This window comes from Megalops cyprinoides, chromosome 2, assembly GCF_013368585.1.
Source record: "Megalops cyprinoides isolate fMegCyp1 chromosome 2, fMegCyp1.pri, whole genome shotgun sequence".
NCBI lineage: Eukaryota > Metazoa > Chordata > Actinopteri > Elopiformes > Megalopidae > Megalops > Megalops cyprinoides.
In genome coordinates, this window is record NC_050584.1 from 296,873 (window position 1) to 441,051 (window position 144,179).

The window sequence follows — 144,179 nt, forward strand, 5'->3', positions numbered from 1 at the left end:
AATCCATAACTCAAGGGACTGAGTCCTGTGAGATTGAGAGTTGCTTACAACTAGTGGTAACAGATTTACACCTGGGACAGTGGGTGAACTCACCTCCTGCTTGATTAATGACTTAAATTACACAATTAAAACCTGTGGCAGAATAAAACCCAGCTGAAACTCTTGCACAGGAATTGCCTATTTCTCATTTACCATAAACTGGCTTGAGAAAATATGAAAGACTCACTTCAATAATGGGTTTCTTTAAATGTTATCAGGTATATACCATCTCCTTCACTCCTCACCCCACTGGTGCTGACATCTATTTTATAAGAATAGTGTTTTATTACAGTAACTTCTGAACTGCTACCCTGACTGTTCATATCACACCAAAAGGAACAATTAATATACTGAAAAATGCAAGATGCTCAGGTAAGGGAACTAATGAACTCTTCTGATTCTAGAAGCTGATGTCAAGTTCTGTATCACAGTCACAACTGGAAGATGAAACTGACATGTTGATTTTATAATAAATTATTATATATTGGCAGAGCCAACACGTTTGCTAAATGCATATGCAGTAGGTATACTGTAGGGACGTCTTCCATTATTGACTGCTTTTCTTTCCAGTTTGTGGGAGTACTAATCCATGTTTTTGTTTTGTGGTATTTGGTAAATGTTTCAGACAGGCAGTAGAAGAACTAGATAAAAGTCACAAATTAGATTAAGGATTTAAGGTTGTACATAGGAGGGATGTTTATCTTTCTCGCCTTCACAGTGGAATTTTAGTTCCTGTAACTTGTTATCCATTGATGCACATTTTTACATCTAACACAAACACACACCCTGATAAAGAGGGACACATTTGTTCTCTGCTAAGGCAAAGACAAAAGAGGAGTGCTTTTTTAGAAGTGTCACATCGTATACAGTTTACCACCAAACCATAGCAGCACTTATCCTAAAATAAAATAAAAATAGTAATAATCACGTGAACTACTTGGAGAAACATCAGAACTACTGGGTTCATTGTTGTGTAAGTCCCATATTACAATAACTGTGTTTAGGTTGTTATAAATATCTCATTTGTCCTACTACTGACATAAATCTGTAATATGGTTTATTGAATTCCAGAGTGCAGTTCAATCTTGAAACAAGGGTAGTGACTGAAGAGGTAGGTAACGAAAACGAAAATGCTGGCTCTAAAATATAGTTTTATCATTAAGAAATAGTAGTTATTTTTTAGCCACAGGATTTGAAATGCCATCCATTTTATTCATTAACTTGCGAGAAGACTACTCTTACTTTGGATGACTATACATGTTGAAAGGTCTCACACACATTGGTATACAGGAGGTCAAATTTGGATTTAGACTGTATTATACAAACACCATTTTGCCTTATACTTCTGGCCTCAACCAATCTTAATTCCACAGCAATGGTGACCATTCATGGTCTTGTGGTGATACAGAAGATTATCCTAGATATCACTTACTGGGTACAAAATTAGTTCTAATAATTTAACTGAACTTATGGGTCAGATCTTTGAATGAATAACTTTGGCTCATCAGGGCCAGAATTTTTCACTTGTACTGTCTATTGTTGTCAGGGCTCCACCCCCTTAAGCCGCTGCGTTTTGTTTTTCCCTGTCCATGTGCTTTTGTTTTCCTTGTGTTCCAGCCCCGCCCCGCTCCCCGCCTGGTCCCCGCCCACCTGATTTCCTCATTGCCTGCACCTGCCTGCCTGCTCACCTGCATCCCATCTCCTCGTCACCCCAGCCCGATATCTTCCCTGCGTGTCTCTGTCTTGTTGCTAGTTCGTTTCAGTGTTTTGACCTGTTTCGTCCCCACCGTTGTTTGGTTTCCGTGTTTGCTGTTTTCGCCTTTCCTGCCCGTTTCCTGGCTATGATTCTGCCTGCCGCCTGGACTCGATCGCCTGATTTCTCGCCTGCCTGGTTCCTGACCCTGTCTGCTCCGATTCCCCGACTTTGGATTTGCCCCCGGACTGCTTCTCTGTGTTTTGAACCCTGCCTGTCTCTGACCGTCCTTCTGCCTGCCGTTTTATTATTAAAACCCTTAACCTGAAGATCGCGTGGTCCGCGTTTGTGTCCCGGTCACTCCCGTGACAATTGTACTTCACAAAGACTTGAGGAGTAACTACTGTGCTGTAAAATTTCTATCTTGCCTGCAGGGCAAAACCTCCACGTCTCTTAACAAGTCTCCAGCACCTCTTCATCTTCCTCTTTAAGTGGAAATCAAGTGGCCATGTCTTTTACATGAGTGCCATGAAATATTAAAGTTGGCCAACTTTGGTTCAAGTGATCGCCTGTTTCATATTCATGTTTGACAAATGACCTTGGTGCTGCTACTGTCAAGGTGGATGAAGTCAGCCACAGCTGGAGTGTTTGAGAGGAACAAGGCAGAGAGCACATCATTTATAAACCCCTCATTCCACCATTCCCTTCTGTTGCAAAGGCCTCACAAACGCGAGTACATTCATTCTTGTGTCTAATAGTGACAATCTCATTCATGGCATTTGGAAAAGGAGCTCATTCTTTCAGGGCCAAGATGATCTTATATGTACAGCATTATGTGGCAAATACAGACTTCATGACCTTTGATGGCACATTCTCTTCAAAACATCTTCAGCTCTGTTACTTCATTGAAGGCCAGCTGGATGAAGCTGCACCATCTTGACTGGGGGTGCACATCATCACTTATAGAGGGATTGTGGAGCCCAATGTTGTGTTCCTTGCAGGCTTTCTTTCACAGGTACCCTCTAGGAACTTCTCTTTACCAGGATAAGGCATTTTAGTGATGTACAACAGGAAATACATCTGGCTTTACAGCATATCAGTATGCATTGATCTACATTAAAGAGCTTTATCCAAGTTTATGAGAGAGAGAGGCTGGTTAAGAAGACATCAAAGATTTTTGTTTCTCTGTCATTATTTGTTATTTTTTTCATTCATTGAATCTGTGAAGGGGAGCTAAAGAAGATTGATTTGTTTTATCCATAGTGTGTGCTGTCTCGCTCCCCCTTTCAACAAATCTGTTCTGGTAATGAAGCTTACCAGGAGCTGGACGTGGGTGGGTTTGCCCACAGGGGCAAGACTTCCAGCTGGAATGACATGCACCTCTGCCTCATTCCTCAGAATAGCAGGAGTTGGGGAACAGGTGTGTGGTTAGGGAGGCAGCTCATTCCCTTACACTGCACATTTGGGAAAGGAACCCTTTCCCCCTCTTTTGTTTGTAGCTCTCTGTGTGTTTGTTTCTGTTATGCAGCCACTACAAAAAAACACCAACAATGGAGACTGGCAGGGAATTCAGCGTTACTGCACAATTACCTGATGCAGCGGAGAAGCCAGGCCAACTAGGAGACTGGTGCAGTTTCAGCCCCTGACAGATGATCGTTTATTTTAATGACAGCTTGTGTCTGTAATGTAAGGGGCAAGCTAACAGGAGTTTAGCTGTTGACAGGAACCCATGTTTTAGCAGTGAGGATTGAGGTGGCACAATGACCAGAAGGATACGAGAGGCAACAAGTGGCTGCTGATGGACTCTAGTCAACATGTGTTTGTGTGTGTGTGTGTGTATGTGGGGATGATGTGGAAGGTACCTGCCAACAACATCTTGGAGCCAAGAGGGGCTGGACAAGAGGAAGGAGCAGGGTGTCAGCCTTCCTGCTATCTGTTGATTTGAATTTTTAATTAAATATTAATAAAGCGTCCCCACTTACCTTGTCCTTCCAATATTGGTGCTCTGAACATAATACAACCAGCAAATACAACTACATCCATAAATTTAAAGATGTGTAGTGCTTGCTCTAAACTGAAGCCTATGAATAAGCAGCATAATTTGCCTTTTGCTGCTTTCCCTGTCCTGACTCCCATGCAGTACCTGTTACAATACTGAATATTTAATCTGTACATTACATGTACATTATAAATATACCTATAATTATATATAAAATATTTAGACAGTATAAATAACATATTAACACTGTATTAACAGTATTAATGGCTTAATATTAATTAGAAATAATCCTATATTTATCTAGACTTTTTTGTGAAAATTTGAATTTCCAGCCCGTTCAGTAATGTAAGCCGTGTTTGTGACATTACATCTATGGGAAAATGTTCATCCATTACCTCCATCTGTGTGGAAATGATAAAAACAGCTAAAAATACTTTATATAAATATTATATTTATAAATTTATATTTATAAATTATTATAAATAAATAAATATTATATTTATAAATTATTATAAATAAATATAAATATTATAACTAAATATTTTAGTTTCCATGTGTCTGCATTACCAGGAAGTGATGAGCGCAATCATGTTCATTGCTGTTTCTGTTGATATTTACAAAATAAAAGAGTGAAGTATATTACCATTGTGCTGATTTTCTCTTTTTCAATTTACTGTCTAATTGTAGAGTTGCCCACATGTCTCATGTAGTTTAGGGCGGGATGCCTGTATAGCATACTAACTAGTCCGTTATACTGAAATTATATATATTCAATTTTTGCAGCAATGTATGGAAAGAGAATTGATATCAATAAAGCCAAATCTAAGCTGGTCTGAAACCTACTCAAAATGCAAAAGGAAGGTTGATGTGTAAGGCAATTAAATACAAGATGAACAGAATATTATTTAGCTGAACATGCAGTGTAGCTTTCTTTATCATTTTGAGGCATATAAAATGTTGCTGGTGAGGAAGAATTAAATTTCTTTCTTTTTTTAAGCAGACGAATGTCATCACAGAAGCCCAACTCATGAGGAAGCTTTCAAAATTCATTCATGAATTAAAATGTTATTACATTAGTGTGAGATCAAAAAACAGAGACATTTTCTTCAGTGTGCTGCAGAAAAAGATCACAGTTCAGGATTTTTTTCAGACTGCTCTCTTGTAAATTATACATGTAAAACATAACCATAAAGATGAGAACAAAGTAGAAATGCTAAACATTTGGTGGGAATCATTCCAATTATTTACTGTTTTAATTTAGCAGATGCCAACATAGAAGGTAACTATGTTGGACAAATGTTTGTAGAGCTTTGAGAAAATATGTTAAAAGCTAGGAAGATCATAAAGGCAACAACATTCGTTTGCTCTGAGATTTAAATAGAGAATAATTGGTTTTTGGCTCACAAAAGTTAAAAAAGCAGAGAAGAGGAAGTGACTCACTAAATTTTTGTGAAATCAAGCTGCAACTTCTGTGAAATTTTGGTGAATGTTTGACCTTGATTCTAACGAGGCTGGATTTAAAAGAGTGTACTCTTCCACACCTGTGACTGAGAAAGCAGCGCATGTCTGGTCTTTAAGAGGTTTGTCTTTAAAAGCTGTACATGTTTTGATAATTCAGTATCTTCACACAATGACTAGCTGCAATATTTATTAAAAAAAGAATGTACACAGCACTACAAACAAACAGTTTATCCTAGATAAAATATTCCAAATAATGCAGAGTTCCGGCCTGACATTTTTTACGGCTTTATGTCAATCTGGTGTACTCTGCGGTTACAATAAAAAGATTTACTTTCATAAAAAAAATCCACTTAAATGCAGTATCAACTTTTACATTACCCTGCATCTCGTTAATTGTCTGATATGTACCACTGCTATAGCTCTTTAACATAGAAATGATAACAATGCTGATGAAACACATGTTACACACATGGACTTGAGGCAGACTGTGTGAGAGGTAATCTGGGACTGCAATGTGTGGGGCAGACAGGCGGCCAGTAATACAGGATAACAGTCTAGTATAGTGAGCTAAAATATGAGGATATATAGTGAGCTAAAATATGAGGATAAGCACTGTTTTAGAAAAGGGCCTGACAAACAACCATAAATGGATAAAAGTAATATGATAGTACATTTCAATTGATCCAGTGTTGTAAGTCTCTTTAACATTTTTTTTTTTATTTGCAATAAATGAAACCTGAAACTGGGTTTTCTGTTAAAATAAATCAAGCCCATTAGTTTTAAAATGCAAGGGACAACTCATTTGGGCACTGCTTCATTTCTTAATGCATTTTAAATACTAAAATTATGTATAAAAATAATTGCTTCACATTATATAAAGAACTTAGCTGTATGTATGCTCTGTCTTCCTTGTTTACTCATTAGTTTACTCATTAGTCATATGGTGTACGACAAGAAGTAAGTACTTTCTTCGAAATACTGCTCCTCATTACTATTTGATCCAAACCATCCACTTGCTCGTGTTGGGTATGTTACACTTTAAATTGCAAAAAAATCACCTAAACAGTACATGTCTCCTGCTTTACTAGATGCATACAAAAAACAGGTTCTATTTATTGTTGCTGGAGCAACACAACATGGGGCATATGCATAAAACTTAGTAGCAGTATGCAGCTGAGATATTCTTTTCTCCTCTGTAGAACTAAAGGAGTCTGCTTTTTAACTGCTGTTCATTCACAGGAACCCAGGAGGGAGTGACTGCCTCAAGCTTTGTTACAGCTTCTCTCCAATAAATCATAACCCCCCTAAGTATCAATCATCAAAGAAGGTGACAAAGGTGTAACATTCTGAATTGTTTATTTGCCATTGGCTGTGTTTCATCCAGTGAAAGTGCATAGGGAAATAATACAATGGACTTTGAAAGATGTTACTCGATTAACATTCTGCACATTCACAGACTTAACTGTTACAGTGCAAATCGACTGGGCCTGCTTAAAGTAGTGACAGGTACAAATGAACAGTAAATCACGCTGACAAAAGAATGCTTCAGGAAAGATGCAATGCTCAGCTCTTTGTGTTCCACTACAGTGTCAATGCTAACTGTCATCTTAGGAGTGCATAGCAATGTGACGATCGTTGTCTGCTTTAGTTATAATTATGTTCAAGTTGTGTCATTTCAAATTGCTATTCATGTTGAGAATTTACAATCAGTAATGCACAAGTCAGATATCATACATTTTAATTTGCCAGATAATCAACTTATATTCACTCTAGGCCTGCTTGAGACCAGACATGACCAGGATTGCTTTACGGATTGTTTGCAATAGCACGTGTCAGGCGGTGGTTTGGGCAGCCCGGGGAGTTGCATGTTGGTGTGAAATTGAATAATGGAATAACAAGCAAGTTATGCCAGGGCACCCGTGAGCTGGGTGTGTTGGGGAGCCTTTCAGCGTTTTAAAAGGCAGCAGTTGGGGTGGAAAAGTCAGTCAGCTGCCTGGAGAAAAACAGCAGGAGAGCGCGGGGAAGCGCTCTGTCTTGGTGTGTACTAAGGCTCTTTTTGGGCTTTTTTTCTTTGTTGTATTAGTTCATTTGGGGGGTTTTTCCCCTTTTTTACGGGCACGTGCTTTTGTGTTTGTGCAGGACTTTGGCAGGGCGGAACGTCGCCTGAGCAGAGAGCCAGGGAGGAGGAAGGTTGTCGACCTCAGACCTGCCGTGGAGAAGCTGACTGCACGAGTACGTGGAGGCTGGCGTCCGGACAGCCAAGGGACTCTGTTTTATTGGGGACACAAGGGTGTTTTTGGGGATTCTTTTTTTGGTAGTTTGTATTTTGATCTTAAGATTTGTTTTGATTTTTGGTATTGCTGCTTGGGGGAGAGACAATTAGCAGCAACTCCTGTTTTGTAATAAGTGTGTGTGTTACGTGCGGCGCACTGGGCGTGTGGAGTCTGGGTCACCTGCGTCTCGGTTCTCCCCCCCCTTCCACTCTCTCTCTCCTGACGCAGGTATCCCGCGGCGCTGAGCCCTGCCTCCTCGTTCCGGATCGGCCAACCAGAAACGGGGCGCCCCGATTTAAAGATGCTGGATTCTTGGGGTGCTCTCTCGCTGTTTTTTGATCCGTCGTGTTCATCATTTTTGCTAACAAACTTGCCTGTACCATGTTTTTTATATTGCATCGTTTATTGACTTCGATTGTGGATCTTGTCTCGGTTTTGGTTGCATTCGGTTGTTGTGGGAGGAGGACAGGTAAGCTGGGGGATCCCCATGTGAGGGTTCACTGTGTTAGGGTTAGGTTAGAGGCGGGTGCCGCTCCTGTGTATTTTTGGTCAAGTTAGTTAGAGTAGGTAGGTTTTTGTTTGGCTCTGCCACCCCTTTTGTTTTTGTATTTAGTTGGATTTGTATAGGTATGTAGGGTTGGTTTTTGTTTTGTTTTGTTCTTTTCTTTGGCACCGTCTGTTGTCCCCCCCCCCCTTTTCCTGTGAATGTTTGTCATTGTATATCGTCTTGTAAATACTGTAAATATGCACTGTCCAAGGGGGGGCTGGTTTTTTCCTTTTGTATTGTGTCCCATACGTACCCCTGGACGCCATTACCCATCTGGGACGTAACAGTGTGTGTGAGGCACTGTGGCAGCCTGTGATCCCCCACCTGGTCAGCCCCTGATTCAGGACCAGCTCACCCTGGCCAGAGGGAGGCGCCAACCGCAACTTGTGAAGGGAATTTGCAGTGTTTGCTTTCTGCCAGAGTGTGAGGGTGTGAGGGGACCACCGTGTGCTGTGGCTTGGAGTGCGTGCCATTACCTGTGGGGGGCGCTATCCTTCGGGAGGGAGGGGCCAAGTTTCTGCCGGGGCCTACAGTGGGAAGAGCAGGCAAAAGGGGGTGACTCCAGGTTGTGCTATCTTTAATTGAATTCCATTGATGTAAGATTTTAACCTCAACTGTAACAATAAAGTTTGGTTTTTGCTACCTACCTGGTCTCACGTTGTGGTGCACTGACAGTGGGCAGTTGGGTGTCTGGGTCCGCTAACCCGTGACACACACAGAATGGTTTTTTCATGTATGGTGTATATTGGAAAAGCTTCCAATGTATGTTTATATACATTGCAAAGAAAGGTATCTGCATTTCTGTTGGATATACATTATATGGACAAAAGTATTCGGACGCCTGACCATTACACCAACAGGGACTGTAATGACATTGTATTCAAATACATATACTTTAATATGGAGTTGGTCCCCCTTTTGCAGCTATAACAGCTTCCACTCTTCTTGGAAGGCTTTCCACAAGATTTTGGAGTGTTTCTGTGGGAATTTGTGCCCATTCATTCTGTAGAGCATTTATGAGGTCAGGCACTGATGTTGGACGAGAAGGCCTGGCTCGCAATCTCCGTTCCAGTTCATCCCAAAGGTGCTCGATAGGGTTGAGATCAGGGCTCTGTGTGGGCCAATCAAGTTCTTCCACACTGAACCCATCAAACCATGTCTTTATAGTCCTTGCTTTGTGCACTGGGGCACAGTCATGTTGGAATAGAAAAGGGCCTTCCCCAAACTGTTGCCACAAAGTTGGAAGTGTAGCATTGTCCAAAATGTCTTGGTATGCTGAAGCATTAAGATTGCCATTCACTGGAGATAAGGGGCCTAGCCAAAACCCTGAAAAACAGGTGTGGCCAAATACTTTTGTCCAAATAGTGTAGCTAATTCCGTATATTAGTCGTGAGGTTTAAACACTCTTATTGTCTAATCAAGTTAAGAACAGAAATTTTCTAAATGCCTAAATGTGATCATTGACAGCAGTTTAACGTAGTATCTAGCTAGCACGTCACATTATTAGTGAGCTGTCACCCTCCACTGTTACATTAACATGTTTATTGATTGATTGATGTAAAAGGAACATCTCCAGTATGATATATTATATAATATATTAGTTCAATGACAACAAAGAAATACATGAGTTGCTTAGGCTTTGCTTATTATCGGACATAGCTAGCTGCTTTCTTGGTACATTCTTAGGTACGTTCATGGTATGTGGTAGGTGTTATTTTATTAATGATAAATGTTCAGCATTACTCTACAACACATTGGACTATTTTGGACAGTGCATTTAAGATTGTAGTGGCAGGGATTATATAAGCTGTATGTAGATATTACACACACAGGAGTAATTATAACTGTGTTGACTGTAATTATTGCTCAGAACATGCTGGGCTGTCTTCAATTATTATCCTCCTACAAAACTGGCAGCAAGATAAAGAATAAGAAATGTATGTGCAGGCATGAGTTTCAGTGCTCCCACCCCCTAGCTGTGGTGTTTTTGTTATTCCCTGTTCATGTGCTTTTGTTTTCCTTGTGTTCTAGCCCTGCCCTGCTCCCCGCCCGGTTCTCCACCTGCCTGATTGTTCATCGCCTTCACCTGCCTGCCTGCACACCTGCTTCCCATGCCCTTGTCAGCCCTGCCCTATATCTTCCCTGCGTGTCCCTGTCCTGTTGCTAGTTCGTAGCAGTGTATTTCTACCTGTTTCGTCCCCGCTGGTTTTCCCGTCTGTTTGCTGTTTCCCATTTTCGACCTGCCCTTTTTTCGACCTGATTGTTGCCTGCTGCTCTGTATTGTTCGCCCGATCTCTCTGCCTGCCCGTTGTTCGACCCTGCCTGTTCCGGTTTACCCGTACCTGGATTTTCCCTCGGACTGCCTCTCCGGTTTTGACCCTGCTTGTGAACTGTTACGAATATCATTAAACTGCCTGGAAACTGACACACTTGTGGTCTGCGACTGAGTCCTTGCCTGAGCCCTGGCAATGAGACAAACTGTGTTTACACAGATAGCCACTTGGCTTAACATTCACCTCTGGTTCCGAATGGTTTAAGTTGCTATCCCTTCCATTGACATGAGCACACGTTTGTGGTATGGCTGTTGAAGCATTCATGGTCCAGCAAGGAAATTCATTCAACAAAAGTACCCAGGTGTCAGAAACTGTCTACTATACCCAATGTTTCAGATTTGATTCCTGCTGTTGTGCTGTGCTTACAGTCCCGAGAAAACTCCATAGCAAATAAAGGTAACACTTTATAATAACTTTCATTAATACACCATTAAAGAACCATTAATAGCTATGAACAAATCATTACTTCATCAGAATTTGAAAATTTACAAATGTTTACAAATGACAGTTCATGTAGTTGCTAATGTATATATTCATATTCATATTTACAAATGATGTACATTATGTTTTCCTGGACCCTTACAACATATCCCTTCATTAATAAATAATTAGTTGTACAAAATTAGTGCATGTTTGCAAATCATTTCAAGGTTACAAGGAACCAGTGACAGATGTCCTTTGAGACACCATAATATTACTTTATTAAACAGGTGTCCGCTCTCAATTGATAGGTAGTAGTACATGTTAATATATGTAGTTCATGTTTTATAAAGCTACTAATAGTGACTTAAGTTTGATGTTTTATCTAATGTGCATATATGATAATATTTTGTGGTTAAACATTTAGATAACACGTGTGTGAAGTTAAAAATCTTGTTAACAAATGTGTGTAAGATATGTAGTCATTAGTTATAGACCTTTTTGCAGTACCTAAACTAAAGCTGAAACTGTTCATAATTAGTTACTACTTCTAAAGGTTTGCAACCTATGAGTAAATATGCATCACACTTTCCTTCACATGTTAATACATTATAAACCGCACAAACATGGTTACATCTATCTTTGCCATAAGTGTTCTCATTACGTACAGTCATATATGACTGACTGGACATCTCCTGAAAGTAATTCATAATTATGAAACATTAATTCATTATGTACCGACCTTTTTGCAGTACCTAATCTAAAGCTGAAAAGGTTCATCATTTGTTAAAGGTTGTAAATGTTTATAACCCATTGGTAAACATTTATCACACATTTACAAATCATGAATGAATCCACACAAGTGAGATGAATAAATGCCCTTTAATGACAAAAAATTTACAAATTTGCTCAACAACAGCGATCTCAACCCCCCAAAGGAAAATTCCACCCTTCGACACAACGTCTTTTGCAATAGTTTTAAAGTGGTTTGTCTTTCATAGCACTGTAATACTCCAATTTATCTTTCTTCAAACACTTAACCAAGGAATAGCAACAAACTTAAAACAACCTTACAGCAGCATATACTCTTTTAAATACATTTAAGCTATAAAGGTGCACATTAAACATTGCCTAGTGGCGTTTCATGAGAGGGAGCAACCTAAGGTCACTTTTGTATTGCTCTATTTTATCTTGTACATCCAGGTCAATTAAAGTAGTTGAACGCTTCTTTGCAAAATCTAGAAGCTTGTCTTTGCGTGTGAAACTACTGGCCAGCTCCTCAAACTTTGGAGGATCAATAACTGCCAACTCAGCAATTGGAGCCATCGTCACAATGGTATTTCTGTCCACCCCCACAGCCTTGTATGCTGACACAAATGATCTGTTCTTCTTGTAGTGTTTCAGCACAGCTTTATACCTCCAAACGTCCTCATCAGGATCTCGAGCTGGAGCAATAAACAAACAAACAAATAAATCCAAAACAGAGTGCATCAGCCAGTCCACCTTTTGTCTTTTCCTGCAAAAGTACATTCATTTGAATATGGCCTATGCACTATATAGAAAGAACAAGAGATTTCGGACCGTGCCGAAAAAAAACTGACCTCAGAGATACATAAAAAGATAAATAGAAAACTTAAAAATACAATAACTGACAAATGTTTGTGAGTTCTACTGCAAGTTTCACTTCTACTGCAGTTGCACTTTTAGGTCCTCACTTTCAAATGCAAATACTTAAGTAAGTGATGGCTTATTATTAAAATTACCTTCTTTGAATTCTGAAATATAAAAATGTATACATTTTGTTTTCATTTCCAGTCATTGGCTTTCGTAATAACTTACAATTGAGTTGTTCGAGTAGTTCATGTTTTTCTTGTATCAATTCAGCAATCTGTGCGGATTTACTTCCACCTTTGCCTTCTCTTTTTCCAGATCCTTTTTTATTTTTGCAGCAGCCAAACTGCCTGTTGGTGATGCACCTGGACCAACACAACCAGAACAATAAGAGGGAGAACGGTTCATATCCCTTTCTTAAAAGAGCGTTTGCGCAGATGTCACGTTTGAATGGCCGAGACGTCAAGTTTGAATGTCTACGGTTTAACAATAAATTACGAGTAGCTAAAAGTAAAGCATCCGAAACATTTTAACCATTTTAAGGGAGTCAATAACACCTTGATATTTCAATACAAAACTTAAATCTACTATCACGCAAATTTGTGCAGGCGAATTGAGTGAAGTTCGCTGTTTTCACTCAATTTGCGAGCAGAAATTTGTATGTGCAAGCAGATTTAATGTTTGTGGGATATGCACAATGCCCGACAATTAGCCAGAAAAACACCATTACAAAATGTTTTGTTAACCACAGAGCGATAGAGCTTCCAGATGGATTGGAATTACCTAGCTAGTTGATGTAATATGAAGAGAATATTTTCAGAGAGATTGTTGGCTAGCTAGCTGGCTATGATCAATCTAATCTCATTTTATCAGGGCTATTGCACTTGGCAGCTAAACTGGCTAGCTAGCTAGCTCTATAGGTAACGTTATTGGTCTTTAAGTGAGAACTTGCGACTTGACAGTAATTCGCGTTGTCAAATCAAAACGTATGCGATTGACGGCTGTCACAAGGGGTTACGAAACAAACCACTCTCATTAAATTTGGATTTGGATGCTTTTTGATTGATTGACATGGGATTACTGTGAGGGGGGTGTTGATTGACCCCCTGGACAATTGCCATGTACCCCAGTTTGAGAAACACTGGTGTAATGAACTAGGTCATGAGATATAACCGTGAAAATCCTTGGCTACCTTGTCATATCATTTTCAAATTCAGGACTAGCTTTTCAGAATAAATGGTGTACAACGTAACTTAGCATGGGCTAATGTTAACGCTAGTTAATGGGCTATATAGCAAGCAGACACCTTTAATAAACACAATAAAATAGCGTAACTGGCTAACTGGCCATTAGCCAGTTAAACCGCTATCGAAACGATGCCTACCTGAAGTGTTTGGCTGTGGTTCCTCTTCAAACCGTCGCTTCTTGGCCTGCTTTGTTGAGTGGGACATTTTGGGCACTAGCTTTGACCGAGTGAAATATTCATTCATTTTTCTCAAACAAGGACAAGCAAAAAAGCACCTAAACGCCCCAACTGCTAACAGCGATGCACTTTGGCGCTAGAGTTATCTTATTGGTTCATCAGTGTGATGCTTTGTCCAATGATATAGTCCACAAGTTCAGCGCCAATTTCAACCAAAATCATTTAGTGCAGAGGCAACATGCCGGGTTTAGTGCTTGAGTTTAAGAAGTTGATTGAAAGAGGAAGATCAAAGAAACAACATTTAAAGTTGATAAAGTGGCTTCAGAAGAATGGCTTATTACGAAAAAAAGATGAAATGCAACATCTGTGGCCACAAAATGAAGTTGCAAAAGAGGAAGTGTATCGACTGTTATGCATGGTAAGGTAACATTTAGGGCAAATTTAAAAATAAGTAGTTATGAATGATAGCCATAGTTTGTTTTGATGTCCTATTTTAGGTGTCATTATCCTATATGATAGGCTACCTTGAATCTTAATATTAAATGTACTTTTGGATGTAAAATTACTTGACATGAAAAACTATTAATATTATTATAACTACAAATCAGTACAACATTTTGCTGTGGTTAAATGAAATTAAAACAGTCGCTAGCTAGACCTTTGTTTAAAGCTGGTTCATGGGTTAATGGAGTAGCCTTAATAAAGATAACATCGAAATGAAAATGTAAATGAAATAAATAGAATCTGTAACTTTACATATGTACATTATTCATTAATTCCTTTAATCATTCATTCATTCATTCTCACAGGATTTGTCAGCAGGCATCCCATAGGAACCAGAGCAGTACAAAATCAATTAGGCACCATATTCAGCCATTCAAGAATTTCCCTCTTTGAGTGGATGAAATTCATTTACAGGTTAGAACTGCAACAGAATACAGGCCTTCGATTTTTGTGCTTTCAATGAAACTATACTGTAAAGGATCACAATAATGCTCTTGTATTGCAACCAAAGGGAAATGATTTGACCATAGTCTTACCCCCCTTACACTTTTAAAAGTTAAGTCCTGCCAGGTCCCATGATAGAGAGTTCTATATTGCATGATGTGTTGCAAGGTTTTCACAGGGTTTGAGATTGAGGTAAGTGGACATGATGGCAGATGGCATTGCAGGGAGTTCTGCTACTTTGTCAAAGATGGCGAAGAAAACAAGAGAGGTTTGCATTGCAGCAATGGATAGACTGAGACGACGAAAGGGCAAGCATCTTGGAGGACCTAGAGAGTTTGTCGTGATTGATGAGAGCCATTTTAGACACAAGAGAAAGGTATGAGTTGTTTTGTTTTGCTACAACACAAGTAATAATGCAACTGTTTTATTTTTACACTTTATTGTTCTTTTAGTCATTATCTCCTTCCAAGGATCTGTTTTTGGGTACACCTGGATCACTGACTGACCTTTTTCATAAGTATTCACTGTATATAATGGTTAACTTATCATTTCACTCCCCTGAATAATTACTTTATGATAGATGGTGGGAAATAGAATATTCTTAGTCCCTTTGCTGTCAAATAAATATTCTTTGTAAATTTAGTGTGATATTTACACTAAATGTGGATTCACATGTATGCTTTTTACAGTATGGGAGAGGACACATGGCAGGTGGGTGGAAAAGGAGAAAATGGGTGTTTGGCATGCTGGGAGTAGGAAAACAAGGGGGAAAGGCAGGCAAACCAGTCCTTTGAAAGAAGATCAAGAGCTCACCTCGTACCACTCATCGCCCACCATGTGAGGGGCAGAACATCAGTGATAAGTGATGAGTGGAGGGGCTATCAAGGGGCTCTGCCACGTCTAGGATACAATCATTTCACTGTAAACCACAGTGTCTGCTACGTAGACCCCAGAACTTGTGCCCATACTCAGCATATTGAGAGGGCATGGCGCACATATAAGGAAAATGTGTGGAGGCTGAGGGGTAACAGATCTGTGGGGTTACTAGAGGACCACCTTAATGTAATAGAGTGGAATGAATGGCTAGCGAAAAATCACAAAAATGGAGCACTGGGAAGACTATTTCATGATATTTCAAAAAAATACAAATAGTTGACTTGACTTGATCTGCTTAAATTTGAGGAGCTGGCCAGCAGTTTCACATGCAAAGAATAGCTTTGATTTTTCTAAGACGTGCTCAACTACTTTAATTCAAGGGGATGTACAAGATAAAATAGAACAATACAAAGATGAGGTTGCTCCCTCTCATGAAATGCCACTAGGCAACGTTTCATGTGCACCTTTATATCTTAAATTTATTTAAAAGAGTATATGCTGCTGTAAGGTTGTTTTAAGTTTGTTGCTATTCCTTGGTTAAGTGTTTGAAGAAAGATAAATTGGAGCATTACAGTGCTATGAAAGACAAACCACTTTAAAACTATTGCAAAAGACGTTGTGTCGAAGGGTGGAATTTTCCTTTGGGGGGTTGAGATCGCTGTTGTTGAGCAAATTTGTAAATTTTTTGTCATTAAAGGGCATTTATTCATCTCACTTGTGTGGATTCATTCATGATTTGTAAATGTGTGATAAATGTTTACCAATGGGTTATAAACATTTACAACCTTTAACAAATGATGAACCTTTTCAGCTTTAGATTAGGTACTGCAAAAAGGTCTGTACATAATGAATTAATGTTTCATAATTATGAATTACTTTCAGGAGATGTCCAGTCAGTCATATATGACTGTACGTAATGAGAACACTTATGGCAAAGATAGATGTAACCATGTTTACGCGGTTGATAATGTATTAACATGTGAAGGGAAGTGTGATGCATATTTACTCATAGGTTGCAAACCTTTAGAAGTAGTAACTAAATTCAGCTTTAGTTTAGGTACTGCAAAAAGGTCTATAACTAATAACTACATATCTTACACACATTTGTTAACAAGATTTTTAACTTCACACACATGTTATCTAAATATTTAACCACAAAATATCATCATATATGCACATTAGATAAAACATAAAACTTAAGTCACTATTAGTAGCTTTATGAAACATGAACTACATATATTAACATGTACTACTACCCATCAATTGAGAGCGGACACCTGTTTAATAAAGTAGTATTATGATGTCTCAAAGGACATCTGTCACTGGTTCCCTGTAACCTTGAAATGATTTGCAAACATGCACTAATTTTGTACAACTAATTATTTATTAATGAAGGGATATGTTGTAAGGGTCCAGGAAAACATAATGTACATCATTTGTAAATATGAATATACACATTAGCAACTACATGAACTGTCATTTGTAAACATTTGTAAATTTTCAAAATCTGATGAAGTAATGATTTGTTCATAGCTATTAATGGTTTGTTAATGGTGCATTAATGAAAGTTATTATAAAGTGTTACCCAAATAAAATATGGAATATGAATGACTGCTGTTTCCTCAATGAGTATGCGTGCAGGTTTCTGACTTTACTCTATTTTCGTCCAGGGGCAAACTGAACAATTGCCTTTAACAGACAGATGGCTTGTCAGAGGTATCAAGCAGGTCTTTGGCAGCATGTAGGTGTCACAAAGGGATGAACTGGGTGAAGGTACCCTTCACTGCAGGAGCTAAACCTGTTGTCAGATAACTACTGTATGGCACACATGTAAAGGTCTCTCTTCCTTGGATGGGAGTATATTGGAACAATGCCTCTGCCAAGCAGAGCTAATTTTTAATTAAAGGATTTCTATGAACAGCTCTCCCGAGGAGCACCAGTTTCAAATTGCTGCCCCAGTCCTCTCTGGGACAGCTGACTATAAAAGAACCCACCACCTCCCTTTTCTTCTTATCTTGTCTTAATTAGCTCTAAGCTCTGCCCAGTCATAAGTGATCCCTGAGCACCCTAAAAACTTTCAAAAGGATTCAGGTATAGATCAAACGATAAAATCACATTCAGTATACCGATGAAATGGACTGAAAGAAATAGATACACCTCCACTGGGCAGGCAGCAAATCCACTAATGCTAATGAAAATGAAGGATTTCAAGTAATGCCTATTGCAGCAGGGAATGTGGGCTGGAAACGGTGAATGAAGGATCCTGAGATTCAGAGAGAATCTTGGGAAGTGTTTGTCTCCCTGAGAGCATTGTCTATACCTATAGAGGCAGAATAGAGCACTGTAGCCCTGATGTACAAAGGCCCTTAAGAAGAAAAATTGAACAAAGCCCCCTAAAAAAGCAGAGTGACCTTTTATGTACATTACATCCTATTACATTAAATTACAGTACATTAATTTAGCAGACATTCTTATCCAGAACGACTTCCAGCACAGAAAAAAAGTATCTGTTGTTAAAATGTAGCTGGTCTTGTGCTTGTAAAATATTACCTAATACCTCCAGGCACTGTACAGTGATTTAGTGTGCTTCTGTGTAGTGTTTGAAACTGAAGGCACCTGTTGTGTATCTATACTGTTTGTAAAGCTGAATATCTCTGCCTTTCAGCCAGAGAAGTTAATTGATTCCTGCTTCCTGTATACTGTATTTATCACCTTTAATTATGTAACTAGACAAATGAACTGAGTCAGGGTAGGGATGATATCTTTCAAGACAAAATGGATGCACCAGTCTCACACATCAAAGTATCTTTTATGAAGAAAATGTACTTTCTAGTGCTAGTGAGTCATTGGTTCTGTTGAAAATAAAATGAAGCAAATATGTTTGCTTTGCTGTTGTTGATGTCATAACACACACTAGTAGTCATACTGTTGTTTAATTTTGAACCAGCTGTCAGTGAAAACTGGCGAAATTCAACATCAAATATCCCAGCCATTTCATCATATTTTCTTCAGATAATTAACACACCAATGCTGACCATGACAAGCAACAAATTGTGACCAGGATTGCAAAACTCATGTGACATTAATGATCATTAGGTGGGAGGGTGGAGTGGCCAATAGGTAACAGGCTATGAGAAGCCATGTAGGACAAAAAACATTGGAATATTTGTACATACATACTTAATTTCCATACACACCCCACTGAAATGGTCAGTTTTCACCCTGGAAATCCTCTCTCTCCACACTGAAAATCATTTTCCCCACTGAAAATGGACTCTCTCCCCCTTGAAAACAATCTCTCCCCCCACTGAAAATCATTGCTTTCTTCCACTGAAAACAGTTTCTCCCGCACTGAAAATCATCTCTACCTCTTCCACTAAAAATGGTCTCTCTCCCCTACTGAAAATTCTCTCTACCCCAATGAAACTCGTATAGTTACTACAGGACTCGCACAACTCAAGAGATTCGATTTTCAGATTTCCAGTGGGAGAAGCGCGATTTTCAGTGTGGTGAGAGACAATTTTCAGTGCACCTGGAAGCCTGTTCATTGTACAAGGAAGTTCAGTGCACCCGGAAGTCTGTTGTATAAGGAAGGTAAAAAGAGGCCGACTTTTAGCACAAACTTTCAGCGCGATAACAGCTTCAGGTTTCTCAGGATGCGCAAGTTCCTGGTTTCATTTTTTTTTATTACCTGCCACCAAACGTTATTCGTTACTACAAACACTGACAATGTAGTCAATATTTTATTAAGCATCCTACGGTGTCTTCGAGGGATTCAAGCAAACCCGCCCGTTATGTATTTCGAAGAACTTGGGGCCCATGCCAGAACAGTCCTTTCCATCACAAATATTGTCCGTCAGAATGAAGGCTTGGAGGCAAGAGAATGTACATTTTTATTAGAACATTTATGTCAGCACCTATTTGTAATTCTGCAACATTATGAGGACCAGACAAGAGAAAGTGACACAACAGTCATTTGTACCTACTGCTAACACAGGAACACCTGGTCGCCCACGCTATGACTTGACAGCGGAACAGATTAATGTATGTTTGGCTCAAGGATTTAATTGGCAAGGTTTTGCTTCCCTTTTTCGGATTGATCGCCGTACTTTGTTACGCCATCGACAACGTTTGCATGTACAATCACTCCTTTACACTCAACTCTCTAACGAGAACCTTATGTCAATCATAAGACGCGTTTTGGAGAACACTCCCAACGCAGGTGAGACATATGTGTGGGGCAGCCTGCACTCCATGGGGATTCGCGTCCAGCGCTGGAGAGTTCGTGAAGCCCTACATGCTATAGACCCAGTTGGACCATGTGTGCATCACAGGCAGGTAATTCGTTGCAGGATCTACAGCATTAGGGGGTCATATGAGTTATGATTTGCTGATTACTATTATTATTATTATTAATATTATTAATTATTATTATACTAGACCCTTTGTGGCTGCCATTCACAATGATACCAAGCTGATAGGCTATTTAATGATGAACTCAGTACAGGAGTATCACTATGTCTTGCCATCTTTATTCACAGGCACACAGACGGAAATCATAAACTAATCAACTGGAGAATGGTTTTCCACGGATGTGTTGATGGGTACAGCCATACCATTATATACTTAGAATGTCTGACAAACAATAGGGCATCCAGTGTGCTAACTCTGTTTCAGGAGGGAGTGTCTAAACTTCGGGTTGCCATCAAGAGTTCGATGTGATCGCGGAACGGAGAATGTGGAGGTTGCTCGTTTCATGCTGAGTAGGAGAGGATTACGTAGGAGAAGCGTTATCGTTGGCCACAGCGTGCACAACCAACGAGTAGAAAGACTCTGGGCCAAGTTGAATCGCGTTGTTTCCTATTTCTGCGTAGAGCTGTTTACGTTTATGGAAAACCACAACATTCTTGATTCCTTGTCAGAGTTGCACGTGTTTGCACTACACTACATACTACTTACCACGTATCCAAAGAGCGGTAAGGGAATTCTGTAATCAATGGAATAATCATGGGCTGTCTACTGAGAACTACATGACACCACTGCAGTTGTGGCTCAGAGGAGTCATTGGTCATATCGGACAGAATGTCACAGGTGTCAACAGTGTGTTAGACCCTTTCGACCCGCCGGACAGTCTTAGAGATGACGCTGCAACATTGAGCGATCTCCAACTGAACAGCATAGCAGTTCCTGACAATGGTTTTCATGTGGACGACTCTACAAAATTGGAGATATGTCAAACAATTAATCCTTTAAACGAATATGGAAACTCTGGGATTAACCTTTTCGTGGCCTTAGTAAATTTCTTGTTAACTAGACATTCCATTGAATAGAGTACCTTGTTTGAAATGTTTTTTTTTCCATGTTGTCTTATCACACACTATAGTAAAACAATTTTCAAATTCAAACAAACCTTTTGACAAGTTACAACCATTGTGTCAAAGCGTTAATACTAGCGTTTACATAAAATATATAGCCTTAATTTAGTTTCAACTGCATGATGTTAAATATGAGTATTAGACATAGTATTAATATGAGAGAATGATTCCAAGAAAATAAACAGTTTTAATTTCATTTTTTCTACAGTTGAACATACACTTGTAATATTTAAAGTGCAATACTTTTAAGTGCATGTCTATTACTGTCACGATCCAGGCAAGGACTCAGTCGCAAACCACAGGTTTATTGAACACAGGCAGGATCGTAGAACGAAAAACAGGCAGGGTCAAAACCAGAGAGACAGTCCGAGGGCAATCCAGGTTCAGGGAGACAGGAGCAGGCAGGGTCGAAACCGGGCAGGCAGAATCAATCAGGCGATTAGGGCAGAAACGGCAGGCAGGAATCAGGAATAAACAAGAGAACAGGTCAGAAGACAAAAGTGAACAGACAAAGAAACGGCGGGGACGAAACAGGTGTACACACGCTGCTACGAACTAGCAACAAGACAGGGACACACGGGGAAGATATAGAGCAGGGCTAATGAGGGCATGGGAAGCAAGTGTGTAGCAATCAGGCCGTGGGAGATCAGGCGGGGAGCGAGGCAGGGCTAGAACACAAGGAAAACAAAAGCACATGGACAGGAAAAACAAAAACACCACACCTAAGGAGGCGGAGCACTGACAGTTAGACTTAAAACACACCAGAGCAAACACTGAAAGCCCTAAAGTCAGGCATTTGAAGTACTGAAAAGTTCTAGAAGAACTAGAAGGCCTGTGTGTATGAAATACTAACATGTTTTAACATTTTTAGAAAGTGAGAACCTGAATAAAGCATACATAAAAGTGTATTTCTTCCCAGGTGCTTAATAATGCAATAAAGTGTATTTCTATAAAAGCACCCTAATATGCCAACAACAGCTATTTCTTTCAAGTGTTCAACTTAAGAATTTGCCTTCAGCAAAACATGGAAAGATTAAAACAGAAACAGACATTTGCAACCATTAACATTTTCTAAGCCATCCCAAATCCCTGAGTATTCTGAATTGCAAAGTTCATTGACGTTTTAAATTCCTCATACTGTTTGTATATGGGCAAATGTAGGCAGTTGATGCATGTATTGGCCATCGGATATTTGCCTCCGTTGTGGAGAAATTCCACTGATGGCTGAGGAGAGAAACCAATGGGTGGCACAAAATTTGACCCTGTTACAAAAGTCAGCACATCCTGCAGTGTTGTGGCCCCTGATTCCTCTGATTGGAGAAAAAAGAAACACAGACAGACATGTACACTTCAGTATCTACTACTCCAATGACAGACAGTTACACTCCTGATGACTCTTGGAATGCTTCTGATCCAATCAGAAATTATTGTGGCAAGATTACAGAGAAATTAAATTATCAGCAATAAAGCCCACATTCCACTCCTGTCTTGAGAATCCCTGAAAACAAAACAATGTACCCACCTTCTGCATCTTGCAAGAAGTCTCTCCAGAAGGCCACAACCTTGTTCTCATCCGATCTCTTGTTGCTCCCCATCTCTGACCATCTTATTTGAAGTAGCTCATCCATGGTGTCAGCTGTGAGATTACTTGGACTGTAACAGAGAACTGAGCGAAAAGTTTCAGGATGCAACTTGATCTTCTGAAGGACACCAAGCATCTTTAATCCATCCCTGAATCTAAATACCGTTTTCTGAGAAGAAAAAAAAATACTTTCATTGTGGTGCTACTTATGAGACTAGAAGAGAAAAGCTAATTGTAGCAGCAACAGTAACAGTAGTACAACACCAGCAAACACAGAAGAATTGATGTTAGAGCAAAAGTAATGTGTACATTTACACAACGCAACATTTACACAGCACTACCATTATCAATTTGCATGGTTAGCGGCAAAGTAGGAAATAGGAATCCATACTGCTCCATGCAGATGGTGTGAAGCTGGTGTAAGGGATTAAAAACTTTAAATTAAAAAAAAGATTAAAAAAATTAAAAACACAAAGCCTATGGCCATTAAGGTGCCAAGACAGGAAATGATTCAAATGTGACCAGTGGATCTGGTTATACCAGGCTATTCCACTGCATTATATTTATACGCTCAACAAACATACCTTTCAAAGGGTACCTTTTCAATGTATTACTTGAAACATTGAAATATCTTCAAGTAGTTGACCCTTGTCGGCAAGAGAAGTAAGGCTCTTCAGGCAGCCAGCACCTCAATTCTGAGCTGACAAAACTCAGCCATGATATTATGGGATAACCCAGGAAAGAAAAGTACTGCATGGAAAATATTACTTCTGATGGAGGGCAACTACTACACATTATTGTTCCTCTATATACAGTATACACTATTCTACATTCAGCAAAGACAATTACAACAAAGCAATTGTAAAGTTAATGCAATCATAATTAATAATCCTTCAGAAAAACATTTCCAACAAACCAGTTCCAGCTTTTGACGTAAATCAAAATCCGCAATGTCTTCTAGGACTGGCTTGCTTCTTTCAGGGCCTTCTGCGATGCAACTGAACTGTATGTTTGACAAGAAGCAAGGGGGCGGACCTCCGTGGACCAGACAGACGGCTATTGCTGTACCAGCAACATAATATACATCCTCACGCACAACTAGATAAGACCAAAACCAGTTTGTCAGCAATTAAGGCCAGTCAATGTGTAGCCCAAAGTTACACAGCATTAATATCTCATAAAGGTATACACACCTATACAATCCAGAGCCGAGTTGAGATATCCTTCCTGTCCCTCAAACATGTCGGACTGTGACAGTGCCTCCATTAGCAATCTGAGGAATTCCCGTCTCGGCCCTTCAACATCTATCGCCTCTTCACTTGTGCCCTTGTCGTCAGAGAACTTAATGACCATGGTATTGTTGGGACTGTAGAACAGCCTTCTGAACCCACGGATGGCACCATCCAGCACATTTGATCAATTGATATTGAATTTGCTGGTGTTCTTGCAACTAATTTTCGCTGCAAGCTCTTCCAAGATGTGAGCAATTGGTATATCATTTTTTGGGCATCTACAAATGAGTTTTGAGAAAAGTTATTATTAGATGTTTTCATACTACTACTATGACAACATCCCGTGGTACACCACAATACCAAACATACACAAGTCATAAAATAACAATTTATTGAAATTGCCTACAATTTCTGCCAATTGTTAATTAGGATCAGTAACAATAAAAACTCAATATGGATTTTTCCTGCGGCACACCACACACCAGGGTGTTGCGCCACACAGGTTGGGAACACTTTGTTAAGTCATTTTAACAGGAATTTTGTAAAAAGCTATTTCTAAAATGTGTACTACAGATGATATTTACACTGATTGCTATTTTAATTTCATTAGCATTTCTATTTTGTTTTGTTCAACTGAAGTATGCAAGCAAAGACTGGGTTTCAACATAACACAATTACAGGTGCTCTTCCATGCTAGCAACAACTGCAGTATACAAATCCTCCTCTTCTTCATTAGTCATTAATGAGACTTATGTAGGTGCCGTAATTGCTTCTTGCTTGGCCAGATGTAGATGACTTTGTTGAATCTTCTGTGCACAAATGGCAATGGGGCGGGGTCTCTGTGTGGGAGACGGTGAGATGGGGCGGGGTCTCTATGTGGGAGACGGGATGGGGGGGTCTCCATTTCTTCTTCACTGTCACTCTCACTGGTCTCACCATTTATAGACTTGCAGAAGAAAACACCAACTGTTACTGAAAGAGGCTTAGGCATACAATTAAAAACTACTCAGACCAACAACAGAACACAATTATGATACTAAAAATACAAAATCTAAACTGTTGTAAAACCAGGCCTGCCTATGATAGGTGGGTAGTTTTGCAATCAGGGTAAGTGCTTTGTCTCACGTGGCCTAAAAATTAAAGTTTGAAATTAGGGATGAATTTCCACAGACATACCAGTGTATGCAAATGCAACAGGTTTGATGTAGTAATTGTAGTAGATAGATGAACGGATATAGACAGACTGATAGATGGATGGATGGTGGATGGATGTGCATACATGGATACATGGATGAATAGATGGATTGATGTGGAGAGATGGATGAGTGGATGGATGTAGACAGACAGATAGATATGGTTGGATGTACATAGATAGATGTGGGTAGATGGCAGAAGGATAGATGGATGATGTAAATACATGATAAATGGGTGGCTGGATGGATACAGAGAGGTGAAAAGATGGATAGGTGTATGAGTGTATGGATGTGTAGAAAGATAGCAAAATGGTTAGATGTTGACAGAGGGATGGATGATATATGGATACATGGCTCGATGTAGCTGGATGGATATAGTTAAATGGTGGATGTAGATAGATGGATAAATGGTTGCATGTAGATAGATGTAGATGGATGTGGGTAGATAGATGGATGATAGATTGATGCATGGATGGATGAGTGGTTGGATGCAACTAGTTGGATGAATTTAGGTAGATGGGATAGATAAATAGTTGGATATAGATGGATGGAAATGGATTATGTAGACATATTACAGATAGATAAATGATAGATAGATGAATTTATGGATGAATGGATTGATGTAGATAGATGGAGCGATGGATCAATGGACAGATGGGTGGATGAGCCAATGTCAATATAGAGTCAATATAATCACATAGCTTGAGGTACTCTAACATGTCGTCATAGTGCCAAGCGCTTACTCTGATCATGAAACTATTCATGTATGCTTTTCAATGCATCAGGCTCACCTCAAGTAACTCTGATGGCCTTATGTACAAGCTGGCCCTCTGGAAGACTCTCTGAATAAGGGTACCATCCAGCTGCTGCCCTTTGCACACAGATGGGGCAACAAGCTTATTGCCACATGGCATTAGGATTTGCAAACTGAAAAAGGAAAAAGGTTTGTGAACATTATCATTATAAGAAGAACTAATTACGTCAAAGTTCTGCAGTGTTTAATTATCATCGCATCCTCCTCCTCGCTAACGTTATTTTTTAAATTAATGTGTGATTTGAGACATATCTGCAAAGAGAACATAGGCTACACTAATAGGATGTAACGTTAAATAAAATCTTCTAGAAGCTGGATGTGCTTAGTTGTAAAAGAGATAATTCACACCTGTTTCAATACCAAAACATGTTTGTAATGAGACCCTGGGTTTAAGTGATACAGACTGCCTGCATGCCAGCCTGGCTAACGTAAGCTAACGTACACAGCTATGTTACTGGCTAGCTATATAACTGACATGCATCTCCGGATGCCAATGCTATCAGCTCCAAATGGAAAATTCCACAGGTTTAAATACATTTCAGTCCAGTCGGTTGAACCTACCTTACATTATCTGGAAGAATGGTGTGGAAGGCTTCACGAATCTTCATCATGACAGTCGCATAGTTCCATGATTTATCAAATTCGAACACATTTAAAATGAAACCTCTCTCATGCAGTCTTCTTTTGGTGTCTTGGCGAACAACAAACTTTGCTCTGGGGCTTGGAAGAAGGATTACATCCTTATAAAAGGATCGGTGGTGCGGCTGTGGTCTTGCTCTACAAACAAAAAAAAACACTCACCCATGCAAATTTGACTAACTAATAATGTAACAATAAACGCTTATGTTAAGATCTGGTTAAATAATTTAGGTTGAACGAAATCTTCTTACCTTTTTTTCCCTTTCCCCCAAGTACTGAACTGCCTAGCCTGAAACTGTGGAGCAATGCTAGTAGCTCCTGGTCGCACCAGCACTGAGGTGCTGGTTTGCTGAAGAGGCCAGAATAAATCTCCAACCTCAGCATTTATCGAATTCACTGGGGACGACGACGTGGCAATTGCATTTGCCATGCACGTTGTCAGTTCTGGTGAAACCAAGAGGTTCCTTATTATATTGAAAGTCTCTTCCACACGGCCACTAATATTAGCATCTGTAACAGAAATGATGTGGTCTTCCAAAAGGGCGGGATGTGAACAGACTTCCGGGTGCACTGAACTTCCTTGTACAATGAACAGGCTTCCAGGTGCACTGAAAATTGTGTCTCACCACACTGAAAATCGCGCTTCTCCCACTGGAAATCTGAAAATTGAATCTCTTGAGTTGTGCAAGTCCTGTAGTAACTATACGAGTTTCATTGGGGGAGAGAGAATTTTCAGTAGGGGAGAGAGACCATTTTCAGTGGAAGAGGTAGAGATGATTTTCAGTGCGGGAGAAACTGTTTTCAGTGGAAGAAAGCAATGATTTTCAGTGGGGGGAGAGATTGTTTTCAAGGGGGAGAGAGACCATTTTCAGTGGGGAAAATGATTTTCAGTGGGGAGAGAGAGGATTTCCAGGGCGAAAAGTGACCATTTCAGTGAGGTGTGTATGGAAATTAAGTATGTACAAATGTTCCAATGTTTTTTGACCTACACGGCCTCCCATAACAGGCGCGTGCCTTTAGTTCCGCAAATCCCATCCACTCATGTTTGTTTCTCGTCTTGCTGCCGTTTGGAAGGATTCATTTCACACGGTATGCTCGTTTGTCGTATTACCCTTTATTTTGTACGGCAATTGTAGATTACTCTTCAGACAAGCCTCTCCTACGGTGTACACCGCAACCTTTTAGCAGAAGAGCCAAAGGCGTAGGTTTAATGTATCATCTCATGTTTTAGCCACAAAATACTTACTTGGTTAGTATTTTAAATACCACGACATACCGTACCCTGAGAATTTACCAGTGTCTGTCTGTTTTCGAATTCAACAAGTACGTATTGCATGCCTGATTACTTTAGCTGAGAAATTTATTATGCAAGGTAATTTTACATGCATTACAGGTCTATCGCTACCCAGCTCGGGGCGCTCTAATTTAATGTGCTCATTGTTTTACTCTTGAAGCGTTTTGGTTTTTTTTTTGTAGTGAATGTCTACCCGCCTGGTACACCGCAAAAGGCAGACAGGTATTTGCACAATTCGTTAATCGCTTGTTTTAATTGTGCGTTATTTTTGTGGGGGTTTGTTTGTTTTTAGTGTGGGCTGTTAATACGTTTTCTTGGAATGATGGTAGCCATTGGTAGAGTTTGGCTGTACTTCTCCACAAGGTATGGGATGCTGATTGAACAAATTACTCGGCTGCCCAATGAATTGAGTGAGGTATTAGGTAGTCCCTAATTATATCCTGTCATTACAGGGCCTACTACAGCTCTGGGCCATTGTGGGACATGTAGCCACTGTTTTCCCATACACTACTGATAGCGTAGGGACAACTTGAGCTCCATTCTCCTCTTCTAGACTGCTGCTAGCCTCCTCTATCCACATTTTGGACTGATAGCCCCTGACTCCATAGGGTATGTGTTGGTATGACTGGACTATCTTGTTTTTTTTTTTGTTTTTTGAGGTATTATTTTTGGTTTTGTTTTAGAGTGTGTATGTGATTGAGTTGGGCTGGCCATCCCTTCTTTTTACTCTAGGCTTATTTACTGGGAGGCTGTAACCTTATTCTCTGGGGTCCCCCCTCCCCTTTCCTTAAACTTGTATTTGGGTACCTCGTTAGTGCACTGCATGTATGTTGTGAATCATTTTGACACCACATGAGAGTGCTGATCATCCAGCCTTGCTGTGTTCCAGAGTGTGTGACATTCTTATTGTGTTTGCTGTGTGTACTCCTAGGGTGCACCCCAATGTAAGTTTGGCCTATGCCTCCCCCTCCCCTAGCGATTGTATTTAGCGCTGCAACTCATTTATGTATTTTTGGTTTTCTTTGGTTTAGTGGTTTGGTCTTCATTATAAATTCAACAGAGGGGACAGCTACACTCCTCTGGACCTCTTCAAGTTGTTCTTTTCAGAGGATGTTGTGGAAACCCTCTGCCTGAACTCTCAACTATCTCTATTGACTGTTTATGAGCACATCTTAGAATATCCATAGGACAAATCACAAATCTCATAATAAATGAATTTTAAAGATGATAGAATTTCTAGTGGGGGTGGGGTTGTGGGAAGATGGTAAAAGACATGACTCACAAAAGGCCCGTTTTTGTGGTTTCTTCTTCTGAACTGGAGCAGTAGACCTAAAATATCTGTAATTCATTAAAACTCCATACCTGGTCAGTATGCTTCTTGGTGGCAAAGATGTAAATTTCATTGGGTATCTTAAATGGGAGGATGAGGAAATAAAATTGCACACTTCCCCTAATGACACTAAACTACATTTAAGTGATTGTACTGATTGTTCTGGTAATGCAAAAGGAAGAAATGGAGGAGTTGACCAAAAATAAGTGACAGTCATTTTGTGAAGAACTCTCCATTAAAGATCTACCATTTTTGTCACAATCAATCAAAAAACATAATTGCTATAAGACCATCACCCTTTTCAACAACTCTGGAAGCTTGGTGGAAAATCAATAAGATCACCAACCACCCACTTAATCCCTGTAAACTCACACCAGTTTGGAACAACTTGGATTTCTTAAGACCACCTTCATAAAGGAAATGGAAAAGTGGAAAAAATGGAGAGGTACAGGAATCACCCACATACACCACCTATATGAAAATGATAAATTCTTAACCATCTATGAACTAACGCAGGAATATGACATCACCCAAGAAAACTTTTTACAGTATCTCCAAATTAAGAAAACACTTAAAAATAAAATACAACTATCCAACAATAATTGGCAACCACCGCCATTAATAGAAAACATAGTATCCATTTCAACATCTAAGAAACCTTTATCTAAACTATATAAAGTCATATCATCACCAAAAGAAAAAACACTATCCATCACAATTACAGACTGGGAAAAAGATTTAACAATCAAGACTGATCTCAATTTCTGGAAACAAATACGTAGCAACATCTACTCCATGATGAACAACTCCCAACTACAGCTAATCCAGTATCCAAGATTATGCACAGAACACACATCACCAATCGCAGAATGCACCTCATGGGCTTCACTGATACAGATGTCTGCCCACAATGCACCCTCAACACAACACAGATTGTTATTATCTCTATTACTCTTTTTGGCAATGCACACCAACCCAAAATTTCTGGAAAACTGTAACAGTTGAACTCTTCAAATTTCCCCCGTCACATTCCACTGTCCCCATCTCTTTGCCTTCTAGGAGGCACACCCTCCTAGAATACACTCGCACACCCATCAGTCATCTTCCCAAATATCACAAGACCATACTCATCACCTTGACCATAGCAAAAAAAAAATAATAATACTCCTTAACTTAACTGGAACTACGGGCACAAACTCTCAATGTTGCAATGGCTTAATCTGTTAATAGACTATCTCTCAATGGAAAGAATCACAGCTAAAAACAATAAACAATTGAAACAATTCAGTGATACCTGGGAACCCATCCTTGTAAGTCTCAACTTGCAGACAAATTGACTCCCCGGCATTCCTTTCTTTCCTTCCTTATTTATTTATTTATGTTATCCATTACCAATACTCATCTGCTGTCATTATTATTATTATTATTATTATTATTGTTGTTGTTGTTGTGGTTATTAATAATGCTGTTATTACTCTCATCACGTACGATTATTTACCATTGTAACTATTATTATTATTATTATTATTATTATTATTATGATTGAAGATTATTAGACCCAGTGATGTTTTGTGTTGTATGTTGTGTTTGTATGTATGTTTATCTATCAATAAAAAAAAATTAACAATGAGGTTAATTTCATTTTACAATTACAATATGTTTGTGTACAATGAGATGATTGTTTGATAGGAGTCAAACAATATGCAGCAAAGAATGCTTTGATCATGAGGCTGTGTTGTAGAGCACTACCCAGCCCTGCCCAATACCCACTGTCCACACATGAAATGCTTCTCCAGCTTTACAAAAAAAACAACAACACAAAGCACCTATGACTGTCAGCAACTGAAATCAAGCTGTCTTGGGGTTATGGTATGATGCACAGCGAACATCAGTGTTTTAGGGTATCACTTGTCCTCTCAGATTGGGAACACACTTGAATATTGTAGCAATATAATGTACAATATATATTGGATGTAAACATTAATGCACCAGTATACTTCATATACATATTGTATCCATCAATACCCATACAACTATAGACACAAAGCAAAACAACTGTAGAATAAATGTTCTTATTATTTGTTCTACAATAACAGAATTATATGTACTTTTGTTACCATAGTGGCATCTGTCTGTATGCCTCTCCCATGAATTCAATAAATGTATATTTTTTTTACATAACAAGCCAGCACGAATCCACACACCTGCCAAATGGTATAGCCCCTGTCATGCTTTGATTAAAGAGAAAAATACAAAATGCAATATACTAGAGAACAAGAGGATGTCGACACTAAACCACTGAGAGAAGATTTTATCTGCTGATTTTTGAAGAAGAATATGGCAGGCTCCCACGCTTTGATGAACTGCAAAGATGAAGAATCAATGTGGTTAGCAAGGCAAACACCAAGCAATTCTTTGCATCCTTCAAAAGAAGTGCACAACATTAAAATTTCATCTTAGATGGAGGAAAAACAAATGGCAAGTGTCAGATACAAGAGAAGAGTTATAGAATCAAACTCTGCGTTTCAACTTTGTTCATAACATGAGACTGCATAAAGCAGCAATTGGAGCCGTGTAAACAATAATGAAAGATATAGGTCACCATATTCCCTGTGGGCCTGTGACTAACCTCTACAATGGGCACAAGCACACTCACACAGACAGACAGACAGAAAGAGAGAAATAGAGAGAGAGAGAGAGCTTCTTACTTTATCAACAAAATATGACAGTAATAATGATTTTAATATGTTTAGTTCATGCTTTCCCCTAAAATTTTACATCTGTGCAAAATTAAGCTATTTGGCATTAAATCTCTTTTTTTCTGTGAGGTACATTCCCTGACAGCCCTTCACTTGTGTAAGCACTGCCCACACAGTGCCACACCCGCATGTAACTTTCAGTACGAACCAGAGGGCATCCACAGCACCAGTGGCGCTATTGATCCCCCAGTCACAAACACTGCGTCGATTTTCTGTCTGAAGAGCCCTCCAGCATATTCAATTAATGGACAGCACCACCAAAAATAGTGGACCCACAACCAGCTCCATATGGGTATAAAAGCCAGCCAGCTGCTCAGTAAGTCATTGCTTGTTTATGTGGTCATCTTCTTTGTGGGTATCCATTGATGTCACTCACATCAAACATAGCAGTATTCTGCTAGGAACTATCTGGTCATGCCTATAAAAACACATTCATAAACTAACCCCTAGTGACTGGAAATCTGTGGTAAAGGGTCATTAATATAGCCTGGATCTGGTGAGGACAAGATGAGTTCCTTTTTCCGAAGTGAGGAGATGTGCCTGGTTCAGCTGTTCTTCCAAACCGAATCGGCACACTACTGCATCAACGAGCTTGGCCACCTAGGACTAGTACAGTTCAAAGACGTGAGTACATTTTTCACATAGCGGAACAGCCAGTATGGCTGGGGAACATCCACTGGCAGTCAGGTTCTGTACATGTTTTGTACAGAAACATGCACATGCACATGCACATAATTGTTGATTTGGGGTATTTTTACTGTCAAACAACATTTGTTCTGTAGTGTAAGGAATTTCCTTTGGTAACATTGACAAGAATATTTAGGGTTATTCTGAAGTCAGTCGTCACTTCATTGCACTTCTTTTTTTGTGCTGGTTTGCATTAAAGTATCGTTTTGGGGAAATGTTTAATTATGATCATTATTGGTTAATATATCAATGAGATGAAACATTCAAAGAAAAGTAAAAGATTTGGTTGTTACTGTGTAAGTCACCGTAGGCTGATTCGACTCAGCCATTTTATGACCTGTGCTCAAGTGAAAATGGATGTTTTGAGCAATTAATACACACTAATGACATCATGACTTTTACACCATGTGTCGCAAAATCTCATCAAGATCAACACTAGGGTTGTACCTGAAGCCAAATATGTTATTAGGCTGTGAACAGATAATGGGCTTCAAACAGGTAGCTTTTCTCGTAGAATGTAGCATTCGGTATTCACATGCATTTTTTCTGCCACCCCCACTGCAAGAAACAGAATTTTGGAGAGCAATGCACTGAAGCACACATCTGACTATTCAAAGCTTGTTTAGGGAGAAAGGGCAGCTTTTTTTTTTTTTTTTAAAAAGGAGCCTTATTTACACACACACACACACACACACACACATATCTCTGTGCTTCTGTGCAGCAGTTTGTCTTTTCCTCAAGCTCTGTTTTCCAACCAAGACTTTATTTATCTTTCTTAGTCTCCTATTTTTAAAATTTGTATTGTTTTTCTTTGATTGATCTAAACAAAATTGATGCAGGTTATGGTTTTACAGTACTTTACTACACCCAGATGGTTGGATGGAACATCCATGCTAGCTAATAGTGTCTAGCTTCCACCCTACTAGGAAACCAACAAATGGTTAGCAACCAGCACATTGTATTATGTGTGTAAGTTAGCCTACCCCTTGATTTTTTTTCCATCAGCTGGATAAATTAAATTGTTCACTAACATTAATTATATTAGTCTGCAAGGTTAGTTGTTAAAGTAAGTAAAATATTTCCTCCTGGCTCTTCCTCACTGTTACCTAATTTTCATATTTTTTTTATTCACACCCACTTCTGATTTCCTCAACAGTAATAAGAATATAGATATAGTACAAATATTTTGTGGGTCTGACAGCCACAGATAGTGAACTCTCTGTACACTAGTAATTGAGACCTCATCGTGCTCTAGCTCTTGTTCCAATACATCAGAAACATCAGACCAGAGCCCATGCATTAGTGATTCAGATTGTTTCAGTTTTTATTTGTTTGCCAGGGGGGGCATTACCCACTGTGCTCTGAAGTGAGACATTTTCAGAAACATCTCAGGCTGACTTTCTAGCCATGAACACAAGTTGTTGTTAGAGATGAATCGAAGCTTTGTGTAGATGACTGACTGACATTGTTAGTTTGACACATATGTGTAGAACAACATGTTGATTGGTATGTATAAGAAAAAAACAACTGAAAAGAAGGGAATTTCTTTCTTATTTTATAGTCCTTTTCCTATTCCTCCTGCCATATTTATTTTGTTACGTTCACACGGAATAATTGTGTTTAGGTGTTGATTGTTTACACATGTCACTTTTCAGTCAGTGGTTGGTCTCTTTCTATTAAAAGGCAAGTAGAAAGAAAGGTGAGAAAATATTGTCAACAATTCACTGAGTCAAGCTGGTAACCTGTAGAAATGGTAGTGGAGACGGGTTCATAGCTATAGCAGCCAACTGTTGCTATAGGTATAGTTAGAGCTAACAATGACTATACAGATTCACAGCTCCAGCAGCAAATTGTAGCTATACTGTCACTACACAGATTCATAGCTACATCAACTAATAATTATTATTATTATAACATCTATCAATTATACTAAAGCTCTCCTTCTCCACTCCTCTTTTATTTGTTCTCTCCTCTTCGCCCAAATACTTACCCATTCAGTAATATAGACTTAAAAAAAAACTTTGTAGAACACTTGTATTTCTGATTAAATTTGCACTGTTTAAAATAAGACAACGTATGTATGCACTCCATTCTTCCTCTCTTTTTAGTTAAATCCTGGTACAGTGGCCTTTCAGAAGAGGTTTGTGAATGAAGTGAAAAAATGCGAAGAGATGGAAAGAATTCTTCGTGAGTATAACTGTTTATGGTCTTCATTGGCTGATAGCAAAGAGGAACCTATTTTACATCAAGAAGCACAAAAAGTGTCAAAGTCCAGAAATGTGTGACTTGATTTGCTAAGGTTCCATTTCATGCTCCACTGCAAAACTGTTTACACCAATGTTTCTCAATCCTACTCCTGGAGGCCCACTGTCCTGCATGTCGTCGCTGTCAGGCAGAAATCTTGTATCCAGTCCAAAACTGTTACTTTTCAGGAAATGAAAAAAACTCTGTGTTTTTAAAATAATTGAATACGGCACCATCAAAGTTGGTGTTGTGTCTTTATATATGGTCAGATACTTGCATGTGTCATGTTATTAATATTTTACCAAAATCAAGCTCAAATGGAGTTATGAGGTTTTTGACCAGCGAATGTTACACGTTTTGTCCGTCATTGATTAGAACGGCCACATCTGAGGCCGTAAGTGCATCGCATTATGTTATCATCAACTTACAGGTTACAAAGTTTGTAGCTATGCGTGTGCTCGGTTTTTCCTGTCGTTGGTCAAAATCTCTTGTTATAAAAGATTAAGTGCTATAAAAAGGCTATTGAAGACAGTATTGGCTGTGACTAGATGGCAAATGCTAGACTAAACTGCACTCCAACCTACCGTGATTTGCCTGCACTCTTCTCCGCTCCCACATGTCTCAGGCCTCAAATACATAAATCATTAGCCTTTATAGACTTAGTGTTTCTTGAGTAAAGAAAGCACTGTACTTATTCAAATAACCAGTTATTTATTTAGCCTTGCATTGCAGCTCTTGCATTACAAACAACCAGAGACTGTGTCCAAACAACTGCCTACTACTGCTGTGAATTCTTCAACAGTACAGCTAGCTGCTATACTTCATTTATCATCGCTGTTTCAATAATGGACAGAGTTTTAACTGAGTTTTCTAATAAGTATTACTTTCGATGAAGTAGGGATTGATCTAGCTAGCTATGCTAGTCTCCTCAGCAAACACTTCCATCTATAATCACAATGTTAACATCAGAGCTAAATTTGATAAACAGGTACACTGCATAGTTTTAACTGTTTGCAACCTAGGGCTAATTTGAAAACATTTTATTGAGCTATTTGCCTCAGACGAAGTCAGACGAAATCACCTCGTCACTGTTTACCTTCAGCTCTGCTGTGTGCACTTAAATCAAGATGGAGGCAGGGTGGAGCTATGAGGTTTTGCCAACAGTTTGAGGATCCAATGGAGTTACAAGATTTAGTCACAAGCTCTTTTTAATACTTTTCATTGGCTAAATATTTGTAAAACCCACAGACAGACGTAAAGTATGACCAATAGCATTGATTTATGAAAAAAAAAAAAAAATGACGAAATATGGAAATACGAGGTTTCCGCCCGACAGCGACTATATCTTCTATCCTTGCTCCAAACACACCTGATTAAAATTAGTGTACATGACCTTGATTAAATCAGGTGTGCTCAGCTAATCAAAAGTGCCACTGATGAATTCAGTCAGGTAGGTAGAGCAGGGAAAGATGGAAAACGTGCGGAGCAGGTGGGCCCCAGGAGAAAGATTGAGAATCAGTGGTTTACACAACCATTTGACCTTATGCCTGCCTTAGTTTCTAGTAATATACAGTCGTAATATTCAATAATACACACACAACAATAATGATCACATTGACACATGACTATCATTTTAAACATATGGATCAAGATATTAAACAATTTCAACTTGACCATTCAACCATTTTCCATGCATATGTCATCAAGTCTTTGGAATGAAAGAATATATGAACTGTGGATTATTAATAATGAACCTGTCTTAATGTGAGTGTCTCTCAGGAATGTCTCTCAGGGTTGTGCCATCATAATTACTCTGATACATTGTACCACCAGAAAGAAATGGGTCACATCTGATCTGTATGCTCTATAAAACCTCCTGTCAATACAATTGTAGCTTCACATCTGACATAGCAGAAGTACAAAATGGGAGAATAATTGATTTCAGGCATACTGTCTGAAAATATTTTTGTTTTATAGTACTGCACAGAGTTGGTGGTAGAAATGTATCAAAATATTATACAAACCAAACTCTATTTCTATTTATTTTTCTTCTTCTCTGTTTTTTGTATTTTCTTTCACAGTGGTGCCAGTTATCTATCTGCTCTTTATTATTGTTTTGCTTCAGCTATGTTTACCATACAGAAGAACAAGTTCAGAGTAAGAATAAATGTAAATAAATGCATGTCATTCAAATGAAGAAATAATAATGAGATTGCATTGGATTAGTGGATACAATATGATTACTATAGTCTTGTGGCCAAATATGTAGCTTTTAGGATGGAAATGTCCAAACAATTCTGTGTTGAGGTGATAAATTTAAGTATACTGGTTAAAATGGAGACCAGAAAAAAGAAAAAAGATCTAGTCACACAATGGTCTGTGCTGTCGTGAGGATAGTGCTCCTCTGAGGTCACTTGCTTTTCTTTGTCCTCTTGTCATCATTTGGTAGCCACATGCGTTGTACCGCTGGGCTGTTGTTCACTCACAGCAGGCTCTCTGCCTCTTCAGCATCCTCTACCACGGGGTGCTTCTGTGTGTGCACTCAGCTATTCTTCCTGTATCCACACACCAGACAGACAGAGGTGCATTTTGGCTAGTTTGGATTCTGGGAGCAATGTGCAAGACCAGTGGGGTGGAGTTCAGGACACACTGCTATAAAACCACTGCGCTGCTATAACTGCATTGCTACCCCTCTGCAACACACACATGCTTAGACTGACATTTCCCTCCATCCGGCTGACTGCATTGCCCTGTATGACTGGAATCCCAACACTATCGAGCTATCGTTCACTTATGCATCACTTGAGGCAGTAACAGACAGAAACATTTCTCTCTCTGACATGCAACAGGTAATTTGCAGTCTAAAGCATAACAACATGCAGTTAGGAACAGAATATGACCGTTTAATTTGAAACTTTCGTGCCTCAGAGTTTTAAAGATTTTAGAGTATCCTGCCTCACACTATAATAATATTGTAGCAGATGTCAATCTAAAAATATAATAGGATGACACAGGAACATTTGTCCCACACATTTTTGAACAACTAATCCTAGTCAAATCATATTTGTAACAAATTTTAATATAATATTGGAAAAACATATACAGTATATCAACATCACTGTATGTGAATTTGCTTAACTGTGTTAATAGAATGTTTCTGGATTATATTCTTTATGTGGGTCACTATGAATCAGCCACTTAAATCCTATGAGTTGCCATAGTTTACCACTCATCAACACTAAAATTTGGGTTAGCCTGGTTGTTTAATAGAAGGGTCAGTTGGAGAGGTCACTGCCCAAGAGATGTCTGTTGTCTCACGGAGGTCTGAGGTGACATTTGAGAAGCCAAGTTCTATTCACAGAAAACACAGCGTTAATACAGAATAAATACTTTTGAATCTCAAATTCCAAAAGGGGCATGCTTCTTCCTACTCCTGATTCCTTTGAAGCAGCGGCCTTCTGAAAGGACCTGGTGAGCCTTGTTTGAAGAGTGACCCCTTTGCTTCTGCGGGTCAACTATTTGTGTTCCCCCCACAGGGTTCTTGGAAAAGGAGATTATGAAAACCAACATAGTCATTGCCACCAACTGCGAGAGTGAGAGAGTGCCCTGCCCCAGAGACGTTTTGGAGCTGGAGGTGAGTGTATTCATTTCTTCCTGCTGGCCACCGGTGGAGGCCTTCATCCTTGTTCACTCCCTTTGCCTCCATGCCTGGCGCTGCAGCGCCTAACAAGGATAACCAGCAGTGTGTGAGGGTCTGTTGCACGCTCTCTCCTCCATCAGCCTGCCACATCACAGCTAACTGACTGTGGCTAATCAGCTGCTATAATAACTAAGCAGATAAGCTTGGTCAGGCATGATCACACAATGGAGAATGAACCACGAAAAGGTGTTTTTTTGGAAACTGATGGAGAAGAAGGTAAATATTATTTTAGCAGCAGCTGGACTCAGAGGACTGAAATGCTCTGGCAGGGCAGAAAAACATGGTCTTCCACGGATTTTAACATGCAAGTCAGGATGCTGGACAGACTGAAGTGGGCTAGGCCCAGCAGTGTGTCAACTGCTCACGGTACTAGCAGGCAATTCAGCTTGAAGTCATTGGATTGGTGGATTTATTTCTGCAGGAGAAAATGAGAGAAATAATTAGTTCTCTGTCTAAAGGAGCAGTTTTCTGACTAAAGGAGCATCACAGATTTCTCTCCCCATATTTTATGAATGATGTCTATCACTTTATATTAATTTTTTTTTTATGAGGATGGAAAAACAGTTTGCAAGACATATTTTTAAAATATATGTATACACACAGAAGACCTGTAAACGGCTGATTCTACTTTCAACAAGTGTAGTATTCTTTTTCTAAGGCATACACACTAATGCTTTTTAAACTTGGACAGTGTTGAGCTGTTCAGCAAAGGAAAACAACTAACAAGCATTTCTTGCTTTCCCTTTCAGGGAACGAGCCAGAATTAATCCATCATCTTTTGTCCAGAGCATTCGAATGTGGTCATGCTAACAGTGTTTTCTCTAACAGTCAATTATGATTCCACATATTGCTTAAGCCCAGATCAAGTGCAATGGCATTTCTTTAAAGTCTGAGAGATCCAGCACTTCAGGGTGTTCAAACAGCTCTCTGAACATTAAAGTGTAGCTTAAGGAAACCTCTCTGCTCTTTTTCTATCCCACAGCATGCCAGCCAGCAATTTCATGCAAATTTTTCAAAGCCCAGGACAATATCCTAGTGTGTCATCCCCCAGCCACCAATGTATTGTTTAATGTCTTATCTTTACTTCATGACAAGAACCTTAAAGATAATGCAGTTTATGCTATGACAAACAGCCATTGCACATGAGACTTTGCCAGTGTTTTCTAGTTGTCTTAAAGAGAGGAAAGCACAGGGATTTTATCTGCTGGGTGGATATATAAGCTTGTTTTCAGAGCTACCCAGACCATGGCCTTTGCTTTAATTTTGAGGGCTATTGTTGGATAACCACAATGATATGACATCAAGACAAACACCATTGATATTCACAGAGATAATAAACTCATGTTTATAACAACCACATAAAGTTACAATGTGCTTTGAAGCATTCTTGTGTAAATTAAATTAATAATTTTTAAAAAAACATTGTGTAAACATTTAATTATGCAACTGATATATACAATACATGAAATGTGTATGACCTTTGTCATAAAATTAAAGTTTTAGGAAGTCACACAATCAAATAGTTAATTTCACGCTCTTGAATTCTGTGAAAATAACAATTTCACTAGATTATTCCATACATCTTCATATTCTCATCAGCAAAAGGCCTAATTTTTTTAGTTCTGCCATCTGAATATTTAAATCTTCCCTTCTGATTTTTACTGAATATAACTGAACCTGTTATATTACTGTGCCTTGACTTAAATTGATAATTTTCCTGTGCCTCCTTCTTGAAGCTTGCATTATGTTGTCTTTATAGGAGCAGTAAATAATTAACTGTCTTGGACAGTTGGACTGGCTAGGAGGACATATTTAACTACACACATCACAAAAAAAATCTCCACAAATAATTTCAATGTTGTCTTCATAGTTGTCTTCATGGCTTGTAACCCTGACCTAGTGGTTGCTGGTTTGATTCTCAAGTGGGCCACTGCTGTTGTACCCTAGATCAAGGTACATAAGATGAATTGTCTCATATACCCAGCTGCATAAAAAGACAATGTGTAAAAAAAACTGTATGTCATGTAAATTGCTTTGAATAAGACCATCTTCTAGGCAACTGGAATGTAATGTAGATAGCCTACATTAATTTCTTACGTTTACAAGCCAGAAGCAGGAAGATGGTCCAATAAAAGCATGTGTTTACAGCATAGTGAAACACTTGCAAAGTCACCATTGTACTTACCCGAGTATACTGATCCCTGAGCCACAGAACTAATTACACTTGTTGTTTTTCATTCCCTTCAGTGAGAACACATGGCATAAAACAGTCAGTTACACTGCCCTTTGGTTGCACTGGTGTATTATTGTTCTGTGGTTCACTACTCGTACTTAGTGGGCTCCCAGCACCTTAGGTATTCATAACTCTTTCAGTTCTGCAGATCTGAATTAAGAATGTTCTTCAGGTAGAGTGAAACATTAATACTGAAAATAAAGTGTCTATAATGTGAAAAACATTGTCTCTTGGTGAATGGCATGGGTAGAATAAATTATGCTTATCATACAAATAGTATTAAAACTTATGACGTAAGGCTACTTGCCTGATCTTCATATGGGATGCTGGGGAAGCACTTCTTCAAATGATGCAGATAGGATAGTAATTGACAATGATATTAAAACATTACTAGAAAATAAGTGTGTGTTCCTTTGATAGCAGCCATGTCAACTACTTTACATTTACTTAGCTGACATTCTTAACCCGAGCCATTTTTGTACTATTGACAATATTTTGACTTGTTAAGTACCTATCACCGAGGTTCTGACAGTAAGTAAATTTTATAACTGAAAATATGAGAGAAGTGCTAAGCCCCTGCAAGCCACAGGCACTGAACCCAGCACTCCCTGCTGAGAGAGATCAGCTGCAGATTTACATATACATTTATTTATTTAGCAGACGCTTTTATCCAAAGCGACTTACAAAAGTGCATACAGTACAGATTGGCACTGTCACTGGCAATTGGCTGCTCTGCTGGGTCCCAGCAGTGCCTCCTACTCTCTCTGAGGGATGCCCTGTGAAAATGAGAATCTCAACACCCACCTCCTCACCCAAATGCATTTCAACAGCATGACACTGAGGGCAGGACCCGCAAGAGATCCAGCTCTCACTGCTGTGAAGGAACCAGAGCTGAGAGAGCACACTTCTGAAACTGAAATATTTATGACACACATAAGCTGTTCAAATGTGTGTATGCAAGTTCAAAGGGAATTTGAAAAAAAACAGTCTAAAAATTATTTTGGAGAAATCATTCTGCAAAAATAATGGATTTCTATGACATATTGATGGTTTGGAACATCAAGATTAGCATACAGAACAATCCACTGATAAGCTGCCAGTTTTAGTATCTGAACATCATTGTTCAGTTAAAAAAAAAAAAAAAGACATTTCAGGAGGATTAATTTGCCTTGGTGACTCTGCACTTGTGACCTTGTGCTCCTTTTTACCATAGTGTGTTGATCTCAGTCATTTCTGCAGTCCAGACTGAATGATGAAATTAAGCCTGCAATGAGTCTCCATCAGACTTTATAGGAGAAAGAGGAAGGGAAGTGATATCATCAGGGTAAGACTGAGGTACAGTGAAGAAAGAAAAAATTGAATTTCAGGTTCCTTTTTGATCAAATAGATCAAATCAGATAGATGTCTTATGATTTTCACAATCCTTCTAACAAACTGTCCCTGTTGGTATTGATTTTGATGGGACCAGACTGAATCAAACTGACGGTGAAAAAGTAGTAAAAGTAAGTAAAACGTAAACATTAAAAAATAATTAACCACCATATTCTTTGTTGCCTTGCCACAAATAGGAAAACACACTTTTTCACACTATTCATAGTGGCTGTTCATGATACCCCTACACTTACAGCTTCTTTCTAATTTTGAATATTGTGAGGAATGGCATGAAAAACATTCAGCAACAAACTGATGATTTCTATTTCCATATTCAGACATGGTGGGTGGCAATATGTTCTGTTATTTCTCTTCAACAACAGAACATTATGTGTAATAAGAAGGTTGTAGGTGGGATGCAGTTGATGAGCAAAGGTACTTACCCTAAACTTCCCAGCATGTACACCTGTATAAATAGTTAGGTATTAAAATAAATAAGAAAGGATTTTAACTGACAGAAATTCACAAATGGCACAATGCAACTAAAGAATAGTAATTAACACAGTAGTTTTGGGTCTTGTAAATTCTTGTCTGTTTTTCAACTGAAAATCGTGAGTGAAGAATAACTTTGACACTTCATGTAAACACATCCAGTATCCCCAGTGATGTATTTCATGCTGAAGAACATTTTCCTTCTGTTGATTGACAGCTCATTCTGCCACTCAACCTTTTTTTTCATTCCAGGCAACTTTTGAGAAACTGGAGCAGGAGCTGAAGGAGATCAACTCAAACTGTGAGGCCCTCAAACAGAACTTCACGGAGCTGATGGAAATGAACTATCTGTTGCACATGACAGAAGATTTCTTTGAAGAGGTGTGTTAAAAGGTTACACTACACTAGAAATAAAAATCTATCCTTTTGCCACAACACACATAAGATGAGTAAGCATGAATTTGGGTTTATAGTCCTGTATGAAAATAGATATAGCGTAATACATTGAGAAATATATTGTTCAGCCCAAGAATATATTGCAAATACATTCACTAGTTGTGTATACGTTCATTTCACCTGTATACAAACAATTTGTGTCTGTGCTCATTTCAGTACATGTGTGAGTGGAAAATCCATTGACCATTGGTATAAATTCATAATTTATAATTGATTAAATTTGTAACAGCTAAAGTACAGCTACCATAGAACAGTTCCCTCAGATGCTCCTGTGATATTAATGAATGCAAGTCAAAAACAAGTATACTTAAATGTTGATTAATTTTCCAGTGTGTCCCCCTCGTTTGAATGGCTTAGGACTCCCGTGCACAGTCCAAAGCGCAGTAACAAACCAAGCAATTTCTAAAGTTCTCTTAAAAAAGTAAAGTGAAAACGTTGTTGGTAGATGCCAACAACCAAGAAGTAACAGTTGAGCAACATTTTGCAATGATGACAAAGGGATGTGTGAAGACTGAGGTTAGAGGTTGCTGAGTCTTTTAATACCAGCTCTGGAATTAATGTCCTACTATGTTCAAATGTTATATAGTGTTTGGTCTGTTATATAGTTTTGGTCTATAGTGTTTTGTCATTTGCAGATATTTTATGGTATGTTGACACATTATAGAATTGATTACATTGTAACATTGGTTGCAACCAACCAAATGGCTCATGGCTGGTACCTCATTGTTCCAGAACCACGTCTGGCAGTATGTATAGCTAGTCTGTATTCCTAATGGTTAGATGAGGTGAAGTGAAATGTAAGACCCATAGATGCCCATTGCCCATTGTTTACTAGCTACTTAGCTAGGTAACTAATTAACTTCATAACCAAAATAATTTTTATATGTTGAATAGATAGCCAGCTAATATTAGCAAAGTGAGCTAATTGGTTACCTTCATTTTCTGTCGCCGGTGCCCGTAACCAAGCCTTATTTACATAATGAAAGTCATTTACGTTTGCGTTTGTAAATTATACACTGTTGTGAACAATACTTTATCTGCAGTCATGTCTCATAACAAGTTATCATGGTTAGAAAGTAGCTGCAAACTGATGTTAAGTAGATAAGGCTAGGTAGCTAGTTAGAAACAGTGCTTATTGTATTGATACTACCTTTTAACGTTACCCTTTCTTTAAGTATATGCAAACATTAGTTTCACCTTAAATGTCCTGGTATAAACATTATATCCTATTAGTTCCTTGTATTGTTATTGTAGAACTTTAATTGTGCTCTGATGGATTTAGGCTATAACCTATCATATGACTTTTTTGGGTTTGAGAGAGAAATGGCAAAGGCAGTTCGTGCAGTTGTGCAGGTTTTTAAATATTACATTGGTTTGCTGGATATTTTTTTTGAGTACTTAAACGCTATTTTCAGGCCAGCAGCTGTGTAGGGGGCTTCTGTCACTATTCACTTTTGTGTGTTTTTGTGTGTTGTGTGGACATAAGTGTTGTGCAGTTAGTGAATGAACTAACTTTGTTGAACAAATGTTTTTAATGAACTGTATGCACTTGTTCATAATTTCAGTACATAATTTGAGTAATAATTGTTCACTCTTTCAGTACATCCCGTTCAGTGAATGTCAGTTTGTTCACTCTTTCAGTACCTCCCAATCAGTGAATGTCATTCAGTTCGTTCAGTGTGTTTCCCTTTCTGCCCATAAAGTGACTCCATCCAACGTAATACTGTGAAATTTAATACTAGCCTACAAAACTGGTTAATTATGGAAAAATCTTATACTTGAGATTGCAGCATGCAATAAAAAAGTCTCCACTGTCATTTTAAGATGCTAATAGCTACTAAGCTACTAGTGAAGCTAGCTACTAAGTTTAGATTTTTGTAAAATTAATAGCTTTCTTTATTCTTACACATATAGTATAATTATATAAAACTGTCTTATAAGATTGTCTATACACACTGGAAGACTATGCTTGCTAATGTTACTTTCATATCAATGTCATGTCATGTTATGTCAATTGAAAAATCTACCTGTACACCAATTGAATCTTGGTAATACATGCAGTGGCATGAGCATATATAAGAGTTACAGTAGCTGATATTAGCCACAGCCACGCGCACACACAGTGTGTGAAACACAGCAACCACTGACTCCAATTGGTCACTTTTGAGACCTCACTTTTGAAGGTTCCGCACATTTGTATGGTGTGTTGAATCGTATTCTTTCAACAGAATGCCACAAAAGCCCAAACAGACTAACTGTGAACTCCCACAGAAATGAGGTGCAGGCAGATTTCATAGTTCTTGATTTCAGGCAGAGTAAAGCAAGGACAGACATCTTCTTTTGTTTTCAGGAAAGGTAGGGAGTCGGTATACTTGCAGTGCACTTTATCTTGATTCACAATGTTAATCAAGTCTTTCCTTCTCACACAGTATTATGGGTCTGGAAAGTGGTGAAAATAAAGACAAAATGTTATATAAGTAACAAAAAAGTAACACTTTATTTAGTAATTCAAATCGAAAGAGAAACCACCTTGTTGTTATTTTAATGCCTTATAATAAGCAAGCACTAATCCTTCTTGTTGGGTTTGTGGATCAATTTAAAACAAATCAGTGAGGAGTGTTGAGATATATAGCTTGTAGATTTGTACACTTAATGCTGCTAGTGAATCAATTTGCCACTCCTAAAGGATTGGAAAGAGTCCTTTATATAAGAGACATATCAGCAGCTTTTCAAAACCCGATGTAAATGTGTGAGAGGTCTATCCCAGGGAAAAACCTAGCTGTTAAACTGTTGGTTGAATATTGCTCAGCAATGATTATTCTGAAATAAAGAAGATTTGCTATATATATTGGGGGTCAGGGGCGTTTATAGCTATTGAAAAGATCAGGGGCTAAGTCAGGTTTGCCTGGGGCTTGCCTGGAGACCGGCATCGGTAGGTTGGGGAGGTTATATCTAACTTTATAATAAATAAATATTATCACATCTTTGGATGCTGCAAGTCAAGTTCCACTCTGTTACACAGTCTGTCTGTTGTTTTGCTACAAACACCTCCTTTTTCAGGGTGAAAATATTCAGGGCTAGGCTTAAAATATTTGGGGCTATAGCCCCGAATGATCGGACCTAACAACCCCACTGTTGGGGGTTAAACCTGTTAAAAATGAAACATCTGCCTTTTTATTGCAGTACCACCATCATTCAAATGGAAAGCTTTATCTTATATGGGGCAATTTCTTCAAAATCATGAAGCCAGCACTCCAAAGGGAATGGAAAAAATCTTCCTTTGCCCTCCTCATCTGAAGATTAAATTCCAATTAAAGTTTTTAGTGACGGGTTGTGACAATATTGAGTGAGGTCTCTCTGTCTTCTCTCACGCATGGTGTCCATCAGGCTGAATCGCAGTTGTCCTTCTCCGAGCTCGCCTCTGAAGAATCTGTGTCCATGTTTGCTTCGTCACGGGTGACCAGCCGCCGGACCAGCATTGCCAGCGTCAGTGCCAGTGGGCCCTTAAAACTGGGGTAAATCTCAAAGTTCCTCTGTGGCAAATGCACAAGAAACAAGTGAGGACAGGTATATGTATGAATATGCATATGTTTTGGTGCGGGAAGCAAGTGTCAGTGGCTTTGTAATTACTTTATCCTCCAGTATTCCAAGATGGGACGTGTGCCACACCTAGGTGGAGCCCATGGTCTCTTTGCTTCAGAGTTGTGGGTATGGGGTGGAAAGATGACCCTGTAATGTAATGCTGTCCAATCTGAATTTTCCTCTGCGGTCTCCTCCTATCCAGCATAACTATATCTCAAACAAACTCATGGGCCAGAATTTGAGACAGCCACAAACCTGCATTATGTACTGCCAATGGTAGATCAAAGACCCACTAAGTTTAAAAAAAAAAAAAAAAAAAAAATCTGTAATCAAAGTAGCAAGGCTGGATTTTCAGAAGATTGGTGTCGGTGCAATTCATAACCAAAGGTTTTTGCTGTTGTCGTTCTGTGTAACCACTGAATTTTCCTTAGAAAAGATAATATGACTCAGAAGTTTTGGCTGTAGATGTACTTTCACTTTTCTCAGCTTGTTATCCATATTTTTACATTTATTCTGTTTATCATTTTGGAGCAGTGGCCACAAAATTGCAAGTACCTTCCTTGTTCAGTATTTTTCATTTCAGAGTAGTATGTCTGCACAAAATATGCCTTGAATTTACATGGAATTCACATTTATTGTTCCTGTGTTGAGACGTATGAAATGGAATGTTTGTTTTTCTCTGCAAGTAATCATCCTAAAGTAAATTTGCATTTTTTTTACCAGAAACACAGTATCTCAGTACAAGTGAATTTTTCAGTTTGATATCTGTGCAAAGCTCAGGGCATTCTTTTGTAGATTATAAGGAAATGCATATTTCCAGGCTATTTCCAAATCTATTTCAGATATGATGCATACAAATTACTTATTAGATTCATTCTTTTAAGAAGCAGTCTCAAGCAGCCCTCCCTCCTTGCGGTTTGCTCAGGAAAGCAAATGAAGATTTAAACTACATTATGCTTGTTGGGTATTGGCTGCCCTGATTTTTAGATTATAAGTGATGTTTTATGGCCCCACTGAAGTGTCCCTGGTGGTAATTACATCCCTTTGTCACTCAATCAAAATATAAAGTCTCGTGTTCAATCCCCTGAATAATTCATTCTGCAGTGATCCCCCAAGGCTCCTTGTACTTTTTTACAGCTGGCCTGGTGAATATGGAAATATACTTCCACTTAACTCCCAACACTTCCTGCTTGAGGGTTGGGGCAGACCTGTGTCTATTGGGGTGCCGCCCTCTGTAACTGAAACCATGTTACCCCTCCATAAAAAGGCTGTTTTTATATGACCCTTGATGAAGGTTTGTTCACTGACAATCCTCTTCTGACAATCAGTGATGTCCAAAAAGGGTGATGAACGTCATTCCCTGTGGTCTGGCAGAGAGTAGGGTCGTAGTCAGACAACGCACAAGGGATTAATCTCAGGGATCATTAGGCTGCAGCAGTAGCTGAAATGAGAAGTGGGGAGCCCATCAAAGCAGCTACTTTAAGATCAAACCTCAAAGGGGCGGGTGGATTTAATATCAGGAAGTCCGGCCCATACACATAATGAGTTCAAGATTGCATTCTACACTGGAGGCTTTGCTCCTGGTTGAGATGCATTATCTTTTGGTGACCCCACTGGAACAGGCACTGACAGGGATACTGCTGGCTGAGCCTGAAAAGAAAAACACACTTTGGTTTACCACTCACAAACTACCATCAAAACCCTTTTGGTTAAAACTGTTGTGTATATGCAAGAAAACTGTCACCATCACTGCAGATATCTTGGTTATGTTAAGACTGAAAGTCATTGATTTCTACATGATTTCTACTGAAAAGCAAAAAGTTATATGTATATTTGTGAACATGAACTGATTTAAATACGCAGAATAAAAACAGTTTCTGTGTGAAGATACACATTGAATAAATTAGCACTTGCTAAACGGGTCTCATCCACTGTTATAATAAATATGGATGATGGTCATGCTGAAAATGATTCAGTATTGATGAGCTGCAGGGTACAAAAGGGTGATACCACCCTCCCCTGAGTGCATATCTGATCCTGGGAGAAATACACTAGTGTTAATGCAATTCGTCAACAAACAAATCTTACTGAATTAATGTTTTCAGTGCACTGTATGTACTGGTTCATTTTTCTAAGATTTGTTCATTTGACTCACCAGTCAGGCAACTTCCCCAATATGCTTTGACCAATAACTACATCGGCCTATAGGAATAATAATAAAAAAAAACTAACATGACCATGAGTGGAGGAAAAGTTACATTGTGGCATGCTGCTGTCCAAACAGCGTAGAACAACTAGAGTCATTGGAAGTAAATGCCTCCAATCTCTGAACAAATCAGTACGCAGTACAATGAGTCTCATTCATGCCTGCAGGTCATTTGTTCATCCAGTTCTTTCAGTTCACCTGATAACTACTGATTCTTTCAATTCTTCCAGTGCGTTCAGCCTTTCAGTACATCCTATTGAGTTCATTCAGTGTTTTTCCTTCTCTGACCACAGGGTGACTCCCTCTGTCATCATACTGTGCAATTTAATACCTAGCCTACAAAATTGCTCTATTACAGAAAAATCTTACACTTGAGTTTGCTGCATGTAATAAAAACAAGTCTCCTCTCTCATTGTAAGCTAATTACTTATCTTTTTAGGTAATAAGTTTGGGTTATTATGGAATTAATATCCTATTTTATTTTTAGTGGTGTAATGTAATTAATCATGCTATAACTATACCTAGAAATTTTACTAAGCATTGCATAGTTTGTCAATCATTTCATGATGTCATGTTAGCCTATTTAAAATGGGAACAATATAAAATGGGATTACAGCACTACTTTGAAGTAGAGATTTATATAATATAATTTGATTTGGATATTTATCTTGTTTTATCACGTAGACAGTGTGTGGGTTTTCCAACAAACTGCCATTGCAGTCATCAGCTGCTAGCCATAGAGCATTATCTTTACTGAGCAGGCCTTTTTCTCCCTTATCTAACTTTGTTAGTGTGGTAGACTTTCAGGCTGAACAGAACAAAGTCAATACAGTGAATTAAAAGACATGAGAACTTACAGCTGAGGACTGAAATACCATATCCATCAAGTAATTGCTCAAAATAGCTAATGATGACTCAATAAAAGATATTTTTATCCGTTACTGTTTAGCTATAGAATAGTCTACCTATCATAGATTGGACTTTCTAAAACTAAGTCTGTACAGTTTTTCCTATTTTTAGTGAATGCCTAAATCATGATGAGCCTGTCAGTATCTGTTTGTTTTTCAATCATGACACCTGAGTACTTTCTGCAACTTTGAAAAAAAGGGGGGGGGGGGGGGGGGGGGAAGTGTAGTCTGTCAATACATTTATTCATGGAGGGAATGAACGATGAAAATGACCAAAATGAACGAGTCAGCAATCTTTGCAGTCACTTTCTGAAAGAGCTGAAATGCATGTGGCCTGTGAAGTGTCATGTACAGTGGTGGCGTTTATAGCTACCTTGTCCATGTCCATATAAATTGGACAAGCAATTTTGTCCACAAAATTGCTTATGGTTAGTTTTGTTGAGGTTGAACTGGAATATCCTACATCAAAAAAGTCACTTAAACACCTCACAGTGATTTCAGCTCGCTGGGGCTAGTACTACAGATACTGCTAGCCTTTTGTTGAAAGACCACACATTTGATATATAATAAGCATTAGTGACAGAATCATCAGCCAATCAAATTTTGATGTTCAATGACAGGATGCCCTCTGGGCCTAACAATGTGCCCAGTGCTACCCCCAATTTTTGACATGAATTTCCAACGTATGAACCAATCATATTTGGATTTGTAGCCAATGGGCGTATTCTTTCAGATTTTCCCACGGCTCCAGGGTATTCTAGAAGACCCACTCATTTGCTCAGACAAGAGACCTAGCTCAGTGCTAACTAGCGATTGATGGCCGACGTCGAAAATGGCAACAGCTGGAGATGATATTGTCGCAGATTTTTTATCAGTACCCTTTTCAAGACGACTGTTCAATGAAAAGATGGATGTTGTTTAAAAAGTCCGCCCAACCTGCAAAGGCAGGCTATGTTCATCAATTTCAGGCTATCAACTGGGAACGATACACATGGCTTACAGGCTGAGTTTGACACAAGAGGCTCTACTGCTGGGAGTGCTTGTTTGGGACCAGGAAGGGTGCGTGGAATTGGAAAGGCTACGAGAATCTTAGCTGTTTAACTGCTGCACAAAAACACCAAAACACAGCAGGTCACCTTAACCCTTTTGCACGTAACTTATGCTATATAGCACGTGTTAGTCTACGTTACATGGGTCGTTATGTTTTCTTTAGCGTTAAGCTTCTTATAGTTTTCACCGCCCCATTTGCTATATTTTTTAATGTTAAATCGCTGTTTCCTCAAAGCTAAAATTAGCTAGAATTTTTTCCAATCTCATGTTCTAATCGCAAATTATATTTTGCCCAAAGCGCAAAAATGGGCAGGGATGCCCCGTATTTTTTGTTAATGTTTTTTTTTTGGGAGGTACAGAAGGCCCAGTTCTGATAGGCACGGTTCGCCACTGGTCATGTATAATACAGAGAAATGTACACGCTGAATGAATTTTTAATACGTTAAGAAAATAATGTCAAAGATATTAAACACCAAAGAATTATATATTGAATTTTTCCTCCTGGGGTGAAAGGGTATGGACTGAATCAGTGACTCAGTTAAGGAATATTCATACAGAACTGAACGAAATTAGTCAGTAAATCAGTAAACCAGTTCTGCCAATGTCTGGTTGTGTGGATGCATCACACCGCACCTACATGTCTTAGATTCTGTCCATGTTTGTCTGTGATCTTAAGGAGCTGTGACCAAAAGGATCACAGCCAATATTGAATATCTGAACGAAAGGCTGTCATTGATTGCATTTTCTCCCGGGGGCACATGCCCCTGGTAAAAATGGATGTAGACTCACTACTCTTTGTGGACAGTAACTAATTACCTCTCCTCAAAGTTCCAGTAGGGGAGTGTAGCAAACAGCAGTTAAAATGTTATCATATCAACCAGATGTTCATTTTTCCTCTATGTGTATTAACCACTGTCTATTTTATCTTTTAAATTCAAGTTAATGAGTTGTGGTGCACGTAGAAATTGTATTAATGACGTTGGTGTTAAATTAATAAGGTAATTATGAATTTGTGTATATCATTAGGTTGTAGGCATCCATGGAAAATTCAGTTATGGTGCTATCTTTCTCGATTTAAGATATTTCTTATACTGATACACCATGGTCAATTAAGCATCTCTAACTATAAGCATTCATCAACAGACAAAATAAATCATGCAAATGTATATGATTACATCATTGCAAAAATGCAAGTAATTCTGCACACTGCACAGTCCTGTGGTCAAATTATTTGTATTCCAACTGAAGAATCAAACCTCATGCTGTAAACAGCAGATTTTTCAGCTTGAGAGCTGATGACCTATCTCATTCTCTAACAATGAATTGAAGAATGGGTAATGTCTGTGCATGCTTAATCAATATTATAGATTTGTTTTCGTCCTAAGGTTATTGGCATTTTATATACATAAATCAAAGTATGGTCTGAAATATACTTGTGGTGGTAGCCGGCAGAAAGGTCCCGGCATTACTGCCGGCACAAAAATCATCTACTACATGTGAGAAACAACACATACGTGTGACCTTTAACACAATATTTTGATTTATTGTATATTTCTATTAATTTCACATAATATATTTCACAGATCCAACCCTGTGAATTAGTTAGTGGATTAGTGGATTAGTGTACTGCTGCTTCCCGTTGCTGACCTGTTTTGTCCCTGACCACGTTTTTGGATTCCTTAACTGCACCTGGATTCCAGTCTGTTTCATTACAGCACATACCAACCTTTGGTGAATAAATTTACATAGCAAATAAATGTACCAATATACGTATACAAACCTTTGACAAATAAATAACTAAAAATAAATACACACATAAAGGAAAATTACACTTACCTTAATTCTAATTGGTGTCTTGAATCCTTACAAAATACAGTATTCAGTATTTACATTGAACATAACATTACATTACATTTACATTACAGCTACTACTTTTATTTATATATATACAAAATATCTTGATTTACTCTTTAGTATCGGGAGCCAACGAGGGTCCAAGTTGGGGGGAAGAAGGTCCTAAATACGTAAAAGAAAAAGAGTATGAATGCTTTTTTAGCAAACTGTGTGCGGTAAATTTAATTTACAAAATATTAAAGAATGAAAATCTTTATAACTTTAGAAAAATTACAATGCAAGTTATTTCAATACTATTATGAATGAACAAATTTATTGATAAATACATATGTATGTAATGATAAATTTTATTACTTACGAGTTGGTGGATCATCAGGGTTTGAGTCGGAGATTGATAGCAATGTTCAAGGCAATTTCTTAATGAAGCTATTAAGGGAGCTTTGGACAGTGAACTTTTTCTTTTCATCATAAATCACTTTGTAGCTAGGGCATCCCTTACTCTCCTATAAACATTCATAAACCTCTCCAAATTCGCATCTTGCTCCTCAAACAAAGCCATCGCTTCCTCGACAAGATTAAAGGCTTTGGCCAACTTCTTTGTTGCAACTACGGCCTTTCTAGCTTCAGGAATGTCGTCATCTGTGAAGCCTGTGAATCCATGAGCAAATTGGGGGCACAGTTTGCTCCAAGCTCCCTTTATGTTGCTTGGCTTGACCTCATCCCATGCAAGAGCAATGTTCTTAACACAATCGTAAATGTTATAGCCTTGCCAAAATTCATCTTGTCATCCTGAGTGGCCCATACTGCTTGCCCAAAAGTACGCTGTAAATAATAGGCCTTAAAGCTGGCAATCACACCCTGATCCATTGGTTGCAGAAGTGATGTGGTGTTGGAGGGCAAAAACACAACTTTTACATTGGGATGCAGGTCGTCAACAGTGCTTGGATGTCCGGGAGCGTTGTCGAGCACAAGGAGAATCTTGAACGGAATGTTCTTGTCGTTGCAATATTTTTCCACAGCAGGAACAAAATAATTTAGAAACCAATCCTCGAAGAGAGCCAAAGTCACCCAAGCCTTTAGATTTGCCTTCCAAATCACAGGAAGAACTGCCTTTATTATCTTGTGAAGTGCTCTAGGATTCTCATAACAATTGACAAGCATAGGCTTTAGCTTGCAATCACCTGTTGCATTGGCTCCGAGCAATAACGTTATCCTATCCTTTTGGGCCTTGTGTCCAGGTGCACTTTTTTCTTCTCTAGAAATATACGTGCTACTAGCCATCCTCTTCCAAAAGAGTCAGGTTTTGTCTATGTTGACAATCTGCTCGGGCAAATAGCCCCCCTTCTCGATCAGTTGTTTCAGCATATCGGGGTAAATATGTCCAGCACTCATATCATCACTTGCATTGCAATGTTGTGCAAATTGACCCTTGTTTTAAAACACTGAAACCAGTTCTTGCTCGCAGTAAAATCTTCTTCACAAGGTTCACCTTCCTCTGCAGCACGTTCTTTTAAATCATTAAAAAGGCTACGTGCCTTTTCCTGAATCAATGCTAGACTAATTAATATACGCCGCTGATTCTGGTCCTCCCCATCTCAATAACTAGGGAGCTACGCTTCTTAGAAATGATGGTATCTTTCAATGGGGTAGCTTTTTTCATATGCTCTAGAATTCGAGCTTTATCATGGATGATGGTTGATACTGTCGATCGGCTATAGCCTAACACTGTACCGATGTTCGTCTGAGTCTCACCTTTCTCACTTTTTTTTAATCATTTCCAATTTACATTCTAACATGATTGACTTCCTTTTCGTCGTTGCACTATTGCCACTTCCACTAGATGCACACTTTGGAGCCATGATTGATAATGGAATTTAAGAAGAAATGGAGGGAACTCTGAGATCACACGTTATCACTGGGAAGCTTGGATTCCAACTGACTGGCGACGCGTGACTTGGGATGCTGGGACATTTGATGTTCCGCGAGCCTGTCTACCGCCTATGTCTACCTAAAATTATAATGGGGTCTATGGAGAGAGCATCGTAACTTCGAATTTGACGTAAGTTGATTTGGTGTAACTCGGTGACCTCCTGTACAAAGATGGCACTTAAACTTTCTAAGTTTTTCAAAGAAGAGCTCCAATGCCTGTGCATATGGGAATGCCTCTGGTGCTGGTCCATTTATCGATATTCACAGACATGCAGCCAGGTGCTCCCCTTTTAGTCTGTTTCTCAGGTCAGTTTTGACCTGAGAAACAGTCAAAGACAGTATCAGACAAAAGGGCTTTCAGGTGTTTACATCTTGGACTGGTCTCTCTTCTTCTGTCAGTTGGGTGGCCTTCTGCAGTTCCTTCATAATTGCCACTTTTTTGGCCTTTTGAAGAACTTCTTTCAGATGCTGTCCCTGGAAGAAATGTGAAAGAAATCATGAGTGAACCTCCAGTGAAACTTCCACCCACCTTTACCAAAGCAGGAATACAGTAATGTACATTACCTGCATTTTGTGTAACCCTTGCAGGTGTTTATCTAGCCTTACATATGGACACTATATGGACAAAAGTATTCGGACACCTGACCATTACACCAACAGGGACTGTAATGACATTGTATTCAAATACAGCTTCCACTCTTCTTGGAAGGCTTTCCACAAGATTTTGCAGTGTTCCTGTGGGAATTTGTGCCCATTCATTCTGTAGAGCATTTATGAGGTCAGGCACTGATGTTGGACAAGAGGGCCTGGCTCGCAATCTCCATTCCAGTTCATCCCAAAGGTGCTTGATGAGGTTGAGGTCAGGGCTCTGTGCGGGCTAGTCAAGTTCTTCCACACCCAACTCATCAAACCATGTCTTTATAGTCCTTGCTTTGTGCACTGGGACACAGTCATGTTGGAATAGAAAAGGGCCTTCCCCAAACTGTTGCCACAAAGTTGGAAGCATAGCATTGTCCAAAATGTCTTGGTATGCTGAAGCATTAAGATTTCCCTTCACTGAAGATAAGGGGCCTAGCCCAAACTCTGAAAAACAGCCCCATACCATTATCCCTCCTCCATCAAACTTCATAGTTGGCGCAATGCAGTCAGGCAGGTAACGTTCTCCTGGCATCCGCCAAACCCAGACTTGCCCATCTGACTGCCAAAGAGAGAAGATTGATTCGTCACTCCACAGAACACGTTTCCACTGCTCCACAGTCCAGTGTTGGTGTGCTTTACACCACTCCATCCGACGCTTGGCATTGGACTTGGTGATGTGAGGCTTGCATGCAGCTGCTTGGCAATGGAAACCCATTCCATGAAGCTGCCGCTGCACAGTTTTTGTGCTTACATTAATGCCAGTGGAAGTTCGGAACTCTTCAGCTATGGAATCAGCAGAGCGTTGGCGACTTTTACGCACCATGTGCCTTAGCAGTCGTTGACCCCGCTCTGTGATTTTACATGGTCTTCCACTTTGTGGCTGAGTTGCTCTTGTTCCTAAATGCTTCCAATTCTAATAATATCACTTACAGTTGACCGTGGAATATCCAGCAGGGATGAAATTTCACAAACCGTCTTATTGCAAAGGTGGCATCCTATCACAGTACCACGCTTGATGTCACTGAGCTCTTCAGAACGACCCATTTTGTATCACAAATGTTTGCAGATGGAGACTGCATGACTAGGTGCTTGATTTTATAAAATAGAATTCCTGTATTTTCTACTCTTTGTGAACCAATCAGAATTCACTATCAATTAACATTCAAATTTGGTAGAAATTATGGAAGTGGATGCTACAATTATGGAACTAAAACCTCAACTTCGATATTGACATAGGGTATCTGTTGTGGAACTAGTATCTGGAATCAGATTTTCAATTTCATAATTCCATAATTTGAACCTACACTAAACATGCTAATTCCCTTATTTAACTCCACTAATATGCTTGGTCTCTTTTCTATCCCTCCTCTCCTGTCTCTCTGCTGTACATTCTTGCCATTCTTATCATCCACTAATCAATGTTTTTCAAATTTGTTTTCCTCACCCAGCATATTCTGCTGTATAACTTTTAAGATTTTAGATTTACAAGACTCATTATGTTTTACGCACTACATATTGCTGTCTCTTACTACCTACATGTTTCACCATTCTTAAGTACTGTTAAGAACTTCTTAGGAAATTCTTTTCTACTCTACTTGTCCACCCAGTGCCAGCCAGAAGCAGATGGGCTCCCCCTATGACCCCTCCCCCTCCCCTGCTCAAGGTTTCTTCCTATTAGTCAGGGAGTTTTTCCTGGCCACTGTCGCCTTTGGCTTGCTCTGAGGGAGTATCAGGCCTGGAATACCAATGTAAAGCTGCTTTGTGACAACTCATGTTGTAAAAAGCGCTATATAAATAAATTGAATTGAATTGAATTTTTGGACAATTTCCAGATTGTGAATGTTAATTTCCATCAATTCAATTTCAAGTTAAACTTTCATTGAAGGACAAATTCCATAATGTGAACTTTCAGTGTCTAGTGCAATGCATACCTTATCCATAAGAACCAGAAAGTTTATGCAGGTGAGACAGTAACAGTACAGTCATTTGTGCAACCCAAACTTGACATCACCTTTCCTGGGTAAAGTAGAAGTTCCAAACTCGAGACTCCAACTTCCATAATTTGCACCGACAGATGATGTGCCACTGCCTTATTCTGAACTTCAATATACATACATACATACATTTTGAGTGGAAATGATGGAGGTTAATGGTACAATTCCAGAATTCCTTCCCTTCCCCTGAACCTTTACCTCCACTTTGCCCTAGGAGCCCACTCTTAAGCCCCCCTACAATTATTTACCCATAGCCCTTGGCTACAGAGCAGTGGCCAACTGGTCACCCCCACGGAACTCGGGTCAACTGGTCACCCCCATTGAACCAGAGCCAACTGGTCAACTGCTCTGGACATAGACTCAGGAGAACACAGAGCCTGGGGCCAACTGGTCACCTGCTCTGCACTTGGGCTCAGGAGCACACAAAGCCTGGGGCCAACTGCTCACTCTCTGGACCTGGAGAGCAAAGTATCAGTTCTGGAACTTGACTATCCATCTTAAACTTTGGATTACTATGAGTCTGGAGATCATGGAGAACCATCAGGGATCTCCCTCACACTTTTCCCTTAGCTTGACTTCACCTTTTCTGTGTAAAATAGAAGTTCCAAATTTACAACATCAAGTTCCATCATGTGTACCTAGGGTTAACATGACTTTTCCTTATTCTGAACTTCAACATCCATAATTTGTACTTGGACCATTTTGGGTTTATGAGGGTCCCTGGCCCTCAAAGAACCATCAGGGATCTCCCTCACACTGTACCCAAGCTTGATGTCACCTTTCCTGGGTAAAGTAGAAGTATAGGAATGAAAACTTCAAAAACAATGGATTCCATGGTAACTACTGCAAATACTCAATACCACACTGTGGATATTTAGGGTACTGCAAATTAAACTTTTAAAAATACTTTTAAAAATATGAAAATGATCACAAAAATACTAGAGGAACTCTGAATAATAAAACAGCAATCAGATCTGAAAAAAATGGTTTCCCTGATTTTCTATGAATATTTTTAATACTTCGTAGCGATTCCGAAATTGGACGCAAGGTTAGGAACTCCCATTGAAAATGAATGGATGTGATGTAATGTTGTTCCAGACATCGCAATACGTTCACTAACCTGTAGAAACCTTGGAAGATTTCCTCAATTAGTGTGACAAATTCCAGAATAAGTGCGCTAAATGCTGGAAATTCTACAAAAAAATTAGGCCCGGCCCTAACCCTAACCCTATCCCTAACCTTAACCCTATCTCTGTGCCTATCCACATACTAACACTACACACTACACACTAACCATACACACTACACCCACTCACAACACACTACACACTACACCCACACACTACAGACACTACAAACTACACACACTACACAAACTACACACTACACACACAAACACTCTACACACATTGCACACACTAACACACTACACACCACTCTACACACAGTACACACACTAACACTAACTCTATACCCTACACACTAACCTTAACCCTAATCCTACACACAAACACTAACCTTACACACTAACCCTACATACTAACACTATCACTAACCTTACACACTAACCCTAACCCTACACACAACCCTAACCCTACACAGTAACCTACCACACTAACCCAGTACCCTACCAGTGTTTCTCAATCCTACTCCTGGAGCCCCCCGGTCCTGCATATCTGCTATCTATCCTTGCTCCAAACACACCTGATTGAAATTAGTGATTAAATCAGGTGTGCTCAGCTAATCAAAAGTGACACTGCTGTATTCACTCAGGTAGCTAGAGCAGGGAAAGATGGAAAACGTGCAGACCAGGGGGGCCCCAGGAGCAGGATTGAGAATCAGTGCAACACACTAACGCTTACCAACACAATAAACCTAACCAACACACTAAAACAGTAACCTTACCCTGGACCCTCTCTGACAGAGGATCCCACAGACCACAGAAAAACCACAGGCTGGCCAATAACAGAGTTTTCTTTTGTAGAACAGGTAGACCAATAAGTTGGCCAATGTTTTAATGTTTATGTTATATTAGACAACATATGCTATATAATGTAACATTGTTGATTTGGAAGAGCACTATTTTTATTTCAGTTCATCTGAAACAATCCCCTTTCTGTACACAATGTACACTTGAATATATTCACACATACCATTTCATCTACATGAATTTTTCATTTTCAGTCCTAATTATGAAAATATGTCTTCAGTGCATTTAGATAAACAGCCTTCACATGGCAACATTTGTCTCAAGGTTTTTTTTTCAAATTAAAAAAAGTGGCCTAAATGTTGAAAGATAGGCTACAGATTGTGTTTATAATGTCTAAAATTTAAATAAATACACCAGTGAATGTGTTTGGGAATGGGAAGTAGCTAAAAACCACACATCCCAGAAGCTCCAACCCCAAAAAGCATTTGTTATTCTGCCACAGAGCTCTTGCAGGTATTTGTAGGCTTTGAGTCAGTACAGCAACAGTAACTTTGTACAAATAAAAGTTTTAAAATGCTCTTACTTAATTCTCTTTTCTAAATGCATGTCCCCAGTTCTTTCCTCTTCTACATGTGTAATTAATGCCACTTATAATGAGGAACATAATCAGTGTCTGAGATACCACACTGCTGGAGGAAAGAGACTTTAGATATATTCTTGGTAAATATTTCAACATGCACTGTAATACCTTTAATTAAAAACACATGCATATGATGAATTAAACCAGATTGCATATTGCATGATAAATGAACTTTTGTAATTGTATTCATGTATAAAGCATCATATGAGTGTCTCATCCTAATGCAAAAAACAAATTCAACTGAGTGAGAAGCAGAGATGTGCGTTTCATGTTACAATCCCTGAAGTGATAAAAAAACTTCATGGAAAGACCACCCTCGCCCCACAGGGCTAACGGGATTCTGTCCTCCCATGCCTTCCGGCAGGTTCGTGGCGGGAGTCATCAAGCAGGACCGCTTCCCCGCCTTTGAGAAGGTCTTGTGGCGGATGTTTCACGGGAATTTCGTTCTTCGACATGCTGAAATCCAGTGCCCTGTGGATGAGCACATTGCTGTGAGGAAGCTTTACAGTGTTTTTTTTTTCTTTTTGTTTTTTTTTTCTTGTGATTGTTGTGTTTCATAATATAATAATACACAGGATAATGAAGAAGCTAAGAAAACCAAACATGAGATTGTTGGGAGCTGTATGTTTTCATCACATATGCAGTTGATCAGTATGTTGTCTAGCTAATAAGGCTTCCACTATTGGCTCACGGGCAGGATAATTCACTGCAACAGAGGTTCTATTCTCATAAGATAGGGGTAATTAACAAGCATCAACTTTGAGCTACACATCTGTCACCACCACAGAGCATTTCTCTACAGTCTCCGAATGTTTTGTAAATGTCTGCTAGGTACTACATGTTGTTGCCTAACAAACCTGCATGGTTTTACAGAAGTTCATTATTTTTGTTATCACTCTTGATAAACCATTTGCAGGATTTCATCCTCTTTATATTCGTGTCTAAACTGTACATCCGCTGATATGTATGTAGTTGCATATCCAAATTTTCTCAAAAACAGTGAGTACGCAGCAAGAATTTCCACATTTTAAAGGGTCTGAATACAGTTATGTCTCACATATGATTTTTAATAAGTTTGTAAAATAGAATCATTCTGTAAATATGACAATATCTAAAACAAATTGTTTCAAAGTGTAATTTAGGTTCTTCTGTTGTGTAGCCCTAGATTAATGAATTTGTTTTACCTTTTCTGCATTCACAATATGCTATATTAATTCAATTGCTGCAAGCTGATATGCAAATTACATTTGTTTTTTCAATGAACACAATGAACAATAACACAATGTTTTTCACCGATAGTGTGAAAGCATTTTGACAAACATAGCCTTTCAGTTGTGATCCCTATCACTTGTGATGTATATGATGACATGCATGGCCCATGCCCTCATCTCCAAAGCATACAAAATAAAGATATAAAATATGCTGCGGTTCTGGTAGTGTATTAAAATAGGGTCATTTAATCACCTAGTATTGTGCTATCCCAGTTGCCAATTGATCGTGCCACCATGTGTGCCAGAATTAGAGCTATCAGGTTGTGCATGAATGCCTGCCTTTATTGGTCGCTTACAGCAAGCTGTAAGCTCTTGCCTGATCGACTTTGGCACACATATCAGATCATGTGTATGTAAATTTCTCTTTCTCCTCTTGTATGTCCAAGTTAATGTTACAGTCATGACAAAAAAATTCAGGAATAGTTAGTGCCAAATAGATTGTGGCAAGTGGTATGAAAGTACAGTTCATATTATCATAACACATCCAGCTCCAGATATGGCATGGTCATGTGTGTGTGTGTGTGTGTGTGTGTGTGTGTGTGTGTGTGTGTGTGTGTGTGTGTGTGTGTTTGTGTGCATGCGCGCACGTGATACATTATGTAGAAGGCAATAATGGGTGCCTGCATCTGGAGTATATGTGCAGAGCTTGGGGATCTGGCCTTTCTGCAAGAATTCTTACATCTTACATAGTATCTGTTAGGGGAAAAGGATACATTGTGGCGTAGATTTCGACTATTTATGGAAACTATTTATGCTCTTAATGTCACTTAGAAAATGTCAAATTGCAAGCACAGGATAATGAATAGATAGGTCAAGTGAACAGCCTGTGTGGACTTGACATAGTTGTTGGGGAACCTGTTTGTCTTTGTGGATTGAAAAATCAGAATAGGCTGTCATAGATGTAGTCATTGTCTGACTAGTCACTGTCAGTTTACATCAATACTGTTTCATCAAGGAAAAAAGGCAGATGATGGAGTTGTGCAGAGCAAGTCTAATGTGACACGAAGTTACTGTATAAACACAGTCTTCACTCAAATATTCACAGGGCTTCACCAACTTCTATGAAGTATTCCATTTGTTGCAAAAATTGCCTCTAATAGTGTGGCTAAATGTCTGAACGCTCCTTTCAGATCTATACAGAGATACAAAGGGTAAAACATCAATATTTAATCATTTAAAATGATTTTTTTGTTTCACGGAGGAGCAGCCCACTTTGTGGATAGAAATTATAATAATATTGATTATGGTAATGTCGTACATGAGCATCACAGCTAACCAGCTTCTTTGCTTTTCACTTGAAGGAAGATGCAGTCAAGAAGGATGTCTTCATTGTGTTCATGCAGGGAAACCAGGTCAAAGGAAAAATCAAAAAGATATGTGAAGGGTGAGTGAATACATTTTTCAGAAGCAGGTGCCTTGCTGTGGTGTTTTGTTTTCTCACTTTTTGCATTTTGTTTTTTTTAAGCAGCTTTCATGCCAGTTTGTACCCTTGTCCTGACACTGTTAATGCACGAAAGGAGATGAGGACCAGTGTTAACACACGTACTGACGACCTTCGAATGGTAAGAGTATAACTCTGGCCAACTCCTGCCCATATGACAGGAAAGATGCTTAAATATATACACTATATATATTATACAATAAGTACTGCACTCACAAAGGTACGTTAAAACAAGACAAATGCAATCCTCTGATAAACCTGCATGTGGACATACCACACAGTACACCACAGTGCTATGGTGGAGAGGGTACTGCTTTAGTGACGCCAGCTGAGAAACTTGCATGTGTCTGATGAATCGCAAGATCAGTCACTGAGATTGTGAGATAGGAAGCCCTGGCCAACCTATCCACCCTGATCTCTGTCTCGTACTGTTGGATCCCGGTTGACATGGCCGTTTTCAAACCCAAGATGGAAGCAACCACCATGCTGAATGAACCACTCAGGACCCCTCTTTTTGATAACCTGTCTCCCAGAGGCTCTTAGAAATAAAGCCATTCACAGCAACTCTGCCGCCTTGCATGCTAATGCTACTGCGAGTGTGTAGATGCAGTCCCATAGTCCCAGAACCCCCCCCCGTTCTTTAAATGCTACAGAAATGTAGGGATGCTGGGGACCATCTGCTGAGTGCATGGGGCATGTCTTCAGAGACTGTAATTACAGCTGGTGGCCTCCACAGTTGATGACTTTGATGGCTGACATTGTATGAGGTTAAAAGCAGGAACTTTATGTCAGCTTAGAAATGAAATACATTCAAATATACATACTGTATGTATTTGTAACAACTGTTGTAGACAATACTGCTGAGTTTAAATATGAGGACATGTTTTTTTACTTATCAAGCAACACAAATAAACACAATCACACACACACACACTCACCCACACGCATGCATGCATGCACGCACATAATATGCAAGATTTGCAACAGGAGCGTCATGCTCTAATAGCACTGAGTGTGGCTCTAACAGCAGATACTGTCCCTGGTCCTCCCGCAGTCACATCACGTATGAGGAGAGCTGCCACAAGCAGTCAAGCAGAAACTACAGCTGCTCAGCTGATCTCAGCAGCCCAGTGCAGGGGGGCACAGAGGAAGTGTTAAAGGGAAATAGTTTTGTCAGAACATAAACCATATAACTATATCTAAGTCAGTTTAATAAGCCGAATGCTTGACTCCTCACCTAAATTAATGTTTGCTCTGGTGCTAAATGGCTGCTTTGCATCATCCAGCTGGATGGTGAGCTGATTTCAGTGACTTCATTGTAAAGCACTTTGAGGTCCTTCAAAAGCTCTGTACAAATGCATGCCACCATCATGTTGTCATTGTTATCATCATTTCTGCAGCCATGAACTCTCTGAAAATGAACTGATTTCCTGAATAATAACAGCCATTGATGAGCTGGAAGTTCAGGACAATATCAATGCAGTCAGTTAAAATCCAAGGCTGTCCAAGGCTGAATGATTTGAAACCGGACTCCCAAAGGAGAGTATGCTGGGCAAACCCTGGAGCTAGTATTTCATCATAGTTGTGTTTCAGGATGCAAAATAATGCAGCTTCTCTGCTTGTTTACCTGTGCTATTTCTTTTGCTTCACTCCTGGAAATGAATGGATGCGAGTATCAATTATCCCTCAGTACGCTAATCTCAAAGAGTTGGTATGACACTGAGATAACTTAATGGTAGTGATGTTATACTCCAAACAGGCATCACTTAATCTCAAGGCATCATATGATTGCAAAAATTATAAATATCCATAGATTTTAGTTCTGATTCTGCATCGTATGCACATGCAGAGAAGCCAAAGACAGTGAACTAATGGAGTTGGTGTGTCCCGTGTGCTCAGCTAGATACTGTGGTGGTATACATCACTGGTAATGAGAGAAAGCCAGGAGGAAGGAAGAGCATGAGGAAAGCAAGAGGAAAGTAAATAAATTATGTATCAAGGTTAAGGATTCTTGGAGGTTGCATGCACAGAGTGTACCTCCAGCACCCTGACTGTCCTGATGAATTTATGCCTTTGTCTCATCGGTGAGGTCTGCAGATATGAGTACCATCCATGAGACGTGAGATTTTATGGCCTCAGCACATTGTCCTTGGATACACAGTGGTCTAGCAGGAGGGCAGCACTGTGTAAAGTCTGACCAGTTTGTTGGGTTCTGAGAAATCACAGTAATCTGAGGCAGTGGTTCTTAAACTTTTTGACTCTGGGACTCAAACAAAAACCTTAATGCCCTCTCAAAAACAAAACAAAACAAAAAAACTTTCCCTTTCACAACCCATCATAGCCTGCGAAGTAAAAGAAAATATGTGGGAAATGAAACTACATACTTTAATGTAAATATTAAAGATGCACAATATAATACACAAAAAAGTGCATTATATTGTGAAATACAAGTATTTTAAGATTACTTGAATGCCTGAAACAAATAGTTACCAATCAGGGCACAATGAATACGTTCTATGTTGTCAGAGTAAATTATACAATTTTATACGGTTTACCTACGCAAAAAAATGATATTTTTGAGAAATGTGTTGTTCATTGACCATTTTTTTCTCTTTTTGGTTCCATCCCCTACACGAATACGAAGGTCCTGAGGAGAACAGAAGAGTACCGAGAGACCATCCTAACCACCGCGGCAGCTAACTTCCTCCAGTGGAGCACCAAAGTGAAGAGGATGAAGGCCATTTATTACACACTCAACCTGTGCAACATCGACATCACCCAGAAGCTAATAGTAGCAGAGATCTGGTGCCCCGTGTCTGACCTCGGCGCTGTGCATGCTGCTTTACTAAAGGGATCGGTACAATATCTCCTTGTGCTGTCTTTCCAATATAACCTGCAATGTGCTTTGTCCTTCATATTGAGAAACATTTTTAGGGTTTTGTTTTTGGTTTTGTGTTTATTTCCAAACATTTTCACACCATGATTTAAACATTAAAGTAATATGATCATATGGAACAATGTTCCATTAACATTTTGAGAATTGTGCACTTCCTGCTTCTGATTTTCACGAACAACTCAGGCATCCTCCCGAGGTGGGTTTGACATTTCTTAGAGTTGAAAGGAACAAATTGATACAGAGTCGCTTCCAGGGAGCATTGCACTACAATCAAAGTGATTCATTACCATCTGACATGCATCATTTTGCTCTCATGCATGAACCAAGTCACTTTATTCTGGGAAAATGTGGTAGTTCTCTGGTAGCTTCTTAGGTAACATTTCAAAGCCTCGTTCTGGGAAAACTCAAGCCCCAATGGATCTAGGCTCTGTATGTCACATACATGCATGTGAAGTTGATGTAAATCATTAAAGGCATTGCATATCAGAGGACTCAATGGAGAGAAGAGACACTGGGTATATACTGTAAATGCAAGCATGAAAGGGTTATTTCTAAGTGCTTCTGAGTAGTTTCCATGAAACTTTCATAAGATGTCTTTATTTATCTTCTTGCAGCCTTCAAATGAGGCAGGGCCCTAAGTGAGCTCTCATTGATCAGCAGTCACTCTGACACACTTTCCACAAGTGTGAAGTTCCCAGTTTCATCAAAGTATACAATCTCCTAAGAAGACCACATCTAGCTTTTAAACGAGTTAGAGCTGTAACTGGAAGCAGCTTTTTTTCAGCACTGCAAACAGTGGTGGTGTGTGATTTTCTAACAGATTATGATTTGTTGGTGTGTTTCTGTGTGTGTCTCTGTGTTTACACACACTTTGTACATGTGTATTGCACAGGAGCAAAGTGGATCTAGTCTGTGTCCAGTTGTGAACAGAATACACACCCAACAAACCCCCCCCACATTCAACAGGACCAATGCCTTCACTTCAGGATTTCAAAGCATCATCAATGCCTATGGAGTGGGGAATTATCAAGAGGTCAACCCAGGTGAACCATGTGTCATATGCCTTGTTGAAGTTGCACCTGATTATCAGCCATGAGAGATTACAAATTTAGGGAGGTTCAGTTGAAAACACTCTATTTGCTGTGCCCCCTTTTCTCAGACTGCAGACAATGCCATTTCAATACCATGCAATACTTTACTTTAAATAATTTTCTGTGGCAATTATTCAACCACTGGAACAAAAAGGACTCCATGATTTAAAACGTATCTATTCTGTTAGTTTTCATAGCCTATTATAGGGTCATATGTCTGGGTGAGTTTTGACGCCTGTGGCTGCTTGTTTATTGATGTCCCTGTCTGCCCTGCAGCTCCGTACACCATTGTCACATTCCCTTTCCTATTTGCTGTCATGTTCGGAGACTGTGGCCATGGCCTGGTTATGACTCTCCTTGCCGTTTGGATAATCCTGCAAGAGGAGAAGTTCCGAAATCTAAAAAATGAGGTGGGAGCAATGTCCAGTCCCACAAGAAGGGCTGAATCCTTGACATATTACATGAGGCTATGTACGAAACTCATCTGACCTCATGGTGACCTCATGTTTTTAAAATAATGCATGACTGTAGGGTGGCCGTGATCGCTTCTGATTCTACAGCGTATCTGTTAACACAACAACAACAGGAATAATGAGTTGCTGGAGTTTTACACTCATAAGCCCTTCTCCTGACCCTTGCAATTTTATCCTGCAGCCATCATGGAAATAAAAGTAAATATACATAATGCATTTGCTTCATTAACCTAAGATTAACTCTCCTGCAGCTCACTGATGTCCTTGTTGGTGGGCGGTACATTATTGTTCTCATGGGGGTCTTCTCCATCTACACTGGCCTCATCTACAACGACTGCTTCTCCAAGTCCTTCAACTTCTTTGGCTCAGCCTGGAGTGTCAATGCCATGTTTGGGCCTAGCGGACCATGGACGTGAGTTATATATATATGCCATACATTTCCTTCATCCATTTTGACAGTTCAGATTTACTAAGGGAAGATATGACAACCTGAGCTTGGAAGCAACCTTGACTTTGTTAATGGAATAAGCTATGGTCCTTATTAAATTGCCATGTGCAAAGCTTGATTTAACCTAAAACAATTGTCATAAAATTATAATGAAAATAAGATAAAAAAAACTCCATGCATCGTATTGTATTATATTAACATTTTTCCAGTTTTGAAATAAAATTAAGACCATATTTAAGTTTTTTGTTTCATATCTTATTGAAACAGTAATACTCTTTTTCACTAAATGAATGCCAAATAATTTAAACTAAAAATTGCATGGTAATTAGGTGCATTTGTGGATTAAAAAGCATGTCCTTGAGGCTGTGTGTAAATAAAGTAAGAAGACTAATTGCCTTCATTATGTGCAGTTTGAAAGACGTGAGTGTATTTATTTAATTTCTCAATATTTTTAATAATCATTCTCAATCATCCAAAGAGCAGAAATGTGCAAAGATAGCAGCCTGTGTTTTCTTTTCTTTGTTCTGTAAATCAGCAATGAGACACTGCATGGTTCCGAACATCTTCAGCTTGACCCAGCGGTTCCTGGGGTCTATTCAGGCAGTCCATACCCATTCGGCATTGACCCGGTCAGTGAGCACAACTGCAGTATCAGAGCATGTGAGGGGAGGGGGGTGGTAGCAATTTTCCACTCATGGCTCAAAGCTCTTTGTAATTGGTCCATTTCAACTCTTCCCCCGATTTTCTGCACCCCACTCCAGTTGCGCTCCTGGTCACATGTGAGAGAAGTCTTGCTGCACGTCTGCTCCAAAATAAAATTCTCCCTCTCCCTCTGTTCCATGCCAGACGTGGGCTCTCCTCACAATGGGGCATTCATTAGTAATTGGTTTGTTGATTACTATCATAATCTTACATGACTACCTAAAATTCATCACTATGTTAGTTGTTGAGAGGAGTGACAGAAGCCTACATGAATCTTTGCTTGTTTCAACAACCCCCCCCCCCCCCCTCCCCACACACACACACACACACGCACCCTTCATTTGTAACCTTTACCAAATGTCCACATGTGTGATGTGTGTGTGATCACTGTGTTTACTATAATACCTGCCAAATCCATTGTCCCTACAACTAGCATTAGCAGATTGTATAATAATGCCTTACAGTTGCATGATGGGCTGTTGCATGCTCTGTGCTTGTGGACTGGAACAGTATCAGAGTGGGAGAGAGCACTGATGATCCGACTTTATTAAATCACGTCCTTGCTCCAGGCAAAAAACCGGCCCACTCTGCTCTCCATCGTCATCGACTCTGCGCTGCCCCCATGCTCTGCTCAATATCCAGAATAGCATTGTGAAAACTTATAAATATTATTTCCTTAATTTGCACATTTTTCCATTTCCAAGTATAGTTTGGTTGTGATTATGTGGTATGTGGTAATGGTTGTGGTAAAAACACTGTAGATGAGCTCTGCACGGTTTGGTTGTTCAAAAGCGTGTGTTAAACGCGAGATGAATCCTCTGACCTGTGTTCAGTCCTATGGAGGACAAAAAATGACATGAGCATAAATAAATGCAGAAATAAATACATAAATAAATGAAAAATAAATACATTTTGGGAATGAAAAAGGCTATTTCTGTATTTTTACACTTAATTATCTATGCCTTTCTACATTTATTTATGCATTTCTGTATTTCTACATTTATTCATTTCTACATTTATTTATTTATTTCTGTATTTCTACATTTATTTATTTATGCATTTCTGTGTCTGTATGTTAATTGAGTGGGTGGTCCTATACCTCAGTCTAAAGCCGGATTGGTTATAGCGGTGCGACTGGATCTACTGCTACTGCCTTGACTTGGCTGGGGTTATGCACGTGACGTCACAGTACGCTGAGTCACTGCGGCTTCCACCCGCTGAGTGGCAGGAAGACTAAGGCTAATCAGAGCTTGAATGCTATGAAAACACAAAAAATATATCTACAATGAGCTGTTGTGCGATTGACTGTACGAACAGATTCAACAAGAAATCGGAACTATCTTTTTACAGACTGCCGAAAGCTAAAGAAAAGAGAAGCAAATGGATCGCTGCAATTCGCAGAAACAACTGGAATCCAAGCACCGAAACGTGTAGCTTACAGTTTTCCAAATAAAATATCCATTGGTGTTCTCATCACTTTAATTTCGCCAACAAAACCCGCCTAGTAGGCTAGCCTACGACCAAGCGTCAAGGCTTTTGCGGACATTCTAAAACGCTTACGTGAAACGGCTTAACGTGGCTTAATGTTCCAAAACAGCGATCAATGATCACCAAATTTCTCTCGGACGTCTCTTGTCATAGGCCTAAACACTTCCACCTGTCAAAAAAATCAAAACCGGAATCCTATGAGTATGGACGTTATCTTACATTAAGTGTTTTCCTCTCCACTGACGCCCATTATAAGGAAAAGGCTTAACGTGGCATAATGTCAAAACAGCGATCAATGATCACCAAATTTGTCTCACGTCATAAACACCATCTCCTATCAAAAAAGCAAAATTACGAAGCGTTTTCCGTATAATGGGCGTCAATGGAGAGTTTTGCTTTTTTGATAGGAGATAGTGTTTATGACGTGAGATGTCAGACAAATTTGGTGATCATTGATCGCTGTTTTGACATTATGCCACGTTAAGCTTTTTCCTTATAATGGGCGTCAATGGAGAGGAAAACGCTTAACGTGAGATAACGACCATACTCCTAGGATTTCGATTTTTTTTTTTTTTTTTTTTTGAAAGGAGAAAGTATGTCTGGCAAGAGATTTCCGAGAGAAATTTGGTGATCATTGATCGCAGTTTTGGAACATTAAGCCACGTTAAGCGTTTTAGAATGTCCCGGCTTTTGTATGCCTTCAGGCTTTGCTTTGTGTATTTCCCCGGCGTCGAACTCAGGTACATATAAATGTCAGGAAACACCGATTCCTGGCCACATGTCAATGTCCATTGACTACTGGTTCTTTGGTAAGTTGTAAGGATCACTGTCAAGTCCAACTGACTTTAATTTAACCAGATAATCGTTTGTTTTTCTCTCGGCTTTGCAGTTTCCCCTACTACAAGCAGTAGTATTGCAGCATGTTTTGCCACTCAGTCCGACTGAGGGGGCGTATTGCGGTGGGAAAGTGACGTCAGTGCATACCCTCTATATGGGAGGTTTGCCTTTAGCTCGCTACTAGCTGCTTAGCTACACTTAGTTGTCGACAGTTAGTTTTAATGTAGCCCTGTGTTATTGATGGAACGTTTTGTACGAGCCATTGCGTGGAGTTAGTACCAAGGTTAGCTAACCAGTTTGTGTAATATAGATATTATAGGAATCGTTAGATTCTGTCTGGTTCACCCAGCTAACCAATCCGGCTTTAGACTGGGGTATAGGACCACCCACTCAATTCACATACGGACACAGAAATACAGAAATAAATAAATGGGGAAGTGTAGAAATACAGAATTAAATGAATATAGAAACGTAGAAAACAGAAATAAATGAATAAATGTAGGAATACAGAAATACATGTAGAGATGCATAAATAAAAAATGTATAAATAAATAAATGTAGAAATGCATAAACAAATAAATAAACGTAAAAACACAGAAATGCCTTTTTAATTCCCAAAATGTATTTATTTTTCATTTATTTATTTATTTCTGCATTTATTTATTTATGCTTATGTCATTTTTTGTCCTCCATACAATCCCAGTCGTGTCATCACCCAATGATGACCAAGAGCCTGCAGTTTGCAGAATAAGTTGGCTTCATTCTGCCAGGGTCAAGGGTAGGTAGAAAAAACTATTGGACACATACCAACATGATGACTTCAAGTGGTGGCATGTTTATTTTGATTAAATTTGCTTAGAAGATGCTTTTATCCAAGGGTACAGCATCAGTGGCCCATCTGTGAATCAAAATCATAAGCCTGCTGCTGACCACTATGCCATACTGCTGTCCCACGATTTTAACAAAAATGTCAGTTTTTTTTTTTATTTCTGTTAGGAAATTATCAACTTGTTTATTATCAACTTTTTTGCAGATTTGGAATATTGCTACAAATAAGTTGTTGTTCTTGAACTCATACAAGATGAAGATGTCTGTCATTCTGGGAGTGGTCCACATGCTGTTTGGGGTCACCCTGAGCCTCATGAATTATATGTAAGTTTCAGTTCAGTGTTCACAACTAATTAAACACTAATATTTGCCTTTTAACCAGCAGCCGGTTAACACTTGGGACATCGCTTGGATAATTCAGTTACTCTCTGGTCAGTGGCTTCAATGAAGTAATCCTGAGTCCTCCAATTAGTTTGAAAACCATAAAACCCTTGGATGCCTGGTGGAAACCTTTGTACAGTATGTAACACAATATGTAATTTTTATTCATTCAGGAAACATGCTTACCTTAAAACCTTACGCATTAATCATGGCACACAGGCCTGGTTGGAGCATGTTCTCATGGTGTCAAAAAGTGAGTGTCAGCCTTCCATGGAAACTACAGCTTCAAGTATGATCCCAGCCTGATGCTTTCTGGTAGAATACTACACAGTGACAATCATGTGTCATGTTTAGAAATGCTTAGATGTTTTGTTCTAATGTCGAAGGGAACATCTACATAAAAGCCTAATTAAGAGAACAATCCAACCATCATTAACTACTTTGCTGCAAATTATTCTCTGTTCATCTGTTGCACATCATGTCATTTTTCTGTATTGTTGAACACAATGCGTAAATTGCTGTTTGACTTCATTGTGTTTCATGAGAATGAACAGCTTTTTAGCTTATTCCTTGCCTCCATCTTGGGACAGTTATCATTAAGCCCTCAAAGAAGTACTGTAAATACATCCTTTCTCTTTGAGTTGGTGTTAAATCCCCCCGCCTTCCCCCACTAATACTGATCTCCCTTTTCCCATTGCAGATCCTCAGCTCACTGTAGTTAGTAAGATTAATCACATGCCATGCAAAGGAGAGGCCTGTGTTGGGGATATGCAGCTAAATGAAAATCTGGCTTCAAAGTCGTTAAAAGAACTAAGAAGTTTTGGTAGTGATATTATTCTTCATTGCTCATATTTGAGGGAATTACATGCCTGTCTCCAGTAAACTGCTCCCAACACAGCCAACACCCCTACACGCATACACTCCCACGTGTGTGCACAGAGCCTAGCTAAAGTTGATTCTGTTGAGGTAACTTTTCTGTTGTGAATATGTTGCATGTTTAATGCACTGGTGTTAATCGCAGGGCTGTGTGTATACCTATTAGAGGGCAGAGGCTCAAAGGGGTACAAAGCAGAACAAGCCAAGAGGGCCCTGAATACAAAATAAATATTCAGTTCTTTTGTGCTTGAATGTATTATTAAAGACACAATGCTTTTATTAAATAATTGCACAAGGAGAACAGTGAATCCCATTTTCTGGTTAGATGATTTAAATGACTGATGGTGGGTTCAAAGAGGTGTGAAGGTGTTCAGGTTTGCAGAATGCAGGTTGCATTACAAGATTTTAGGTGGTTAGCCAGCTAACTGCACTTATGACATGATTCAAATGTAAACCTCACCCTATCAATAACACCCTGTCAATAACAGCAAACATCAATAACTGTTCACTTTATCCCTGTTGTCTCACCAGAAGCAGGAGAACTATTGCATGTGAACAAATTGTATGTGAAATTAAATGGATGGATGGTAATTTAAAAAAAAAAAACTGATAGGTCTCACCAAAGTAAAGTGAACTGGTATTTCAATTTTGAAATGAAATACCAGTTGACACTGGTATATTCTAGCTGCAAGCCTTGCTACCAACTTTGTAATAATGTGTTCCCATTTTAGTCCAAAGATTAGTGCAGCGGAGATATACATGCCCTAAACAAATATCCATGGTAAAGCTTTTTTCTAGTTGGCTGGATAACCAGTAGTGGCATGTGGGTCCTCACAGGCAAACTGTTCAGATTTGCAGGGGTAAACATGCGGGGGAGATAAAGACTGAAGGCCCACTTTGTTCTTACAAGGTCAGAGGCATGATGCATGTGGATTGTGGAGTGGAGTGTGGATAAAGCAGTAAAAAGTACACATGTATGCTGGAGAAATGATTCCATTGGAACTCCTATTCACATATAGCTCCATAATGAGTCTTCATTGTGGTCCTTGTGGGTCAGAGCTAACACTCGTTGGTTCTATTATAGTGCAGTCAGGCCCAGAATTATTACCCAGGCACCCTAATAAATATGCACAAAAAATATTGTAAACTAAAAAATAATACCGTTATTGACATGAACTTTATTTTCCATAATATGTAAAATAGTGTGCTTGTAAACTAAACAATAATACCGCTATTGACATGAACTTTATTTTCCATCATGTGTAAAATAGAGTGCTTTATTAATGACTCAAAGTCTTACATTTTTCAACAACAAATTTATTTCACAAAAAACAGGTTTCACAATTATTGGCACCCCTGGATTAATACTTTGTGCAACCACCCTTGGTAAAGATGACAGCCCTGAGTCTTTTCCGATAATTTCTGATAAGGTTAGAGAACATATTTGGAGGGATGCAGGACTTTTCAGGATCATTGATATCCTTGGGTTTGCACTTATGGATTGTCCAGTTCAGTTCAGACCACAGGTTTTCAATGGGATTTAAGTCCAGAGACAGATGGCCATTGCAGAACATGGATTTTGTTTTCACTTAACCGTTTCTATATGGATTTTGATGGGGTCACTATCCTGCTGGAAAATCCACTGACAACCAAGTCTCAGCCTCCTAGCAGAGACAACTGGATTTTCTGCCAAAATCTCCAGGTACTTGGTGGAATTCATTATGCCGTTGATCTTAACTAGTGCTTGTGGACCACTGGCAGCAAAACATCAATGATTCACCTCTATATTTGACAGTGGGTATAAGGGGCTTTTCCATGTATCCATTCCTCTTTTGCCAACAAACATGTTGATGGTGTGCATGGCTAAAAAGTTCAATTTTGTTCTCATCATTTTGGTAAAGCTTTATTGCCAAATTTAACTTTCTTTGGTTTTATTTACAATAATTGTTAGGGCTGCCATTAATTTTAACACCTAACGTATAGATTATTATCTGTGTTGTTTATTATATGCAACCTGTTTTCTTCATTTTTATCAAGAGTGCTAATAATTATGGATCTGACTCATCTAACATGGCCCCAAACTAGCTAGGAATGTGGTAATTTATTCCAAGTCTCCCTTTAAAATTTCACATAGTTCAGACCCATTAACTTTAATGGCCCATAATCTTTTCAACGATCTGCAAATGTCAGTGGCATTAACCTTGAGCTGAATAAGTCACTCACTTTGTTCTGTACTCTGAAGAGATCCATTAGAAGGGCTCCTTACTCAGTGCAGTTTAGGTGCCTTCTTCCATTGCTTAATGGTTAAAATCTCAGCTCTTTCAAACAATGAATTTCAAACTAATGGTAATTTGATCTCAGCACTGCAAATCTTGCCAAGATGATTCAATTAACTAGTGTCCCCTTTGAGCATTTTCCAGACTTTCTTCAATTTGGTTGTATTGTGTCTCTAACAGTTATTGTTCCTTTTTTTGAATCATACCTCTATCTGCACTTACAATACCACTTGTAGAATACTGATTAGCTAACTTCAGTGACCCTGCCACATCAAAGCCTGCGATGGTGGACAATATTTATGCTGGTGTTGTTTGCTCACCAGGTAGTTTTAGGGCAAAATTGATAGAGGGCATTAGTTGCTAAAACAGGCAGCCAACAAAATAACCACAAAAATAAAATGGGAGAGCAACTGTTGACTGTAAATTGTATTATTTATTTATCTGAATATGGCTTTGCATGTGTACAGCAGTGTACAAATTGCAGCTGACAACTGTCATTTGAAACAGAGCAAGACTGTCTCTAGCATTAACACGGTCTCTAGAGGATCTGTATGTATCTGTATGTTTCAACTGCTGAGAAAATAGTGTTGGACTGAATGTGCCGAAAACATTTTAAAGTAAAATTTAAATATAGAAATTTCATCAATCCTATCTACAGCAATAAACTAGGGCTTTTGTAAAAGAAATGTACTGTTCAGAATGCCTACTTTGGGAGATTTTGTGATCCTGTGAAGGAATGTTAATTCAACTAGTAAAGTCCTACTATAGGTTATGATCAGGAAAGGTGGCAGTAGGAAAGATAGCAGTCAGGAAAGATGGCAGTTGGTTTGTAACATAACCCTTCTTCACTTTGAGCTCATTAGAAACTGATATAGTGTCCATGTTTTTTTCCACCACAGATATTTCAAGAACACCAGGAACATTCTTCTCCAGTTCATTCCTGAGATGATCTTCATGCTGGCCCTGTTTGGTTACCTGGTGTTCCTCATCATCTTCAAGTGGTGTGTACTGCTTAAGTCTGACAGGGCACCCAGCATCCTGATCCTCTTCATCAACATGATGCTTTTTGCCAATGAGGACTCAGATGATGCCATGCTCTACAATGGACAGGTAGTGTGTGATGTATGAACAGGCTTACAATGGACAGGTAGTGTGTGATGTATGAACAGGTTTACAACCTCTGCTGGACAGAAAGGGTCAGAGGCAAAATAAGGCTGTGGATTACGAAATTAGGCATATGTCTGTCATCTGCAGTGGACAAAAATGAGCTGTACAGTAAGGTGAACAAACACCATCGCCGACAGCTCAAATGGCCCTGTCTTCCCCTTGTTTCTAACGTGCATTCTCACCAGTGATGTATGAACAGGTGTGATTTGCCTGCATACTTTCTGTATGCAGTCAAATCACTAGTGAATCAGAGGCAACTCATTTGGCCTACATCAAAGCTGTAACTAAGGGTGTTTTCACACTTGGTCCCTTTCAGCCCTCAAAACAAACTCGGAGCGATTAGTCATTTTGTCAGCATTTTTTGTGCATATGTGAACATTCCAAAGTACGAACTCAGACCCCTCTGAAACAAACCGAACTCAGACCACCTCAGGAAGTAGTCTCCGTTCGGTTTGCTTCAAGTCCGCATTGCGGTTCGGTTAACCTGTGCATTGTGGACACAAAGCACTCCAGGTTCGCTTCGCCTTTTGCCATTGTACTTTAGCCCTCTAGGCTTGCTGTAGACAGATCACATGCTATTGCACTGCGATGCTCGTAAAAACAAATAGATGGAACTAGGGCTGGTTGATTATGGCAAAAATCATAATCATGAATATTTTGGTAAATATTGAGATCACAATTATTTAACACGATTACTCATTGACTTTGGAAATATCATGCATTTATCGAACTTGTGTTTTTAACAGTGGATTTTCTTTAACTTTAACCCTTTTGCACGTATGGTCACACCGGTGTGATTTGCCGTTTAGCGCGTGTGCTAAAACTGGTGTGATTAGAACACTAGATTGGAAAAATTCTAGATAATTTTAGCTTTGAGGAACCAGCGATTTAAAGTTAAAAAATATAGCAGATGCTAACTGAAAACTATGAGAAGCTTAATAACGCTAATGAAAACATAATGAACCATGTGTAACGCGCGCTACATAGCATAAAATTAAGTTACATACGAAAGGGTTAAATATAATGCAACTGAAAAACAAACTTAAAAATAAATGTAAAAGATATATACACACATACATTTCAATGAATAAAAAAAATATCTCGATTATCTTGTTTTCATAATCATTGGAAGCCAAAATCGTAACTGAAAATAAAATTCGATTAATAGCCCAGCCCTAGGCAGAACCATGGCCGCTGGCAGCGATAGCAAGATGATAATTTAACCAAAATACCACAAGAATGTGGATAAGACAAGTATAGCAACAGCCAGTGTTCTTTTTCTACACGAACTAGTTCAGTTCATAGTTCATAAGCTTTAAAATGAACTAGTTCAGTTCATAGTTCAAAATCTTTAAAATGAACTCGTTCGTTCATGATTTCAAATATGAACTAAATAGTTCATTTTTAGTTCTTTTTACATTTTTTACCTCCAATACATTGCTGCGAGCTATTTGTCAAAATTACTGTCACTGCCCACTATAGCACCACAGACAGCAATTCTACACCTTTTGAATGAGAATTTAAGTTAGCATCGAGTGGACAGCCCTCAGGATACTGGTATTTGCCTAATGTGTTGTTGCCACCCATTCAGTCTACACCAGTAGCAGCTGCAATAAAAATATGAGGACAAACGTGCTGCTTGAATGGTCTTTATTATAAAGACAATCAGAACTGTAGTCCTTAAGGTGCAAATGTTTTTTTATGCTCTCTATTTCAGTATTTTTACAAACTTCAGTTCAATGTGCCGTTTTAAGTTTGCTGTTGACGTCGTCGATGTGCGGACTTTCTTTTTCAAACCGGGCGGGCAAAGTTTACAGACAAAAGTCACATTTCTACCGTCTGCGGCAGTACTGTCTTTGCCGAAAAACTCTTTTAAATGTTCATAATCTGTGGAGTCTGAGAGCTCCGGACTGTTGCTTTCCTCCTCCATAGCCCATGCTTTGTTGTGATGACGTTTTGTTTGTGCGACAGGGCGACGAGCGGTGTCGCGGTGCAAATCCGTTGCCACATCGGATGGCTTTCCGCAGCGCCGTTAAGCACAGTTCACGGTGTGTTTTATTTGGGGGGGTTCACTAGAAATCTGGCATCGTTTTGAACGAAAATAGAACGTGTATGAACGCCGTTCACAGACGTCAGAATGAACGCGTTCGCAATAAAGTTCCTCAATCGGAAATACGAACGGTTCAGTTCTTAGTTCACCAAAATATGAACGAGTTCATGAACTTTCGTTCATTGAACGCGTTCAGGCACAACACTGGCAACAGCCATCTTGTTCCAAATGAAAGCTACCCATAATCCAAAGCAGTAAAGGTCTGAGAGCTCCAGAGGAACTATAGTGTGAACAGCAAGAGGACTGAGGCCCCATCAGAGCTGAAGTGGACCAGAAACAGAACTGAGTCCTCTTTCAAATGAACCCACAATATGAACACAAAAAGAACTGAGTCCCTTTTCTGTTGGTCCACTTTAAGAGGACTGAGTTTGGTTTGTTTAAAAAGGACTATATGTGAAAACACCCAACCATGAACCACAACGCGGACTTGACGTGAACTAAACTGTTTGGTTCGTTTCAGAGGGGTCTGTGTTCACATATGCACAAAAATTCTGACTAATCGCTCTGAGTTCATTTTGAGGTCTGAAAGGGACCAAGTATGAAAACACCCTAAGTAAATTACCCAAATCTTTATTTACACAAAGTTGCCCAAAGTTTTATTCCAATATTAATCACAGCCATGGCTGGCCAAACCGTTCTGGATCTTCTGCTGAATTAGTTAAATTTGGATTTTTGGATAGCTGTCTATGGTTGTAACTTGTTCACCATAAAGAATGTCAATTGTTTAAAAAAATGCAAAATAATGCAAATAATGAATTATTTTTATATCATTTATTTTTACCTTAAGAAATTCATTTTGATTAATTATAAAATAAATGAATGTTTCCATTTGTTGTTTGTGGACTTTGCTAGCAAGCTATGCAGTCAAACAGACTATTTACCTGCAGTGGTTTTTCATCTCAAGTAATGTGGAAATTGCTTTTCATTAGTTACAGTACTTTAGTCATGTCAAAAAAATGTAATGCACTTGAAGTAAGCAGTGTCACTTTAGTGTGTTCTTTTCATTTTAATTAAATCATATTTCTAGAATATCAGCACAGTTTCAGTGTGCTTTGATGCAGGATCAGCTAGATTTTGATTAATTCACTAGATTAACATGAAAAAGTGCTTTTGATTATATTTTGTTTATAATTTATCTGTCAGATAAATTATAGTCAGACTTACTGTGTACACACGTACAATACACACAAACAGTTTAAAATCATTAAAAAGCTTTTCGCATTTTTGTGGGTTTTTCACATCCCTTCCTGTGACTGTGATGTCAGCAGGATTTAGCGGAAAAGTTGCTTACTTATGCAGTATAAACAAAGACCCCATTCGGCTTTTGGGAGTTTGGCAGGCACTTGAGGAAGAGGAGACCACAGTGACAGCACAGGGTTTTAAGAGTATCAGCTGAAACTATTTTGAGCTATTCCCTGAGTTTAACGTTTACATTTTTCCACAACCAGAAAGCGGTGCAGATCTTCTTGGTGACACTTGCCCTCCTCATGGTGCCCTGGCTGCTGCTGGTCAAGCCCCTCCTCCTGTACAGAGAACACAAGAATGCCAAACAAGAGGTTGGTCCAGTTGACTGCAGGAAGAGTCAAGACACACAACGCTCTGACAACTACATGACATAGACCATTAGTTCCAGATGAGATTTTTCAGTCCTGACTAACGTTGGTCATTACTAGCATAACAAATACAAAGGCGACAGATTCCTCATCCCACTAAAATTTGAAACTTTGCTTTCTCATCTCCACTTGCTGTTGCAAAACAAAGAAAAAGAAATACTTCGCTCTAATTGTGTGTTTAGTTAGTGAGTATTTTTAGGAATATATGTGTTTCTTTGTATTGTTAGCACCATACAGTGATGTTGGTGCCTGAGGTACAGACTGTTCTGCCTGAGGTACAGACTGCAGGATGGTCTCTTCAGTATCCTAAAATTTCATTTGTTTACTGTCAGTTAGGGCTAAAATTCTGTGACACCCTGACCTCACCAAATATAAAAAAAATGATTTGTGGCTTTCCTCACACCCCAAATCCTGTTTTCCAGCAGAAGGCTTTGAAGAACAATGTTCCTATGAAGACATGCAGGAAGTCTGCGTGCACCAACACTCAGAATGACCAGGGGACAGCCGAAGCAAACACTGTGTATGCACCCAACAACAACCACACAGAGACGGTATGTCACTCAGCAGCTAGCTGTATTCACAGCTAATATTGCTCCGCTGTCTGTCTGTCTGTCTGTCCAAATGGGTTGCTGTTTGACTACATCAAGACTAGGTCAAGAGTCTGTCTTTTCAAATTTTACTTTTTACAGATCAATTTATAGTACATTTAATTTACTGTGTACAGTTTCTAATGCTTACTGATTTGAAGATGTATCAGAAAACTCCCCTTGTTAGAAAGAGCTTTTTGCTTTTCTGTAAAATAGAAATGGTACAGTAAATGATGATTGTGTTTTCTGGCATAATTGCTTGTGTGGGCATTAACTTTATGTGACTGCAGGACCTTGACCTTAAAGTGACAATATCAATTCCACGTCAGTGACTGCTAAATTAATGACTTGTCAATCATTTATGTGGAAGCCTCTGATGTAATTCCCTTTCTGTATGATAAAAGGCCGCATTTTTACCTATCCACGTTTTACGCATGAATATGCATAAACTATACCTCATTGGTATAACTGAAATTTTCAGTTCTAAAACTGAACTGAAGCAGATACTGTCATGTGTGTTTTACTCAAACATAATATTAAAAATCTATAAGCATTGACGCACAGTAAGGGTAGCACAGTTGATTTTAATTTTGGTTTAGATTTGATTGCTGGTAGTTATGGGAAGTTAACAGATGCATCATTGAGGAATTTGGTCTTCACAGGTCAACATGGGAGATGTGTTTGTGTACCAGGCCATACACACCATTGAGTACTGCTTGGGTTGTATCTCCAACACTGCCTCCTACCTGCGTCTGTGGGCCCTAAGTTTGGCTCATGCTGGTAAGTTCTGTCTATTGTGGAGCTTTACAGTTCACATGTAAGACTATTTAATCATGAATTAAAACGTTGACATGAACACAATTATATTTTCTCAAAAATAATACTGTGTGGCTAAAGGTAGGGATTAGAAGCAGGTCTTGTATCCCAAAGTTTCTGCTTTGATACCCAGGTGGGGCACTGCTGAATCCTTGGGCATAGTACTTAACTGGGAGTCCCTCAATAAAAATTCAGCTGTATAAATGGATGATAGTTGCTTCTCTGGTTAAGGGTGTTTGCGGAGAAATTGAATTGAATTGAATTGAATTGAATTGGATTAATTGAATTGAACTGAATTGAATGAATTATGATGTCTGAATTCTGAAGTGCCATGAAATTAGTTTTAAAAACCCAAGTTCCATGTCAGCCTGATACAGGAATTTGCTCTTCTACATCACAGATTTTACCACAGGTCAATAGTATGCTATACTGTAACACCTAGAGGGAGAATTACTCATTGTGGTGTGGTATTACTGGACTAAAACTAAAACTATTACAAACTCTTATAAAATATTAAACACAAAGATCTTAACAGAATCAATGCTTCTCTAAATGAATGCTAATCTCATAGCATGCCCAAAACTAGTAGCATTAATGCATTTGACTATTAAGTTGACTATCAAAGTTTGACTACGTCAACACATCATCACATTTCTGCATCTCAGCAAAAGTAATAATTGATGTAAATGAACATAATGTTATTATCCCATTCCACATATACAGCTATGACTATTCCTCCTTAACAAACTATTAGGTTGACACATGGCATGTTAGCATAAATCTCAGTAGTACATTGCCATGATGACTTTGAGGTATGTGCATGTAACTGTGTACATCCATTATTGTAACTTAGTGAGAATATGACATGGCAGCTGGCAGAACTTCCCTAAAAGGGGTCAGCCCTCTCATTCCCTTTCTGATTTAGAGAGTTCTTCTTCCCCGCCACTGTACTTCAGATTGGGAGGCAAGATCAGAGCCGGGCCTGCTGTGGCTGGAGTGACTTTTGATAGGCGGGGATGTCACATGTGCAAGCTCCATCTGCCATGACCAGGTCCTGTCCTTGCTGTTAATGACAGAATTATTACAGATTCTCCTCAGCCTTTGTTCCCTTGCCAAAGAGCCACCAGAAAGCCCAGCTGCCACTGCCAACAGCCTGTTCCTCTGGGGCTCCCACAATAGTGTTTGGTTCCAACAGTTCCACAGCCATGCTTTTAACACCAGGGTACAGTAAAGCGCCTGCATCTGAAATAGCAAACATGTATTGTTACATCCATCCTGTAACAATACAGTATGTAATGCCACAGTGTTCATGGATCCTGTGGAGACAAGAGATGCTCTAGATAGCATGAAAATTCTGAAGACAAACAACATTTGAACATTTGAGGTGGAAAAAATGAGAGGAATTGCTTGTTTAATGCATCCCAAGAAGCATAGATTCCCTCAATCTCAATCTCATTTATCCAGTCAAATTATTTTTGGAACATTTACGCTAATTTCTCACTAGGGCCAAGGGAAAGGTGAAAAGGACAGTGCTCATACTGCCCACTGCACCTCATACTGCCCACAGTGGTTGTGCTACTGAGTAGACTATTTTATATTATATTACTATATAAGATATTTTTGGTTCCAGCAGAGGGTATCTTGTGACTTTAACTAAAGGTAAATCTCATAGCATGCCCAAATGTACTAGGATTAATGCATGTGATTCGAAACCAAGGCAAACAATCATACAGCAAGTCAGAACTTTATCACATTTCTGAATTGCAGAATATACATTGGCAATATGTACTTAAAGGGGCACAGCTCTCAGCCAGACAGCGTGAAACACACGGGCTGAGTCTTTCATCATGCACTCTGTTTGTGAGAGATCGATGTTCATTTTTAATAATAATGTCTCCTGCTCCCCATGAGGTAAAGGCAGACTTTTGTCTGCTTGCTTGTTATTCTGTCCATTGCATAGAGGAATTTTCAGTTAAAGAGCCACATCCTCAAAGAAGAGGTCCTTCATACCTGCAAGGAGCACTTGCTGCCATAGAGAGAAACACCAGCGGGACCCTGTGTAGGACCGAGTGATGGATCGGCACTCACTAGAGAGCTGTCATAAAGACATTTTACACCCACCCCTCCCTCAACTCGTTATTACTTTCTGCATAAATCAATACAATACAATGCAATGTATCCAGTGTAATAGCTTGGATGTAGTCTTCCCTTTATAGATTTAATAAGTGGATTCAGGTTTTATGGTCTTATGTTTAATTAATCTATTCTTTATAAAAGTAGTTGTACAAAAGTTTTTTTTTTTGGAAGTGTACTTGCTCAGTTAACTAAAATGTTTCATCCCATTTTTATGATGAGTAATATATTATAATTATTAGGGTGACTGTTGCTGGATTTATGCAGTACTGTTCCATGTGTGGCTACATCACATACACAGGCTTCTTGTTTCCTTACAAGAAAAGCTGTTATCCCATTATACTATAGTATCATATGATAACCATGTCAATTCCAATGATTTTTTAAAATTTATACTTTTGTATATTCAAAATAAGGTTGTTGCTGAAGCAATTTTACTTGCATGGTCAGGTAGAAACAATATCTAGAAATTGAACTCCCATAGTTCAGCCCTTGCACAAGATCTCATATAAAAAAGCTAGAGTCAGCCCTGGTTTGTAGACATTTTAGTTAACAGTGATCCTGTGGAGCCTTCATACCAACATTGCAGGTGCCCTCCCTGTTTATTCATCTTCTGATTAACTAGAAATAACTTAGAAATAACTTACTACAGAAAAATGTGTTATTTAGATTGATTTTCTTCTTAAAAATGTAAAATATCACATTTTAATCTTTATAGCATTGTAGACAGCAAGTTCATATTGTTTAAAAAATGATAATAATAATATTAATGTAGAAAGCATGACATTTCCTGTCATACCATGTTTTTGTTCCTCTTTAATCAAGGCTAATAATAAACATCAAGGGCATGCCCACTGCCCATTGCTTGAAGAAATGCCCTAGTGCTAACTGATGACCTGAGGCCTTCTCTTTGTCCTGCTCAGAGCTATCAGAAGTGCTGTGGAAAATGGTCCTTCACGTGGCTCTGACAGTCACCTCTGGTCTGGGGTCTGTCCTGGTGGCTGTTATCTTTGCCGCTTTCAGCATCCTCACTGTCACCATCCTCCTGGTGATGGAGGGACTCTCATCCTTCCTCCATGCCCTGCGCTTGCACTGGTATGCATCCAAAAAAGAGCCCATATCACACACTGCTAGCACAATGATCTGGGGAGTATAAAAGGGGAAACATCTGAATAAGTTGAAAGTATGAAAGTATAGGCCTACTTCAATTTTGAACTATGTTGTGGGAAGTTAACAAAATGTGTTTGATGGATGGAAAACCAACTTTATGTAAAGATGACACTGCGTGAGGTTTACTTGTCAAATTTTAATTATTTTTAGCAAAATATGTGCTTTTTTCTCCACCTTTTCTCCACAATCTTGATGACCTAACTAACACTATAGGAAATTAAGCAAACTGTCATAGAAAAAATTGACAGCATAGGCTACAGCAAACAGCAACTACAGCTAATATTAAGCTGACTTGTATTCAATTCAGCTTAATATTAGTCTATTCTTAAACAGTTGCATGGTCTTTTTGGCATTTTCTACTCTACATTCTTATTTTCTTATTATAAATGCTCAGCGTTTGAGAGAAAATGTCTGCAACTTATTGTTGAGTCTCTGAGAGTCTGGATTTTCCGCTCTACTTTTCATGTGGTGAAGGTATCTCAAGTGTTGTCTTCAGGTTAGCATAGAGAAGTGTCCACCCTAATATAGCTGGAATGTTCACACACCTAGAGATGCAGACTGTTCCTAAATGAGAGGTCCTGCTTGAACTTTATTTATTTATTTATTTGCTATTTATTCAGTTTTCAAAACTCTAGTGTGGAGTTTCCCATTTACATTATGCTTTTTACATGCCAGTTTCAAAGAATAATGCTAAGCATTACTGTCACACACAACACCTATAAAAAGGAAAGGAACAAACCATTGTCTTTGATCAAGTGGCATAGTGGACAACTATGAGAATTCAGTTCATGTAATAGAGAAGGGGGAGGGGGGTTCATTGTCCCATTTCAAAGCCTTGTCAGGATGCTTCCACATTACTGCAAATCATTGTACATTAGTAGTCTGCAGATTGCCCAGTCTGCAGTTTCTGTGCCAAGGAGAAGACCTTGTGATACAGGAGTCTTGTGGGGGCACCACACAATTAAGACTGAAATTGAAGAGATTATATCCTGCTGTTGCATCAGTCATCCTCAGGGGGGCATAGATGAGGTCTGGTCTCTTATGGTCTTTGAGGAAAAAAAAATTCCCAGTATTTTTAAGTTTATATAACAAACATACAGGAAGCTACTGGAAAAACACTATCACAAATCAACTTGAAGCTGCCAGGGTCCATCAATGCAATCAAAACATTTGCTATTCTGAAAAAAAAGTAGTAGTACAAGTAGATCTGCAGACAATGTCTGCGGTGCCAAATTTGATTTGTCTCAATAATGTTTTGGAGAGTCTTACTGGCTTTTTTGTCAAACATGTTTCTGTCATAATACAATTTCTAATGTTTGTATCCTTCATGGTTTTCAGGGTGGAGTTCCAGAACAAGTTCTACAAAGGTTCAGGATACCAGTTCACACCCTTATCCTTCAGCAATCTGCTGAACAAATGTCGATAAGAAAATCTGTATTTGTTGTAAAAGAACTTTAGCATGGTGGGTGCTTTGTCTGTTAAAGTAGAACTATAGTGTGTGGTTTTCTCTAATTACCAGCCAACACACAGCTGTAAATTTGCATGGTATCATCTGCTAAGGTTGGTCATTTTGTCAGGAAAGAGAAAATATGTGGATAGCTATTATATACACGCTACCTTTCCCCCTTAGTTTTACTATTCTATTGAACTGATAATTTTACTGTTGAAATTAATGTTTATTATACACATGTTATCTTTTTCCCTTAATTTTACTATCCAACTTGGGCAGCACTGTGGTGTAGTGGTAAGGAGCAGGGCTTGTAACTGAAAGGTTTTTGGCTCAATTCCCTGCTATATAAACTGATAAATTTCTAACCTGTGTTACAAAATGTTACAGCATCTACTCAATGATTGTAATGTAATAATTATGGTCTCTACACTTCAGGAAATTGCGTCTCCATGTTAAAGACTGATTGCAGGTAATACTTATTACTAACACTGAACAGGATATCAAAGTAGTGGAATGTTAGCGTTCTCTAACATTTCTCTATCTCAGCATATTTAATTTGAACTTGGAGGGGGACACTGGTTAGTCAAATTTTGTGTTTTATGACTCTATTATTTGATCGTCATTAAAAAGAATGCCCTCTCCTGTCTTATTTAGGGACCTTTCAACAACTGTTCTGCCCCTCCCTTCCCACTTATACAAATACAAATCCACATACATGCACAGAGACATGAAACAGCAGACCAACCTTTTTTCAAACTATTGAATAAACATTTCTTCAAACCTGACAGAAAACACGTGGAATTTTGGAGTCAGAGATCAAATGTGGCAGAGGAATCCTGGACATGTAGTAACAATATTTTGAATGTGATCAAAATCATATAATCTCACAGTCATCTACTTTGGGAGAGTGAAATCTTATGCCATACCCATTCTAAATGCTCAGAGGGTTTAATGTTGTCATAGCACTGCGTCTGTGGGGAGATAATGGTGGGGTTGGACAAACCTTTTGGAATTCAGCCAGGTCTTTGCCCTCTTTTCAGTAATACTTTACTCATTGCCATCTCAGATTAGGGTAGAAAAAACAGAGAACAGCCCTTTATTTTATTCCCAGTTAATTTAAATTAGAATTCCTGAATGGAATTCATAGGTGGGGAAATGTTTTTAACACAGTAAAGATAATGTAAAAATACATACCCCCACTCCCACTCCCACCACAAACAAAACAATCATATGCCAAAAAAAGCTCCACAATTTGCCCATGCTGTAATTACAAAGTGGCCAGCTGCAGTGTTTTTTTGTGTCGTTCCAAATTTAACGCATCTTCTTTGCGGGGACAGCAGTGTAGCATAGTGGAGAAGGAGCAGGACTCTAACTAACCAGAAGGTTGCTAGTACAATTCCCTGGTGGGGCACTGCTGCTGTACCCTTGGGCAAGGTACCTAACTCAGTAAGTGCCCCAGTAAATTCCCAGCTGTAAAATGTAACCTATGTAAGACGCTCTGGATAAGATTGTCTGCTAAATGAGAATAATGTAATGTATACAGCACCAACTTTTATACCCTTTTGCAGTTTCCTTTAGAAACAACCTCCATCACCTTCTTTACAAACATAATCTTGTGTGTACTTAACCCACAATTGCCAGCTGCCAGGAAATATCCAGCTGTATGAATGGATAACATTGTAAGAAAAGAAACTGTAACTGATGTAAATTGTTCTGGATAAGAGTGTCTGCTAAATGCCAATAATGTAATTTAATCTGTTTGATTCCAGACAGATTAAGCAGGTTTGCCTCAACACACCAGTAGCCTGTTGGTTCACCTGCACTCCGTTTCAACTTCTAGTGCAGTTATCCCTGTCGGTTGAAAATACCTTTCCGGATTTTTTTTTTTTAAATGTCAATGAAATTTTCCCACATAATCTGTTCAATTCACCAATAAACTGAACCAGCTTCTTTTTTCCTGCTATGACCTTGATGCTTCTCTGAAGACTGAAATCTCTAATCATATGTTATGCCTTTCAACTCTCCTCACAGCAGTGAGCATCCTTCCAAATTGACAAAACTGACAACAGAATCTTTCAGTGCTCCCACAAAGACAGCATTACTGACAGCTGTCCTTCATTGAAAGGTTATTTAGTCAATACAAAACCATGCAAACAGTGTCATTCCCAGGCTTCATAAAAGCAGTGCAGTGTGATTGCTTTTTAAGGAGACACTACTTTCACTGGAATGTGCAGAAAAAAAGAGAAAGTGAAGCCCTGATGTAGGCTGGAAACATGAACTGTTTTATTGTGCAGCTAATTGTGATTGGAAATCAGTGGGAGATGAGCCTGTTTCTATACGAGGCACACACTGCAACCACCCGCAGTGCTTCCGTCATTCGGTCACACATTCGGTCACACTCTTTTGCTTCCACCTCCACTCCTCTGTGAATCCACCTCTCCGAACTCAGTGCAAACAACAGATGGGTCCTTTGCAATTACAGGTTGGAAAGCGTTTTTGTTATAATTTGAAAAAGCCATACACACTTTACCTGATAAAAGCATCCGGCATACTGGATGTAAGATTTGTAAGCAGTATGTCAAACACTTGAAAACATTTGAAGTACTTGCATTGTTTTCAAATTTTGCAGCCACAACAGTACTACAAATGTTTACTATAACTCGTGGTCCACTGGAATACCGTACAAGACAACAAGTTAAAATGCTGCAGTGTTCATTCAAAACAGCTGATTGCACGAAGACACTGGGTAAACAGAAACCTTGCTGGGTTCTAGAAATTGGGAAAAAAAAAAACAAAAAAAAAACAAAGAAATGACAGTAACATGTAATGTTATATTCTTTTATCATCATGTGTCTGTCACAGTTTTAAACAAATAAAAAGATAGATAACCTTATTAAACCTCAATAATCTAATTTAAAGAGCACAGTTCCAAAAATAATAACGAATGTTTTAGTTGATCTTCATGAGCAGTCACTTTTATGAAGAGAAACCCTAGTTAAAAGTATGTGTTTTAAAGGACATAAAACATAACTTTTTAAATGGCATGCTCACCTATGTAGTACTTCTATCCAATCAGCATATTTGTCAACCTTTGGGTCTCCACTGCAACTGCCTACACTGCATTCAAATGGATTTTTTACCCCCAACCTAATAAATGGTCCAGTTTACCCCAGGTCCAATTCATAATACAACTTTACTGTATCTGTAACCATTTTCTGTAATGGAATTCCAATAAATCAAACACTGTGAAGTCTAAATCTTAGCTGTGTCTAAATTTATTTTGTTTTGAGTTTTACAAAACAGTTTTAATAATAGTACTTATTTAAAACCTTAAACATTTGTTTTATAATGTCCAATAAACACTATGAATGATTAACTATTATATCCATGTACACAGCAACTCTGAGAAATGCAGTTATTGAGCTTAAAATACCATCAACTCTGCATCTTATCACTAAATACGAGATAGACCCACTTCTGAATAGTGATAACTCAATCTGCTGGTAGGAACAACAGTATTTGCTTGAATGAAATATGAAGATGATGAGCTTGTGGGGGAGAATTTTAGCTATTTATGTTGTGAGGGGTGCAGCCTCAGGCAAGACATGTGTACTGTAAAGCTTTTTGGAATACTCATGTGTTTTACTCCATTGGCAGCAAATTCAAGCCATATGTCTGAAGGCCAGTGTGTTTTGTGTCTGAGAAAGTACAATCCTGCAGCCACTGCAACCTCTACAGCAAAGGTGTTGGCATTCAGTTACCTGTTAAATTTCCATTTTACTGTACGTTACAAGAACATTTTCATATATGCATCCCATTTTCTCTTATCAAATTATTTCAGTATGGAGCCCATCACCAAAGTGTATGAGACTTAAAATGTCGGTCAGTTTGATAGTTGTTTGGTAAAATGTATTGCCCATTGAATTGAAATTAACATTAATTAATGGATTCAGATGCAGTGCGGGTGAACTGGACAGTAATATGAATTTTCATTGATAAACTGCAGCTATTCCTATTCATTGGCTGGGTATTTCATTACCCAGAAAAACTGAATGAACAGTAGCTATATTGTTCAGGGTTGTTTAAATGGGGTTTAACCTCCTTAGTCCACCTGGCTAGCATATTGACCTTCCTAAGAAGAAAATCCAATTTCATTCTCTTGTCACTGTTTTAATTACATTTGACTGTTTAAGGATTCTTGAATGTTAAAACCCAAATGCATTTGCATTTGGCCATAGATATTTGTCAGTTATTGTGTATAAGGTGGAAAATGCTGCTCTCCGTCACCTCCGGCTCCTCCAAACAAAGTCCTGAGTATTAATGTCAAATGCGGTGAGTAGACCAAGCAATATGCATTCCAATCTTTGAATTTTCCCAAAGCTGCAGTTTGTATCCTACGACTTCAGTGAAAAAAACAATTTATTTATTTATTTCTGTCAGGGACTAAGCACATATTTTTTTCAAATATTTATTTACTATCCACGACCCCCTATTTTTAAACCTAAATGTTGGTATTTCGCACACTGAATATAAATCATCTGATCACAGAGTGTTTATCTGTGTAGTGTAAGCCATTCTGACATTTAAGGTTCTTTAAAGTGGACAGAGTGGAAAACATGTTGCAAAATGATCCGTGACAACACGGAATAACAACATAATAATTAGGCTTTATGTTACATATATATGCACACACACACACACTCACTATTTTTGATCTTTGGTTCAAAGGTTTAACTGTGTAAGGGGGCTTTCCCCTAATGGCCCGGTTGCTGTAGGCAGGGGGATTTGTGTCCATCACTATCATCAGCCTGCTCTCAACATGCCAGAACACTCTTGGGGAAGACTGCTTGAATATTCAGTAAAGTATCAGAATTAATAAATGTGTTCCAGTCTTACTATGCCACAGAAGGAAAAATGCATTTATCTCAAAAAGTCAGTATTTGTTTCCATTTCCCCCAGTGAAATACAGCTCATCAAAGGCAGAGTAATATATAGAGTCTGGGGGTTCTCCTCATCCATAGCCACTAATGATGGCTTTTAAATAAAAATGCCCTTCCAAAGCATTAAGTATACTGTAAAAGTATCTCCAGCATGGTGGGCTTTTTGTTTCCCGTTTTAATGAAAATACTTAATTTGAACTGCTTAAAGCATTTAATCCTCTGAAGCCTGACACCAGGAAGGAAAGCAGGAAATAAACATGTAAAAATGCACTAATATGGTGTTTACTAATTTATTCTAAACACATTGACTGTTTCAAGCTACAGTCTAACATTTCTTTTGGCAATAAACAACAGTCTTTACTTTTCTTCCACAATTGAATTTACAGTCAAGAATCTTATCTTTTCATAAATTTCTTCCATATGTTTACAGTGCTATCAATACATTATACATCAAGATTGATCAGTCTGCAAGCAAATACATTAAATCTGTTTTTAATGTATTAAAAACCTATTATACATTTTAACTAAATATACAGTATTATTGATTTGATTATTGAATTTTCATTTTATTTCTCTGTCCTCATCATCATCACCACCACACAGCCAATGAGAATGAGGCTGGCAGTCACCTTGGCTATGAGGAGGACAACCTGGATGCAGTTTGGAAAGGTCTTACAGCTCTTAGTGGAGTCTACTTTATGTTTCTAATCAAGCATTGCTTCACACTGGGAAAGATGTACAAGGGGAAGAAACAGAAGGGGTGCACAGAGCTTTTTAATTGCCTGAATTTTTCGTAAGACAGTTCTTTCCCATTTCTAAGAAAAGGTTCTATTAAAAGTGTAATTTAATACATAGATCTATGGAGTAAATAATAGGAATAATCAATAAGTGTTTGAAAGTGAATCCAAGAGACATTTTGGACATGCTAAGGACCAACCAATCCCATAGTCCAGTGAAAGTTTCTAAATTTATTGATACTTTCAAATGTCCTGAATGTACTATTTTCTACCTTCAGATAGTAGATTGACATCTTTTCATGTCTTTTTCTGTGTTGCTCCTCCAGGACCAAACAAATTTGATCAGAATGTGGATGGCATGGATGCTGAGAAGTTGCAAGCCATGGAAGAGAACAGTGATATAAAACCAACGGAAGGTACACTATAAAACCCAAAAGTTAAGTTTACTCAAATGGTCTGAGGAAACCGATTACCTTAAACCATATGAGTAGGGGAAATTCATCAGTTTAACTTAAACACTTGTGTTAAAGCCTGCTGATATATTAAGTTAAAGAAAAGCTTAAGTAGCAGCAAAGCTAATTTATTTATCAGTAGTCCTTAAAACCAGTCTTTAACTGACCAACTTGTCATACTCAAACGGTTTGAGGTAGTCAGTTTCCTCAAACCATTTGAATAAACTTAACTTTTGGGTTTTACAGTGTATTGGAATGAAGACATCCATGCATCCGTGATTACCCAGGCTGATGAAATTGTATTATTAGATGCGATATTGAATTTCCAGTTTTAGTACAGGAGATTGGCCATGCTTATGTCTTGGACTACTGTTGCTTCCAAGCTCTCTGAGTTCTCTTAATCGGCTTTATTTCATTACATTATTGTTATTTTAGCAGATGCTTTTACCCAGGGTGACTTGCATATTTACTGAGGCAATTGTGAGCCCAAGTAAGTACCTTGCCCAAAGGTACAACAGCAGTGCCCCAGCGAGGAATCAAACCAGTAACCTGCTCCTTTACCACTACTCCACTTAATGCCATCCAGTGAGTGTCAACCCCCCCCCCCCCAAAAAAAGTGGCTTTGAGTAGATTGACTTGACATTGACATCTTACATCTTTATTAATGACTTTCCCAGTAAAAGGCTGATGCAATAAGGAGAACAACTTCACAGAACAATACTGTCACTTCCTGGTTCAGCTGCACAGATATGGAGACGAATGGTGCTGTGAGCTACATGGAGGAGCCAGCCAGCATGTGCCAGAGGAGAAGCAGGCCATGCTAGCACCACCCGGGGGTCTGCAAGGGTACTCGGCATGCACAGCATTGGACTGCGAGAACAAATGCTACTCCCGTTTCTGTGACACAGTGGGCCAGCCCGATGAGCCGCATCATCACCCCCATGACTGTCATGAATGTTCAGCTCAAGGAGCATGTATTTTCCTTGTTGTGAAGGTGTGCTTTGTCCTTTCCCCAGGAACAGCATTCACAGAAGGTTTCTCCAGTATTTTCCTTGTTGTGAAGGTGTGCTTTGTCCTTTTCCCAAGGGCAGCATTCACAGAAGGTTTCTCCAGTATTTTCCTTGTTGTGAAGGCGTGCTTTGTCCTTTTCCCAAGGGCAGCATTCACAGAAGGTTTCTCCAGTGGCCTCATCTTCTGCCACAAGCTTCCACATGAGTTGGGTAAGGCCTGAGCACAGACACAGAGATCTGGCCTGTTCTCTTGCTAAGATGCCACACAATAAATCAACAACACACCCCAAAAGAAAAATGGGGGGGAATAAAAAATAAACATTTTACAGCCATTCCCATGACTCCACTGTGTGTGGAGCCAGGGTGATGAGGGGCTGACGTGTCATCATATTTAGTGTCCACGGAGCCAGCAAAGGCCTCATTACCCTGACACCAATCAGGCAAAGCGGGGGTGCCTGTCCAAAACGCTCAGCAATCTGGTCAGTCTGCAGCGTGGGCAATCTCCCAGCATTACAGGCACACCGCCTCACCTAATAAAAATGAATCAAATTCAGGTCATGGTGGTTCAATCCACTCAAAGGCACATTAAGATTTTCTGTTTCAATTGCGCTGGGCAGGTGGGAGAACTGAGTGGAGATGAAGAAGTGTGCTGAGTTTAGATGACAGCACTTTCTACCTTGAGTGAGATTAATGGCATGGTAGAAGCTCACTGCTGCCAAAAGACAATGCATTTGTTGTCAACAGAAGCCAGGCTGAGCTATTTTTTTTTTTGCCCCTGCCCAAATAATTGCATTTACTAATACTAGTGCCACCATAAGACTTTTTTAATTATAGGACTGGTACCAAACTCAAACAAGCACATGACATATAAAATAAGAACAACATGGATCAAAGGCCATAAACTGTGAGGATTTCAAGTGTGTTCATTCAGCTGATGCCATGCTGTGCTAAAGAAACATGTTTGATATGGTCTTGTTGCTGGTCAGACTGACTACCACATTGAAATGTGGGTGGACACTGATCACAAAGCTAGTGCTTCAAAAAAATTTCTGCAGCATTTCAGTCATATACTTAAACAGTAACTGAAGCTGAGGAGATGCAGTTTGGGCAGGTGCCTTATTGATGGAATTGAATGTTTCATACTGGAATGGGAATTCACTCTGCACATATGTACACAAGGACATGTCAATAAACTCAGAAGGAACTTCAGAGGCAGTCGACCCCCAGCTCGGGTTCATAAGGTTGGTTAATCCAGTTTTGGGACAAATTGAGAGGTAAATGTATCAAAGGGCACCTCGAATGGTTCTGTGAAAAATATAATAAAAAAGGCTTACTAAATGAGTACTGTTAGATAGCAGACCTCAATCTCTTTGATTCAGCCTCACGTTTCAGTTTTACTACATTATTACTGTGCTCCTGCAATGCAGATAGACAGACATACAGGCAGACAAACAAATGTTCATGGAGTCAAACTTGACATTAAAGTAAATTGGTATTTCATAAATGGCTTCCCCTGAAACCTTGAATTGAGATAATGTTTCAATTTCTCAGCAATATGCATTGATATCTTGAATGCAAAATCTAAAGGACATTTCAAAATGCTACTTTTATTTAGTATCCTTCAGGGTAAATTCACATTAACTTGTCCTGCAAAATGCAAGTTATATTAAAATTCAGTTAGGGTTGTTGCCTCAATCTGCCCTCTAGTGGGCCAAAATAGAAACTTCTTGTCTTCAACATCAGCAAACCCACACATTTACACAGAAACTGCAGCACATTTGCAAATGACTCCTGTGGGCCTCTTATTTCTTGTCAGTGAAATCTTCACTGTTACAATGTACCACAAAGATATGCTGTTTGTCTTTTCCCTAGTAAGCAGCAGCCCGCTCATGTCTGCACTTTGAGATTATTGAAATTAAAGTTTGTTAATCGTGAGATTCAATATTTGCTTTAAAATTATATTCATGTCCAGTGAGGCTTGATTAATGTGATTAATGTAAGGCCATATTTCCTCTGCTTTAGAACTGCCCACCTTTCCAAGAAAATCATTTGGGTGCATTTCAGAGTTTGCACCATTAAAATAAGGTATACGAGTCAGAAAGTCAGTCATGGAGCTGAATTATGCCCTCTGGTGTCCTAAAGTAGAATTATGATTATTGATCATTGCATGTGACCAATTCTCTTGGGCTTATGTTTGGGAAGAGGTGTATTATAGGAGTCGTTTCAGTGGTCTTAAAATTTCATTGGTTTGTCCCTGTCCCTCTGCCCTGCTAGCTCTCCTCCCTTACTGAAGTCCAGAGTCTGTGGTTGTGGTTCTGTCCCTGATTCCTTCAGGTAGACCTTGGAGCCATCCAGGAACGAGGTTTCAGTTCTTAGAGATCCATCCGTTCTTGCCTTCTTAGGTAAACTAACAAACAAAGACACATGCAAACAGGCACGTAAACAGAAAGGCAAGCAGCAGCACAGTGCTGCAAGAACTGCAGCCCAACCTCTGTTTGTGGTTGAGAGTTTCATCCTTGGCCTAAGATCTTGGTCTTGGCCTTGCTCCTTATAAAGGCTCTGAAAGTCCTGCACTGAGAAAGTGGGGTTTGGAGTCCCTCCATTGCTTTTCCTGAAGAATTAAGATGAGGAGCTGACCAGGTGATTCCTAGGAACATCCTGGATCTTCTCCAGTTGACCCCTCCTCTCCCTCTTGTCTGCAGAATCTCTCAATCGCTTCCCTTCTCTTTGTTTGGGAGGCTCAGTATCCCTTCCATTTCCTGGTGGCTCAAATCATGAGTCAGCTTTGAGCATGTCTTTCTCTTTTATCCACCTGTTGAAGAACAGAGACCTCTTCAGTTACACTGAATACATCAAGAACACAGTCCTGTAATAGGAATAGGACTCGGTTGTTGTTTTCCACAGCATAATGCACAGTTCATTGGTCAGAATGAAACACTCTCTGTGTTCCCAGTGGGATGCTTGTCACCCAGTGCTGCGTGGTTACTGTTGACTGCTCCTGTGGTGACACTGAAGACAGACAGACCAGAATGATCAAGAGTGGAGAAGGCACTCAGGTTGGAGGGTGGGATGAGGGCTGTCTGGCCTGATATATATAATAGTTAGGGTCATCAAACCTGTACAAAGAAAGGTCAAAGAAGATGTAACACATTTTTATCCCTATTAAGAAGGGCTACTGAGTATAATGTTGAGTAGTGAACAGAGCAGGTCCTGCACATTTACCCGGATAAAGATGGGTGGAGTTGCATTTGAGCTGGGTATGTAGGGTACAGGTATGACAGGTGCATGGCTGTAGAGTCCATGGGCACACCTGGGTAAGTAGGCATTGACTGCAGGGCCTCCTTGCTGACGTAAGTGTGAAACCCCAGTGCATACCCATTTGTCACATGGTTTCTGGGAGACGCCATCTGAGTATCTGCTTTTTGGCATGTTTCTTTCTCACTAAAAGACAGATGTCACCTGAAATACTTGTTTATCTAAACTTCAAGCAAGCATTTAACATTTTTCTGCATTCTTGCAAATATACGTTAATGTTTCATGAAGAGGTAGCTTCATTGACATTGTCCAAGTCATCTTGTATTCCCTGTTACATGTATGCTTTTAGATAATAGAATTACTGTGTAATTCTGTGTATTGTTTTCAGTTCCACTTTTCAGAGTAAATAAGCTATAACATATTCCAGAGAACTGGTTTCTGTAAATATTTCTTATAAATGACTGTAAGGAACAAGAGGGTTCACCGCTGGTTCATGAAATTTAAAAGCAAGTAGCTTGGGAAAGTGTGACTTCTGGAACTTCTTGTGATTTTTCATTAGATATCCAATATCATCTTAGATATTTACACTCAGTTCACAGCTGTACTGATTAAGAACTGCAATGACAGTTTTTGCTTTGCAGAACTGCACTGCTGCCTGCCTTTAAAAATCTTCAAAAAGTCTTTAAAGATCACTAGTGAGACTTTCATTTGCAAGTGGAAGCCTTACCTACCTTATCTACTTTTGGACATAGTACCTGACCTGATTTGCTCCATTAATCCCTATTCAGCATAAGAAGGTTCCAGAAAGTCACTTTAAAGAGAGGGAGTAATTTAACTAACACCTGCACCATGGCATTCACTTAATTGGACAGAACCCACCTTCATTAGCTGGGATCAGCTGCAAAATCAGAAGCAGCACTCTTTTCCTGTTTCAGCAGGTGAGGGCTGTGATAGGAAGGATGTTCCTCGTATTTTTCTCATCAGGAAGGCCTTTGCAAAGCAACAGGAGAGAATCTGAGCAGGTGTCAACACATAGTAGAGGCCATACTCATTGGCTCCTCAGGTTTCAGAATTTTGTGGCTGGTTTTGTTCTTGCAATTCTTGACATCCTTCAACTGTTGGTCAGCAAGGACTTAGTTTCCCTTTGTATTAGGAATACTCTACCAAAGTTTGCACAAACACATGAAGGTCAGATCATTTCTTGCTTGCTAAGTGGTACAGGAAAAACAGGCAATTTCACATACTCTGTTTCCTTCAAGTCAGCAGATAAAGACTGTTCCCTATGCCCTCCAAAATGCAGAAGTCTTCTGTTTCTGGTTAATCTCTGGTTGTTCTGTGGGACAGTTTCTGGGCTGGTTTACCATTACTGCATACCCTTACCACATTCACTTTTCATGTGAGATCTGAGGGATTTACAGACTCAATAAGGAAATCTAATGTATGCTAAACTTTTCATCTGTCAAAATACATTTTAAAAAATGTAAAGATTAACATGCCTAAAATATATCTGCATTTTTGTGGCTAGTAATAAAATGTTTTGGAAAATTGTGAAATACATGTCAAGAAAGCTACAGGCAAACTCAGTGAATGTCTGCATGACAATATCATGTGAAAAAAGCAATGATACCAATTTAGAAAAGACATATTTTGGAATTTTTAGGCAATGTGAATCAAGAGACATACAGTATCATCTGATCATTAGGTCAGGAGTCTCTCAAATCATCCTACCACACTATAGCGGGGTCTGCAGTTGGTGACAGAACCTTATCGACTCCATAGGGTGAATCCAGGTCAGCAAAAATAAAATAAATGAAAAACATGTTTGTGGCATGCATAGACAAACCCATTTTCAGGTCCATTTTGCAACTTGCCATCCAGCTTCAGCTTAAAATGACAAATGTTGCTAAAGATTACAGATACACCTGCATTAAATATGGAAATCTTTCCTACATATACAAAGCACCATTCATCCACTTGACTATACATTTATTACTTTACATTTTTGTCTTTGCTGCAGAATGCCACTGGAAAAGTGTTCTGAAATTAGCACAAAGTAGAATGTAAGTGGCATAATCATTTTAACATGGACAGCACAATGAACAGGGAAAGAATTTTCCTGTTAACACAGTGTGGTGCAGAAGCATAGCAATGTGCTGCTGTGTGTTAGCCCCTGCTAACACACAGCAGCACATTGTCACTATGTGTGCCTGTTTGTGTGTGTGCATGTGTATGTGGCAGGCCTCTGTGGGAGTGAGGGGGTCCCTGCAAGATAGAGAGGGTGAGGGGGGAAATGCTGGCTGTGCTTCTCACAACAGGGGGCCACCATCCCGAGGGTGCCCTGCTCCTGACTCCTTCCTGCAAGCACAACAGGATGACACCTCAGTTTCTCTAATTGCCTCGAGTGCATGTGGCTGCATGCTGGAAATAGACTTGCAGGTAAATCAAGAAGTTTATCTTGGGATCCTCCTGTGGTCTACATCATGTCTACATGATCTGGCGGATAAAGCAGTATAAGAACCATTGAAAGTAAAATTAACTTTATTCATATGTATTTACAGATTCATAAATTTGCAGCCATAGGAGTGGTTTTGGATGGCTGTTTTGAATGTGGATATTGTATGAACACAGAGCAAAATGGTACTGTAGATGTACAATGTAGAATAAATGAAGAATGAAATGCATACTAAAATATAGTACTTCTTATTTCAAAATCTTTATATTAACTTTATAGTAAAAAAAAATATCCAGATGATAATTATTGTTTTTAACAATTTTTCTTACCTTTTTGTAAGAAAAAAAAGTTCCTTCCAAAGCAATATTTGTTTCCTTACTCATTTTTTATTTAGAAGATTCTTACATTTAGAAAATTGGAATCCATGTAATTTTTAATTTGAAAAACTTTCTAGTTTGAATATTTTTGAATATCCTTCTTGACATTGTTTTACATTGACCCAAAATGTGATAATACCATGATTTTGAATGGCGATATTTAAGGTCATGACTGCATGTCAATGTTTCAGAGTAAAGCAAAGGACAAGGCTTAGTATGGTGTTTTGGAAGTCCGCATCAGGGACTGCTTGGCCATGGGTGCCCCTCGATCCCCAGGTGGCCTCTGATCTGTTGTTTGACTCCTCAATATGGTACACAACCAGTTGAGCAGGAAGCAATGACAAACGCTCCCCCCACTCCCCTTCCCTCAACAGGTACAGAGCAGGCCAGGATTTCAAGCTCAGTGCTGCCACTGGACCATAAATAACTCAGCACAGAGGGAATTCTGAGCAGAGTAGGCTACAGCTGGGGTCCCTGGCTGCAATAAAGTCTGAAGAAAGGAGGCTTGGTGGCTGAGGACAGACCTCAGGGAGCCTGGGACTGATTGAAGGCTTTGTTCACTGTTTGCTCATTTCTAATTTTAGAGGTGTTGAACACAGATTAACCAAAACCCCCTGTCCTCCAGTAAGGAGACACTGGTTATCTGCCACCAAGAGAGATGCAGATGAGCAACACAGCAAGTATAGACTGTAGCTTTTACCCCGCAAGATGATTGCTCCTTTTACAGAAAGCAGAAATGTAGCCATAAGTGATCAAAAATATGTAATTTACAGACAAGGGCCAGATTCAATTTAATTGCGATGTGTGTTTCCCTTATTGTTGAGTCTTTCATTTTGTTCATATTTGTCATCTATTTTGTTGTTTTTCAATTGTTAAAGTCAGAAGCCTCATTTTAATTGCTTAACACTTTAAGATTTATTACATTACCATTAGATTGGTAGCAGTTAAAATATGTAAGTTACAAAAAACAGCAGCTGAAATAGAAAAGGCTATCAAATGAACTAGGTTAATGCTCCAAATAGTAGTCTAAATGATCAACAAGTACTGTACTTGTTAGTACAGTACATTTTAACATGTACTTACAGAACATGTTAAAATGAGGTTTTTTACCATGTTCTGCTAGCACATTATTTTGTCTGCTGTGGCTCAGATATATTTTATAATTAAGTGTACTTTAAAGGGGTTCTCAATTTAAATATTTATAACATTTCTTGGGATTAACAGAAAGCACAAAATATCAGGGAATTTGTAATTGAATCTCAGTGTCACTCAACCCCAGTCCTTTAAACTTACCTCACACTCTAGAAAAAAGATTTTATAATTGGTGGTGCTGCACCCTCTTTAATTCATTATAAATATGCCACCAGTCATAATTGTGAGTAAATTCACTCCAGACCTGATGCCCAGCCTTGGTTGCATGGAGGTATATATTCTCTGTGCACAGGCAGTGACAGCTGGTATGCAACAGATGGAGTTGAGGGGGGAACCTGCCTCTGCTAATGGCCTTTCAAGCAGGGACAGGTATACCACCTGGCAGGAGCACACTGAAAACCTAGATCTGCCAAGCTGGAAGGGCTGCAGTGTTGATGTGTCTGTATGCTTTGTTTTCAAGGAGGTATCATCTTTTTAGCAAGGGTGCAAAAAGGAAGACAGGATGGAATTAAGTGAGACATTTGCAACACAGAATTTCAAAGTCAAAGGCGAAGTCTTTTTATTTGTCATTTGCACAGATCACACAGGGTAACTGAGCATTGAAATTCTTGAGGTAGGCCCTGCTAACATGTAACAGTAAAGACTAATGGCACAACATAGAAGGCAAGGAGTGCAATAGGAGTGCAAGGTAGTAAGTTATAAAAAAATTAAATAAACTTGCAGTGTTGGGCAGTAACGTCGCTACAAGTAGCGGTGTTACTAGTTTAACTACATTTCTCAACGTTGCTGTTTTCTGAATCAAATAGCTTTTCAGTAGCAAAGCTCTTTTATTGATCAAGTAGTGCGGTAGCGTCCACACAAGCTACATTTTCCCTAGCATTTCTGAAGCTCAAGCACAGTGGATCCTTCAAGAACCCTCTTTGGATCTTTCTGCTGCAGTCTGAAATAAAACAAGGACCAGTAGGCCTACGTGACAGTACCGCCATACATGGACATAGCCACAGAAGCTTAGAAGCACTTCCGTAACACATTACGTGACATCACGTACCAATCCTTGGGATGATACCTACGACAGGGGAGTAAGGGAATACGGACATTAGGGATGGTAAGATTCACCGATTCGCATCGGTGCGCTGGCATACAAGTTCATGATGCGATTGCCCCAATTAAAAAAGTGTGCACCAGATACAATTTGGGATGAACTCGGGGTGCATTATTTCTAACATCTTTGCATCGGTAAAATCCGATTTATTTATATATAATTATTAGTAGAGGCCCTATGCCTTAATTGCCTTATTAATATGCCTTATTATTTAAAAATGTGACCAGTAATTTTATATTTAGATTAGTTCCTCCTCTCTAAACTGTTTCTCAAGCGCGCTCTCTCATCTCCACTGCTATCAGTGGCCAATTCTCGTCAAGCCTATCGGTCAAGTCTCGTGCGAGTTGGAGGCATGTCTGGGCGAGTCACAGATTATCATTTACATTTACATTTACATTTATTTATTTAGCAGACGCTTTTATCCAAAGCGACTTACAAAAGTGCATACAGTAAGTATAGCGACAGTATGGGGACAGGATGTGTACAGTTCCAGAATGAGACAGTTCTCAGCTGAGAGCAAGGTCTGTTTGAGGACAAAGTACTAACAGATTTGTACAACTACAGCGTATAGGGCAACTAACTAACTATCATGGAGGAGAAAGAGTCACACGTTCCACCGAATTACTACAAATCAAATGTTTGGCGACAGTTCGGATTTTTCAAGAGATACGGACAATTTGACAAGACACATGCAATTTGCAAAATATGCCATGCCGCTGTAAAGTACACTGGCAGCACGACTAACTTAAGTCAAAAAGAAACAGCACTGAGTTGCAGCACTAGAGAGACAAATATATGAAGTAAAAATGGCACTTTTTAGTTAATTTATGATTTGCTGTCTGCTTAAGAAGATCCAAAGAAATAAAATCAAACTATCTATACCATATTGAATTGCATAGCATCATATTCTTTTGCAATGAATTGTATCACGTTGAATTGCATTGTGTTGTATCAAATCATACTGCATCGCAATAGGGGTGAATCGTATCGTATGGCATTAGTAGTTGCTTCATATGTATCATATATGTATTGGATCGTTGGCAATGCATCAAGATGTATATCGCATGGGCCTCAGTGATGGAGATGCACATCTCTAACAGACATACAAGCTTGAGTTTACTTGGTGGAAAGATACCTTGTAAGTACCTTGACAAATACATGTGTTTAACTGAACTTGACACTTTTTTGTTATTATGTGGAGCGCGTTGTTTTTTTTTTTTTTACTTTGTTTTTGTTGCCAAATTGGTTTTGGACCAGTGAGAGTAACAATCGCCGGTTATTGTTTAATAAACAATTGAACTGAACTTTTTTTTTACCTGCGTATCTATTTGACTGACAGTTATAGTGATCACTGAGATAGCATTGACTTGGCAAGAAGTTGGTTCAATTAAAAAAAAATAAATTAAAAAAGTAGCTTCTGATGTAGTAAACTACTTTTGCCTTGTTGGTGTAGCTTAGCTTGCTACATTTCTCTGGGGTGCCCTTCAGTTTGCCCTTCGGTGTAGTGAAGCTTCATTTAATGTAGAGTAACTTAGTAGTTTAGCTCACTTCACTTTCCAAGTAGCTTGCCCAACACTGTAAACTTGTGCAAAAAGTTTAATATAAGCTAAAAAAAATGTATGAATATATGAATATCTATATGTACAAATGCGCAAATTGTGTCATACATTTATGACAAACAATACAAAACAGTACAAACAGCAGTGTGCAGCATATACATGATACAGCACCGGTTAACATGTAGTGGGACTGGTATTAAAGTGACTCAGTAAAATAGCAGCAGTGGGCAGAGTAGGCAGTAGTGAGTTGTTAGTGGGGTGAATATTGGCTGTTGAGGAGTCTTATTGCCTGGGGATAGAAACTGTTCTTCAGTCTGTCTGTGTGTGCTTGTATGCTCCTGAAGCTCCTGCCGGAAGGCAGTGTCTGGAACAGATTTTGTGCAGGGTGAGTGCAGTCCTTGGTTATTTTATGGGCCTTCCTCAGATGCAGTTTCCTGTAGGTGTCCTGAAGGGCTGGGAGTCTGGTGCCAGTGATGAGCTTTGCTGATCTCACCACTCTTTGCAGGTTCCAGCGGTCACGGGCATCACAGACTGTACCAGTCTGTGATGCAACCACACAGAATGCTCTCTACTGTGCATTGGTAGAAGTTGGTGAGGATGCCTGAGGCTATGCCAACCTTCTTGAGCTTCCGCAGGAAGTACAGGTGTTGATGAACTGCCCTAGCTACTGCATCCGTGTGGACCAGGTGAAGTCATTGGAGATGTGTACTCCGAGGAATTTGAAGCTGGAGACTCTCTCTTCACCTCTGCTCCATTGATGTGTAAGGGGGTGTGACCTCCCCTCTGCACTCTCCTGTAGTCCACTATCATCTCCTTTGTTTTGCTTAAATTTAGAGAGAGGTTGCTGTCTCTGACCTGCTCTCTGTAGACTGTGCTGTCATCATCGGAGATGAGGCCTACGATGTTGGTGTCGTCAGCAAACTTCACGATGATGCTGGTTCTGTGCCTCGCCACACAGTCGTGTGTAAACAGGGAGTATAGCAGGGGGCTGATCACACATCCCTGTGGAGCCCCTGTACTGAGGGTGAGAGTGGAGGATGTGAGGCTGCCTATTCTTACCACCTGGGGCCTCTCTGTTAGAAAGTCCAGGATCCAGTTCCACAGCTAGTTGTCCAACCCGAGAAGCTGTAGTTTTGTGATGCGCTTGGTGGGGATGGTGGTATTAAAAGCTGAGCTGTAATCAATGAATAGCATTGTCACATAGGTGTTCCTTTTCTCCAAGTGGCTCAGGGCAGTGTGCAATGTCAAGGCAATGGCGTCATCTGTAGATCTGTTGTTGCAGTAAGAGCACTGAAGGGGGACCACAGAGATAGGTAGAGAGGAGCATATGTGTGTTTTGACTATCAGCTCAAAGTGCTTTATGATGATGGAGTTAAGTGTTACTGGGCGGTAGTGAAGCAAGAGGGTATCACGGACAGGCCCAGGGAGAGACTGAAGATGTCCGTGAATACCTCTGCTAGTTGGCTGGCACATGCCATCAGTACACAGCTGTGGATGCCATCAGGTCCAGATGCTTTCATGGAGTTGACCCTTTTGAAGGACCTCCTCACATCTGATGTTGTCAGGGCTTGTGGAGAGCAGTTTGGGTCAGCCAGGAGTTTCATCGCAGGAGTGGTGTTGTTCACCTCAATGTGAGCATAAAAGGTGTTAAGCTCATCTGGTAGTGAGGCAGATGATCCCAGAATGTTCATCTTGACTTCCTGTAGGCCATCAGATTGCCAGGCTGCAGAACGTGCTCTCAGCATGGCTCGGACTTCACCGTTGACCCAGGGCTTTTGGTTAGGATTTTAAGGATGACATCATCTGTGCACTTATTGATGTAGCCGATGATGGAGTCTGTGTATTGATTGATGTCACCTTCTGCTGCGTCTCGGAACATCTGGCAGTTAGTTGTATTAAAACGGGCTTGTAGCATGTTGAAGGCCTCCTCACTCCACTGATGGACCGTTCTGGTAACTGGTTTTTCTTGTTTCAGTTTTTGTCTGTAAGTTGGAGGAGAATGCTAATGTGGGGTTTAGATTTTCCAAAGGGAGGGCGGAGGACGGGTTTGAAGCTGTCTTTAAGCGTTGAATAACAATGGTCCAGAGTCTGCTCATTTTGTGTGGGGAAATCAATGTGCTGGTGGAATTTCGGGAGAACTAACCTCATGTTTGTCCCCAACAACAATGAAAGCAGCTTCAGGATGTGAATTCTCGAGTCCATTGATAGTCTCATACAGTATATCCAAAGCATGTGATTTGTCTGTTTGCGGAGGAATGTAGACGATAGTAAGAACAACAGTGCTAAATTCCCTGGGGCGGTAGAACGGGTGAACTTTCATTGTTAAGAGTTCCAAAACTGGAGAGCAGTGTGCTGCTAGAACTGAGATGTCAGTGCCCCAGCGGGAGTTGACCATAACACATATCCCTCCACCTTTGCTCTTGCCGGAGTCCAGTGTTCTGGCCTGGCAGTGAACTGTGAATCCAATGGGCGTGCTGGCCGAGTTTGGGATCCGTCGCATCAAGCCATGTCTCAGTGAACGCGAATACATTACAGTTCACGATATCCCATTGAAATCCGATTCTGGCATGGAGTTCGTCCAACTTATTGTCCAGAGATTGAAGGTTAGCCAGTATGATACTGGGTAGAGGAGGATTAGAGCACCTTTTCTGTGTCGGCATAAGGCTCCAGCTCGCGTGCCTCTCCTGGTTCTGTTCCTCCGGTGACTTTGTAATCAAAGAGCTGCCTCGTTCGTTCCACAGTGACGATGATTGAAAGTCAGATTTGAGTCAAGATTGTACCTCCAAAAGTGTTTGCCGATACTGTATAAATGCCAAAGCGACAGGTGCATATACACACAAAAACAGCATGATGCAACAAAATAGAACACAAAAAAACAACAGTTTTGTGCAAAGCTACCAGTCCGGCTATGTTATTTCAGCACAATTGGAACCGGAAATGGAACTATCTTCAATTTCTGATTTAGCACATGTACTTTAAAAGATCTGAAAGCATCAGGAGTTTTGCCTTCAGGTGAAATGATGTCTGCCTTTGTATGCAGTTGTACAGATTACACTTTCTCTTTGGCTTTTATACAGCTGGGTTTGCTACCATCAACAGGAATTCATACACAACACCTTTCAAGGTCAAATTCATGTCTAAGATTTGGTTTCAACCCTTGTGAACAGTATCTTTTTTCATACAGCTGCTGCCAATGCAGACCAGACAACCAAATAAAATGTCAAACCAAGGGCCGTCCCACATCTGTTGTCAGGAAAAAGAGCACCCAAAGAGGGTTGGGACATCACGCCACCTATGATAACAATGGCCTTACGCCACTTGTTGACACACACAAGCCACGATGTCTTTGATATAAACCTTCAAAGTAAAGCCACACAAGATAAACATATGTACATATGTACTATCACCACAGAAGGTCATATTTTGTAGCTAGTAGTGTAGACATAATTGAAGCCAAGCAATGTATCTAATGGATTCTCTAAAGGTCAAATAAGATCTGTAAGTACACCAATGACCTGTTATTTTCCAAGTATTTCAAATGTATAGTATATCAAATATCCAATATTTTCCCTTTCATTTTATGTACAGAAGGGCTTCTGGGATCATCAAAAATGGATACAATATGTGACTATTCAGACTGGGCCATAGGAGGGATAGACATGAAAGTCCAGAAAGCAAACACGAGACACTTTCCTCTGTGAGAGCTGAGTGTCTTCTGCCTGATCATTTTCACTCTTTGTTTTTACCTGTAACCATGTATAAAAGTTATTCTTCACAAAGCACTCTGTGTTCCCTGCTAAAATGTCAAGGATGATGTATCTTTCCTGAGTGGAGCAGATTATCTTCTCAAATGGCCTTGACTGGTTTCTGGCTTGTGTGGGTCTAAGGAGCACACAGGTTGTGCCTGGACAGCAACAGATATGCTTTCACCTGGATGAAGTTTAAAAGATTATTTTTAGGGAGTTTTCCATTTTTAATCAACTGCTAACGACAGAATGTTTCATAACACAAGTATGACTTTTCTGCCTGAATACTGCCTAGAAATGACATATGAGTCTATTCTGAGAGCACGCCTTATCACCGCATAAAAAGTGTGATGTACTCTAATGCAAGTTAGAATTGCTCTGACCTCTCTATGTGAGTTGTTGGATGACCTTTCCCCTATGAGCTTTCAGAATAAACACAGCATTGTCTCACTGCACTCTGACTCCATCTCATCACTGAATTTTCTTTCTAGAAGGTGAGATTCCACAACACTTCACCTTAGATTTTCCTACAGGCAAGGCTTTTATTGATTGGGAGGGGTATCTTGTAGTTCAACACATTGCCCTTCCTCCATTTGCCAGACTGAATCCTTTGCCTCCCTCCCTCCCACCTTGCTGTGCTAGGGTCAAATCTAATGCAATTTGTGAACAATAACAGTAGGGATTCCCCATAAATGTGCTGCTCCAAATAAGAGGATAACAGCTACAGACTGTGAACAATGTCTTCAGCTCTTAGAACTGTACCGAGGGCAAAAGAAAGGCAATGAAAGTACAGAATGGAAAGGGAAGCAAATGATGATCAAAAGATTCTTTCATTTCATAAACCTTCCACCTTGTGGTCATTCGTGAAGCTTACAAGAAAGAACACCAAAAGTTACCTAAAAGCAAAATTGTTCTCATTGAATCAATACATAGTTTGGAAGGTGAGGATGAGCATCATTTAAAGTTACCTCGCTGCTGCTCTGACACAATGTATTTTCTAACAACAGTTATAAAAATGCTTCCTCTTGGTACCAGGCTCTCTTTTATTATTATTATTATTATTATTATTATTATTATTATATTATTTGGTAGTTCGCCATTTTTGCAATGAGAATACATTAGAAAACAGACTCACTCTTCAAGTATAATATCAGGTCGTATATAGTAATTTTGGGTCACTAAATATATTTTTCCATATAAACAAAACAAAGCTCCCCCACAACAACAGTTGTTTGTAATAAGGTACTTGCCCAAAATTTTGTCTAACAAGTATCTTAACTGAATTTGGTAACAAAAGATAAAACTCTCATAAAGAAATCATTGGTACATTAATTGCAAAAATAGTATTAAGGCCTAAGGGTTTCAGGGCTGGATTTCAGTAGCATTTAATTATGATGACAGTAAGTTTTAAAAAGCTTTAAAAAGCATGATTTGATGAATTGGGTTAATTTATTAGATGATGACTACTATTTTTCTCAGTGGTCAGATTAATGGATGTTCCATTAGGGAGACATCTGTGTCTTACCAATTTCTGATTTCTCTCAGCAGCCAATAAGCAGACATGCAGCCCTGTATCAGATCATTTAACCATGCTCTGTCTGCCATTCAGAAATACATTCATTTTCCTGCCTCCTCTCTACCACCACAATCTACCTCATCCGGTGGGGATGGGATCCACAGATTTAAAAAAGCTACGTTTCAGAAAACCAAGATGGTAAACAGTGTGCTGGTACTTGCCAGCTTTCCATTGACTGCAATGGAGAAACTGCTTTTTTTATCACAACTTAATACAGTCAGATTGGTATTTTTTATTCTAGTTGTGGACTAATAAACATTATATGAAGCATTGTGTGTTTTTTCTTGATATGGCATCATAACAAAGTTTGGAGAGTTGCTTTATTTTTAATATTCTCAGGCACTGGATTGTGATTGTTCTAAAGCCAACCAGCTTTTTCCATCAAGACTGTCATAGAACAGAAGATGATTTATGTCAGCAGGTCAATTTTGGCCAGTGAGAGCCCTTTGCAACCATTGCAGATGACAATTCTATAACCAGTGGCTTCATGCAAATGCTGTTGGGGGTAAGCAGTGGCCAAATACACTTATTTGAATATTTCAATATAACAACACCAAAAAATGTTGTTTAGTCTTCATAATGAAATTTGTGATATGTGGCATGTAGTGTTCTTCTGGTTTAACCAATAATTGACCATATTACCATCCTTCATAGTAATATAAAATGATCCTCACAGAAGCCTGCTTGTACAGTCTGATATAAATGTTAGTGCACATACCATAATAATCAGTTTGAGACTCTTTTCTAATCAAAGAGTTGTTTTTGTCTCTGATATCACTATTGAACACAAGAAGATTTTTGTCAGTTTATGCTGTTTTCTTTTTTTTTATTATCTATATTAATAGTACTCTGACCTGGGCAAGGGGAGAATTATTTGGGGGTAAAATTCTTTAGTCAATTAACCTAAGGGATTATTAGATTGCCAGATTCAACTGGCTGGCTAGCTTTAGTTTAATTTTGGCCCTAATCCAACTGAAAACCGATAACAATATCAAGAAAGACACCATAACATCAATTCCCTCCTCATTATTAGAATACTCAGCTTCAATTTTAAGATGTGAGATTCCACTTAAGCTAAATTGACTGTTGTTACATTGATCAGCATAATGAATGCCTCCCACACTCCAGGTGAGCAGAGACAAATGGAGGTAAAGTTCCACACCGATCCTTTCCCATAAACTCCAAGCCTGAGTAACTTCAAGATAAGAGAGCTTTATTGTCATTGTTCAAGACAACAAAATTATGACAACAGGACAACAAAATCAACACTAGTTAGTGACAGTGAGTGGTATTACCTTAAGTTCAGTTTTGTGTGTTTACCAATTAACACAATTTACTTATCCTTTCAAAGGCCTGATTTCGATTTTGAGTTGCTTGGTGAGAGATAAGAACATTTTCTTGCCTGCCTTTTATACACTTCATTCCTAATCTGAAATGAGATGCATTGATTCCAGAATGCATGGTCTGTCTGTAAAGCAACAGAATGAATTTTCTGAACTGATGTGAAATGACACCCCCTGTGATGCCAGCTATGTCAATCTGCATACACAGCAATCATTTCTCAATGTTTAGGGACATTTTGAGCTGAATTAATAATTAGCTATTCAAAAATATTTTGATACATCATTTATTATGTGTAAAAATAATTCTTCTCACAGTTTTGGATGAAATCTGAGCACACATCGATGATAAATGAGGTTTTTGGGGTGTGGGCTAGATTTAATTAACTCAGTTGTGCTTTTCTCACAGTTGGCTGGGAAACATACAGCACTTCCCCTGACAATGTCTGGAAAGATTTCCGTCTGTTTGGCTGAATAATGCAGCTCTTTAAATTTTGCAACAAATCCTTGCACAATAAATGTTGTTTGGCTGTGTGAAAAAGCTGTGCATGTCTAGTATCCCTTAACCTCAAACCAGAGAACTATGTGGATGTTTTTGGGTCTCAAGTGGTTGTACTTCTTTTGCTTATCCCACTTCAATTGCAATCAGTTCAAGTGTGGTCAATCAATAAGGTACAGCAATTCTGTGGTCATTGTACAAATGATATATACTGTACTGTGGAGTTGTGGAGCTGTGTACATCTATGCAACAGCATTTATGTACAACAGCATTATGAAACACTAGGTGGTAGTATTTTACTGATTATTATAGGCTGTGCTAGCAAATCATATGAAGTAAATGCCTTTTTTGGAATCTTTTCTTGAGAAGTATCGTCTCCAGCATGTCCAACCTGTTCCAGTTACACAGACTAAGGCGGCATTTGTAAGAGGGGCTAGCGTAATAAGTTGAAATGAAGCTCTTTAGAGTGATAGTTTTCAACTTACAATTCTTTGTAAAATGCCTGAAAGTAAACCACCTTGAACAACCATCTAGGTCCTTAAAATGTTGAAATGGTTGAATTCTTTTTTTTTCTTCAGGGCAACTGTGATGGGTGAAGGAAATTTATTTTAGGCATATGAATATTAAGTTAAAAATGTATGTTCTAAGTGGCCATGGCTGTTTCTAAATACAAAATTTGATAACATTGAGAATTCATGTAGCAGCTAGCTACACTGTCTGTATGTGAAGTACATTTACATTTACATTTATTCATTTGGCAGATACTTTTATCCAAAGCAACTTACAACTGAGGCAAAGTACAACATATACATACAACATCTTCATATTTTTCTTGAAGGTAGTGAGGAATTCAGCAGATTGGAGGAAGTGTTGGAAGTTCATTTCACCCTTGTGGACAATATCAGAGAAACGCCAGATGCCATTCAGCAGCGGAGCATAGTGGACAGAACATAGATTTGTAGTAGTGAGTTTGGGTGGGTAGGTGCAGTTTTATTGGTTATTCTGAACACAAGCATCAAGGCCTTGAACTTCGTGGGGGCGGCTACAGGGAGCCAGTGGGGCGAGACAAAGAGAGGTTGTAATGTGGGCCCTCTTTGGTTGATTGAAATATAGACACGCCACATCATTCTGTATCAGCTGCAAATGCTTAATGGTGGGTGCAGGTAGGCCAGCTAAGAGAGCATTGCAATAGTCCAGTGAGATGACAAGAGCTTTGACAACGGGCTGTGCAGCATATTCATATAGGGAGGGCCTGACTTCCCTGATGTTGTAGAGTGCAAATCAGAATAATGTGGCAGTCGTTGTGATGTGGTAAGGTAAAGTAAAGTGTTACTGGGAAATTCAGTAGTAAAATAGTCATGAAAATGTTTTTCATAGGTATCAGCTGCATTGATACTGCTGACCATCACAAGTTAACTAGCGTCAATCACAAACGAGCACTGCACTTCTTTCATCATAAGGCTGACTCACTGACACAATTCAGTAAGTCCATGGATGAATGTGTGAGTGCAGGGGGGAAATGGTTCTTGTTATTGTTATTTTGCACGAACCCCTTACATGAGTTTGGATTGACCATTTGAAAAAGTGTGCACTGGTTATCAGATTATGCATGATTGAACATCCATGTATATTTAACATAAAAAAGCAGTGGTCAGTACGTGTGGAACAACAAGTCAAGTATTCTTATTCATAGTTTTGATAACATGATGTAGAGTAGCGCTGTATTTTTAATAATTGTGATTGCAAAATTCTCATGTATGGAATGTTTTTCTGTCAATATTTAATGGTTGTTGAACAAGCTTTCAGAAAGGAAAAATTGCTTACATGTAAATTTTCACTATTTTACTTCTCAAGACTGGATTAAAATTTTCATTTATTTTGACATAATGGAATTTTATATTTCCCGAGGGACTTGTGTTTTCCGAGGAAGCTTGATGATGTTTTATTTATGCAATGCGACGTTCAAAGTTACTGTTCCCTTAGCTGTCAGACAGTCAGTAATAGGCGAAAAGCACTCATGCTTTTTCCAAAAAGCTGCCTTTGACCATAAATATTTAATGCCTTAAATTGAAAAGTACAATTAAAACTTTATGAAAGTACTGTTCAATAAATATCATTTATGATTTCGTCAGAGTGGCTGTTTGTGTGAATTAAAGTGCTTAATTTCAGAAGAAACAGGAGTATGGGGAATTTAATGAAATTGGCCTTTTATTGAAGAATCAATATAATCTTTCAATAATCCTATCCAAAAGTTCATATAGAAAAGGTATGTGTAATTGTACATAACGTTTTTTTTAATATTAAGCCACTTCACAGATAATAATACATATTGTAATAAACATAATACTTAAATGTAATCACACAGTTAAATTATGTTCTCCTCAAATCTTAATCATTTTAACAAAGACCAAGTGCTTGCTGATCTTTCTACAAGCCCTCATGGTTTTAATATAACATCCACTTGCATACACTATTTTTCGTTTATTTAAGGGGATATTCAGATCTGGGTTTAGTTATTGCGTGAATAGTATTGACAAAGCACCAACTCTGCAAGTCTGTGAAATGGATGCTGGTACCATCCTTAGCTGTTACAATCAGCTCTTTCCCTAATTCAGCACCTCATCTTACTCCTTTCCCCTTGGCCTTGTGCTTCTTTGCATCCTTCTACACAAACTTCCCCTCTCCTCCAGGCAGCCATTGTTGCTGGTTTTTGTATGCACCTTAAAAGACCATTCCTCGTAAGGATCAGGGCAGGGTTGTAGGAGAGGACTTCACAACACACGCTAGAGGGTTTGTATGTCTTAGGGGTATGGAGGGCACGGTCAGCTGCATGAGAAGGCCCAGCTTGTCCTTAATAGGTGTTACTCTGTCTTCACGAGGAATCAGTGTGGAGATGGTTCCATGGGATAGCATGAAGAGGTCTATTCATGGCAGACCTTTCTGCCGTCTAATGTTCAACCATCACAACAATCAACAGGCTAACTTATTATTAATTACATTATATTAACTTTTTTGTTATAAACAACTCATTTTGGTCATATCAGTTTGAATTAAAAAGTATTAAAATATGAAAACATGACCTCACCTTTTTTGTTAAATGTGTGCACTTGGACTGAATCCCCCTTATTCATTTTCTGAAAGGAAGAAAGTGAAGACAGCTACATGCAGCCATTACATTGCACATCCTCCAACATTTCTTTACAACTGAAAAATCAGTATACATCAGATCATTTCCATGAAGTCCCAGATGTTTTGAGTCTTCATCAATCTTTAAATACCCGTGTCTTAAAAACTTTGCAGATTTGTTGGTTTGTATGATGAGAATGTAGATGTATTTATCTTCATTTTATTACCTAAAGCGCTCCTTTAAATGCTTAGCACTAAGACACATAGAAAGAGTGCCAAAGATATGAAAATGAACGATCCTCTCAACGTGATGCCTGGCATAAGTTACAAAATAATTTTTTTTAATGATATTTCTACATGAGTCAGAGGAAACTAAACCCTCTGGCCACTTAGCCACACAAGCAAATTTCTCCCTGCATAAGCTAATTGGTCCTAAGAGCCAAGCTTTCGTAACTGGGGGAGAGCTTACCACACATACACTCACTGAGCACATTATTAGGAACACTATACTAATACTGGGTAGGGCCTCCCTTTGCTCTCAGAACAGCCTCAAGTCTTCGTGGCATGGATTCCACAAGATGTTGGAAACATTCCTTTGAGATTTTGGTCCATGTTGACATGATTGCATCACGCAAATTCTGCAGATTTGTCAGCTGCACATTCATGCTGCGAATCTCCCGTTCTACCACATCCCAAAGGTGTTATATTGGATTCAGATCCGGTGACTGGGAAGGCCACTGAAGAACACTGAACTCACTGTCATGTTCATGAAACCACTTTGAGACAACTTTTGCTTTGTGACACAGTGCATTATCATGCTGGAAGTAGAATTGCAGATGGGTAAATTGTGGCTATGAAGGGATGCACATGGTCAGCAACAATACTCAAATAGGCTGTGGCATTCAAGCGATGATTGATTGGTATTAACGGGCCCAAAGTGTGCCAAGAAAACATTCCCCACACCATTACACCACCGCCACCAGCCTGGACTGTTGACACAAGGCAGGTTGGGTCCATGGATTCATGCTGCTGGTGCCAAATTCTGACCCTACCATCTGTGTGCCTCAGCAAATATCAAGATTCATCAGGCCAGGCTATGTTTTTCCAGTCTTCAACTGTCTAGTTTTGGTGAGCCTGTGCCTACTGCAGCCTCTGCTTTCTGTTCTTGGCTGACAGAAATGGAACCCGATGTGGTCTTCTGCTGTTGTAGCCCATCCGCCTCAAGGTTCGACGTGTTGTGCATTCTGAGATGCTTTTCTGCTCACCACAATTGTACAGAGTGGTTACTGTAGCCTTTCTGTCAGCTCGAACGCGTCTGGCCATTCTCCATTGACCTCTCTCATGGAAACAAGGCGTTTCCATCCGCAGAACTGCCGCTCACTGGATTTTTTTTGTTTTTGGCACCATTCTGAATAAACTCTAAAGGGTGTTGTGTGTGAAAATCCCAGCCCGTCTGGCACCAACAATCATGCCACAGTCAAAATCACTGAGATCACACTTTTTCCCCATTCTGATGGTTGATGTGAGCATTAACTGAAGCTCCCGACCCTTATCTGCATGACTTTATGCATTGCACTGCTGCCACACAATCGGCTGATTAGATAATTGCATGAATAAGTAGATGTACAGGTGTTCCTAATAAAGTGGTCAGTGAGTGTAGGTCCTAGCTTCTGGAATCAGAAGCCAGTCTTTTTGAATTGTAATTAGCATGTTTAACTAGGGTTAGTTCCGTTAAATTAGTTTGCGTGACACTACAGCAGACCAAACGTATATCAGGGCTTATAGAATTCTTTTGGGTTTTTTACCCAAGTACTTGTGACCAAGTATTTTGCGTGCTGCCTTTTATCAGTGACGCATTCTGTACCAAGAATTGTGACCTGTCTTACACATACATCACAGTTGGTTATCCCAGTTGTCTCCTATGGTCTGATCAGTGTAAGGACTACTGTAGAAGGAGCTCACCACCCAGCAGCATTACCCTACTGCTTGTAATGAATGCTTTCATCTGCGATCCACCTTTTTAACAGATATAAAGGAAAATAAATAGCTTCAAATTGCATTGTTATTATTTTTCTTAGTTTTATTGTATGGTACACTGAAGTGGAGCTCCCCTTTGCTCCAGGTCAGTGTTTTTCAATCCTACTCCTGGAGCCCCCCTGTCCTGCATATCTTCTATCTATCTTTGCTTAAACATGCTCTTGATTAACTCAGGTGTGCTCAGCTAATCAAAAGTGCCACTGATGAGTTCAGTCAGGTAGGTAGAGCAGGGAAAGATGGAAAATGTGTAGAGCAGGGGGCCCCCAGGAGCAGGATTGAGAATCAGTGCTCCAGGTAAACCAAGGGGTTGCGTGGTCAACTTCGATTAAACATATCTGCTGCATAGGTAGAATGGAAGAGCAGCAAAGATTTTGAGACATCATAATCTTGTCTTGGATTGCTGCCACCTCTAATACCAGCAGATGTACAACTCTGCTCTTGCTTACAGAAAGTGGAAAAAATAAACTGATTTTGAGGTTATTCAGCAAAAATAATTCCACAATGTCTCACAGAACACTTTGAATTGCACGTACAGTTATGGTATCTTTTTGTGGATAATGTGTTGCAGCTAGAAATTAACATGGTACAAGGAGGATAGACTGAATTAACACTATTTGTTAAAATGCTGCATCAAATATTACCAATATGAAGGCTATTAATGCAGATTGTGCACTGTAGATAAAGAAAAAAGATGAAATGCCAAGCCAGGTAAGAGAGTTTTGCATGTTATTTCCATGTCCATTTTTTATTGTTAAGAGATAATGAAGAAGGCATTGCCAGCCCAACACAAGGAAATCTGTCTGACAGATGTGTGCCTGTGCTTGTCTCAGTGGGAGTCATCACTCCATCTGGAGGTCCTCAGGACCCCTCTTCTGTCCCTCTGCCCTGCCAAATACACTTTCTTCTGACTGCATGTGTCCCTGTCCTGATCATGTGACTCATCCATTAAGGTTCCTAATCAGAGCTTATGGTCTCAGAGACCTTTAATGCTGGGGTATGTGTGTGTGTGTGTTTGGGGGGGTGGGGTATATTTCACAGAGGGACCCTAGTATTTTGTGACTGCTTCGCTGTCACCCTGTGGATCTGTCATTTTCTTATAGGCATGGCACCATGTGATGGAGATCCCTTCCTGGCGGGGTTTGGGAAGGGCGTCAAGGCAGGGTTATGTTCAGGGCACCTCTGCACAGCATGGCCACGTCGTCCATCCTGCTTCAATGCACATTTTAATCACAGTAACCTCCTTCTTCATCTGTTTGCTCTTCTATCCAGGCGGACGATTGAGACCAAAGTCTCCTTCTTCAGTTCAGCTGTACATCCTTCGGTTTGTCAGGCTGCAGCTTTCAAAAAGCAACATATTTAGCTTTGTTTTGCTTTTATGTTTTTTCAGTGTATGTAAAATGCGTACAAGTGTGCTGCTCTTCGCCTGCAGTCATGGTTAATGATTGTAATGTAATGGCTCATAATTATTGAGAGAGAGAGACATTACAAGTGAGGTGAGATCAATGCCTTTATGTTGTGTCAGCATTAGCCTCAGCCTAAAACAGACATGTTTAAACAAAACTCTGTAATATCCATCTCAGCCAAAGCTATGCTTTCAAGATAATATCAGCCGTTAAACAATAGCGTTGTAACATTTCATAGACCCAGATGGCACCCATAGCCCATCTGTTAAATAACTATGTTAACCACATCAAGAGACCATAACTGCACATTTGGTGGAAGACAGATTGTTATTACCTAATCTTATATTTCTGACTGACTGACTGCATGTATCAGACACTTCTCACTTCACCCTTCATTGATCTGTGTATTATTTTAAGAAATTCTGTACTTTTTTCATGTGAAATTAGTAATGCCCCACCTGGAATTCAAACTTGCAGCTTCCATCTGAAAAGTCCATTTTACTGAAGCACATTTTTTACTTTTTTTTTTTTTTATTATTGGCATTTTAGCAAATGCTCTTATCCAGAGCAACTTACATAGGTCATATTGTGGGTTAGGTACCTTGCCCTAGGGTACAACAGCAGTGCCCCAGCTGAGAATCAAACTGGCAACCTTTTGGTTGTGAGTACTGCTCCTTAACCACTCTGCTACGCTGCTGCCCCATTTTTGCCTTGTGTTTTTCACCATGGCTGTGCAGTACTTTGGTGCTTTCAGTTAGTAAAAATAAAGGTTCTGATCATGTCTTTGTCTATCATGGGGCATTTTTTTAGTTTCTGCTGTGGGCAGCGCTCTGAGCACTTCTTGAAAATCAGGCTATTTCTTTTTCCCTCAGGCACCCTTTCCAGTCAGTGAATATGGTGTGTGGGCTCTACATGAAAGGCATGTAAGTGCTGGTCCCCCTGCTACACTGAGTTGGGGATAAGAACCAGGGAGAGATATGTGTTCATGCTGGTGGGAATAGTCTAGTCAGCACATGCATCACCAAGGCTGTCATTCACTGCGGTGTGATAATGAGATGTTGCCTCTGCTAGTGACTTCCAGACATGATGGTGTGAAATCAGCCTTATCTACAGAAACATGCAAGCATACTGGCACACATGTACATGCACGTTCATGCACATACATGCACATGGGTGTGTGTGCTCAAGCATGGGAAAACTCCTACCCGTGTGTGTGTGTGTGTGTGTGTGTGTGTGTGTGTGTGACAGAGAGAGAGAGAGAGAAACAGTGAGAAAGAAAAACAATGTGAGTGTGAAAGTGAGAGAGAAGAGTTAGAGACATGCTGTCACTGAACTTCTGCACAAATGATTGCTGCAATAAAGTAGCATACAGAGTAATCAACAAACAAATAATCAGACTCCTTTAGTGCTTGAAGTGTGTCACTCTGCTCTATGTTCAACCACAAAAATAGGTCAAGATGTTTAGAGGGACAGCATTTTGTTGATTGACATCCAAAGAGATTTAAACAGCCATTAACACTGAGGTCATTTTTTTCTTTTGGAGCACATTACTAATCCTATAAAACATAAGATGAGGAAAATCTAATTCAGTTCATCACCTGGTTTTTCCATTCAAAGCCAACTGCATTCAGATGTTCAGCTACAGCGATTGTTGATTGTGCTTAACTTTAATTCATTTGTGCCCTTTTTTTCTCTTCTGGTGCATTATTTACAGATACAAATTAGATTTATTCTTCCTGAATTTGCCCCCAAAATGTAATGGTGTTGACCTACAGCTCAAGACAAATACTTTTAAATGTCTGTTTTAAACATTTTTTTTTTCAAAGTAATTGGAAAGTGGAAAGAACTTCTTTTCACAGCCTTTAAGTGAAGATGCTAACAAAATGGGAAATGGCAGCTTACTTAGTCAAACAAATAAAGTGCATTATGGGAAGGGGTTGGGGGAGGGGATGTGGGGGTCATAAGAACCAACATTTCCAGCCATGATGTAACAATTACTATGATGAGCAATGCCTGGATGATGAAAAGTAAAAGATAGTAATTTGCCACAGTCTGCAGTCTTTGTAATAGAGATTTGTATGCAAATCTCTATTACAAACCTGATTTTGTGCAACCTGGTGATGCATTTAAGTATTAAATCCTTCTCTTTTGGGATCTTGTATACTAATCTTGCCACTTTCTTGCATTTAATAATTTAGCTTCTCTAAATGATAAAAGTGGCCAAATTTAGACTTTAGAATTTAGACTGTTCCTGCTGTATATTTTAGGGAGCAACTTCAATTCTATTAAATCTGGAATGCAGTATTCACTGACTTGATAGGACTTTATTGGTGGCTTTGATTAAAACTGATATTTTTGGGACATTTGATCCTTAGACTCAATAATAAAAATGTTAATTAGTGTTTTCAAAGCCAGTCTATTGTGTCACTATTTAGGCTGTTCAATAGAGATAAGAAATCGGTTTTAACCTGCAGTCTTACTGTTACTTCCAGACCAGTGTCCCCTCATTTAGTTGTTTCAGGCACCTGACCCAATCAGAATGCTTTTGCCTTATGTCCCTCTATAGCACTGAAATTAATACTTTGTTCTTCAGAAAGTGAACAAGGCTGTGAGTCCTCTCACTAAACATGACATATTATAACCTTATGCTAATGTCATGTCTTAGAAATCTGTGGTAACATCAGGAGGTAAATTAGCTGTGACACATCACTTTGTTGCCTGAGAATGTTGTCACTTCTCCTGAAAAGAGGCACATAAAAAACAACTGAAGAGGCTGAAGGCTTTGAGGTTTTTTTTTCCTATGTAAGCTCCTTCTCTCTACTGTCTGTCTGCACACTGGCTATTTACCTTGGCACCACCCACACCCGCCACACAGTCCTGGATATCTGTGGCTGTGCTAGTGTTATTTCTAATACTCCATGATATGGAGTATATTTGATTGCACTTTCTTTTTCCCAGACAGAACAGTCTGTTTGAATTGAAGGGAGACCGGAATCCAATGCACTTTTTGTGGTCCGGGGGAATTTTTCAATTGCCCCCTACCAGGCCAACTTATGCAAATATGCCAGCATTATCCATGGTCCTCTACTCTCAACACTTACATACTTTCTACCTGATTAAAACCCACCTGAAAAAGCAAAAATGTTCCCACAAATCTATGGTTTTATTTAACTTTCTTCGCAGAGATGTTTTGTAGTGCAGCCAGGTCAAGAGATAGACAGAATGTCTTGTTTATATATCAAAGCTGCCTCTGTTGTCTTGCATTTGTCTGTACTTTGAAGTCCATCAAAACAGCTATACTGCAACTCAACTTACAACAGTCTGCTCTCGTAGAAGACCATTGATTTGTTTGTAAGGGATGTTAATTTACCACAGCAAATCCCATATTTGTGCAAACTTCATCTGCCTCTCATATTCAGGATCTATCAAACAGGAAGTGACATCACTTCATTTGATCATCCTAAGTGGACATTTTCAATATTACATGATTTCCAAAAAAATATTGCACACAAATACAAGCCAGGGATATGTTTATGGACTGCACCACACTATGAATGATAATGGGGAATTTTCTTTTGGAAATCTACATGTAGCCAAATATAGAAATCAAGTTGTCAGGGCTCAGACAAGGAGTCAGTCGCAGACCACAAGTGCGTCGGTTTCGGGGCAGATTTAATGACATCATAAGCAAGATCGTAAACAGTTCACAAGCAGGGTCAAAACCAGAGACGCAGTCCGAGGGAAAATCCAGGTACAGGTAAACCGGAACAGGCAGGGTCGAACAACGGGCAGGCAGAGAAATCGGGCGAACAAGGCAGAGCGGCAGGCAGCAATCAGGTCGATAAAGGGCAGGTCGAAACAGGAAACAGCACACAGACGAGAAAACAGCGGGGACGAAACAGGTAGAAATACACTGCTACGAACTAGCAACAGGACAGGGACACGCAGGGAAGATATAGGGCAGGACTGACAAGGGGATGGGAAGCAGGTGTGCAGGCAGGCAGGTGAAGGCGATGAGCAATCAAAATGGAGAACTGGGCAGGGAGCAGGGTAGGGCTAGAACACAAGGAAAACAAAAGTACCCCAGCTAGGGGGCGGGAGCACTGACACAAGTTGTGAATTGAAGTGTTAATGTTATGTTTTGGACTTATTTAGAGAACACATTTCTCTTTTTAGCAGAATTGAGATGTATTTTCATATTTACTTTGAGGTTCATATGAGGCAAACCCATCAAAGAAATAAATGCATATAAAATAATCCAATCAGTGTTTATTTGATACTTCATGTCTTTGTAGGAAAAACAAAACAGAAAACATAACTTGCCTTTAGACTGGACAACACAATAAGCCTCATGACATTATCTTGGTGGAGGGATGCTACACTACAACACACTAACGGGTAAACAAGGTATAATCGAAAACGTTTTATTATGTTGAACTAGTGGTTCAGTACAATATTCAACATATGTGTTATGCTATCAAATAGCTATTTAAACTGTTTTTCTGAGCTACATGTCTTGGTTGATTGCTAGTCAGATGAATAACCTAACTACAAAATTATTAATCATAACTAACTGTAGACAGAAGAGGGCAAAGGAAAAGTAATAATCTAAAATCCCTTAGAGGGTTAGCTTTAAAAGTAAGACCACTGTTGGTTATCAACCACTTGCTAATTTTTAATATAGGTAATTTATAGTTACAGTGATTCATTTAGCAAACACTTAGCAACTTACAGTACATTTTGTTATCATGTGTGTTCCCTGACATGACAATGACTCTGTAGAAACTAGTAAGGTCAATTCAGGTCACTTGTTCAATTAAGTGGATATTATACTTTACACTGTAGAATCAGCTTTCAAAAGGCAGCCTGAAATTGTCCTACTATTATCATTTGCATATTATGATCATGCAATTATATCCACAGATAAATGCTACCCATATTGCTATCATCCTTTATGAAGCAATGAATTCTGACTGGAAATGGATTATTTTTTACTTTTACTAAGCATTTTATTTTCTTCCAAACAGAGAACAATTAATATCATATGGTGAGTGATTTTGAAGTAGATTTGGTTCATGTGTAATAGGAAGTCTTTTTTATTAGTGTGAGGGAAAAATCAAACTTACTGTCTCAATTTAATGTTTTCACAAACAGTATTATTGTGATAAGTTTTTAACATTCATGGTCAGTTGCATTTTGAACACTGCATGTTCTGTCACTGCTATGACAGTGCTTACTTATGGTACATATCCTTTTTGTGCTAAGATATTCTGTTAGTCCCAATTAAAAAAAAATAAGGTCATATGGTGACCAATCCTGATGCAACCCTGGAGATTCTTGAAAATTCAGGTGATGATCAGATTGCTGACTCCAAATACAGTATGTAACCAAGACTAAGTGCATCACTGAAAACGAGATGGCCTATAGGACATGTGAAAGGTGATGTGTAATAACTTGCAATAGTCAAGCAAGACGGTAAGATGAGGCCAGCCACTGTTGTCCATTAAAGCTTACCTTGTGTAATTTCCTGTGCATAATAATGAGGAAGTTGCTGATGTTTTTTTTTCCTGGATTACTTTAAATAGCAAAAGATGTTAGGTTATCTGGACTTTGCAAAGGACTGTCATCTGCTTTTCATAAACTTACAAAACTGTGCTCAGAAGACCCCCATGTGTATATTTTTGCTTATCAGCCCAGCCCTTATTTGCCCATCATTACAGTTTGCCTTTACCAAGAAAAACAATTCATGTTACTGAGAGAAGTATTTCTTTATTTGTGTTTGTGCCAAGAATTGGTCATTCCAAAAGAGGCTTGGTTTAAACTTCTGTTCCTACCATCTTGCTGACTGGTGCAAAATTTTTATGAACTAACTTGCTGGTCATAAAAATGTATGCACCTCCAACATGCTTTATGATGTTCCCTCATGAAAATGTTTGTACATGCAAAAACAACAAAAAAGGCACCATGACAGAAGGTGAGAATATTCAGGTTCACAGGGAAAAGACAAAAACATCATGTCAGATTTTTAAAATAAATTTAGATTGAGTTAGCCCCATACCCCGTTCACCTACAATTTAGAACAAAAAGCCAAAAAGCACAAAAAGAATGAATAGAACAGGTATTATTGATTAAATACATTACATTACATTACTTCATTTAGCAGACGCTCTTACCCGGAGCGACTTCCAAATAACTGCATCACTATACTAAGAGTAGTTATCGCAAGGTATTATAAGAGGTCAGTAAGATACTAAGTTAAGTGCTAAGCTAGTGTAGAGTGCTTTTTTTAAAAAAATAGGGACAGATAGGATAGACAGAGATAGATAGAGAGGAAGGTGGCCTAGAGATACAGCTTGAAAAGATGAGTTTTAAGCTTTCTCTTGAAGGCGCCCAGGGAATCTGTTGTCTGAATCTTGGCAGGAAGCTCATTCCACCAGTGTGGAGCCAGTACTGAGAAGAGGCGGGTTCGAGAGATGCTGCCTTTGTATTTCAGGACACAGAGTCAACCCGAGGTAGCAGAGCGCAGCACTCTTGCAGGCTTGTAGGCTTTGATCATGTCCTGTATGTATTGGGGGGCTGATCCGTGAAGTCTCTTCAAGGTTAGTAGCAAGGTCTTGAATTTGATCCTCGCTGCAACCAGTAGAGAGTGGAGGGATTCAAGGAGACGTGTCACATGGGCCTGCTTGGGGAGGCTATACATCAATCGGGCTGCTGCATGCTGGATAAGCTGCAGTGGTTGAACATACGCCAGGATAAATATTCATGCATTTTGCTGAATACCTTCAAAACAGTGATGAAAAACGTCATTTGAGTAATGAGGTGATTTCTTCAGTTGCCTAAAATTAATAAAATTAAATTGAAATCGAATGAACTCACCATATGCACTTTGCAACAAGTGTATTTTCATCTGTGAAAACATGAAAAGCATAGTCATTTCATTTTAGATACACCCACCAAATTCTCATGTTACAGGAATGTTGAGAGAACACTGCTGGCTAACAAAGCAAGTGCCCCATGACAATACCTACCCCACTAACAGCTGCCAGATTTCCAGTCCACTCTGGATGTAAAGCATCTCACAGATCTGGCACCAGTGATGAAAGAGATCACTCTTTAGTATGGGGTTACGAACCAACAATTCCAAAGCGGCTAAAAGGTCCCAGTACACCTAAGATGAGCTCAATCGCTCTCAATCGAGGCTTGGGAGAATTAATATTTATCTTTCTTCTAGAGGAGAGCTGTGCAGTTTGTGTGTCCTCAGATGTACTGTGCTGTAGATAAAGCGCTGGTTGTTTGGGTGTGCTTTTTGAAACACTAACAGCACTTTCATGCCAAGTTCATTTGACATTAACGTTTGATTCAGACATATCAAGCAATTGATTTATCATGAGATACACTATATGGACAAAAGTATTTGGATGCCTGACCATTACACCAACAGGGACTGTAATGACATTGTACTCAAATACATATACTTTAATATGTAGTTGGTCACCCTTTTGCAGCTATAACAGCTTCCACTCTTCTTGGAAGGCTTTCCACAAGATTTTGCAGTGTTTCTGTGGGAATTTGTGCCCATTCATTCTGTAGAGCATTTATGAGGTCAGGCACTGATGTTGGACGAGAAGGCCTGGCTCGCAATCTCTGATACAGTTCAGACAATACCTCATACAAAGGTGCTTGATGGGGTTGAGATCAGGGCTCTGTGTGGGCCAGTCAAGTTCTTCCACACCGAACTCATCAAACCATGTCTTTATAGTCCTTGCTTTGTGCACTGGGGCACAGTCATGTTGGAATAGAAAAGGGCCTTCCCCAAACTGTTGCCACAAAGTTGGAAGCATAGCATTGTCCAAAATGTCTTGGTATGCTGAAGCATTAAGATTGCCCTTCACTGGAGATAAGGGGCCTAGCCCAAACCCTGAAAAACAGGTGTGGCCAAATACTTTTGTCCATATAGTGTATGTCAGTACTGTGAGCTCACACCCTTCCTAAACTGAAATGTTGAATGGACTATGACCCTGGCCTAGGCTGTGTTCCATGTCACATCGCTCAGCAACAACATTATATTCCAAAACCTGTTCTTAATTTCAGATTGCTACATTTTCAATATATTTATATTCTGCTTGAATATGAGTATGACAGCATTTAGTTATACGCTCTTGTTCATTCAGGTTGTTCAGATGACAAAAATATCAGCCATGTTGGTCAGTTGCATATTACTTGTCAAAAATGACTCACCTGGCTGTTGGAACAACTGAGGAAATAGGAGTACATTGCTCGCACGTCACGGGCCTGCCGATTCCTCCTCCACAACATCAGGAGGTTTCGCCCGTTCCTGACAACATACGCTCCTTATCCAGGCCACAGTTCTCCCTCAACTGGACTACTGCAATGCTCTCCTCGCAGGCCTCCCAGCCTGCACCACCCAGCCTCTCCAGCTCATCCAGAATGCAGCTGCCCGACTGATCTTCAACCTCCCCAAACTCTCCCATGTCACTCCCCTGCTGAAATCCCTCCACTGGCTTCCTGTCCGCTGCCAGGATCAGATTCAAGACCCTGACCCTCGCCTTCTCTGCAATCAACAGGACAGCCCCTGCCTACCTCCAAGAACTCATCCAGCCCTACACACCAGTCCGACCCCTGCGCTCAGCAGCAACTGGACGCCTCGCTCCTTGCATGGTCAAGGCAGGAGGTGCTCGTTCTGCCAGACATCAGCGTTTCACCTACATCGCTCCCCAGTGGTGGAACGAACTCCCTGTCTCGCTATGGACAGCTTCTTCACCCCATTCCTTCAGACGGGGCCTGAAGACGCACCTCTTCAGACTCTACCTGGACTGACCCAGCACACAATTGCTGCCCCCCCCCCCCCCCGTATCAGTGCTGTCGTAAATTGCTGTGCTTTCTAAATTGTGCTTTTTAAATTGTTTCTTGTTGCCGCCTTCATCCTGACGCTCATTGCGCCGTTTGAAGTTGTTGAAGTCTATTGTTGAAGTCTCGCTATACTTGCTGTATGCACTTTTGTAAGTCTCTTTGCATAAAAGCGTCTGCTAAATAAATAAATGTAAATGTAAATGTAAATGTAAATGTAAATACCTTCCCACCAGATAACCATCCAATCTACATGTGACACAACAAGTGCTACTGCCCTGCAGAAGACAATGAAAAGCCATTCAAAGTACCAGCCTTGATGTCATTTACCATATTCTTGGCAGCACACAGTTTTATGTGGCTATAGATTCACACTCTGACTTGGCAAGGCATCTGTATGTAAAAACAAGACACAAACATGTTTTTGGCACTTTTGCCAATAAAGGGCCTTTGGCTAGATGTAATGTATCTGGAATTTCCTTTTATAGTTCATCACTGAATATAAAATAATTCTTTTGTCATCAAACTCAACATATCAACATTAGCAAATAAATGAGTTTTTTACAAAATTTTACTTTCTTCCTGAGAAGAAATGCATTTGCATTTGACCGTGCATTTGCATGCAAGGTCTCAAAGTGGAGAAGGAGTGCATAATTAGTCTATTTTGTAAATTTGTCTATTTTGTAAAGACTAATCGACTGCATTTGTGGAATTGTTTTGTTTGATTGCTTTTGAAATTTCAGTATGTAGCTCATCCATCAAACTGTAGCGAATGGCCAACAAAGTTTCTTAATTTTATTTTTATGTTTCCTAGTTCACTATAATCCGCATTTTCACTCACTCATTCCCCAAGCAAACTTGCTTAGGAATCAAACAGGTGACCCATAAGTGGGGCAGAACAGCCCTAGAGGACTCTAATTAGGCTCTGTGAATCATGGTAGAAATGCTGAGGAAAAGGGGGAAGCCATATCCTGTAATATTGTGTATTTTGTGTGTTTTTCAGGCCAAACCCCTCTGGCTGCAGCGTTCCTGTGGTTTAGTGCTCTTGTGCTACGTGCTCCTGCTGAACTGAGCCTGAAAAGACAACACAATCTTACAGCACTGGGGACATTTTCAGATGTAATTACCTTCCTACATAGAGAGTGACACAGAGCAATACACTCTCAGTAACCTCACCCAGCGTTATTACACGCCAAGCTCTGATCAATGGATCAGGACATTGCAGCAGACATCACAATTAGTCACTTCTCCTCCGTTTAACAACCCTTTCCTTTAATAAATATTTTTGTTATTTAACAATATGAGGTACATCTCAGACAACAATGCAATCTTATTTCTCCCACTGCCCTAGACTACTACCATTTCCCATCTCACTCATTCTTCAAGTGCAGATGATTACAGGATTTCATGACATAATTCTCAGGTTCCAAGAGAATAATTAAAAACAACTGCCTCAATTCTGAGGTTAATCATAACCGCTGAGTCAAGTATAGTGGAAACATTCAGCTACTGGGACAAGAGATATGATGTGGGAAGGCAATGTTCTCTGAAAAGTTTAACAATTTTCTGTGTGCTATTATTTTGAGCTAATTTGGTAATAACTGCTGAAGCTGCACTTCTGTGTTTTTAACTTTGAACTTCATTCTTCAAATCTGTCCAACTTTTCAGCAAATTCTTAATATCATTACTGGAAGTTACAGAAAATAGTTGTTTTGAGAATTATTTATAGATCTTTATAGAAATATTGTAAAAATGTATAGAAATATTACTTGTAACGTAAAACGTAAAAGCAAGGGGCATTCAAATTCTCATTTCTTCTTCTTATTATTATTATTAATACTGTTGTCCTGCATTGATGGGTAGTTTGGGTGTATCCAGGTGAAACTGTGTGAGCACTTGCTTGGGGAAAATGCGTAAGAATGGCATTAAATGTGTGGATGTCAAGGGTCAGTTGAAACAGAGTTTCAAAGAAACCTGACTTGACTGTTACAGTGGTATATTGATGTTTTTCTCAAGGTGAGAAAAGACCACTCACAGAGGTGAGGGCATGGCCCATATTTGGGGTGTATACAAATATATAGTCATATACAAATAGGACAATGTGACAACTTGTTGCTGGTTGTAAACGCTAATGGTAGAAAAAAGAAAGTGTCACATACCACCCTTGAACTGGCTCAGGAGTGAATAGATGAGAAACCAGAAAGAGCACTTATCAAGATCCATAAACTGGTTTTAATTTTGGAAACAAGTGAGAATATTTTTATAACATTAATCTTCAGGGATGCTTTCTCATAGGTTTCCCCCATAAATCAGAAAACTAAAACACTAAAGAGATACTAAAGAGAACAAGATATCAACCCAGAGTTTTTAGCTTTAATGGTTTCATGGAAATCTGTCTTATGTCCACCATCCATACTCCCTCTCTTGCTCTCATTTGTTACTCGCAGCTGGTGTGTCTTCCTTGATGACATGACCTCCAGACACATAATCACATGTAATGATTAAAAACATTGTGACAGCTCATTGTGATATACTGTTTACAATCTCTGTGAGTAATAATCAAGCAACCTGCTCCAAGAATCAATTTGGGTTCAGTTTGGGCCCATAGTCATTTAACCTTTGATTAGTATACAGACAGTTGTATGACATCTTACTTCTGTTGATGAAATTCAAGCAAATGCTTCCCCATAGTAAATAGGATGGTTAATATTAGACAAGAAATACAAGACAAGCAATGTAACTATGCAAAAAGAATGAAATACGAACAAGAGTTCATTACACTGTACTGACGCTTACTTTTGTGCATAAAAGACATATTTCATATTTCAGTAGAATAAAACATCCATGCTGTATAAGGATGATGGAATCCAAGTATTTTTTTAAAAAAATTCTTATTCCTATTTTAATGGGAGCAACATAAAGATTACTACAAGTGCCGTGGGATCTTTAGTAACCCCACAGTATTTAACGTTCGGTTTCTCATACAGCACAGTGTTTAATGTTCGGTTTCTCGGTTTAGCGTCTCACACAGCACAGTGTTTAACGTTTGGTTTCTCGGTTTAGTGTCTCACACAGCACAGTGTTTAACGTTCGGTTTCTCGTACAGCACAGTGTCTCCATCTCTGCACGGATGAGGGCGGGGTCTAAGATGTCCCTGGCAGGGACCCAGCACTTCTCTTCAGGACCGTAGCCCTCCCAGTCAACCAGGTACTGGAGTCCGCGCCCCCATCGCCGAACCTTAAGCAGGCAGCGCACAGTGTACGCCTCCAATCCGTCGATCAGGCGGGGTGGCGGGGGCGCCCGGGGTGCAGGACAGAGTGGGCTGCGGAAGACGGGCTTGATCCTGGAGACGTGGAAGGTGGGATGTATGCGGCGGAGCGAGAGCGGCAGCTTCAACCGGACCACCGCGGGACTGATCACCTTAGCAATGGGGAACGGCCCGATGAAGCAGGGGAGCTTGCGGGAGTTCGTTCTGAGGGGAAGGTCTCTGGTGGAGAGCCACACTCGCTGACCCTGGCGATAACGAGGGGCTTTGGAGCGGCGGCGGTCGGCGAAGCGCTTAGCCTGGGCTGAGGCTCGCAGCAGGGCGAGCCGTGCAGGGATGGAAGAATGCACAGGGATGGAGTTTGTTGTCGGCAGCCGAACGCTGAGACAGGACGGCCCCCACTCCCATGTCCGAAGCGTCCACTTCCACAATGAACTGACGGGCAGGATCAGGCTGTGTCAGAATGGGCGCAGAAGTGAAGCGGCCTTTCAGGTTGCGAAATGCTGCCTCGGCTGCTGGGGTCCAGGAGAATGCCCTGTTGGTAGATGGCAGAGCCGTGAGGGGAGCTGCTACAGTGCTGTAGTCACGGATGAAGCGGCGGTAAAAATTGGCAAAACCAAGGAAGCGCTGCAGCTCCCGAATAGAGGTGGGGCGGGGCCACTCCTCCACCGCACAGGCCTTCCGCCGGTCCATTTGTATGCTACCCGCTGTGATAATGAAACCCAGGAAGGAGATGGTGTCTCCGTGGAATTCGATCTTCTCAGCCTTGACATAGAGGTGATTCTCCAGCAGGCACTGGAGAACGCAACAGACATGCTGGACGTGTTCGGGCAGGGAGCGAAAAAAAATGAGTATATCGCCGAGGTAGATGAAAACAAACCGGTTCAGCATATCCCGTAGGACATTGTTCACCAGTGACTGAAACACGGCAGGGGCATTAGTTAACCTGAATGGCATAACCAGATATTCGTAGTGACCGGTGAAGGTGTTGAAGGCTGTCTTCCACTCATCTCCCTCCCGGATACGGACCAGGTGGTAGGCGTTGCGGAGGTCGAGTTTGGTGAAGATGGTGGCCCCCTGCAGCGACTCAAAAGCAGAGGACAGGAGCGGGAGGGGGTAGCGGTTCTTCACAGTAATGGCATTGAGACCCCGGTAATCGATACACGGACGAAGAGAGCCGTCCTTCTTCCCAACGAAGAAGAAGCCGGCCCCGGCAGGCGAGGAGGATGGGCGAATAATTCCAGCTGCTAGGGACTCCCGGATGTAGCGATTCATGGCCTCAGTCTCCGGCGGGGATAGGGAGTACAGACGCCCCCTAGGTGGTGAGGAGCCGGGCAGGAGGTCGATCGCACAGTCATAAGGACGATGCGGGGGAAGCGAGGCTGCACGGGACTTATTGAACACGGGCTTCAGGTCCAGATACTCCGGTGGCACTGCCGAAAGGTCCGGAAACTCCTCTGGTGCATGAGTGACAGGTGACACAGGAGCTAGGGCCTCATGCAGAGAGTGGGAGTGGCAGAACGGACTCCAGCCCAGGACCTTGTTGCCCTGCCAGTTGATGTGGGGGTTATGCCGCGCCAGCCAGGGATGACCCAGGACTACGGAAGCTTGCGGGGTGTCAATGACATGCAACACTATCTCCTCACGATGGTTGCCGGAGATGAGGAAGCTCACGGGGGGTGTGGCGTGGGTTGTACGGACCAGCAGGGCCCCGGTGATGGCATGGGCCTCCAGAGGCGAGTTCAGCGGGACACGGGGAAGATGCAGGCGGGCCGCCAGGTCAGCGTTGATGAAGCTTCCATCGGCCCCCGAGTCAATCAGGACGGAGACCGCTTGAGGCTGATCCTCGACGAGCAAGGTGGCAGAAAACAGAGGATGGACTTCAGGGGACTGGCTTAAGGGGGTGACGCTCACCTGTAATCCCCTTGCTACAGGTGAGCGCTGGCTTTTTGCTGGGCAGGTTGCCACGAAATGCCCAGGCTGACCACAGTACAGGCACGCCCCGACGCTGATCCTCCTCTGACGCTCAGCCGGGGACAGGTGAGTCAGGCAAGTGCAGTCGACTTGCATCGGCTCCGGGGAAACAGGTGGCGGTGTAGCAGGGCTCACGGGAGGGGCTCCGCGGTCCACTGGCTCCTCTCTCCCGGTACCGCTGTGACAGGCGCTGGTCAACGTGGATGGCCAGATCCACCAAGGTGTCAAGGCTGACCGAGTGGCCAGCTCGTCCTTGATGGTCTCCGAAAGGCCGTGGAGAAAGGTGTCACACTGCGCCTCCGTGTTCCATCCGCTGGAGGCTGCGAGGGTGCGGAAGTCAATCGCGTAATCAGACACCGACTGGCGCCCCTGGCGGATCAGCAGCATCTCCCTCGCGGCTTCGCGACCGTGTTTGGAGCAGTCGAAGACCTTCCTCATCTCCTCGGCGAAGGCCGCGAAGGAGTGGCAGAAAGGGGCGTCGGCATCCCAGACCGCAGTGCCCCACTCCCTGGCACTTCCCGTCAACAGGGTAATCACGTAGGCGATCCTCGCCCGGTCCGTGGGAAATGTGGAGGGTTGGAGTTCGAAAACCAGGGAGCACTGGGAGAGGAACGACCGACAGGTTCCTGGATTCCACGCATAACATTCGGGAGGTGGTCATTGGGGTTCCCGGCTCGGGAGAGCTGGTGGGGCAGACGGGGGTGCTGCCGCAGGCGGTGCGGGGCGGTTCTCCTGGCTCGGCTGCTGCAACTGCAGCAGCTGGGACGTGACGCCGGCAAGGTTGGTGGCGAAACTCTCCAAGGACCGGCCTATGGCTTCCAGCTGGCTTTGATGGCCCCCCAGCAATGCGCCTTGCAGCTCCAGCGCAGCCTTCAGCTGGGGTAGGTCTGCTGAGTCCATAGTGGCCAGTTCGTACTGTAACGGCTCAGGCAAGGACTCAGTCGCAGACCAAGAGCGCTTCAGGTTCCAGGCGGGTTTATTAATGATGACAGGCAGGTTGTGAAACAAAAGCAAGCAGGGTCGAAAACCGGAAGGCAGTCCGTAGACAAAAACAGGGTCGGTAACAGGGGCAGGCAGGGTCAGGAACCGGGCAGGCAAAATGATCAGGCAACGGGACAATACGGTAGGCAGAAAAGAAAGACGAAGGGCAGGCAGAGTCAAAAACATGGAGAAATCAGAAGTCCAGAAAAACTGCAGGAACGAAACAGGTACAAAAAAAAACACTGAGACGAACTGGCAAACAAGACAGGAACAAGCAGGGCAGAAATAGGGCTGGGCTGATGAGGAGATGGGATGCAGGTGGGCAGGCAGGCAGGTGAAGGTAATGGGGCAATCGGGTGGGCGGGGACCAGGCGGGGTGCGGGGCGGGGCTGGAACACAAGGAAAACAAAAAGCACATGGACAGGGAAAAACAAAAACACCATAGCTAGGGGGGCGGAGCCCTGACACTGTCTCACACACCCATGCCCAGGTGCCTCACTTTGGCAGTTAGTTAGGGGGAGAAATATGAAAAAATATTATTTAAAAAAAAACACATAAGTCTTGACCCTTCAGTACATTGCTGACTGCTTACCGCTGTAGGCTACTTAATCGCTGCTCTACAGACCTTACAAATGGCCAGACTTTTGTCCAATTTTCCTTCCTTCTTATAACATCCAAATGTCTTCCAAACTTTATAGATTTTAGTTTTGATGGTGCATGGTGTCGGTTCTTGTTTTTACTTCGCAAGCAACACTAACGTTACTCTCGTAAAAGGTTAAAGGTCAACGCGAGATGCTGTGTAGATTTATTGGCGGAAGAGAGGCGTTCATTATTATTTTGAAACTAACATGAATAGTAACGTTAAATCACAGTAGCTTAGTTTATACTAAAGTAGAATTAGCAACAAAGCTTCAGTCAACCGATTCATAACTTTATAATCGGGCCATCGACCCGTTCATGGTATTTAGATCGATCCAGGTGTCCGCGTATCGGTATAGTGGCTTCTTTAACGTTAAAACCGGTTTCCGATTCGTATCGGTGAATGGTTACACCCCTAGTAAAAATACATTGAAAGCAATGCAATATATTTCGCATTTGTTTGCACATATGGATGCGCTCATAATTGGTGATTTGTTAAATGTGTTTTTGCGAATATATAACATTAGCTAGTTTTCTAGCCAGTTCACTAGCCAGCTATCACTAGTAGGCTATATTAGGTCAGCTTACACATCTGGCTGTGATGGCAGCGAATGCACACCCATCAACTACGACAACCTGAGCTTTGTAGCAAGCGACAACCAACAGCAAATCGCAGACTTTTATTTAGTTAGATATCAAGCGAACTGAAAGAACTGGTGGTTTAGCTATATGTACTACAAGGCACCTAATTGAAGGTAGCTAGCTTGCTGAATCACCCAGTCGAATGACTCAGTAGGCTGTTACTCCCGTACACAATCTGCTTTATCCAACAAACTATAGCCTACGAGAATAGCCACAACTATACGTGATGCTATGTTAGAGGTGGCATTAGCTGCTTTGCACACTCACGAACCAACAGGCATCATGAGCGCTCCCAGATGATTCTGCATTTATCATTAAAATAACACTGAGAAGTGACAGCTTCAGGACAATGTGGCTTTTTTAAAAAAAACATCATAAAGTCAACTACAGTCCATTTCAATTGCAAAATGATCGTAATGTTACATTAAAGTCTGAGCTTCTCTTTAGCACCCCCAGTGGACATTTGTTTTTCAAAACTGCGACAGAGTGTACCTGAGAGTACGTATTTGTGGCTCTGCAAAAAAGTGGTCAGAGGTACGTCCATCCCATGGTTGCATTTAGCAGGTACTCTTATCCAAACTGACTTACATCAATTACGGGTTTTTACAATGTTATCCATTTATATCTGGATATTTACTGAGGCAACTGGGGGTTAAGTACCTTGCCCAAGGGTACAGCAGCAGTGCCCCTGTGGGGAATCAAACCGGCAACCATTCGGTTATAAGTCCTGCTACTTCACCACTATGCTACAGTGCTGCCCTATTAGACAAGACTTTATACACTATATTATATGTACATAATATAGTGCAGTTGTTTCCATTGACAGTATCAGCTTTGGAGACGAGCTTTGTTTTGCAGTGAATGCGTGATTGTTATTATGTAGCCTAAAAGCATATAGATCAAGTCTGTTTGCTTACCTCTCTTTCCACTTCAGCAGCCATATTAATAAAGTTGACTAAAAGCATGAATGAATAAATAATAGTCCATCAGTGCCTGTATGTGGAATTCTAAATTTGGAGCTTCATAAAATATTTTATGTTCTTACAAGCATTTATGTTCAGAACATGCATCTGAAAAGAGTTTCTCTCAGTGGACAAGAGGGTTAAACAAGGATTGCTTAATCTTGCAGAATTATTCCAACAGAAAATTGTAAACTCTGTTCTTGAAATGTCTTCCTGAAGCTGAGCGACAGAAGCTTTTTGGTTGACTTTAGGGAAAGAGCCTTGGCTGGCATCACTAACTCCCAAACTGAGAACATACCACACATGTATTATCAAATTCTTTTGTACTAGCTATACTCAATTGAACTCAGATAAACAAAAAAATGTAATACAACTTTAGAATGCCACACTGCAATAGATTTCACAGTCTTCCTTGGCATTGTCTGTCTCTTCTTAATTTTCCCGTCAATTACATCATTGTAAATCCTCCAGTGCCCTTTAAAATACCCCTGAATATTAGCCTCTCCTGTCCAAACCTCTCGACTGAATCATAATCAGCCAAAGGCAAAATATATTCACTGTATCCAACTGCAATATAAACAGCATGTTTACACTAGGACACTGTCCATTTGCAAGCTAAACTGGAAAGACATTGATTACCTGTTTACTTTCCCACATTTTTCACGGTTAGGTACCTACTTTAGTGAGGGAGAAAGCTACATACATCTCACAAACTAGCCAGCAAGCTTCAGAATACTGCTGCTGTCTTAATAATACATAATTTGCTTAGTATTCCTTCTGTTTAGTACATGTGTAATGTAGTAAAACTGTGTTCCATATGCAAACAGGCATTGCTCTGAGATAATAGTTGTTAGAGAATTAATTAGTTGTTATTTACAATTATATGGTAGAAGGTGTATCAGCATCTAACAATTTCAATGGATTTCAAGTTCAAAGCAAACTTGTTGTCACTAGCCTTGTCTATTCAGACATAACAGACTGAATGTCTTTTCTGTGCTGAACAGTATTTAGGGGGTATGGGTATTTATGGAACTGCTACAATTTGTGAGCTAAACTCTGTGCTTCCTGCTGCAGCCAGGCTTTCTGTTGTCTAACTACCTAGCTACAGCACAGTAGCACTGACCCAGCGGAAAGGTTTCAAAGTACACACCTCTATAACAAAACATAAAAACGTAAATAAATAATATATATATTTTTTAAAAAACATTGACTAGTAAAAGATGAAAGGTTTCATGGCCTTCTGAATTTCCATGCTTTTTTAATCACTCCCACTATAATTTGAAAAATTTGCATTGAATAACATGTTGGGTTAGTGTTGGGCTTGGGTTTTTAAGTTTGGGTAGAGACTATGATTTTGTTAGAACAGCATAGGCTGCATATCAGTTCATAAATGTCTGTTCCACAGTTGTTGTTTTGTACTGAGATAAATACATAATTACAAAGTCCCTAATTAAATTAGGTGAAAACAAGGGTAAATTGAAAAAGTGTTGAAAATAGTTGCCTTAACCACACCCATTTTAAAGAATGTGCACATTAAGTCATGCATCAATAAAGGCTGAAGAAAAAATATAGTAAGCCATGGGCTTTGAGAAGCAATTTTAATATGTATCCACTGAGATAAAAATAGAGGAAAGGTAATCTTATTTCAACAAACTTAGCAAATGCCATGGTGACTGTTTGTCTTGAATGCTTCAGGTAGTTCTGCAGCCATGTAGAGACCTGCATACTAATTACATCAGCTTCATGTCATTACCTGGTTCAGAAGTAAAATGTTCAAACTTGTGTCCTGTATCTATATGTGACTCTGACCTTGATTACACCACTACTCTGTGAAAGGTAAAACACTTAGCTGTAGCCATTTTCATCCAGCTATGTTGTGTCTCGTCATGTATAGGTCGTAGCCCTGCTTATGTATTTAACATTAGGCCTACCCATAGATATGTTTTTTTTCATATGCGTTACTTTTTCCTTTTTTCTACAACAGATATTTACATCTACAGCATAATTTTACCAGAATATCCTGCTTACTGAAGACTGTTTATGCTTATCAAAAAGTATTTAATTTTCTTTTTTTCTAATGCACAAACAACTAAGAATTGCTTCCAGTTCTAAAGTCACAACATAACAAATCAATTAAGACATTTTACTCTGCATATGAAGTTATCTTAATGAAAAGTGTGAGAATACCTGGTTAAAGTACACATACATTAATTATGGGATCTCATCCTCATCACTACTACCACGCTTACAGTTATCATTTTGATCTCATTTTTTAATCATGTTTTACTTGACTTTAGTTGAAGATATGCACTCAGGTTATCCGTTTCCTTCAACCCTTGTGGCTGAAAACAGTTGTGTTACATTTGAAAACCCACAGTTATTTCCTCTGCAGCATTTTTATGTAGCTGACCCCAAGTTAATGAGACATTTGTCTAAACATTTTATTCTTGCTGGCAGTATCATGATTTTATCATGATTGCCATTGCCCTTTGCAAGAAAGTTAAAGTTAAAGGATTTGTCTCGCTAATGTACATAATTCCCTATGAGCACATAAATTACATGTGTAGCACTACAGTTCATAAAATCTTGAATTATCATTCAAGACTCAGATGTTTCCTTCTCCCTTCTAATAAAACTTACAGGTAACGATGTAGTTGATTTTACACATTGTAACGTGTACTTTTGTACGTCGCTTTGCATAAAAGCGTCTGCTAAATAAATTAATGTAAATGTAAATGTAACGTTTTCCACGACATTTCCAGTGTTTTGTCATTATTACTGACTTCCAGTGTTGTGTTTATTATTCTGCGAGAAATGTGGTCCATATTCCTCATGTCTTCACTCTGACATGAACTCCACCTCTCCCCCTCATTCACTTTTACAGAGTATAACTTCTCTTGTTGAAGATGATCAAATACTTAGCAGTAGCAATTTTATAAATAAATTACATTTTTGGCATCATGGTGCAGATGGAAAGCATACGGATGTGTTTACAATGTATGTCTATTTCACTGACGCTCTGCTGTAATGTAAAACACTTTAGTTTTCAGATTTCTATCTGCGTGGAAAACTCGTGCACGTGTGTACCTGTTAGTGAGCGTGATCTGCAACTGTTCCACCCTCCTGATGACGTCAGGAAATCATATGGTTGCGAGTTTCTCAGGATCAGTCACAACTCCTGCTCAGGAAAGCGAAGTGTAGCTGGCAGAGTCTCATAGCTTATAAAGAGAAAGAGTAACATCGTAGACACCACACGCAAATTCCGATATCCTGAGCAAGTAGTATCAGTTGTTAGGCATCTTAGGTTGCTCCAGTATGGAACAACAGTCTTTCTAACTGGAGAAAAGAACTTAGTACAAGTAGTGGCAATGCGATTGAAAATTACAGTCGTCCTTGTTTCTTTGCTCGCTGTGGGCTGCTGCGGCTTTCTGGATAAGAAAGGTGAGTGGAAGGAATAACTACTCGTTTTTATTGCACGTGAAGGGCGTGGGTGTCTTTGAATGGTTTTCGCGTCCCGGGAATGTCTACTGCTTAGTTTAAAGTACTGTACGATGGTGACGGCGTGATACGGTAAAATCTAAGCACTAGTAAAAATGCAAATATCGTGGAAAAAGTAATATGAGCTTCCTGGTTCCGGATATTGCTTAGTTTGTCTGAAACAGCTATTTAGTAGCGTGGAAAAGTTGTTCCTGTTCCATGATAATTTATAATGTTACATGGATATTACGAAAACGTCGTTGGACCATGGTTATATAAAGCGGAATGTGAAACGCCAAATACGCTGTGGTTACTCACGTTTGCATTTTGAGCAATTTGTTTATATCTGTGTCAATCTCTGTGTTACGGAGTATACAGATTATTTGAATTGATATTTGTCAATATTCGAGCTGGGCGAAATGTTATCTTTTGAGAGGTGGGTAAAAACAAAAAATTTTGGGATCGTAAGGAAGTGAAGCTTTGTTAAGTGTCCTTATTTTGTCAGGTGAGAATATGAATACTGGCAGTCACTTCTGCGAAGGCATCGCACCATGTTACTAACGACTGAAATTACGAAATTTGATGATTGATCGTATGCGAATATAGTGACATGTGATAATAAATTCGAATATTACAGTTACATATTTGATTTTTAGACACGGCAAAACGTTTTATTGCGGTACTGTCCGAATTAGCTGCGTGGAGTGTTCTTATGCTTAAACACTCAGAAAGTCACCTGCCTAATATGAGGAGACAGTCGGGGGTGTCATGTAACACTACTGCCAATATATTAGACTTCTTCACTATTTTAATTTGTCATGTTGACTCATTGAACAGTGTTATCCATAAACAACATAGCTGATTAATATAACTGTTGCACTGTTCCAGCATTTAGTAGAGCTAACCATGTCATTAAACGCATAGGCTACTGACAATGGATCATAGAGAGACGTTTTCAGTTTTGTGGCTTTCGGGTTCATAAAAGACAAAAGTACCTATAAAACTTTCTACAATTTGTTTTAATCATTAGACTGCTGTGCAGGCGCGTTTAGATTTTGAGTTGCCCCAGATGATAGCAAGTAGTTTTGAAGGTGTGTGGAATAAACAATGCGGTCTCTTTTTGTGATCATTAGAAATGGTTTCTTGATGTCCATAGCATTTGGTTGAGATGAAGACCCCCATTAGATGAACGTGAGATTCAGAATCATTCGAAAGAACTTAAATTAGAAAGGCATCGTATTCAGAAATACTTCTTTAGTATGATCACCCAAGTCCTTGAGAAAGGGAAATTGTGTAGATCCGAACAGCAGCAAACCAAATAAGATGACTCATTGTCCTCTTTGCTCATGTTAAAACTGATGACTACCTACTGTAAATAGCAAATCCCGAGTGCAAGACAAAACAGACCTATTTTTTTTAGTTATTTACTGCGTTATTTTGTCATTGCGGCGCTAAAGAATTAGGCTACTTTTCCAATCCGGCATATTGTTTCCGCACGTCGTACAGTTTAGAGTACAGTATCAGGATTACTATGGCGATCATTTTTGCTCTTAAGTACCTTAAGTTTCGCCAAGCTCATACAGTAGCTGAATTGGCTTGATATCCCCTGTAGCTGGGTAAGGACAAATGTCTCGTTTATGATTTGCCCAAGTTACCGTCGTTGCCAGGTCTGACAGATGGGAGTCCCATCCTGGCGAGACGGTTCCACGACCCTCTGGTTTATCTCTACTTTGTGGAGAAGAAGAGACGCTCTCTCGCGTGTCTGGCTTCGAAATACGCGTCTCTGATGGCGAAAACAGTGAGGTATGCAGCACAAACAGACGGAAGTTCATTGCTGCTCTATCATGACATACTTAGGTACAAAAAGATTTGCTTAGAGGTGCATCTTATTGGCACACTAAATACAATACACTGAAATGTTTTTTTTCACAGTTTTTCACACCATGCAACTTCCCAAGGTCAGCTCAGTGCAGTTCACATTGCCCCTGAGGCAGCATGGACAAAAAGTACTTAGGTAAACAAGACTATGAACTCCTAGTCAACAACTTGAGCCAGCTCTCAATTGAAAATAAGTGTGCTCCATCTTTATCACTTCCAGCACTTGCAGTCCAACACAGGATTATCCAGTTAAATTGATGTTCTTACTTCATTTTAAGCAATTAACATTGTCCAGGTTCATCCAGTTAAATTGATGTTCTTACTTCATTTTAAGCAATTAACATTGTCCAGGTTCATTTACATTGCTCTTGAGTTATGTCCCCGCATGTGACCTCCTTTCCCCAAACTATGAGGTAGAGTAGTGGAAAAAGAATTCAGTGCAACCAGAATCAAAGTATTTCAAGCTGTTTTTAAGTGAATTTTATTAGGCCTTGGTGTCCAGAGTCCCCATCTCTTATTTATGCCGGTCTGATATGAGTCTTGTACAAGATTATCAGTCGTGTTACACTCCCACAAAATTGCTTAAATTGACTTTATGCATGATGCTTTGCTCTGTTGCACAAATAGGAAAAACTCTTGAGGTCGTCCTCCAAAAAAAGAAGACATTGCAAGGGATCCTCTCCTTTTATGGGGGTTGTGCCCTGTCCATAAGTAATGTTTTCTATCAGTAATAAGAGCTCAGGCCAAACATTAGGACATTAGGATTAGCTCCTAACACAAATCAACTGCATTTTCAGTATAAAAGCAATGCAAAATGCAATAACAATGTTATTCATAGGTATATTCCTGCAATATATATTAAAATGTGGAAAAGATATGTCAGCAAGTAGAGGAAGGCATGGCACTCTGTGGCCAGGGAAGAAAGTCAGGAACAAGGAGTACTAACTGGCATGAACATTTAAATCTGAACATCACAAAATACAAGTGGAGAGGGTCTCCTGTACTGGATTTACTGTTGTCGTTTAACACAAATTTCTAATAGTAGCAAGAAATTAATCTAAAGGTCCCTGAGCCGTTGACCTACGTCTTTTGCTTGGTCAGCTAGTCCTATCACTTGCTGTACTGTGTAGATGATGAAAACCACAGCTCAAAACCTTCAGCTGACCCGTCCCCATTTCATGCGGAATTAAACACATGCTGATAAAATGTTTCTTTGAAAAAGCCGCCAGATACGTCTCTACTAACTGCCAAAAAGGTTTTTGTTTAAAAAATGGAATAGAGATGTTCAAAATATACAAAATTTATTGTAAATAAATATGACAGCATAAAACAGGTAAAATAGGCAAACCTATTTTTACTTTTTGAAGTGAACTTAATCAAAAAGCTTCTTATTGTAAGGTCTTGTGTACATGAAACATATATGAAAACATACAGGGCCCTAAACACAAATGCACATTCATATACACATAGATAAAACAGGAAAGAGTGCAGATGTGTAGTGAAGATTGCATCTTCACAGTCTCTTATTGAGATGACTGATAAATACCTAGCATGTCCCACCAAACTTTACCTGTGATTGTATGTACAGAACAAACCTGTGTCCTTTACAGTCCTGAAATTTGTCCTTAAATCTGGAAGAACATCCTTGCAAGATGTCCTTGGAGCAATGTACTTTTAGAGCAGAGTGAGGGAGCCTTTGCTATTGTGGTAGAGCTGAGGTGAGTAGCTCGTGTGAGCCCTGCGTAAAGCCTGTGGGGTATCGGGTAGCAGGTAGCCGAGCAGTTGCAGAAGTTACATCACTCCCTGAGACCTGGTTAACTAGCGTTGTTGCCGACAGGCTAGAGGCAATTTGCCTTTAGCTCAACCGGCAACGACGCTGGCCGTAACTGGTTGGCAGTGAGCAGTGAGAACCCAGGTTCGGAACTCGCTCACTCGCTGGCCCACGTTACCCCCGAGCGCGGGCACCCTCCCTTCTATGACACATGGCAAAGTTTTGATGTTTCTTTAAAGTTGCTCATGCAAGAAAACAGATGTGAAAGTTTGGAGTGATGCCATAGATTGTTTCTATAAGACCTCAGTTTAGAGGCAATTCTATTAGTGTAACTGCATCTTTAGGTTAGAGTTGTTACGTGGAGTAACTAGAGTAACTGTAACATGGAGTTGTCGCGGTTACCTCCATAGTTTGGCATAGTGTCTCACCATGCTACTACATCATAGTGATCAAGTCAGACTGCATTATTTTAAGTAAGGATTGATTTAGAAAAAAATTAACATATCTCTAAATGGCTCTTTAAAGGCGAGTATTTGAGCTTTTCAAGCATTACTGTATTTCATGAATTGTAATCCAGAAATAAATTTTATCCTATTCTGTGTAATTAGTTGATTCAGATATGGTGAACACTGGAGGGAATCTTTCGCATTGCCTAATGATGGACCTTATGCTCCCACAGCAGTAAATTACAGGAGTGTTTGTGCAAGAATCCGCCTGTATGTTCACGCAATCTGGACTGTCATGGGCTATAAAGCTGAAGTCAATATGTGTCTTGGACTTCTGGCCACTTTTTTGGCCTTTGGTAGGATGTCATCAGCTGGGTCCTCTTGACCTCCTGTTGTGGTCGCACCACAAATCACAGCCCTGGTTGCTCTGCACATGTTTGCTAAGTCATAACACGTCAGCACTGCCTAAATATTTCAGTGCAGTTAAACAAACCACATAGCACTGCTGGGCCCAAGGTTTAAATGCACTGAGAGGGTCCTGGCTGAAGGTAGTAGTTTTTAAACAGGACAAGCTGTGTACTTAAATGCTGTCAGGTTGTGCTGTTAAATGAAGATCCTTGGGCATTGAAACTAATTGTTTATTTCAGGCATGTAATCCCATTTTACAAATGATTGGAATTCCAGGGATTCCAGGCCTTTAGGGAGCCTGCCAGAGCCACATGCATTACAATTTGCAGAGTTCATGGTCTTTTTGTGGTCCTTTTTAAGCACTCTTCCTTTGTTTGGAGGAGGTCAAGCAAACATGGGTTACGTGTGACTTTCTCAACATAGATATATTATTAGTGCAGAAGAGGAATGTGTCGGACAACTGAAATCAGGATCACATGGTCATCTTTGCTATCTTTCTTTCCTTCTTTAACACCAAATATAAAAGGTAACTAGTCACATTGTGTTAAACATATAACATGAGGTAATTCAACCACAGGCACCATAAATAATATTATTTTTACATTTATTTACATTTTGGAAATGTAATTTGCTCATTTAAGCATGTTAGGGTGATAATACATTATACAGCATGTATAATCCTTGAAGCTGGCCTGCCTTTGGCTAATATTTTCCTGTAAGATGGAAAAATAATACAATCAGAGTATGTAGTACATCAAGCCATTGTTAATGCTGTTGATATATTACTGGCAAATAAAATTGTTCATATTCATATGTTGACCTTTCATGTCATTTGTAACTACTAGCAAATTAGCATTGTACTTCAGTTTTTCTTGCAGAAAAACATTTGCTGACTTATTTTGTGGATTACTGCAATTTAATGTATGCAAGGTGGTTAGATAGATGTAAAAATCCATAAAATAATTTATTTTTGTGATAGCAGCCTAATCATCAGGAAAAATTATACCATTTATACAGTTTCTTTTTTAGTCAATTAATTGAGGTTGAAATTCATTACTATTAGCACTGATGTGTTTGCATCCGATGTCTAAAGCAGCATTATTTGCATGAATTCATTAATTGCAAACCACTTTGTGTATAATTCTGTCGATAGAAAATAGGGCTGCCCCCGACTAAAGATTTTCCTAGTCGACTAGTAGTCGTTAGCTCAAGCCATTAGTTGACTAGTCATCGCACGTTTATGATAGACTAATGTACTGTAAAGGGACGAAAGAAATAACTGTTATAATCATCCAGACAATCTGACAGTTAAACAGACTTCTGACAGTTAAACCTGACTTACTTCTAAACTGAAAAGCTCTGACATGGCAAAGGTCAGGATGTGTTAAAGTACTAATTAATCTGTCAAATGGTCATGACTATGACCCATGAAACAATAGACACAACTTGTTGTTAAAAAAAATTCCGCTTGAGTGAATTTACTTTCCGTGAAAACAGCTTCTCAGGTATAACTCCGCAAAAGTATGATGTATACACATGATTTTTTGGGGTTCTGGTAAGTGTTGCATGCTGTACATGCTGACACAGTCAGGCATATCAGACTTTTATGGGCTCGGAGAAAATCGCTGTGTTACTTTCATCATGTGTTACTTTCGTACCGGCTCTCCCCTACATGTTTCAGATAAGTCATGTTTGAGGTAGACGAACGATAGGCGAATCTTTGCATGCAGAGTTTGCATGTCACCTTCCTGGGGTCGTCCTTTACATGCTCGAAATGATCCCACACTTCAGATGATTTCCTGCCCGACATAGTCTGATAACTTTTTAACGACAAGGCGCAGCTCCTGAATGGAGTTTGAGGGGTTTTTTTCTGCGACTAACCGACCAATGAAAACTTGGTCGACTAAGACTCTTCTCATCAACTAATGTTTAGTCGACTATTAGGGGGCAGCCCTAATAGAAAAACAAAACACTGTTACTATTCTATATCACTGTTACACAGTGTATGGGCAAGTATCTGAGAAGATTTTTTGTGGTTTTTTAACAGTATGCCTAAGTTCAGGCCAGGAAAAGCAGAGAGGGGAGTGCCACAGGCCTTCTTGGAGACTGCAGCAAATGAAGTGTCAGTAAGGGCTGCCGCAAAGTCTTATGAAATTTGTCACATGACATTGTACGGGTATGTGACCCGGCATCACCACTGTCTAAACCCCCAACAGAGTACTTGCGAGACGGGGTACTGATCAGTGACTTCTGGGCAGCATGGTACTCTGGTAGAACATTTGCAGCATCCGGGTC

At 39.7% G+C, this 144,179-nt stretch overlaps 2 protein-coding genes and 1 pseudogene across 3 annotated transcripts in view; 2 read left to right on the forward strand and 1 right to left on the reverse strand.

Annotated features, from left to right (window-relative positions):
* Positions 1-8,363: 8,363 nt before the first annotated feature.
* On the reverse strand, positions 8,364-26,427 carry LOC118773636 (annotated as a pseudogene).
* Positions 26,428-32,348: 5,921 nt separating this feature from the next.
* si:ch73-173p19.2 (V-type proton ATPase 116 kDa subunit a1) lies at positions 32,349-85,807 on the forward strand. Its single transcript, XM_036522659.1, is given in 20 exon segments — positions 32,349-32,465; positions 34,637-34,715; positions 38,309-38,406; positions 42,821-42,949; positions 46,412-46,539; positions 60,121-60,247; positions 62,329-62,411; positions 62,496-62,589; positions 65,113-65,325; positions 66,257-66,407; positions 66,732-66,865; positions 67,180-67,340; positions 67,912-68,005; positions 71,437-71,555; positions 75,664-75,874; positions 79,490-79,597; positions 80,077-80,205; positions 80,904-81,021; positions 84,114-84,285; positions 85,699-85,807. Coding segments are annotated over 20 exon segments (2,574 nt in total).
* Positions 85,808-137,093: 51,286 nt separating this feature from the next.
* Positions 137,094-144,179, forward strand: part of LOC118795159 (epidermal growth factor receptor-like) — a 78,742-nt gene continuing 71,656 nt past the window's right edge. For both annotated transcript variants that reach the window (XM_036553544.1, XM_036553553.1), the window contains exon 1: positions 137,094-137,345. In XM_036553544.1, the coding sequence (XP_036409437.1) occupies positions 137,273-137,345 (73 nt within the window). In that variant the 5' untranslated portion in view covers positions 137,094-137,272. The remainder of the gene's footprint in view (positions 137,346-144,179) is intronic.